This window comes from Paramisgurnus dabryanus, chromosome 10 (genome assembly GCF_030506205.2).
Source record: "Paramisgurnus dabryanus chromosome 10, PD_genome_1.1, whole genome shotgun sequence".
In the NCBI taxonomy this organism is placed as follows: Eukaryota; Metazoa; Chordata; class Actinopteri; order Cypriniformes; family Cobitidae; genus Paramisgurnus; species Paramisgurnus dabryanus.
This window is the reverse complement of record NC_133346.1, coordinates 6804197-6927186: the sequence shown is the minus strand read 5'-3', so window position 1 is coordinate 6927186 and position 122990 is coordinate 6804197. Positions and strand designations below refer to the sequence as shown.

The following is a 122990-nucleotide window of genomic DNA, read 5'->3' as shown; positions in this document are numbered from 1 at the left end:
CCGCGGTGCCCAGCTTTGACTCAGGAAGTTGCTCAAATTCCTGTTACACCACAGAGCGCCACTCACATAGTTTAACATTAAATAACATCATATTTCTCCCAAATCATAAACGATTAACATTGACTGGTAACGTTTATTTTGCATTTTGAAGTAGCTAGACGCTATTTGACTAAGCTCACGCTATTTAATGTGCACTTCCGGTTTACGATACCTCCAAGTTTTCCTAGACGCGGCGCGGCGCTGTGTGTCCGGTGTGCGACCCCCTTTATAAGTAAAATAAAAACATTAAATATTGATTTAAATTAATTAACTTATTTAAAACAAAAGCAGACCTTCTGTGAGGAAAACCTGTTTCGGTTTTAACTCTTTCACCGCCATTGACGAGATATCTCGTCAATTAAGAGAAAACGCTTCCCCGCCAATGACAAGATTTTCCGTCTTTCCGCAATACCGCTATTATCCAACAGGTGGCGCCCTTCCGCAACTTTTTAAAAGTATTGCCCTATGGCAAGCAGCTGCATGTCCGTGTCTGTTTTAAAGATCGCTCTGAATGGGATCTCTATGAAAAGTCTGTCACAAAAATGGAATTATCTCTGCTTTTTGCTCAAAATGTGGTGTTTTTGCAGAAACCTACCCATATTCAAAAGCTGATTTCAAAAGAACCACTGAAGGTAGAATGAAACGTTTTTTGTTTTTTTTTTGAAAGCAGAGGGTCTGTTCTTTCATTTGGTATATTGTATGTTTATATATTTAAAGAAGAACATTTTCTGGAAGGCATTAAATTTTGGTGAAAATCATGAAAAACGCTGGTGCTGGCTGGCAACTTTTTTAAAAAACGCTGGCGGTGAAAGAGTTAAGATAAGACATATAAATGTCACGAACACGATATTTGGTTTAATCATTTGTAAATGAAGAGTTTGGTTCCAAAATGCGATAAACCCAATTTTTTTATTAGTTACCGCCAAAATAAGTATTGTTTCTGGTCAGTATTAAAAAGTAAATTCTTAATTTTACGCTAAATCCAATATCCACCATGTTATTCTGTCAAATTTTTCCCTTTTTCCCCAAAACGCAATAAACGCCAGACCTCCTTCTCTGCAGAATGCAATAAATCTGCTTAACCAATCACAGCGCACCATTCCTCGCATTGTAAACAATAATGGCGGCGCGTTGAATACACATCGAATCCTAGTTTTACTCATCATTTTGTACTTCGGGATCAACAAACAAACAAAAACAAAATAGTAATTTTGATAGCATTGATAAACATGTGGTGTTTTCTGTGGCGGTAAATAAACGTAAGCCATCAAAATTTCATCATTTATGCGAGAAGCACTCGATGACGGAAAAAGGGCAGCTGTTGTTTGTTCTCCCGACAGCATCAAGCTTCTGTCATGCTAACACATTGACCCCAGGGGATCTTATGAAAAACATTCCATTATTTTACACAAAGTCTACAAAAATCGATCAGGACAAAAACATTTTACAGCTGATCACTGTCAAAAAAGTTCAGCGATGACGTCCCAAGTTCTTAATATGACAAAGTAAGTGTTTTGATTAATGACATTAATGTTTATTTTTTTATCTGTCTAAACCACTAGTCAACTAAATGAAAATAACATGGTAAAGATGAATGCACATTTATATATTGATTCAATAGATAGCATTTTGAAAAAAAAACGTGGTCATGGATTTATTGCATTTTGCGAAAAAAAAAAAAAAAATGTTTTTATAATAAATCTTTGAAAATCTAATTATGGATTTGAATTTTTAATGTTATTATTACCTAAAGATGCTATGTGAAAGTTTGTAACAAAAATAGTGTTTTTCATCTTGCTTTTCTTGGTATAAAAACACATTTTTACCAAAATTAGTCAAAATGGATTTATTGCGTTTTGGAACCAAACTCTTCATATATAAAGCCATATATGTTATTAAAATACATGTTTATATAACATTTTTGTGTAATATAAAACTGTACCTGTCAAAATGATTTGTAGCATCCGGGTTATTGTGTGTTATTAGTTTTGAGCAGTTGTTATCTGGGAATAACAAACCTGCAAATGTCACTACTGGCCAATCAGAATCAAGCATTCCAACATCCTGCAGAAATATTATAAATATTTTTATCATATTATTTTTATTATATTAGAATAAAGAAAGATATGAAGAAGATTGTAAAATGTACAATGAAAGTGCACCCAAAGGTCATGCCCTATGAAAGTTGGCAGGTCAAAAGCAGTGTTTGACCTCAAAGCAGAATTGTTTACCGGCCCACCTGTGTGTTAAAGTCAGCTGTCAGTGAGACCCCTCCTCACCCAGTGAGCCGATCAGAGGACAAAGAGACACATCCACAAGGTTGCAATCTCTCTCTCTGGACTGGCACATTTAGGAGGGGGTGAGGTAAGCGTGACTGGGGGGCATGTTTCCTTTGTTCCCACGAGGGCATTGACATTCAATTGCCCCTGTTTGCTCATTTTCAGAGAGCGTGGAGCATTCTGAGGCGGTTTTAACAAGCTGTAAAACTCCCAGCATGATGTAGGGGTGCTTGGGTTCAGTGACTGTCTGTTGCCCACAACAACCAGCTCTCCTTTACTGCACCTCTACATTGTATGCGACAGAAAACTAGTGCTTTAACTGTTAAGCAGTTCACAGCAAGAAAGTAATTAGTCATTAAATCATGACTCACGAATGTGAGTCAGTGTGATGGTTTTAAAGCCATAAAAACATTATTTTCTTTGCTCAGGTTACTTTAAACAAGCTAATACAATTACTTTGCGATGCATTTCAAGTTTTATTTGTCACATACATAACCATGCACAGTGTGATATATAAGTGTTTTCTCACAGTGTGCAATGAACTTATACACAATAAAATGTTTATGCAATTGGTGGATGCTTTTTTTCAAAGCGACTTACATTTATCAGCATGTGTTTTTCCTGGGTTTGAACCTATAAACACAAAAAAATAAAGAAATATATATGATGCAAAAGCTGTCAGTGGCGGCCGGTGGGCTGGAATTCAAAATATGTGTTCGGTGCGTCATGTGAACCTACGTGCATCATGTGTCATGTCAAAATACGTGTCTGCTGCACATGCGTCAAAGGGTTTATGATAAAAGAGATGCTCACATTTACTTAATAATAGCAAGACACCAACTTAACACTAAACTCTGATTACACATGAGATTAAGCGAGTATCTGGCAAACGTAAGCATCTCTTTTATCATAAACCCCTCTGAAGCGTCTGCAGCAGGCATGCATTTTGACATGACGTGTGATGCACATAGGTTTACATGATACTCCAAACACATATTTTGACATGACGAGCCACACACGACACTCTGAACACATTTTGACATGACGTGTGATGCACATAGGTTCACATGATGCGGCAAACATATTTTGACGTAATGTGTGATGCACATAGGTTCACATGATGCGCCGAACACATTTTTTGACATGACGTGATGCACATAGGTTCAGATGACGCACCGAACACATATTTTGACATGATGAGCCACACACATGATACTCTGAACACATATTTTGACATGAAGTGTGATGCACATAGGTTAACATGACGCGCCGAACACATATTTTGACATGACGTGTGATGCACCTAGGTTTACATGATACTCCGAACACATATTTTGACATGACGAGCCACACACGACACTCCGAACACATATTGATATGATGTGTGATGCACATAGGTTCACATGACGCGCCAAACGCATATTTTGACATGAGGAGCCACACACATGATACTCTGAACACATATTTTGACATGACGTGTGACACACATAGGTTAACATGACGCGCCGAACACATATTTTGACATGACGTGTGAAGCACATATGTTTACATGACGCCCCGAACACATATTTTGACATGACGAGCCACACACATGACGTGCCAAACACATATTTTGACATGATGTGTGATGCACCTAGGTTTACATGACGCGCCGAACACATATTTTGACATGACGAGCCACACACATGATAGTCCGAACACATATTTTGACAAGATGTGTGATGCACATAGGTTCACATGACGAGCCAAACACATATTTTGACATGTCATGTGATGCACCTAGGTTTACATGACGCGCCAAACACGTATTTTGACATGACGAGCCACACATGACACTCTGAACACATATTTTGACATGACGTGTGATGCACATAGGTTTACATGACGCGCCGAACACATATTTTGACATGACGTGTGATGCACCTAGGTTTACATGACGCCCCGGACACATATTTTGACATGACAAGCCACACACATGACGTGCCAAACACATATTTTGACATGACGAGCCACACACATGACACTCTGAACACATATTTTGACATGACGTGTGATGCACATAGGTTTACATGACGCGCCGAACACATATTTTGACATGACGTGTGATGCACCTAGGTTAACATGACGCCCCGGACACATATTTTGACATGACAAGCCACACACATGACGTGCCAAACACATATTTTGACATGACATGTGACGCACATAGGTTAACATGGCGCGAAACACATATTTTTACATGAGGAGCCACACACATGATACTCTGAACACATATTTTGACATGACGTGTAATGCACATAGGTTCACATGACATGCCAAACGCATTTTTTGACATGACATGTGATGCTCATAGGTTCACATGACGTGCCAAACGCATATTTTGACATGATGTGTGACGCACATAGGTTCACATGACGCACCGAACACATATTTTGACATGAGCCTTAGGCCATTCAGAAATACCGGTGTGTTGGCAGAATCTGTTAAATATCATGTCAATCTTTCAGCAAAGTCCTCAAAGTGCAATAAGAGTCGAATGAACATACGCATACGTTGAATTTTAATTGTCAAGCTGCAAGAGTTGTTTACTCTGTGGTTTATCAGGATATATTAGCATATTGATCGAATTTTTTTTCTTTTACCTTTATTCAGAAGGGACAGTGACTTGACATTGAAGTGGAGATTTTTGCCAAAAAAGCGTGCATGCACATAGAGGGTTTTGTAGCAAAATATTGTCAAATTTGTTAAATACCAATGAAATGACTTTGAAGTGACACTTTGTAAAAGATTAATCATGAAAAAATTCTGTGGTATACAAATCACAATTTTCTAAAATTAATATATGTATGTGTGTGTGGTTAAATATACATAATAATTACATACAGTACACACACATATATTATTTTGTATGCGATTAATCGCGAATAATATTTGCCCAGCACTAAAAATAAAGCATTTCAATTACTGACTAATAACCCTTTCATTGCCATCAAAGTGAAATTACTGAGCCTAAACATAAAAGCCTGATAAAAAATGCTCATTTACAAGAAATCACGTCAGACGCACTTAAAAGGTTTTGCATATGTACATGAATAAGGGCATGAGTATATGTCAAAAAAATATATACGTGCATAAATATATTTGAATTTGGGCCTACATGAATGATTTCCAAATTTAACCATGTTTATTCAACAACTCATCATTTGTTTGAATGGACAGTGTACAAACTTTGCCTCAAGCTGTAGTGTTTGCTGCTTACCTCCGCGTTCCATGTTTTGCTTACAGTGTACAGTAGGTTGTGTGGCACTCGTACACCTTGTACAACACCGCAGTCCCTGTTGTATTTCTGGTCCCTCTGAGACATTCGAAGGTGGTGGTCTGATCCACTCCGGGGAAATCACTCAGCGCACGGCACTGCGGATCAATGGCTGCTGACTACTCACATATCACAATGTCATGGAAATGGTCGCGGTGATGTTATATTACCTCTACATGTACATGACTTTTAATTAGCTCATGATATTGTCCATAGATAAAGCATTCTAGATCATTATTATAATACAAATCTTAATGATCTAGGGGCTATTATAGATTAAACAGATCATCTGAGGTGGAAATGCATTGACGGGACAGATACAAATGGAGTTTAAATGAGACACATCAACCTCGCGTTCCAGTCAATAGCAGTCGTGACCCTCTGTGGTGTGAAAGCGATGCCCTTGGATACTTTCCTTGCACCACTAATGTCTGGGTCCTGCAAACAAATTCAGCCCAGCTCTTTCGGTGGCGTATGCTGAAAATGTGTGGTCGAACACAAATATTTTGCTATTAAGAAGGAGAGTTTGTAACTCCTCTATAATTTATGCCGCTTCGGAGCTAACAGATCAAATGTTGATATAAGAATGACCTACTCTCAACCTCCACACGGCCGTCTGTGATTAAACAGTTCCCAGCAGCTGAAAGCAAATTATGGAGAGCAGAGAGATAAAATATTCAGTATGACCTTGAGATGGGCCTGAAACACAATCTCCTCTGAATAATCTACGGGTCACTAACTTTGTCCTTCACACAATGAAAATCGCACCGCCCCTCACACACACTCGCGCTGTCTCTGTTTTTATATCGGTGCATCTCCTCTGTCTTTAAATGTATGGTTCATCCAGAAAAAAAGAAATCTGACATTAAGACTTGTTTAAAACCTGCATGACTTCGGTTGCTTCTGTGGTATACAAAATGAGATATTTCGAACGTGCAGATTTCACAATGTTCCTGTAACTCAATAATGCATTAGCAATGCAAAGGGTGATGTGTTCGCATGTATACCTTGAAATGTCACTTTGGATAAAGTCATCTGCCAAATGCATTAATGTAAATGTAAACAATATAAGTGACCCACGGATGTCAAGTCATAAACATGAAAAAACCATGCACTTCTCTCATGTACTGTATTTTATAAAAAGTTACATATTCATTCTTAAAGTATCTTAATTTTGATTTATTTATTGACGCATTTAGCAAACATTTTTATCCAAACCCACTTACAGTGCATTCCAGGTATTTTATGTGTGTATGCGAACTTACAACCTCTTACACTACTAACGCAATGCTCTCCCAGTTGAGCTTCAAAACACAATAAACAACAGTCGATGACTTATGGGCAATCTATTACAAATATACACATCTGCATAAACACATTCTTACAGTAACTTTATCTTTCCTCATAGATCAGGTTTCACGAGTCTCACACAACTTCCCAGATCCTACACAGAAATTTCAGCTGTTCCTCTATGAACATCTGGCCAGCGCGTCATTACTGCAGTCAGACCGAGCGTCCCGGAGTCCACGGCGATGGGAAGTCCTGCAGAAACATCCTGCTGCCAGGTGCACGTCACTGCGAAGCCTCTGCATCTGCTGGAAAATCTTGCTGAATCAGCAGCTTTGAGACATCGGTTATATACAGCGAATGATTAAACAGTGGCACGAGGCCAGTGGAAATACTGAGGCGATACTGACGCATACGAGAACTGCAGGAGGACTCATCTAATAAACACCTGTGAGCTGTAGTGGCATGAATTAATCATCAAGATGGGGGGATGTAAATAAGGCTGGCCTGGTCATATGGATGTGTAAGTCCTGACATACCTTGCACAAGGGTAGGTAAACATATTTAGTCTTTAGTGAGGCCCAAAGCCAAATGAAAGCTGGCGCCTGTCCTCCGTGATCTACAGACAAAGCAACACATGCTGGTGTCTGCTGGCCTGATTTATCCATGTGTAGTGCAATATACAGTATAGTAGTATGAACTTCAATGGCATCATGTAGCAACTTCATTTTTTTAAATAAGGGGACATATCATGAAAATATGACTTTTTTCATGTATAAATGCTGTAATTTGGTTCCCAGTGCTTCTATCAACCTAGAAAATGTGAAAAAATAACAACCCAGTAACTTTTGGTAAACCATTCTCTGCAAGCGTGAAAAAATAGGTCATTGCAATTTGGCTCCCCCTGTGATGTCAGAAGGGGATAATACCACCCCTTAATCTGCACTATCCAACCAAGGCACTGCCATTTAGTGCAGAGATCGGCTCATTTGCATCTAAAAGGACACACCCAAAAACAACACATTTTTCCTCACACCTAAAAGGCCAATTTTAAAAAGCTATAATAAATTATCTGTGGGGTATTTTTAGCTAAAACTTCACATATGTAATCTGGAGACACCAAAGATTTATTTTACATTTTAAAAAAGTCGAAACCACAGAAATGACTAGCTGGGTTTCCATCAAAATGCGAAGTGAATCGTTTAAAATTTCACAAAAAAAAGAAAAGCAAATAAATGCGAATTAGGTGCGTATCCATCAAGTTGTTCGAAAGAATGGCGGTAGTATTGGTAACCTACACTGCAAAAAATTATTTTCAAGAAAAAAACGGCATTACGACGACGTCGACCCCCATATATATGAAAAGAAAACAACGTTAGCTAATCAGACCTGTGGGTTTAATGTTCGCTACGTCAGATTTTATTCAGCAAATGCATTTTCATCTCACATAATTCGCATTTATTCCTCAAAAACCACCACCTGAAGTGAGCATAAAAACTTTTTTGCAAATTATTTTAGTTGAAAGTTGGCATTTCCATCACTCGTTTCTAATACGATACTTCAAAATGCACATTAAGTCAGTGTGATGGAAACCAGTGGCGGCTTGTGACTGCTCATCCGAGGGGCGCTAATTCAATATAAGTGTTCGGAGTGTCATGTGTGTTGCTTGCTTTTTCAAAATATGTGTTTGTTGCGCCATGTGAACCATGTGCATCACGTGTTTTGTCAAAATAAGTGCCTGCTGCACACGCGTCAAAACCGTTTATGATTAAAGAGACGCTCACGTTCACAAAATACACGCAAGACACTCCCTTAACAGTAAACTCTGATTATGCAAGTATTTGGCAAACGCGAGCATCTCTTTTATCATAAACCCTTTAGACGCGTCTGCAGAAGGCACTTATTTTGACAAGACACGTGATGCACACACAATCTCTCTAAGCGCAGAACACATATTTTGAAAAAAGGAACCACACACATTACGGGCTACATACATGTTGTGACGAACTTCGCATCGACCTCCCTCGAAAAAAGAAGTCACCGGCCGCCACTGATGGAAACCCAGCTACCTACATTTTGAAAATGTTGGAAGCCAGATTTATACCCATCCAAACATAAATCCTCAAAATCTCAGATCATGTCTTTAGTAATTTGAGGATAATAAATATTCGCATCCTTAAAAAAACATCTCTATGTACCATTCAGTGTATCTACTAGACATGCAGAGAACTGTGCATGCGCACTAACACCAATTATTGGCACTAAATACAGTACCAGTGACCGTGTTTTCTGTCCCAGTGTGACTTTCTGGCACGTTTCATTGGCTGTCACCGTTAATGTTCCCATTCCCAAACCGTGACCTTTAAGCACAACACACTCTTACCTCATGCAAAAGGGAAGTGGGTGTGATCTAAGGTCTCACAGCTGCGGACGGATATCTTTAACGATCATAAATTGTCGGCACGCACGTTTGTGCCAAGAATTGTGTTACACCTCTGCCAAAATTTCGAAGCGAGCGCACACATATCATTCATAAACACCTTGCGTGAAATGCCTCTAAACATTTCATATCACATCAATGTCACGTTTGAATAATTCATGAGGGATTCACGTAGGAGCATACGTCTTATTTCGCTCAGTGATGAGTGTGGTCGAAATTGCATCTGTGTATTACGAATCGACACTCACAACGCCAACCACCAGCTGCAAAAGATATATAAAGTAAATAACCTTTGTGAATTATTTAGTTTATTCACCTCGGAAAGGTCGTTTCCTGCTGGCGGAGAGCGTGCCAGCTGGTTTGGAGGTTGCACTTTTTTTCATAAAGTAGCCTATTTGTCAGTCGCAGTGGTTGGCGAATCGTTCACATGATTAGCACGACCAATACGACCTGCCAAAAATAATAAAGCAAGCACACAGTGGCTCCAAGAGATGTGTCAAATACTCGCTCTCTCTTTTTCACACAAACGCTTGCTCTATTCTTGTTATATTGTTGTGAAATCAAGGTTAAAATGTCTGCTGAACAAACAAAACGGGCCAGACCCAAGGCGTACAAGGCTGTGCTGAATCCAGCTACTTCTCGGGCCTGACTCCATTTGAGAGTGTCAGAAGAGCGACGGCGGGGCGCCACGGGCACTCTGTTCCTCTCAGAGGGGTGAAAGCGGGGCTAATTCCTAACCAAGCTGTCACATATAATCACATAGGAAAGCGTTGAGCCTTATTAATACTAGGATTTTGGCACAACGAGGTGCTGCTTTGAAAGGAAGCCCAGATGAACAATAGATTGCATTGAGTCGAACTTAGATGTCATTATGGACTGTTTATCTTTTTTTCAAGGCCTTTCAGGTTAACTATTGATTCCACTAAGTTGTCTGGTACCGTCTGACCCTGATGACACAACCATTCCCATCTCAGCTTTATAAACTCACTGTACACAAACTCCTGATGGATCTCCTCTGGGAGAAACTGATCCAGGCTCAGCGTTAAAGGTCACTCAGCTGGAAAACCCGCTCTCACGGTGAGATGAACTCTCTGACTGCTCTTTGATTCGTGGGCTCACTGACACTCAGATATTTCATTTAATTTAGAAGGGAGATGTAAGAAGAGCAAGAGTCTAAAAATATTATTTCAATATTTTACCTTTAATGAACTTTAAAGACATTGGATCTGAAACCAAACTGAATCTTGTTTACTCTTCTAATAAATGTCCTGGCCTTAATGCACGCAAACTCTTTCGTCAACTTTTAATAACTTCTACATACTAATCTACATACGGACTGCTGCATATAACTGACTGTGATGATTGATAATTTTTTAATTCAATATGTGACCCTAAACCACAAAATAAGTCGTAAGGATACATTTTTTGAAATTGAGAGCTTTAAAGGGATAGTTCGGCCAAAAATGATATTAAACCCATGATTTACTCACCCCCAAGCTGTCCGAGTTGCATATGTCCATCGTTTTTCAGACAAACACATTTTCGGATATTTTAGAAAATGTTTTAGATCTTTTAAGTTGATTAAATGTAATGTTACGGGGTCCACCAATAGTCCACGACCTTCAAGTCCAAAAAAGTGCGTCCATCCTTCACAAATTAAATCCAAACGGCTCCAGGATGATAAACAAAGGTCTTCTGAGGGTAATCCGCGCGGTGTTGTTGTAGAAATATCCATATTTAAAACTTTATTAACGAAAATAACTCCCTTCCAGTAGCGCCTCCATCTTAGACTCCTCTGTATTCAGGAGAAAGTATTAGCGTAGTGTACGCACTTTTCTTAGTGACGTATGACAAATTCGGAGGGCGGGGGCACAGAGCAGCAGCAGAGTAGCCTCCGTAGGCTGTGTAAGCTCTCATCCTGAATGCGGACGCGACTAAGATGGCGCTACCGGAAGGTATTTATTTACGTTAATAAAGTTTTAAATATGGATATTTCTACAACAACACCGCGCGGATTACCCTCAGAAGACCTTTGTTTATCATCCTGGAGCCGTTTGGATTTATTTTGTGAAGGATGGACGCACTTTTTTGGTCTTGAAGGTCGTGGACTATGGGTGGACCCCGTAACATTACATTTAATCAACTGAAAGATCTAAAACATTTTATAAAATATCCGAAAATGTGTTTGTCTGAAAAACGATGGACATATGCAACTCGGACAGCTTGGGGGTGAGTAAATCATGGGTTTAATATCATTTTTGGCCGAACTATCCCTTTAACTCTTTCCCCGCCTTTGACGAATTATCTCGTGAATTAAGAGAAAACATTTTCATAAAAAAGCTAGTGTTGGGCAAAGATTAATCGTGATTAATCGTATACAAAAAGTAATTTTTTGCTAATATATGTGTGTGAACTGTGTTTAATTATTATGTATATTTAACCACACACACATACATATATTTTCTTCAGAATTTTTTTATTTATATATAATTTTTTATGTATATATCATATAGAATATATAAAAATATAAATGAATACTTTTATTTTGCATGCAATTAATCGCAATTAATCTTTGCCCAGCACAAAAAAAATTTTCATGGTGAGGTTTTATGTTAATCTGTGATAACGCGTTTACTTACCCAATTTATACAAAACTGAAGCAAAAAAATATCTACTAATTTTAAATGTATGTTTTGCTAATCGTTCTGAATCTGATCTCTTAAGAGTTTATTAGTAGAGAAAAAATATATATAGGATGGAACATTTTTTTCTGGTTTTGTTTGTTTGTTTATTTGAAAGCAGAGGGTCTGTTCTTTCATTTGATATATTTGTATGTTTATATATTTTAAGAAGAAAATGTTCCTAGATAGCCGCCAACTTTTAAAAAAATGGCTGGCGGGGAATAAGTTAATAATTTGAATGCTGAATAAATAAGCTTTTCATTGATGTTATGGTTTGGCAATATTTGGTTGAGATACAACTATTTGAAAATCTGAAAGTCTTTGAATGAAATTATGAGAGCATAAAAGTTTAATCTCAATCATTGATTTCAATGTCTGACCTTACTCAGTTAACATTAAAGAAATCAAGGTTTTATATTTTTACTCAATGTTCTTTACATTATGTATGAGTTTTTGTAGAAAACAGAAAAAAGCCAAATATGACTTTAGCTGGGTTTTAAATGCACACTGAATAGTCTGTAGTGACTGTATTGACTAGACTGTATCACAGAACAGTAGTAACAGAGGCCATTGACCGCTTTATTATGCTAAACTTCTGCAGTTTCCTCCGCTTCGACATCTTTAGCAAGCAACTCTGTTTCAGAGCTCATTTGCAACATGGCAGGCTTTTGTAATCGGAAAGAAAACTGTATTGATTTTGCTACTAACAGTGTGGTGGCTCCCATTGATCAGGATTTAGCACTTATTATTCAGAGTTCCCACAATGCTGGCTGAAACAAGCTGCAGGTCTCACGTATGAGGTCAGGAAGAGACATGCTTGTACTCATTTTGCAAAACAATGTACATTTTTAATGCTGCCGAACCAAAGATGCTAGCACACAATACTTTAAAAGTAAGAGCGTGCATCTCATTATCAGCTATTCAGAAAAGTCCTCTGTTAGATTTTGTGAAGAGTTTTGTGTCTTTTGGCTTAGAAATATGTCAATTATGTACTTTATGTAAATGGTCTCTGTATGTTTTTTGGTGTTTAAAGTCAAGATGAAATCCAAATGTATCTTTTTTAATTTCCTGATACATCTTGTCTGATTTTGTCTAAGTTTAACCTAAAATGTACTAACTTGCTTTGCCTCTGAAGTAATTTCCCTTTTCAGTTGACGTGACTTCAGTTGAAAATAATGTTAACCAATAGCAAACTAGCTAGTTAGGCATTTGTTAAGGTATTGGAATCTTTTTCAAATCTGGCAAATGCTGCTTTAATACCACTTAACATTAATGTTAAGTGCTTAAAGCATTACTCCAGCCAAATATCAAAATGACAATTTTTTAGATTAACACATTTTAAGTTATTTTAGTAAAATGTCCTTGCTCTTCCAAGCTAAAGGGAGAAAACAGGGATCACTTCTGACTTTAAAACCACAAAAAAGTACATTGGGTACGACGCCATTTTGTACTGTGAATGTGATTCACGAGAGTCAACGGCAACGTACCAATGGACTTGGTACCCAAGTCCAATATGGCGTCGTTACCGGAAGCTAGTTATTATAAAGTTGAAAATATGGATATTTTTTTCTTACAAAATCGCATCGATTACCCGCAAAAGATCTTTATTAACCCCTTGGAGCTTTGTAGATTACTACTGGATGCACTTTTTGGGGTTTAAAGTCAGAAATTGTTTTTCTGATCCCTGTTTTCAACCATTATAAAGCTTGGACATTTACTAAAATAACTCCAAATGTGGAAATGTGTATTTTGCAACATGATCTCAAGGAAAGTCGTGTTATAGTCATGAAAATTTTGATTAATTTATTTGTGTCCATGGCACGAAATTCAGTTTTTTTGTGCCTTGAGCATGAATGTCTTTTCGTGACACTCGCACAAATTTCTATAAATAGTTTTTCGTGTCCGTGGCACGACTTTCCTTTTCGTGTCATTTTATGTATTGTTTTCTCTTTTTTTCCTATTTTTAAATCATTGTCACTTGGGGTTGGGGTTAGATTTGGGTTAAGATGTCTAAAAATGTAACTCATAGTGATTCTAATCCCAAATGCAATTGTAAGAAAATAGGAAAAAACAATCAGAAAACAATACATAAAATGCCACGAAAAAGAAAGTCGTGCCACGGACATGAAAAACTATGTATAGAAATTTGTGCAAGTCGCATGAAACAGACATTGTGTGAGTGACACGAAAAAGACATTGGTGCTCAAGGCATGAAAAAAAGCTGAATTTCGTGCCATGGACACAAATAAATGTATCACATTTTTGTAACTATAACACAACTTTCCGTGAGATCAGTCTAGTATCTCAGATTGCTTGAGGGTATCCCTTTAGGGCAATAACACTACATTTTAAACACAAGCCTTACCACTAGGATACATGCTCTAGGATACTTTTAGCGAAACAAATTCAGGTCTGACTCCATTGTGGATAACGAACAATGGAAAAAGGTTTCATTTGCCTCTGAAAATTTACTTTTATCATTACAGAACAAAAATGAATGTTGACTTTAGCCTGTTAAACTTCAAAACTCTGAATCCAGCTGAATCGCTCTGTCATCCATGAGAAACAAAAATCAATGCACTGGAAGAAAATCACTCTGGAAGACGTGCGTCAGCCGCAGGGCCTGCGCTTACCTGACTTCCATTTCACGCATCAACTGCTTTAACACAAACAGAGTGAACTTATACACATGCACGCTTCTTATGTCTCAACAACACCAGCCATGTTCTCAGCAGCTGCAACCTGCTATGGCCCTGAGGGGATCTCTCAGTACACGCAAGAGCAGCGGGACATTTTCTGTTAGCCCAAACACAGACCTTAATACACAAATCATTTTATTAACAGTCAACTCTTGACATGGATTATCATGGGAACGCACGTGCATACGCATGCAAACCGTGCTGTCTGTTCCAGGCCACCGTCTCGGGCCGCCCAATGTCAGCTGCGCAGAGACTACACAGGAAGTCGAGGAGACAACTACAGTAAAACAGTGCAAATAATGAAAGTCACAGACAACCTCAGGCTCAGATTAACCCCTAACATGATAAACTCGGCCTATATCCAACCATGAAGAGTGTCTGTTTAGAGTTAGCCATTTAGTGCTGTATAAGAGAGGGTTTGTGTGTTAAAATGTGGGTTCTCCTTTCTTAAAAAAGTCACACACCAGGCGAAAAGGCACCGCTGCGCGTGTAGGACAACTCGCAGGTATCACACACCGAATGTGCAAATTCAATAGCACAAGCTTTGCAGGCTGAGTCTACTTCCAGATGCAAGCAATGCATTCACAGCCTATGTTAATCGTTTAAAATTTGGGATAAATATGATGTCACAGAGTGTGACGCAACAGGGATTCAAGCAGTGTCCAGTCGTCAGATGCCGCCGATGTGTGCACATTCATAGAAAATAATGTGTTCGATTTTTAATACATGGCAGGATGGGACGCTCTGCTTCTTGCACGGTGTGCAACCAACTTAAGGTTATACAATAATGTCAATACATACCCATTTTACAAGGTGACTATTCGCACACTCTCAGAAAAAAGGTACAACAAGGTACAAAAGCTGTCAATGGGTGGTACTTTTAAAAAAAGTATACTTTTGTACCCTAAGGTGCATACTGGTACTTTAAAGGCACACATTGTTACCTTTAGATACATTAGATGTACACTCACCTAAAGGATTATTAGGAACACCTGTTAAATTTCTCATTAATGCAATTATCTAATCAACCAATCACATGGCAGTTGCTTCAATGCATTTATGGGTGTGGTCCTGGTTAAGACAATCTCCTGAACTCCAAACTAAGAATGGGAAAGAAAGGTGATTTAAGCAATTTTGAGCGTGGCATGGTTGTTGGTGCCAGACGGGCCGGTCTGAGTATTTCACAATCTGCTCAGTTACTGGGATTTTCACGCACAACCATTGCTAGGGTTTACAAAGAATGGTGTGAAAAGGGAAAAACATCCAGTATGCAGCAGTTGTGTGGGGAAAATGCCTTGTTGATGCTAGAGGTCAGAGGAGAATGGGCCGACTGATTTAAGCTGATAGAAGAGCAACATTGACTGAAATAACCACTCGTTACGACCAAGGTATGCAGAAAAGCATTTGTGAAGCCACAACACGCACAACCTTGAGGCGGATGGGCTACAACAGCGACCCCACCGGGTACCACTCATCTCCACTACAAATAGGAAAAAGAGGCAACAATTTGCACAAGCTCACCAAAATTGGACAGTTGAAGACTGGAAAATGTTGCCTGGTCTGATGAGTCTCGATTTCTGTTGAGACATTTAGATGTTAGAGTCAGAATTTGGCGTAAACAGAATGAGAACATGGATCCATCATGCCTTGTTTTCCACTGTGCAGGCTGCTGGTGGTGGTGTAATGGTGTGGGGGTGTTTTCTTGGCACACTTTAGGCCCCTTAGTGCCAATTGTGCATCGTTTAAATGCCACGGCCTACCTGAGCATTGTTTCTGACCATGTCCATCCCTTTATGACCACCATGTACCCATCCTCTGATGCTACTTCCAGCAAGATAATACACCATGTCACAAAGCTCGAATCATTTCAAATTGGATCCTTGAACATGACTATGAGTTCACTGTACTAAAATGGCCCCCACAGTCACCAGATCTCAACCCAATAGAGCATCTTTGGGATGTGGTGGAACAGGAGCTTCGTGCCCTGGATGTGCATCCCACAAATCTCCATCAACTGCAAGATACTATCCTATCAATATATGCCAACATTTCTAAAGAATGTTTTCAGCACCTTATTAAATCAATGCCACAAAGAATAAAGGCAGTTCTGAAGGCGAAAGGGGGTCGAACACGGTATTAGTATGACGTTCGTAATAATCCTTTTGGTTGAGTGTACATACTGGTATCGCAAAGATAAAAATGTCTACTAACATTTTTAAAAGGTACCACCCATGTGACAGCTTTTGTACCTACTTTTCTTAGAGTGCATACATTCCTACAATCTCATACATATGTTGTATCACAATCTGGCGTGTGGTTTCGTTTGTGCGTTTTTCAAATTATACGGATGTTTTTCTATGATTCACATTGGGCAAATTCATATGTAATTGCTAGCACGTAAAATAGGTACGTTTCAGGTGAAATCAGGTATGATTCAGAACTCTACAGGAGACTTCAATTTATCTAAAAGAAAAAAAATGATAATATAATAAAAAATCTAATTAGTTTTCAAATTCACATTTATTTTAAAGCAACATCAAAACGACTCAATGTTTCTCCGGATAAGAGGAGAAAAACATCCAGCTTTCTGAACAAAGCCACCGTGAAACATTTGAATCCTCTCTAATGAGTTATGGAAAATAAAGTCTCGACTCATTTCAACTTTCCCAAATTTACCTGATTTTTTTTGTCTGAAGCAGACAAGTAAAATCAAGTTTAATGAGACAGAGCGATTCATTTACATAACCCATTAGCAAACCGATCTCCTTAACAATAGTCTCTCTGTATGTCTTATGTATATATCTATATCAGCGTTAATAAATCCATATGTTTCACAGATGCAGCTCTCGTGTGTCTCTGGTTTTTGTGCCGTGTAAGTGGGAATAACCCCTGTGTGTTAGACCACAGCTGTGTGTGTGTGTGTTCACGAGTGTTGGGGTCACAGTGGGAGATAATAGCCTGCCACGGGTGGCTATTTGTTAAACAATTGTAAAATGCAAATGGCTGTATTCTCTAGGCACTGTACTAACAAAAGACCCATGTGAAAGGTCATCCATGCTGTCAGGCAAAGGGTAGCGGATGCTGCTTTTAAAAAAGCATTGATGCTTTTGTAACTAGTCAACAGTCATCATCCCCTGTTCGGTTTTACAGGGACACTAAACCCAGCTGGAGCCCAATAAGAATCATCAGTCACCATTCAGAGAGTAACCAATCACTGCGATTTGCCATTAAAGTGTGTATTAGAATTCTTTGAAAAGTCGTTATTAGCTTAATATCTCATCATCATTGCGTTTCCACTGAAATTGCAATTGGCAAGCAGCTCACGCGCTACAGCTTAGCGTGTGTAGTACATCACTAGCAATGTCAAGGTCATGGGTTCGATTCCCAGTACTGTAAGTCACTTTACTCAAAAGTAACTCCACGTAAACAAAGCATCCATTTCAGGTAGAGTAAATATTTACTCTCTGCTCAGACAGGTTTAATGTTAATCCAGTATCAGGCAGAAAGAAAGGGGTTTCGAAGACACTATCTCAAAATTTGAGCATGTCAGTGTTTGCCAGAATGGATCTGACAGTGCGCTTGATTGCGGTGAATAAAGATTTTACAAGGTGGCCTGGATTGCGGCAGGAGATGTTTCTCTGCGCTGCTCAGGGTCACCCTGATCTTTGACAACTTTCTCTCCTTCTTCTTCTTCTTCTACGTCCTCCCCTCCCTCCTCTTCCTCAGCTCTGTTTGTTCGCTTATCTCTCTGCGGCTCGCCTGTCCCCTGAAGCTGTCTGAGCCATCGTTTCGTCCTTGTGCTGCCAGAGTGAAAGCTGAAGGATTGCCTGCCACTTTTAACGGTTTGCAAAATTCCTGCTGTGGAAAGTAGGGCACCAACCAATAATGTCTGATAATCAACTGGAACTCCAGCAGCCGTACACGTATTCTCCACACTTTAGTTGTTCATAAGCTTATTCACTTAAAGGAAAACACCACAGTTTTTCAATATTTTACTATGTTCTTACCTCAAATTAGACGAAATAACACATGCCTATCTTTTTTCAATGCATGCACTTCATCGTTGTACAGCGCCTCGTGAATGTGTTAGCATTTAGCCTAGCCCCATTCATTCCTTAGGATCCAAACAGGGATGAATTTAGAAGCCACCAAACACTTCACTGTTTTCCCTATTTAAAGACTCTTACATGAGTAGTTACACAAGTATGGTGGCGCAAAATAAAACTTTTGTTTGGATCCTAAGGAATGAATGGGGCTAGGCTAAATGCTAACACATTCAAGAAGCGCTGCACAAAGATTAAAAGTGCATGCATTGAAAAAAGATAGGTATTTATTAATTCATCTAAGTTGAGGTAAAAACATAGTAAAATATTGAAAAAGGTGGTGTTTTCCTTTAAATCAGAAAAATCAACTATGTTTTATGCACTGCACCATGACCATTCAACTACTGCCATCGAGTTCAGCTTATAAAATACTGTGTTTTCCTGCTCGGTTCACATGCTTGATTTGACATCACGCAAATAACAGCCTTGAGAAACAATGAACGTCACCTGGCCGGCACGTAAAGGTGATGGAGAAACTCGTTCGCCCTCAGGAGAACTGTAAAAATTGATGTGCCCTTTTGGCTTTGCTGGTACTGACCTCCACATTAGACTCAGAGTAATGGCTGCGGTTTTACAGCATGTCCAAGGTCCGACCACCAGCGTCTCAACAGTTATTAAGGATCCCACAGAGGGCATTTAACTTGGATGTTGCCCAGAAACCCATAGTGGAGCTTGTTACGTGTGAAGGGTATCTCATGATTTTTAACTAGCGGTAGATGTCCAACAGCGTAAAGCGCAATTAACTCTTGAAGGTAGCAAACAAAGAGATATTTTGAGAAATCAACACCTATTTTTTTCTCAGACAGAAGCAATGAGAGACTTTATCTATCGCATGCCTGGGAATAATTACTTTTCCTTGGCCATTTGGTTGTTAGCCGATAATAATAGCGGTCCCTGGTGAATTCTTATTAGGGGATGCTGACCTTGGGAAAGCACACGCATCGTTGACATCTTAACTACGACCGGAACGTGCTTCAAAAATCCTTTTCGCTTTGTCTGCCCACACTGAACGAAGTGGAAAAACCAATGGCGGTTGAGGAAGTGAAATGTTTTTAGATGTTGGAAATACATGACATCTTGATACCTACGGCACTTTTTCTGCTGTCTTTTCTCTGATTACAGTAGTCAACATTATCTCATGGCAATATGAACACAATTTATGACATGGCTATTTGTGCGAATTTATAAAATCACTTAAATGTTTTAGTAAAATCTGCTGTAATCCCTATGATGGTGGAGTTTTTTAGATAACCAAACGTTTTCATACAAAAAATCGGCACGACATAAAATGTTTTGTATCTTTTACCATGAGATGGGTCTCATTCACTAATAATTGCGCATGTTTTTTGTATTTATACACACTTGAACTTCTCACGTAAACTTTCCACCTAATTCACAACACATGCGTACGAACATGAATTTGTTCTTATCTTTGTTCAGACGCTTTCAAATAGAGATAGATTGTTTTCTCAGAAAACAAATGAGACCCAGCATTCATGATATGCACGCTCTTAAGGCTGTGCAATTGGGCAATTAGTTGAATTAGTTGAAAGGGGTGTGTTCAAAAAAATAGCAGTGTGGCATTCAATCACTGAGGTCATCAATTTTGTGAAGAAACAGGTGTGAATCAGGTGGCCCCTATTTAAGGATGAAGCCAACACTTGTTGAACATGCATTTGAAAGCTGAGGAAAATGGGTCGTTCAAGACATTGTTCAGAAGAACAGCGTACTTTGATTAAAAAGTTGATTGGAGAGGGGAAAACCTATAAAGAGGTGCAAAAAATGATAGGCTGTTCAGCTAAAATGATCTCCAATGCCTTAAAATGGAGAGCAAAACCAGAAAGACGTGGAAGAAAACGGAAGACAACCATCAAAATGGATAGAAGAATAACCAGAATGGCAAAGGCTCAGCCAATGATCACCTCCAGGATGATCAAAGACAGTCTGGAGTTACCTGTAAGTACTGTGACAGTTAGAAGACGTCTGTGTGAAGCTAATCTATTTTCAAGAATCGCCCGCAAAGTCCCTCTGTTAAAAAAAAGGCATGTGCAGAAGAGGTTACAATTTACCAAAGAACACATCAACTGGCCTAAAGAGAAATGGAGGAACATTTTGTGGACTGATGAGAGTAAAATTGTTCTTTTTGGGTCCAAGGGCCACAGGCAGTTTGTGAGACGACCCCCAAACTCTGAATTCAAGCCACAGTACACAGTGAAGACAGTGAAGCATGGAGGTGCAAGCATCATGATATGGGCATGTTTCTCCTACTATGGTGTTGGGCCTATTTATCGCATACCAGGGATCATGGATCCGTTTGCATATGTTAAAATACTTGAAGAGGTCATGTTGCCCTCTGCTGAAGAGGACATGCCCTTGAAATGGTTGTTTCAACAAGACAATGACCCAAAACACACTAGTAAACGGGCAAAGTCTTGGTTCCAAACCAACAAAATTAATCAGGGTACCCCCAGGATTGTCAAACCTAAATTCAAGGGTTTTTAAGACCTTTTTAATACCACTTCAAATGAAATTTAATACCTACATCGCACTCATTCGGGTAGAATAAATCATTTTAAATAACGTAATATAACTCAAATAATTACTATTTACAAGTGTTTGAACATTCATGACAACATGCCTCTGAAAGGCTGAGTCCAAGGCCCAAACGGCCTATTATCTTTACCCATCAATCAAAACCAACAATCAAATAGATTTAATAGATTTAAATGTACATTTATTGTAAATTTGAAAATCCCTAAATCAGGGATGGGCAACTGGAGGGCCAGGGGCCACATGCGGCCCGCCTCTTTATCTTGTGCAGCCCGCCACGTTTTAATATGACCATTATGTCGGATAAGGTAATTTATGTTAAAACAATAGCCTTGTTTGATCCATGAAATAAGCTGCAAACCAAACAATAACACCAATTTTAAGGTATAAATTTTTTTGCTGTTTAATATAGTTAAGATAATAACAACATCTAATACCACTCATCAGTAATGCTCCGAACCAGAACAATACTGACAAACAAAATTAACCATATTATGGCAAATGAAACAAAACCCCTCAAACACAACAACAAATTAAAATGTAATGCTATTTTGACCCTAAAAAGACAAGAGATCTGTTCACTGCACCAAACAAAAAACTGGACACAAGCTCATATATAGATATATTTCTGTCAATCTTTTCTGTTAATCTTTATACAGGACCATACTAAAGTTTTCTAATGCTAACTTAGTGTGACATTGTAAATATGTAGCCTATAGTATGTATTGCAAGTTGATATCATCTAATTAAACAGTAAACAAAATATATAAAAGCTTTCAAATTTGCGTTATTGTTGCAGCTTATTATTGCATGGATCACAAAAGACTTATTGTTTAACATATAAATGACCTTCTCCGACATAATGATCATATTAAAACATGTCTTTTCTACCTAGATTTACTAGAGACGGATTGTGGAACAGAAGATTGTGTGTGTCACTGATTAAATCAAACAACCGATCACAGGTGCGAGGATTCTCGTCATTGTCCGCCCCCACAGTCCCAAAGTCAACTTGATCGAGCAAGTGCGTGTTGTGCAGCTGCGAGCGCATAGAGAGAGTCGAACGAGCGCTCATCCCAGCCTTTAGTTTATCATCCCAGCCTTTTCACTTAACTTTTTACTTTGCTCGCTTGACTGCATTTGTGCGCTTTGAACAGAGGTGCGCTCTCGGGAGGACGTTTTTCAGCGCGCGAATAGTGTTCTGTGAACACGCGAGAATGATTTCCTGCGCGCGAATAGTGTTCTGCGCGCTCGCTAAGATGCTTTTCCAAACATGGATAGTGTTCTGCGCTCGTACCTGTCGCTCGCGCGTGGTTTTTGTGCACGCGAGTTTTGTGTCTGAATTAACAGCATACAAATCTATTGATCATTTGCAAAATCAAGACCTCCGTGAAAAATTCAAGATTTGAGGTGAAATTCAATACCTTTTAAGGCCTTAATATGGGAAAATGAAATTCAATACTTTTTCAAGACTTTTAAGACTCCGCGGGTACCCTGATTAATGTTATAGAGTGGCCAGCCCAATCTCCAGACCTTAATCCAATTGAGAACTTGTGGGGTGATATCAAAAATGCTGTTTCTGAAGCAAAACCAAGAAATGTGAATGAATTGTGGAATGTTGTTAAAGAATCATGGAGTGGAATAACAGCTGAGAGGTGCCACAAGTTGGTTGACTCCATGCCACACAGATGTCAAGCAGTTGTAAAAAACTGTGGTCATACAACTAAATATTAGTTTAGTGATTCACAGGATTGCTACTTCCCAGAAAAAAAAAATGTTTGTACAAAATAGTTTTGAGTTTGTACAGTCAAAGGTAGACACTGCTATTTTTTTGAACACACCCCTTTCAACTAATTGCCCAATTGCACAGCCTTAAGACCGTGCATTCTGTATCATGAATGCTGGGTCTTGTTTGTTTTCTGAGAATCTACTGAACCTACTGGTAACTTGTTTGCCACGTAGCAATAAAAAATATACTAAAAACCTTGATTATTCTGGTTAGTCACATTGTACTGCTATTATTTTGAACAAGACTGTATATATATATTATAATATAAAATATCATCATGTAAATTTTATATATCAACATTATTATAAACATTATAATCATAGCCTAGTATTTGATTGTAGTCTACGTGATATTGCGTTCATTTAGAAGACATTTTGATACGAAAGTTTTTGTTGAATCACGATTAGTTCGTGAAAACATCCGTACGCACATCTCACGCACAAATTGCATAGTACGCATGCTTAATGAATGAGACCCAATGTTCCTTAAGACAGACAAATTTCTACATATGTATTGGTCTTGAAACATAAATCTTATCTTTGATCACATATCACTGACCAGCTGAAAAACATATTATAAATTATATATTTAATACTTCAATTTCCCTTACATAGAAGTAATATTTAAAGATGTGATGTTTACATTTTAGTGGCCTCTAGCGAGGAGGTTGCTAAATGCAAGCACATAAAGAAGCTACGGTGTCTGACAAAGATGTCGTCGTCTGAGACAACATAGTGACAAAAAACCCAATCCGTAGAACAGTTTGTCCGTTTAGGGTACTGTAAAAAAATGCCGGTGCAAAATGGTGACTTCCATGTAAGAGGACCCGCGATATATGTAGATAGAAATAGTAATAAAAACATTCATTATGTAAGATCTTTATACACCACTGAAACCATAGTTATATTATATGTATATTATATTGCATTTCTGTCAATATAATTTAACTTAAATTCTACTTAAATTTACACACTGCAGCTTTAATGAAGAGCAATTAGAGACTTTGTCGTAATCTCTCTAGAATACAAACATTTGCAAGATGAACAATAACAACTTTCAATACTCTTTTATTGCTAAAAAATAAAAGTGTTATTTTGTGTATTTGGTATAATACAATGTGTTTGCGTGGTTTATGGTTAAAAAAATATTATTTTTCACATACCGTACATTTTTGTAGCTCCAGTTTTTACTTTCTTCCAGAAACACATGGATTTGAAAAGCTCTGTGTCCTTGATTGGCCAGCTAATCTGTACGTTGTGATTGGCCTGAATACCTCTGACGTCAGACGGAAATGTGACGCTCCTTACCATGTTTGAAAGTTTCGCGCAGAATTCAATGCAATCAGGAGTTAACTTAACAGTTGTAAGAGTCCGAAGCGGTAGGAATTATGATAATTTTGGTCTTCTTTACATCACCAATCCCAGGAAGTAAACTTTTCGCCTGCAATCCGTGTGTTTGTTGTAGTCCATGAAAAGAGATTTACGTTGGAGACGATAACTCGCGTCATCGTTTACTTTGGGGTTTGTACCTTTTGCATATCGTTAACGTACTAATACACACCTACACACCAAAGAAAATGTAAAATCGTGAATCGGTCAATAGGTGCTCTTTAATTTAAAGCAGTCTGTTCTTCACAACATCATCTCTGCAGAGGTGAAAATGAGCCATCAGCTCCCCTTTGGGTTTGAGGATTCAGCAATATAGAGATGACACCAAATACGCCTGTACACTAAACCCGAATACAACCAACGCAGAATCCCCACATCGGTAATACAAAGAGCACTTTCTGCTTTGCTTTGACCAGAAAACAGGTTTAAGTATCAATCCCATTAAAGCATACACGAAGACAATTACAGCATACGGTTGAAAACCACCCGTAGAGAACAATCAAGTACCAGCACAATAGTAATAATACGCAGAGAGGGAATAAGATGGCGAAGCGTACTGTGCAACAATTGCGGATTTGATATTACCCTGTTTTCTGACTGATGGGTCCTAATTTCTGCCTGACTTTCCAGTAACAGGCTTCTGTAAGTGTTTAGATGTTTGTGCATCTGGGGAAATGTTCACCTTATTACTTTCTGTCGCAACAGCCCTGCTGAGATTTCTCAGATTGCCAGCAATGCTCACATTAGTATGAACTTGATTTTGCGATAGCTTTAAAGATGGAATCTAACACAAAAAAACTTTGGTCTTGTAAACATAGCCTACAGTATAAATTCACCATGCACCACATATTTTGAAAAGCAATGCTGCTTTAAAAATAAAACTGAATAAATAACCTTTAAAACTGTGCCAACAGTTTAAAATAGATACAGAAGATGTGCCTGAAGTCTCTCACACAGACACTCTCTTGTAAAAAAGGGAAACAACAGGCAAAAATAGACTAATTACAGGAGAACAAGCATTGCATGTGCTTTGTCATCATTAAAAGGCAACAGTTTTATGGCGTCTGCTTGAACCCGCTGGAATTAGCCTTACTGTCACCAGACTGGTGGGAATGAAAGGGCAACTCACAGTTCAGGGTCACCAAGGGTCACGGGTCACTGAAGGGGCGGCTAAACCTTCAAACGCACACACACACACACACACACACACACACACACACACACACACACACACACACACACACACACACACACACACACACACACACACACACCAAAGTCACAAAATGCAAGCATCCATCACAATACATGCACCACAAAACTAACAGTAGGGGTGAGAGGGGAAAAACTAACGCGGGGTTAATTGTAACACGGCTACTTTATATATTTTGCAGGGCCGAGCAATCTGTGCTTTTTGTCTTTTTTATGTCAGAAGATGATCTCCTGTGAATTTGTGAAACGTTTTGTATTGGTTAAGATATTGAACGTTTATTGAGTGTTTTGGAGGCATGAAAGTAAATTTCTTCATCTTATGTTTATTTCGATTTCTGAGTCGAGTGTATAAGTCACCAAATCCAACCTTATATTATTTTAATCACTGTATTGTTACCTAAAACATAACACTATTTTAAAACATGTCAGCAACTCCTCATAACTGATAGCTGGGATTGAAAAAAAAAAGTTTACACAGCGGGGTTAGTTGTCACACAGTGTTACAATTAAGTCTCAGGTATACAATGATAATGAAATGAAAACAATGTAAATACAAATTTTTTTGGGGCCATTTTTGCCTTAATTGACAGACAGTAGTTTTCGAGAGACGACAGGAAAGTAGAGGGGTATGGGATCGGCAAAGGACCTCGAGCCGGGATTTGAACTCGGGTCGCCGGAAGTTTGTTTCCACCATATGTCGGAGCGCTGCCCACTACACCATCGGCTCCGACTATGTAAATACAAAAAAAGGGGTATTACTATAATAAGCGCTCCTTATGACATCATAAAAAGAGCCAAATTTCAACAACCTATTTTTTCATGTGCTTGTACAGAGAATGGTTTACCAAAACTAAGTTACTGGGTTGATCTTTTTTTACATTTTCTATGTTGATAGCAGCGCTAGGGACCCAATCATAGCACTTAAACATGCAAAAAGTCAGATTTTCATGCCATGGCCCCTTTAAATATTTTTTAAATGAAAGAGCCAAAGCCAAAAAGCGTTAGGTGGTGCCCCGCTTTCCCCTATTAATGACAAGATTTGCTCTCTCATAGCTTATGCAGAAGAGCTCATTAAGTTTTTTTGTATAAACTTCTTGGGAGAAAACTGATCAAAAATTAGATTATTATTAACACAATAAAATATAGCTGTAGAATTATTGTGAACAGAATAAATTGAAATAAATTGATAAAAATATCATGATAATGCGATTTTTTTGATCACAGAATCATGAGCATGGTTTGAGACACTGTTGAGATATTTTCTCTGCAGGACAACATATGTGACCCTGGACCACAAAACCAGTCATAAGGGTCAATTTTTATTAAATTGAGGTTTATACATCATTTAAAAACTGAATAAATGAGCATTGATGTATGGTTTGTTAGGATAGGACAATATTTATCATCTTGAAGCTGAGGGGCAAAACAATCTAAATATTGAGAAAATCGCTTTTAAAGTTGCCCAAATTAAGTCCTTATCAACACACATTACTAATGATAAATACTTTTTTGATATATTCACAGTACAAAATTTACAAAATATCTTCATGGAACATGATCTGTACTAATGATTTTTGGCATAAAAAAACGATAATTTTGACACGTACAATGTATTGTTGGCTATTGCTATAAATATACCCTTATAAGACTTATGACTGATTTTGTGGTCCAGGGTCACTTATTAGAAATCTAGAAAAAAGCAAAATGTCACAAAAGTCTCCAAATGCTTTGGATTTGTGACCCAGCCAGTGAAATCCCAACGAAGTCATGTTATGTGATTTGTCCTCTACATAAAATCTTTTAGTCAAAGTCATGTCAAAGATTGAAATCAACAATGATTAAAATCAAACTTCGATGCTCCTAATCATAATTATGAAACCATGATTGACACACATCAAAGCACAACCTAAAACGCAGACAGTGAAACAAAATGTGTGAATCCTAATCATAATCCGAAGGTCATTTGTTTTGATTGGAGGGGTGAAAGCAGACCTGAGGCCAGACGCTGCTGACTGACACATGTGTGTGGAATGACATGAGTGTCCCACCCTGTGGCAGAGTCGCCAAGGCGACCTCAACTGTCTCATGATCGTCACCCTCCACATGCCATCCCGAAACACACAGCATGTTTTCACACCCGACCCAAATTGTGCTGAGGTCTTTACACAGTGCGCTTTGGGCCCGAACCATTGCACTGTCAAAGTTAAGTTATGTGCCTCTTTAGATGTACCACCCAAACTTTTTTTATATACACTCTCAGAAAAAAAGGTACATGAAGGTACAAAGTTGTCACTAGGGTGGTACATTTTCAAAAAGCACACTTTTGTACCTTAAAGGTGCATATTGATACCTAAAATGTACATATTGGTTCCTCAAAGGTACCAAAATGGTACATATTAGGACCTTTATAAAAGGTTTTTAAAAGGTCAACGGGCTCCCATACCTTCCCCAGACTAGATGGGGCGAAAGGTCACCTGATGTAGGGGCAAACTGTTTCACTTTTTGACTAAAGGCTGTCAAACATTCAGTAGGTCAGAAGGGAGGGCGCAAGGTCGTGACCTCCGGGTTCAGATTCCGAACACACGCGAGTTCAAAGGTTAGCACAGGCATGTGAGGTGCCCGAGGGAGTGATGTGCACCCCGCCCAATTCTGCTCACCTTACTCGCCTTTACAACAGCTATCAAGACAGAAGCCTCAATAAAGTAAATCTTTCCCTCCAAAAGAAATAACTCTATGTGATGCCCTTGAGGTGATAAATGATGTTGTTTCTCAAAAATATCAGTGATGGATTGATGTTTTTTTTCTTTCTATCTCGCAGCGAGCCTCAAGAGCGACAGTTCGGATCATTCCCACCCATGAATCTTTTTGACACGAGTGCAGATCAAACTGTGGCCTGTATCTCCTTCTTAAAAACATTTCTGTCCCATTAATATTCAGCCAGACTGGGTAATCATTCATCAGAAACTAAACACTGCTATCACGACTACATTACGTGTGGCATCAGAGGTGTAAACATCGTTTCATATACAGACTGTGTAACCTTATGCTGATTTACATTGTTCCTATACTTTTAAAGACGCAAAAGCATTTATCTTTCATATCAAATTTAATATGTGTCAAATTCCCTGTAGCTACATGGCAACAAACAGGAAAACATCACAGCATGATTTTTGGCGACTACATGCATGCTATATATCAAAAAAGTCATCTTTATTTGTCATTACATCAATTTAAGTCTTCAAAATATACCTCACAGACGACCTTAAAGATAGACAATCGTACATCTTCTATTCAGATCCATGTCAAGGCTGAAAGTTAAAAGCCAGCCTGAACAATTTAGTAATTCTGAACAAAAGCAGACAAAATCAATGCCACGGCAGGACCGCACATCACCTGTGGCTCTGAGATCGCACGCTTGGACGCATACATCAAACTACAAAGTCTCACTATTACTACTAAATTCTTAATGCTTGTGATAAAAAGCAACATGATCTCAAGGCAAGTCGTGTTATAGTCATGAAAAATTTGATTAATTTGTGTGTGCATGGCACAAAATTCAGCTTTTTTCGTGCCTCGAGCACAAATGTCATTTTGTGTCTGTATTGTTTTCAAAAATGTTCCCCCCTATTTTTAAATCATTGTCACTTGGGGTTGGGGTAAGATTTGGGGTTTGGGTTAGGATGTCTAAAAATGTAACAGAAAGTTGTTCTAACCCCGACCCCAAGCGACAATGGTAAGAAAATAGAAAAAAACGGTGAAAAAAACAATACATAAAATGACACGAAAAAGAAAGTCGTGCCATGGACAAGAAAAACCATTTATAGAAATTTGTGCGAGTGACACGAAAAATACATTGATGCTCAAGACACAAAAAAAAACAAAAATTTGTGCCATGGACACAAATAAATTAATAAAAATTTTCGTCACTATAACACGACTTTTTGTGAGATCAGTCTGATAAAAAGATATGACAAGTGGACTTCACAGATGTTTCCTTTTCATATTCCTAAAATAATGGCCAACTAAAACCTTACTCATGTAATGTCATTTAAAACGAGAAACTAAATACATTTAAAAACAGAAAATAACATCTTGTCTAATAAAACAAAGGTTAGGATTTGGGTACACTCTTTGAAAAAAGGTGTCATTTAGAACCACACCGTTTCAAAAACAACTTTGTACCTAAAGGGTTCCTACAAATAGTGCCTCAAATGTAAATATTGGGACCTTTATAAAGGGTACCATCCCAGTGACAGCATTTGTACCTTTATACTGACAGTGTACAGTGGTAAAATTAAAAGCAACAGCGCCCTCATGTGGGAAAGAGAACAACAACAACATATTTTTGGCAGAATTTGCAATGCATCCCTTTTGTCACACACCCCTTGAAACTACAAATCCTTTTTTCTACACTTAAATAAAATCACTCAAATCCCCACTGGATTTTTTTCATGAACTCAAACGCTGAAAGACAATTATGCACAAAAATAATAAAAAAGCTTGTATAGAAATATATTAATTAACAAGAATTTGTGTTCAGGCTGTTTCCGTGACAGTCATATAAATTATGCAATAGCCGGTTTGCATTTTGAATTTTTCTTTAAATCATATTTTTATTTATTCATTTTAAATCATATTTTTATTTATTTATTTTAAATCATATCTTTATTTATATATTTTAAATCATATTTTTTTAATGTATTTTTAATGACACCATTAGTCCAGCAAAGGGCGCTCACAGTTCAGACAGAAATAAACTGAACACATTGCAGATATATTCAAGATTTCATTTACAGTCAGCCCGTCATACCAACATGCAAGTTCATTAAACATTTTTAGCTGATAAAAGTTTAGCTGCACCTTTAAAACATGAAACGTTTCCAGGATGAGCAGCAGAAGAAAGGGATTTAATTCAGCATCAGAAATAGACCTGGACCACACTAGTGTCTAAAGATATCACAGAGTCAAAATCAATTAGTACCAATGTTCCTTAAAATACTCTAAGAAGGATTTTCTTAATCTTTTTGTGTTATACTTTATGTGCATATATGCTTTATGTGCATTATGTGTTGATATTATATTAAAATAAAACACAAGTTTAACAAGTTGTATTAAAAGTAGCACAAAATGTGTTGTTTCAATATTAACACAGAGATGTGTGTATTCTGGGACAACGCAGTTCAACACTGAAGTGTTGTTTGTAACACATCCGTTTTAAGAGTTCACCTAAATAGCACCATCATATCTCTGAAGTACCAAGTATAAAAACCATGGTACATATACACTGAACTATATAGTACTGGCACATTACTGTTTTTTAAGCATCCTAAAAGTATCTTACAACCCAAAAGCACTGCAGCTATCCATGCCGTGTGACTTCACATCCAGTGGGTAACATGTTTGTTTTGATGAGGGGATGCTGGGGGTATTTGCAGCTCTTACCAGGGCAGTAAGAGAGGGTTAGAAAGAGAGATACAGCCCACTGTTGCTATTGGATTATGGAAGGGATTTGCAATTTGCATTAATCTGTGTACAACAGCCACTCAATCTGAGCGCTGTTCGCGCCTGGACGCTCTCACACACGATCCCGTACATGCAGAGGCACTGAAACATATACACACCTCCAAAAGTGCATGAAGATACAAGGAGAAATATTCAGACTTTTTGGATGATGAACCTCTTCTGCTTCACTCTGGTAAGAGATTTAGCATTTGTTAAATTTTATAAACTGATAAAAGTGGAGAAGTGAAATGATATTTACTCATTTCTTATCACAACAGGACTGATGAATATACCATGACGTAGTTTTTCCTCAAAACTTTACGCAATATCAGACTGAATTTATTATTTGTATTTCTGCCAGTAAATGAGCAAGATAAGATTCTTGCTTTTTTCTAACATGAATAAACATTTCATCAATCGCAAAAAGTTGTTGCTGACCAAAAAGTAGGTATTTTAATAAATGAAAGTAAGCACACAGTTGATGATAACTATTCACTTCCACAGTAGGAAAAACAAATACTATGGAAGTGAATGGGTGCCATCAATACTGTGGATTTTTGGATAAATGATTGCAACCGCAATGTTGATGGTACCCATTCACTTCCATAGTAATTGTTTGTCCTACTGTGGAAGGGAATAGGTGTCGTTAACTGACAGAATTTTTTTATTTTTCGGGGGACTATCCCTTTAAACAATGTGTCTGTGTGTGTGTGTGTGTGGGAGGGAGAGAGAGAGAGACAGAGAGAGAGAGAGAGAGAGAGAGAGAGAGAGAGACAGAGAGGGAAATAGAAAGTGGAAAGGGAAGATTTGGCTGGCATTGAATGGAAATGTTGAGCAAAGATGAGGATTACTGTGAGACAGAGAGCTCCTTACAGCAGATCACGTATCAACCGAGAGGAAAGTGTCCTTATTGTGGATCAGGAGCAGGTGATCACCCTCTGCAGGGCTCAAGCGGCCATTTTTTTCCTGAATCCGGATTTATAGTCCCTGAAACTATCAAAAAGACAAATTGAATAGGGAATTTATAAAATGTAAATATTTACAAAATACTGATTCAAAAGAATATACACTCTAAAAACAAACGGTGCTATATAGCACCAAAAGTGGTTCTTTGCTCGTAATCATAGAAGAACCATTTTTAGTGCCATATAGCACCGGTGAAGCACCTGTGTAGAACCATATAGTGCTTTGTAGAACCATATGTGGTGCTATAGTGGTGCTATATGGCCCCTATATGGTTCTACACAGGTGCTACACAGGTGCTTCACCGGTGCTAGATGGCACTAAAAATGGTTCTTCTATGGTTACGATCCAAAGCAACAGTTTTGGTGCTATATAGCACCGTTAGTAAAAAACTTAGCTGTCACAGGGGCGGTACTTGTGGTACCAAATACATATCTGTACCCAAATGGCTTTACCTTTTTTAAAAAGTGTACTGCCCCTGTCACAGCTTGGGACCATTTTTTTTGTAAATTGTTTTCTGATCATGTAGACATTTTTTCCATCTCTCCACTATTCAGCCGGATACATCCATGAAAATAAATTAAAGAATTTATATGTAGGTACAGTTTTTGAAGCAAGCAAGGCTAAAATGATATAAGACCAAAACAGAAATTCTGTTAAATGTGCCCCAACTTAGCTATCTCTGTAAAGTCTGTATAACATTTAAATTACATTACATTTATGCATTTGGCAGACACTTTTATCCAAAGGAACTAACAGTGCATTACAAAATACAGTTTTTTTTATCAGCATGCGTGTTCCCTGAGTTCAAACCCATCACCTGCCACAAACGCAATGGGGTGATATTCGCGAAATTAAACTTATGAGGTGTCATGAAACATTTTGATAAAAAAAGTAAATGCTATCAAAATAAGAAGCATACAGTTACAAACATCTCTTCATGCACTATTTTGCACATGATTTCAAATGACATTACAAACCAATTTTGGGTTTTTTTCCGCATTTAAGGGGAAAATTTTCATTACCGCAACATGTACATGACTGGATTTGGGTTCTTTGACATGGAGATATTTATAATTAAAAAATCTAAAAAATAAAAACATGTGGTATTTGGTGATCATTGGTAAATGTAGAGACAATAATACGAAATATAAACCAAACCCAAACCCACTTTTCTCATCCTCCGCAACAATTTTCAATCATTATTTAAGCCCTCAAGGAACTAACATTTAAAAAAAAAATAGTTGGAAGGGACATAATTGACTGTGACACTCAAGATGGCTACCAGGTAAGCAGTTCTTATTTTTTCTCTCCAGATAAAAGTTGAAATTTTGTTTATCATAGTACCAAGACAACTTCTTAGTTCTCATTACCGAAACATGAGATTGGTAATGCATATATTTAATGTAATATCATGTTGCGGTAATGATAATTTTTATAATGATAATCTTAAAAATGTAAATAATTCTATAGGAAATATTTTTTAAATTCTCTAAAAATAATGGTTATAGTAAATTCAGACCTTAATCTTATATGTGCAAAAGAAAATGGCTTCAAGGGCTTTTTAAAAAATCTGATGCTGGACACCTTCTAAGTCTGGATTTCGTAAGAATCACCCAATGGTATAAGACTATACACCTAAGTAATATCAACGTAGTATAATTTCAAACCAGGTAAAGTTCATATATCTAATTGTAAATATCTATTCACCTCTTTTCTCGTGTTTGGTCTAGGATGGCTCTACAGACAGCCTGTATGAGCCTACCCAGAGTGTCAAGAACAGCCAAGACTTATTACACAAAGGGGGAGCATTACCCAGAATGCCGTGCAGCCCCAGGGCTGTGAGTGGATCAGAGACTATCATGGTGAGTGCAACCACATCAATCATCCACGTGCAGAGAGCCACAGGTGAATTCACATGGCTTTTATTGTGACCATAAGACTCATTTGAAAGCAGCTATGCTGAATGTGACATTGAAAGAAATATTAATAAACAAAAGTGCCGGCACCTGCCCAAACGCTGGTTAATCTGTGGCTGACATGTTTGTGGTACAAAAGGTCATACTCATTAGAAAATTACCTAAATCCAGCGTGATGACCACATGAGCCAATTTTGAAAGTACACTTTTTAAAATATAGGTGCTTTTTTGATGCTAAAGAGAACCATTTTTGGTTCCTCAAAGATTCAGCCAAAATGGTTATTCTATGGCACTTTTATTTTTAATGTTTATGTGGTACATCATGATGATCTCATACAAACATTTAAATTAATACTAAACTGGACACTAATCATATTCTTGTCTCTTTACTTATAGAAGCTTCCAAAGACTTGCACAAATAAAATCCACTTGGAAAAAGCAAAAAGAAAGTAAGTTCTGGATGTTTTGTCCTTTAATTGTTCCTGATGCATGTAACATCTCTTTTAAGTGTCCATTGCATCTGTTGCTTGTTTGTTTTCATTATAGACTGTCACACATCTGACTAAATATACTGAAAAAACGAACAATACTTTTGAAACTAATATAATGTGACTTTTGTTAAACACAAAATCTCAACATATCCTCCTAAAACGCGCTTGAAATTCTTATACAACACAGCCTGACTGTCATCAAGTTTTGTCTGCATCAGGGTTTTCATTAGATCATGTTGGTTTGTATGCTGTTTTATGGGAGAGCGAGAGAGCTGGATTAGGATTATATTAATTGGGACAAGTGTGATGGATTAAATCACTGTTCCAGCCCACCTGCTTAACCGAGGTCAGGGTCGACTCTACTGCAGTGTGGTTATGATCTACTTTCAAAATAGTAACTCTACTGATAAGGCAAAGTCATAACTGTGCTTATGACTGCACTCCTTTAAATTCTGTAGTATGGCTCATATTTGTAAATCACCCTTTACTGATAAGTGTAAAGGTTATTTTATCATGAAACAAAGCAAGCAACCCAGATGTGAAACACGTCACATCTAAACTTTAGAGTTTATCATAAAGTCTCTTATGAAAAGACCAGCTAAAACCAGCCTGATCCACAAAAAAAGCTGATCCACAATCTTAAACCATCTTGACCAGGCTGTTAGTTCGGTCAGCTTGGCTAAACTGGTCTGCTGGTCTTAATTGTTTTAAGATGGAAGTAGCTGGTTTTTAGACGGTCCTCTCGTCATGGAAAAGCTGGTTAGGCTGACCAAGCTGGTCTTCCTGTGAGGTCAAGCTGGTTTTAGCTAGTGGGTCAGGTGGTCTCCAAGCCTGACCAGGTAAGACCAACGTGACCAACAGTGTCCAAAACCCTTTAAAACTAGGCTGGGAGACGCCAAAACCAACAAACTAACCATCTTTGGTTGGTTTTAGCTGGTGTTTTCAGTAGCAATGTTTATCAGTTTTGCTAGTGGTATTTTTACCAAAAGGTGTTTACACTGTTATGACTGTACACTGAAAATGATAGGTTACTTTCAACCCAGCATAGGGTCAAAAAGCCAGTTTATGGGTTAAATTAACCCAGCAATTGATTAAAATAACCCAGCATTTTGGGTTGGAACAACCCAGCATAGGTTAAATTACAACCCACGGGTTTGTCGTTTATTTTGATGATAAATAACACAGGTTGAAAATAACCCAGCATTTTTTTAGCATAATATTTTTTTCATTAATCATATGTTCTTAATCCATTTTCACGCAAGGTCCCAAATAATAACAGCATCTGAGGATGAAGCTTCAGGTTTGTCTGCTTGTTTCTATTTATCCATCTTTTTATAGATGCACTGAATTACATTTAAGATACAAAGATTTAAGAAATATTCCTCAAATGTAAAAAAAACGTATTTTTAAAGGCATGATCTCTGAAAGCCAATGTTTATATGTGAAATCACCTAAAAAAAAACACGCCCCTACCCCATTAGAATCTGGACCTTCTTTTGATAGACCCTCCCCACACATATGCAACCCAGGCAACAATGTCAGTTAGTAGACACGCCCCTTACTGTTGATTGGCTACAAGTGTGTTTTGGTAGTCGGCCCGACTCTCTTTTTCAAATTGTGCACTCCGCCTTTAAGCCCTATTAAACCAAAGCAGTCTCATTTGACATGCTGTTTTGATTCTCTTGTTAATCTGATGTCACACAAACAAAGCTCCGCCCACAGCCACTGACTGACTGGTTAATTTTACCCAAAAGTTTTTCTAAATGTGTTTGTTAGCACATTGTAGCACTAAAGTGTCTAAAGATACTATTATCTCATACCGTATTCACAGGAACCAGGTCTATTTTTAACCAAAAACGCTCTGTTGGTAAGGGAGTGGGGAGCTGTAGCTCATTTGCATTTATGAACTGAGGGCATTTTGGACATGTTATAATAAATGATCTGTGGGGTATTTTGAGCTGAAACTTAAAAGACACATTTTAGGCACACCTGAGACTTATATTACATCTCGTAAAATAATATAATATGTGACCTTTAAAGGTCTGTAAAATTCATTATAAGGGTCAGCTAGCTATTTCATCAAAGATTTCATCTGGACAACCATCTGTGACCACATTTGTTTAAGGATTAACAATTCAATTTAAAAAATGACATTTTTTTGCATTTAACCCAGTGAATAACAGCAAATCTATTTCGCCTTTCATTTTTATTTTTTAGCAATGATATCCAACTTCCTGTGATACTGACCTACTTGCCAGTGGCCTCTTTGAATAACACTGTATATTTGCCTTTCATGTTTGCTCTTAAAATAGACCGTTATTTTATTTCACAGATCATCCAGTGCCTGGTTATAGCCACAGTCCCACCACCAAGAAAAAAGACAGATGGACAGACAGTCAAAATGATTTCGACACAGGTAATAGGTTATATGTTGTTGGCTTGGGGTCAGAAAAGGCAATGCATGTCGCAGTCTTAGTGGATTAGTTTAGTGACGACACAAAGCAATCCCAAAAGCCTCTGTGATTTGTGTTTCTATGACAGTCATCTAAAATGTGATCAGGGTCATACAGTACTGTATTTCAAATTTCTATATAAATCTAAAGATGGAACCATCATTAATCCAGGGTTTGATCAAAATTGTGCTGTGTGTTTTAAATCTAGAAACGGTCAAAGATCAGCACCGGCTTAAACTCTTCCTAAAGGATGAGAATGATGAAACGGTGTGTTCGGAGGAAGTGTTGAGAAATTCTTCAATTCAGGTAAATCAGCACGGTGAAGACAGAAAAAAACATCCACCAATTTTACTTATTATTGAACAAACTAACTAAGCATTTTACTAGACCACAACCACGAAAGAACATGAAGGAACATCCTGTTTACAAAAATACTTCCTTTCACTGCAATTTTTCATGCTATAGCTCCTGTATTACTTTAGTTTACTTTTGCAACTTAGCAGCATAATATTAATATTGTCTGAGAAACAGTTTGTGATGTTCCTCATGTCATGCGTAGGCAGTTTTGGATAAAAGCCCTTGCTGAATGACTAATTGTAGATGTAAGATAGTATCCACATTTGATGGAACTAAAAAGCCCACCTTTGCTACATTACTTTCAAAATGATTTTGTAAATGATTTTGTGAGCTCCTGTATAACTCACTTGTAGAGCATTGCATTAGCAGTGCAAAAGGTCATAGGTTTGAGCCCAGGTAACACACATAATGATAAAAACTTATATTTTGTAATGCACAGTAAGTTGCTGTGGATAAAAGGTCCAAATAATTCAGTATGGTTGTTTGTATTCACAGGGTGTGAATTTTGAGGCCTGGAATCCCAACAGAGAAAACCCCGATGGCAGGCAGCCAGACTTGGTGAGTTTCTTTAATAAATAAATAAATAAATAAAAAGAAAGAAAGATTACATGCAGAGTTGTGGTTCTGTATAGCTGTGGTTCTGTATAACTAGTTGTATGCAAAGGTCATGGGTTTGAACCCAGGAAAACATATGCTGGTAAAAAAAATATACTTTGTAAATGACTTTGTCACTTTGGGTAAAAGTGTCTCCCAAATGCATTAAAGAAAAACACCACTGTTTTTCAATATTTTGCTATGTTCTTACCTCACATAAGACAAATGAATACATACCTATCTTTTTTAATGCGTACACTTATTCTTTGTACAGTGCGTCGTGGATGTGTTAGCATTTAGCCTAGCCCCATTCATTCCTTAGGATCCAAAAGGGATGACTTTAGAAGCCACCAAACACTTCCATGTTTTCCCTATTTAAAGACTGTTACATTAGTAGTTACATGAATAAGTATGGTGGCACAAAATAAAACGTGGCGATTTTTTAAGCGGACAAAAAATGAGAACTTTATTGTATAGCGGAAGAGCACGTAGTTGCAGTACTTCGACCTTGGCGCGCAGTAACATCATCACTCCTGACTACTCCCCCTCTCGGTCAAACTTCCGCCAATATAACTGTGCCCGAGGTCGAAGTGCTGAGTGCTCTTCCGCCAAGACATCATACATACTCATGTAACAGTCTTTAAATAGGGAATACATGGAAGTATTTGGTGGCTTATAAATTCATCCCTGTTTGGATCCTAAGGAATGAATGGGGCTAGGCTAAATGCTAACACATTCACAACGCACTGTACAAAGAATAAGTGTACGCATTAAAAAAAGATAGGTATTTATTAATTTGTCTAAGTTGAGTTAAGAACATAGTAAAATATTGAAAAACTGTGTTGTTTTCCTTTAATGTAAATGTAATGATGGAAATGACTTGAATGCAGTATTAGTATTACCTAGAATCCACAGCAGTTTTACAATCATCAACTCAGTTAGTAGAGAATGTGTTTTAAGAAGAAAGCAGCGGATTGATGCACCTTGAAAGAGGTCAGTTCAGATCTCTGATCTTCTCAATGCACCTTCATCTCAGTTCAGGAGGACAGAAGGTGAGGAGGAAGCACAAGGGACGCTCAAGAGGATCCAGAAACTGGTGGGAGTTAAGAAGGGAACTCAAATCAGCACAGAGGATTTGAGGAACAAAACAAACAGTAGTGGTGGTGAGAAACCATATATAAGTAATGACCCAAAAATGTGAAGTTTCGAACCTGTATGGGTTTTTGATTTCTATGGAACACCACAAGATGACGGCCTCAGCTGACATTCAGTTTTACTGCATGGGAAAATAAACAGTATCAAACCTCTTTGTGATGCATTTACCAATAACTGTGACCTATCTTTCAATTTGTAAAAACATTTCAAAAATGCAACCTAAAGGTTCACATATTGCGTCTGAAGCCATGGGGAAAAAACAAGACCGTGCCACTTTCTTCCTTCTTTCCAGCAAACTTTCCCAAGCAGCATTCTGAAAAGTTTATTTTTTATTTGTGGGCGCTTGCCATGCATCTAAATTCAAAAGAATGTATTTGCGTGTGCAAATGACGCAAAATGTGAACAGCCCCTAAAGCATAATCCATGTTACTTTCTAGGCCACCTGACAGAATCCGAGGGTAAAGACAACAGTCCAGTCATAACCTGCATCAGCCTGACCAAAAAAACTGAGAAAAAGCCCACAACATGTTCCACACAATACGTACAGCAATCCCAGAAGCCTCTTCAAAGAAAAGATGTAAATAAAACAGAAGCTTCCTGGAGTCCAGGCCTCTTTCAGGAATACTGGAGTCCCATAATCTATTCTCCAGGCTGGGACACCGCCACACACACCTGCCACAGGTCAACAGCCGAACAGGTCATGTACAACTTCAACTTCACCCTCCCCAGGGCCACAGATTGGGACAAATATGAGGAGCTCTTCCACCAACTGGACCCTTACAAACGAGACCAGCAAGCCAGATGGATCACGCACTCCGTCATGGATCTGGACCTGGCTAACCACGTGGTAAGATCAGTGTTCATGTATCTCAGTTTAGTGTGTTGTGAGCATTAACCTTTTATCTTACCAACCCTGTGACATTACAGTACACGATTCAGATATTGGGGGGCAGTCATGGTGGCTTAGTGGTTAGAGAGTTGAGCTTGTGATAAGATGACGGTTTGATGCCCAAGACCCGCATGCAACAACTGAAATGCCCTTGAGGCACCATTCCCCCTGTTGCCCCCTGGGCACTACAATCTAAGAAAGGATGTGTACATTTTTTACACATTGTTTTGTGTTATCGTCTTTGCACATTTCGTGTTAATTTTGTGTTGAAATAAATAAAAGGGACAAAACAAGATGTGTTAGAACCACACAAAGTGTGTTGTTCCAGTAATAACACAGAGACATTTAATGTGTTGTCCTGTGTTGTTTTAAAGTGCACCTATTTCATTGCTAAAAAACAACGTTATTTTGTGTATTTGGTATAATACAATGTGTTCGCGTGGTTTATGGTAAAGGTGCAGTGTGTAATTTTTAGAAGGATCTCTTGACAGAAATGCAAAATAATATATAAAACTATATTATCAGGGGTGTATAAAGACCTTTCATAATGAACCGTTATGTGTTTATTACCTTATAATGAGATGTTTTTATCTACATACACCGAGGGTCCTCTTACATGGAAGTCGCCATTTTGGGCCACCATGTTTCTACAGAAGCCCTTAACGGACAACATTTTTTTACGAAGTTGTTTCCGACAATGACCTGTTTGTCCAGTGGTGGGTACATTAGCTTCTCTATGTGTTTCAAAAACGAGGGGTGAGCAGTGGACTGAGCCGTTGGTTGCAATTCACAACCTCACCACTAGATGCTGCTAAAATGTACACACTGCACCTTTAAAAAACATAATTTTCCACATACCGTACATTTTTATAGCTCCAAATTTTCCCTCTCTTCCTGACACGTACTAATTCATGTACAAAACTCATTGATTTGAAAAGCGCTGAGTTCCTGATTGGCCAGCTAATCTGTACGTTGTGATTAACCTGAACACCTCTGACGTCAGCCGAAAATGTGATGCTCCTTACCATGTTTGAAAGATTTGGTCACAATGCAAGGCTAACAGGATTTAACTTACAGGCTGAGTCCGAAGCGGGAGCTATGATAATGCCGGTCTTTACTACATCACCAATCCCAGGAAGTAAACTGTTGCCTACAATCCGTGTGTGTTTGTTGTAGTCCAAAAAAAGAGATTTGTTAGGACATAATGTTAATATGTACTAATACACACTTACACACCAAAGGAAATGTAAAATCGTGAATCTGATAATTGGTGCTCTTTAACACATTCGTTTTAGGCGTGTACTCATTTGGGTTAAATGAGGAAACAAATGTATGGGTTACCACATTGGTTATTAAGTCACTTTCACCTTACTATGACACTATTACTTTACTTTTATGTTTAATTGGTCGCGCACTGCATTTGGAGAGGAAAAGTCACATGTTGTTAAAAATGTATAGCTTGAAATCACTGTAAATTACTATTCATTAAATCAATCATTCATTAAACCATGACAAATTCATAAATGAAAATCAGATCTACACTTCCTGTTGAAAATTTTCATGCTGGTTTGGTTATCTACTAGCATAAACATGTGGTTTAAAATATGTCTGGGGAGCGTGGCTGACCTAGGTAGTTTTGCTGGTTAGGCTAGTAGATGAAAATAAATGGGGGCACATAAAAAAACACATATGCTACACTCTAAAAACAAACGGTGCTAAATAGCACCAAAAGTGGTTCTTGGCCCGTAATAATCATAGAGGAACTATTTTAAGTACCATATAGCACCAGTGAAGTACCTGTGTAGCACCGGTGTAGAACCATATAAATAGTGCTATGTAGAACCATATGTGGTGCTACAGTGGCGCTACATGACCCCTGTACGGTTCTTCATAGGTGCTATATAGAACTAAAATGGTTCCTCTATGATTGCAAGCTATTTAGCACCATTTGTTTTTATGTATATGCATAACATTATGGGCCAGATTTACTTGCTTGCGCTAGCGCAAACGCTTTTTTTGCTGTTAAAAATCTACACCTCTGTATTCAGGATGTACTAAAGACACATAGTGAAAAATTTGTGCTGAAGAGGTGCGAAAACGGAAGGTTTGCACTTGTCAATTTACTGGTATTGCTCCATTATTTAACGCCTAGACTGATTGCATGACAATTTGATTTCTGTAAAAAAACACATAATATATAAATAATAGTATGTGTTTCTGTATGAAAACAAACAAATCATTGTATTTTTTTGAATGGCTTTACATATTTATTGATTTAATTATATGACAATTGTCTGATAATCGTGCTCCGGTATAGCTCATGCGTTTAGATCCATGGAACACACATCGGATAGTCACTTAGAATAAAAAGCTTAAATAAAAGTCGTTCTGAATAAAAGCATCTGCAAAATGCGTAAATGTAATCATAATAATTTAGAAAAAAACTTATAAAAGAATAACTGGGGCTTTTAAAGATTTTTCTGTTGTACAAAGCAAATTTTTCCCCTCAAATCTCTGATAGATATATAGAAATGTCAGTGTAGACACTCACATCCTGTGTGGTTGAGGAAATGAGTTAAGCTGATGCCTCGTATGTGAGCTGCTTCAGGGTCGTGCCGCTAAGACAAGAGACAAGTTTCTGACTCTCCAGAGAGGAAAAACTTTTGACATAACTGACAAAATGCTTCAAAGGAAACCATCCAATGTCTCTGAAAAACAAAGGAACAAACCCAAGGTAATAAGAATTTATAAACAGGTTCCTAAAAAAATGTTGTCTCTGTTGTTGTGAAATGGTGATTTACACAAGTGATGCGACTGCTTTTTAGTCTTAACTGTTAACAGAAAGAAATGCTTTGTGTTGACTTTGCATACAGTATTGTGAGCAAGTGTGATCTCTTCATCATCAGAGATCTCTCATGCAACCACATATCAGTGATGTGGACAAGGCACACCAATGACCGTTTATAACTGCAGATCTTATCATATATACTGTACATTTATTTTTTTGCTTATGTTTCAGCGCTCAACCAGTTTTGGGATTTTTGACAGGCAGCAACCCGCGCAGGTCAAAGCAGAAGATAAGAAAGATAGTTTGGTGAATGTTTCTCTTTTATACTATATCAGTGCCAAAAAGAGATGCATGATTTGTGTAAAACTTTTCCTAAAGTCCATGTGTTGCCATGCAGCCTGTGGAAACTGAATCACCTGAGGTGGACTCCAGTAAATCGGGTGGTCTTGGAAAGAAGATGAAGACCATCTCGCTGACCATGCGTAAGAAGATGGGCAGGAAATATACAAAAGCCCTGTCGGAGGAAATGGTGAGCTTTTGATTGACAGTTTCGCACATTTAACCTTTAAAAAACTAGAAACTTTCCAGCCAATGATCTTGCACTCTTTTGGCTTAAGTGACACAAGAACCCTTTAAATTTGTTTTGTTAAGGTACTTACGTTGGCTTTCTGTTTCTTTAGAAAGCACAAAAGTCAGTCATTTCGCAATAAAAATGTTCTGGGTTTTGTAAAGCTAAGTGTGTAATTTCTTTGCCATTAGCATAAAAACACACGCTTTCCAAACCCTCTTGCTATCTGCAACTGGTTTACATTCTGTGGTAATAAACCAGTAAACAAACCATCTGACAAAGAAAACTATAATCTGCGATAGTTACCTTAAGAAAATCTTTCTAGACACATAAAAACACTTTAGTACTTCATAAAGTAAACTGTAATAAATTGTAGAATACTGTATCTGTAGTAGCCTATTAACTACTGTGAATTGATAAATTGTGTTAAACAGCCTACTTTAATATTTATCATGGAAAGATTGAAAAACACTATGGTGTGGTTTTCCCGGACAGGGATTAGACTAGTCCTGGACTAAAATAAATGTAAGAGCTGTGCAAACTGAAAACAACTTGCTTTCTTAAAATGCATCAGTGCCCTTTGTTTTGCCCCAAAAGCACATAAGTAATGTTTTTAGTAAGGCATGCTTGTTAAATCAAGTTATATTCCCTAATTAAACTAAGGCCTAGTCCTGGTTCAAGATAATCCCTGTCTGGGAAACCACCCCAATAACATCTAGGTTATTGTTGCTACTGTTTACTCAAGAAATTCTACATTTTCTTCATTTGGTTACCACGTTACCCCTTCAAACTTTTTTGTTACTTTAAGAGTCTCTGGCTGAGTCATCCTAATGTTACTCTAAATTAAACAGGTTAATTAATTATTATTACCTAAAATATTTCCTTATTTATTCTGGATTTACTCGTGAAGCAGTGTAGCAGTATTAACTGAGTTTGTATGCGCGGGATTACACGCGGCTCTGAGGTAAAAACGGACACGCGCAGCTCTCGCGGATTAAAGACTTTTCTCCTGCAAGGGAGCGCGCGGCCCTATGCGACCCGGGATGCTGAGCTGATCTGGTACCTAAAGACGTCACGTATCAGCTTTGGTTGCTTCTGACCTGGGACTTTCCTTACGTAAACACATATAGGCTAACTGAAACGTTGAAGGGGCTAACAGGCACGATATATTTTATTTTATATATTTTATACTATTAAGTATATTTAATTTTATATGAGGTGTACCAATAAGGAACCGACTTATACTGTGGTCTTTTATCATAAAAATGTGTAAACTGTGTAAACATGAAAGGATCGAAGCAATTAAATTTGGACAATTACCTTGATTTCACTCTGCAGATATAACGGTTTGGCATACGCGCATGCGTCTGGCAAGATCCAATAAAACACGAAGTTGGGGCGGGGCATGTTTTGCCCCCCCTCCCCTTTTAAAATAGTTAATAGCATTTAGCTAACTTTATAGCCTGCAATCTGACGAGAAGCTGAAATGCAAAATGATGTTAAAAAATCGTGAGTGAGAAATTGAAAGTTTGAAATTTCAAATTTATAGATAGGCTACCATAATAAAAATGGTGGGCGGAAACCCAAAAAAGAAAACAAAATTATAAAAAATTACAGTTTTTCTGGTTTTCTCATTAAAAAAAAAAATTATGGTAATTATTTTAATAGTTATTAAAGTATTGTTACGCATGTAAATGGACTTACTTATCGCCTATGCGTTTGCTTGCAGGGGGAGGAGCCTGCGGCAGGTGAAGTGGGAAACGAAAGTGCTTTGGCCAAAGACTGCAGTCAATCCGTAGAGAGTTTGTTCAGTTTGCACAGTGGACAGAGTTCATCAAGTAAGATTCAGTCAAACCCATCCATTTACATCAGCACAATGCTCCAAATCTTATTGTTGTTTACTGGGTACATTATGTAATGTGATTATCAACAAAACAGTAACCAAATTTCCATTGTTAACTTGCTGAAAATGTCTCGTTACGCTTCAGGTGGTGTAACCAGCAGCTCAGATGGCTACAGTAACAGGGATAGTCTACGTCTAGATGATGACGTGCCCTATACAGGCCAGTTCTGTGGGAGAGCAAAGGTCCACACAGATTTTGTCCCCAGTCCGTATGACACAGAGTCTCTTAAACTCAAGGTGAAAAAACAATCAGTACACATAAACTACAAGAAACAACACTAGTCCCGGACTAAAATCCATAAGTTGTCTTAACTGAAATAAACTCTTAAAATATATTTTAGTGCCATTTTTTATGTCAAGATGCACACCAGTAATGGATTTTTCTAAGTTACATTTATAAAAGCTACTTAACTCTTTTCCAATGATTGACGAATTATCTTCAATGGTGCCGTAAATATGGCAGGGGACTTTTTTCGGACAGTGTGTAATATCACTACGCCTGCTGCAGCCATGTTACAGCAGCAAAGTCCTTGATTATTACGCCAGAATGAGAGTATAGTCCTGACCATATCTGCCTAGAAAATCGCAACTTTTAATTTTCTGTCGGTCTTAGTACACGATGTAACTACAGAAGATAGGAAAAATATCCAAACTCTTTGGTTATTTTTTGGCGCGTTGCTAATGGTCTAATCAGATTCAATGGATTATGCTAAGCTATGCTAAAAGTGGTAGCACCAGACACAGAGGTTGTCTGAATGGATTCCAAAACGGTAAAAATCAAATGTTTAACTCTAGGGGAGCTTGAAATGAGTATATTTTCAAAAAAAGTGTAGTGTCCCTTAACGCTTCCCTGCCAATGACGAGTTTTTACCGTAATCCATATTTCCACTATTATCCACTTGGTGTCGCTCCTACCTAACTTACAAACTTTTTTTAAAGCAGAGGGTTCTTTCATTTAATATATTATATGTTTATATATTTAAAGATAAACATTTTCTGGAAGTCATTACATTTTTGTGAAAATCATAAAAAAAATGATGGCACTGGCTGACATTTTTTTTTAAAATGCTGATGGGGAAAGAGTTAAATGTCCTGATTTAGTGACCGGCTAAATCTAAACCTTGTTTGTGAATTTATTAGACACATATCATATCATATCAATAATCCTTTAATTACACTCTTTCTTTTCAAGGTGGGAGATGTTATTGATATTATTAGTAAATCTGCTAATGGAATATGGACCGGAATGTTAAACGCCAAAGTGGGAAACTTTAAGTTCATTTACGTTGATGTGCTGGTGGAGGAAAGTGTGCCAGAGCCGAGAATTCGTCCTCACAGGAGGAGCAAAAGACCTCGACCCAAAACCCTGCAGGAACTTCTAGAGAGACTCAACCTGGAGGTACTCGGATCATCTCACCACCCATAACCGAGACAATAAACATAATCAACATTCTGTTCTGCTTTTTGACATCCAGTAGCTTGTTATATGCACAAATACTTCAGATATCAAGAGCAGAACGCTGTGCATTATATGATGCTAGTAGTTTCCTAGCAGAAAAATATCATTTCTAACACTAATTTAACTGTTACGGCAGGAGCACATCTCATCTTTGCTGTTGAACGGTTATCAGACAGTGGAAGATCTTCGACATCTTAAGGAGCAACATCTTATTGAGCTGAACGTGACAGACCCTGAACATAGAGAAAGACTGTTGGCAGCAGCAGAAAACCTGCAGGACACAGAATGTAAGCAGTGAAGGACTCACAAATACACAGATACAGTAATCAAGAGATTATTTAAATATGAAAAACACTGTAAATCTTTTATCTTACTAAAATCTGTAGACCTTCATGAACTCTCTTTCAGTCAGGAAACAAACAGATGATGCTGTTTTTCCACCAAGACTGTTTTGCATTTTATCTTTTATATTAAACATCTCACGCTTAAAGTGCTGATGCAGGATCAGTTTCTCATTGCTGTATTCGCACAAAGTTTAAAAAGCATCTGTGCTCAACAACAAACCTCATCAAAGCCACGGTGGTGAAAGTACAGGTCGAAAAGTTTTTCACACATTTTCCCTCAGATAAAATCAACAGTTTGCACGTCACATAACAACGCAAACTAAAATTTCATCGTGAACACTTTTTTTCTATTTATGTCGAAATATTATTGCGCTTTGTTCGGACATCTCAGATGCAAATTATGAAACTTTATTCAGAGTAACATTGTGACATTAATATTGACTAAAACATTTAATAAATTACTTCAAACATCAGCACAATTATAATGTCATAAAACACAGAAATTTAAAATATCTTTAAATATCTTCTAAATCCAACGCCTGGTAATATTAACTGGTGCAACAGAAAAACTGAATGTCATTTTGGCCAGTGTCTTGCATGTGATGAAAGAACCAACAGGAAGTTGAGTTTGTGGGTAAGGCCCCATCCGTCACAAAAGTACAGCAACATCTCAGCGACTTGCATTACACAGAAACATTGCGTCTTTTCAAAATGTATTTCCAAGTAATGCATGAATTATCTCTGTGCACATTCATACGATGACACTTTCATTGCGTATGCGCTCAACATCAAGATTGAGTTTGCTGTAAAACTTGTTTTTTTATTAAACAGATAATAAGCAGAGCCTTGGGCAAGCAGACGAACCCAAATCTCCCTCTGAACATATGAATGCGGAGTTGAATGACTGTCCCAGAGACTCGGGCTGTTACACCGGATCTGACTGTTCAGAAAACATTAAAGAGGACACAGAAAACCAACTGGCCGCTCACAGCCCATCTACAGCCGAATCGTAACCTCAGCTGTTTTTTCCTCATGTGTGGTGCAAGAACACACAATGGCCACATGTGAAGTTTTTGACTGTGTGGGTAACTTCAGACCTTTTGCATTAAATGGTGTGTGTTGGTCCAATGTTGTTCTGGACTCGCACATCAGGAATGATGTAGTTGGCTGCTTTAAAGGTGATATGTAAATAAAACTGTAAATATTATGAGAGATGCACGCTTTGCTTCTGAGAACCATTTAAATGTTTCCTATGTAAATGTTAGACAACAAAAAATACTACAATATTTTATGCAATAAAAATGTTATGTCATACTAATTTCATAATTTGTTCGTCTGTGAAATCCAGGCTAAAGTCTCATAATCTAATTATGAGAATGAAAGCATCAAAGTTGGATTTAAATCATTGATCATGATCTTACTTTATTTATAGTATTTTTGCATTATGTAGGATGATTTTATGTAGAAAACAGAAAATCACAAAAAAATTACTTTAGCTGAGTGTTCACAGTCAGTATTATCATTAAGGTCAAGTAAGGTTCTCTTGACTCATTGCTGCCATCTAGTGTAAGAATTTATATTTATAAAAAATAGTTAGCAAACTTTGCTCTGAAATGTGGCTACAATAGTCAAAGAAGCAGTTATTGAAAAATTTTCTTTAAATCCCACTATGCCTAACAAATCATAATGTAAAGCTCATTCAATGTTATATCTTTTTGCATTACGTATTGCATGACTGATCGGCTAACAGTTATAACAGAGGTCTTTCAGGCCAAGGACCCCTTAATTCACAGGTTCTTAAGCTGGGGGCCTTGAAGTGGTGCGGGGTGCTTATGACATACATATAGGCTACTAATAAATACACTAATTTATCATCCATTCTGTATAATTTAACCTAAGCAAAATAAGGTTACAAACCAACTACATTGTGTAATTTAATATTATAAGGATGCACTCTACAAAAAGCACGTCATAGTTTGAGAACCATGCCTTAAGTATCCTAAAGTAGGGACTGGGGCTGTGCGATTTAGGAAAAAGATCTAATTGCAATTTTTTGCCAGAAATTGCATCTGTCTTTCTCGATAATTAGATCTTACTGATACTGAAAAAAAAAAATTATATATGTATATATATATATAAAAAATAAAGAATAGAATTAACACTGCTTTATTTTATGAAATGTAAAATGGTCTTCAGCTTGGACTAGAATTTAAATAAGTGGATATATTATAACTGCAACTTTAACAAAAAGTTAAAATGTAAGTTTTACTGGAACGGTTTTGTAAACTGGAATATTAAACTTCACAATTATCAAAATATTAAAAACATTTGGGATTTTTAAAATGAGTAGAAAATGCGCTCAATATCATTTCATTGAAGATAAATTAGCAAACCAGTTAAAGGCAAAGTGCACGATTTCTGAAAAAGCTTTGGGAAAGGGAGTCGAGCCGACTACCAAAACACACTTGTAGCCAATCAGCAGTAAGCGGCATGTCTAATAAACGACATTGTTGCCTGGGTTGCGTATGTGTGGGGCGCGTCTATCAAAAGAAGGTCCATATTTTATTGGGGTGTGTTTGTTTAGGTGATTTCAAATGTCAACATTGGCTTTTAGAGATCATGGACCCTGCCTTTAAATGGAATTGTATATAGTTTTAAATAAGGAGCCAGACTTGAAAGCAATGTTAGGTTTGATTTCGGTTGATCATCCAGCAGCCTACATGTATGAAACTAAGACTGGATTTACATGATGTTTAAGTTACAATATATTCAAATAGTCATTTTTTTACATACTGTTAACATACTACATACAATAACACACAATTTACTGAATATATTTTAACATAGGAACCTTTATTTTAATCATTGAATCAAATTTGTATTAAATTCTTTGTATTCATTCCTCCCCCACAAAAAATATTTTGAATATTTCAAACAATATTTGGAGGACCGTTTTTAATACTATCAGGGACCCCCAAGAGGCCATGGACCCCCCCCCCCATTGAAGACCTATTAACAACACAATTTTTCATTACAAAAAATACATTGATACAGCAGTATTGAAGAATAATTATTTTTAACTACTGCAATATATGAATCATCAGGAAGCACATAATGTTACAAAAATTAAATAAATAAAAAATAAATAATGATAACTGTCCTATTAGCTTTACAGCTGAGGAGATCCTGAACTAAAGGAGATCCTGAACATTTGTATTATAAATGCTTTGAACATTTAACCTATTAACCACCAGTCTGTTATCACATCAAATACATGAACAGTATGCGACTTTAATGACCTGCTTGAAACTTGGATTTAACAGTAACTGTTTACAGTGCACATCCTGCTACATTAACTTAATTTTAAATAGTTTGATACAGGAAAATAATCCATACATAAGGCATCAATGCAGAACACTGAAACAGTGATGTGATCCAAAAATACATGTGATACAGTGTCCATAAATCAACAAAAATCAGAGATCTTCAAAGAAACGTAAGCTAAAATAATAAAGATATGAAGAGATGTTCCTTCCATATATTGTCTCACACAGGAAGTCCAGGCTTTACTTTAGTCACATGACATGTGGGCGTCACTGCGTCATCACGGGTATACACATCTAATCCATTTCCCGTATACACAGAAAGCTCATCTGTGCTCCCAACGCCATTGCTGATTTCTGAAGGATGGAAAGAACACTGAACTCACAAGGAGAGATTCAGAGACATCAAACCACCTATAGGAGCTCACAGTTATTTCATCTAAACTTTGCATTTAGCACAACAATCATTAAGCACTTTAATGGTTAAATATCCAAAGTTCAAACACAACAGTGACCTCACAAGTCTTACCTGAGAAGATGAGTTTCTCCTTCATGAGGTTTACGTCACGGCTCGGCCGACGCGCCACAGCATTTAGCATGATCTGCTCGGGGTTGTAGCTACGCATGCCACTCATCTTCCACCTGAGGAATTAAAAAAAATATCATTACAGGAATACAAAACCAACTAGGACAGACAAAGACACACAAAGAGATTGTAAATACAACCAAAACCAACTTACAGTGCATTTGAAGCTGTTTGTTTATGCAAAGCAAATACCAGTTACCTGATAAAGTGATAGCTGAGAGATTTCAGCGTGCAGCGCAGGACAGATGCATGCAAAGAGCACAGGAGAGACAGAAACGAGGAAAAGAGAAAATGCCAGAGAGAAATAAAGCAAATACACAACAACTCATCACTTGTACTGTAGCTCAATTGGAAGAGCATTGTGCAAGCAACACAAAGGTCGTGGGTTTGATCCCAGTACAAACTGATATATTGAATGTATTGCAAGATGCTTCATCTGCCAAATGTATAAATGTAAACACTGAAACCATTAAAATAAAAGATTCACTTACTTTTGGAATATAAAAATGCCAATGACAATCGCTAAAGAGATGAGATCTGAAGTGATCCATATCAGGCCATATTCATCAGCACTCTACAAAACAACAACAACAACAATACGTTTTAGCAGCATTTATCCACTAGATGGACTTACAAAAGTGTGAAAAAACTAAAAAGACAGACTATCGATTTGCACACATCTCTACCGTATGTCATATTGTATATCAGATGAATATTAACACAGAGGAATTTTTGAATACATGTGTGCATGCTTTTTTTAAAGTAATATTTAAAAAAAATGATACCATGATCCAGACTGGATAAGGCACTTTCTTCAGGATTTGTGGTGCATCAGAAGACACCGACTGCGCGCCGCTGCACCACATGAGTGAATAAAGCCACGGCTCATTGACTGGATACACGTTTACGCTCACATTACTGCTAGAAAACCGCCTGCTCACACACAAACATGTCACACATAACAAACAGAGTATAAAACATAAAATGCTCAACGTTTATTATTGAAAAGCACTGCAATTCATATATGATATTTAATACATAGAAAGGCGAATGTTATGAGTATATGTGTACCTGATATCTTGAGCTGTGGCCTGGCTGTAGTGAAGGGTCAGGGTGCTGATCCCTCTGTCCTTCAGGTCAGACACTGGGAGTTTCTCATCCGATGTCTGGTGGAGGAGAGGAACTGCTGCACGTACCTTCTTCCTGTACCAGTCAGGTGTCCACATCACCTACACACACACACACACACACACAACCTTTATAAGTGCACACAGTATAAATGCTGTTAAGGGGGTCGGAAACCGGGCGAGAAGCGTCACGTCGTGCCATGTCTCTAAAAATCGACTGCATTATTTTCTTTGAATGTACACATACCGGCGGCGTCTGTCCGCTATAACTCTGCTCAAATCCCTGCCGTGCCACAGAGCGGCACTCACATAGTTTACCATTAAAGGGACACTGCACTTTTTTTTGAAAATATGCTCATTTTCCAGCTCCCCTAGAGTTAAACATTTGATTTTTACCGTTTTGGAATCCATTCAGCTGATCTCCGGGTCTGGCGGTACCACTTTTAGCATAGCTTAGCATAAACCATTGAATCTGATTAGACCATTAGCATCATGCTAAAAACGAACCAAAGAGTTTAGATATTTTTTCCTATTTAAAACTTGACTCTTCTGTAGTTACATCGTGTACTAAGACCGACTGAAAATTAAAAGTTGCGATTTTCCAGGCAGATATGGTTAGGAACTATACTCTCATTTTGGCGCCTGAAAATAGTCTCCCTGCTATTGAAAGTTACCAAGGGGACTATTTTCAGGCGCTGCGTAATATCATTGCGCCTGCTGCAGCCATGTTACAGCAGCAAAGTCCTTGATTATTACTCCAGAATGAGAGTAAAGTTCCTAGCCATATCTGCCTAGAAAATCGCAACTTTTTTTTTTCGTCAGTCTTAGTACACGATGTAACTACAGATTTTCTCAATTTTTTTGATTATTTTGCACCAGATTCCAGACTATCCCTAATGCTTGCTTTTGTGGTCCAGGATCACATATATAAGATAGTTTTGATTTACCATATTTTCCGGACTATAAGCCGCGTTTCATAATTTGGCTGGTGCTGCATCCTATAGTCAGGTGCGACTTGTAAGTCAGTATGAATTAATAAAAAAAAAAAATGAAATAAACTTGCCATATAGTCCACTGCGGCTTATACTGTATGTGTTATTTCATCTTAATGATGCATTTTTGAATGATGCGACTTATACTCCGGAGCGACTTATAGTCCGGAAAATACAGGTATTTAATATTTTCTGCATTTACAGTATTTTCTGCATTATCAGATTCAGAATCGGTGAGAAAACAAGTTCTGCTTTTTCACACATGGGTAAAATTTCAACTTTATTGGTCATATACACAGTACGACATGTAGTAAAATGCTTGGTACGACTTGTCCCACATTTTACACTAAGAAATAATATACAGTATGATTAGGAATAAGAAATAAATCAAACAATATAAATAGAAAGAAATCTATTCATTTTATATTAAAATAGAGTTGGACATCATCCATGTTCACATAAAGCATGGAGACAATGCACAACAAACTATACATTTTATTAGTAAGTGTGTTCCCTGGAAAACGAAGCCATGACATTTGTGCTCCAAATGAAATGCCCAAACAATTGAGCACACTGTTTTTGTCTGGCTGTGTGTTATTTTTACCTGTTCTGGTTGGATACTGGATCTCTGGATGACTTTCAGAGCATCACTGACCCAGAGCTGGTGTCGGGGGTGTTGGGGTGGAGGTCGTCGCAGACTGAAGATCACAGAGCGATTCGTTCTAGCAGCCAGACGCAGCAGCTCCGACAAGCTACACACCGTCTGATTGGCTGTGCGGTTACGGTCCCTCTCTGACATGAACTGTGATGTCCAGTATGGGTCATCCTGAGGATAAATATGTTTTAATATCCTATATGTGACAATGTAAAAACAAAACCCCAGCTATATTTGTGATTTTACATTAAATCATTCTACATAATGTAAAGAACATTCTGTTTAAATGTAATAATAATATTTTTTTCATAATTACTAAGTAAGGTTACATCAAAGATTAAAGTGAAATCAGTGACTGAAATTAGATTATGAGACAAACTACCCTGAGGAACCATAGTCCAGCATTGAGACTACGGATCTCTGTCCAGTTAAAGAGCGAGGCGTCGTCGTACTGACGGGAAGGAAACAGTCTGTCCACATCTGTGGTCCTGCGAAGTGTACGGTCTCTCATCAGGAAGGGCACTCCATCCAAACTGATGAAAGGGGGACAGTCAATCAAATTAAAGACTCATTTGTGAAAGCCTTTAAGATACTAAACACAGATTAACTCTTTCCCCGCCATCGTTAAAAAAAAGTTGGCAGCCGTCTCCAGCATTTTATGATTTTCACAACAGTTTAATGCCTTCCAGAAAATATATAATATATATAAACATACAATATATCAAATGAAAGAACAGACCCTCTGCTATAAAAAACATTAATTTGTTTTCTTTTTATCACCTCTCAAATATAGGTTTCTTCAAAAACATCAAATTTTGAGCAAAAAGCTGAGATAATTGCATTTTTGTAAAGGACTTTTGTTAGTGATCAGATTCAGAGCGATCATCAAAACATACACTTTCACTGTTTTTGCATCAGTGGATGCAATTGGTTTTATTGGTTGGGTAAGAGCGCCACCTAGTGGATAATAGCGGAAATATGGATTGCCGTGTCAATGGCAGGGAAGTGTTTTCTCTTAATTGACGAGATAACTCATCAATGGCGAGGAAAGAGTTAAGGGGGGCACACACCGGCCGCGCAGCTCAGCGTAGCGTCGCGTCGAGTCGCGTCTAGGACAACTCGGAGGTATTGTAAACCGGAAGTGCACATTAAACAGCGCGAGCTTCCTCAGATAGTGTCTACTTCAAAAATGCAAAATATACGTTAGCAGCCAATGTTAACCATTAATGATTTATGATTATTTAATGTTAAACTATGTGAGTGGCGCTGTGTGGCGTGACAGGGATTTGAGCAACTTCCTGATTCAAAGCTGGGCGGCACCGGTGTGCGTATACTCATATAAAACAATGTGTTCGATTTTTTTAGAACGGCGCGGCGCTGAGCTGCGCGGCCGGTGTGCGATCCCCTTTAAACACTCACAAAGATTCTCAAACTTTTACTATATACTTGAATAATTCTAACACTTTTTAATTGTTTTCTTCGTTCCTATATCTCAACTGGTAGAGCATTACATTACCACCGCAAAAGTTGTGGGTTTGATTCACAGAAACACACATACTGACAAATGTAAAGACTGAATGAACTTCAAGTTGCTTTGGATAAAAGCATATGGCAAATGCATAAATGGAAAAGTCCCGTCTGTTTCTTTGAAATTTCTCCAAATTATGAAAGGTTTCAAATGTAAATAACACTAAATAAGCATATTGTTTCTGTATATTTGAAATACAGATATATTCAGTCGAGAGTGCAAGAAACAAATATTTACATTTTATCATCACATTTTTAAATCCATTGCTATGGAAATTTCATACAGTGCAAGCTGATTTGCTGAAAGACATTTAGGATTAAAAGTATCAACAAATCAATTTTCAATCTCAACTGGGGCAAGAAAATCGTTTTTGATGATGTCATACTACCTTAAAAGTAAACTTAGCTGAAAAACAACAAGTTGCAAACTTGAACAAAAACAAAATTGTTACCTAATGACGACATCAGCTTCCAGTGCGCTTACTTTGTGTTGCAAGGCTTTACTGAATGACATAATTGTGTGCTCTGGAGCAAGCTGGGGGAGAGAGAGAGAGAGAGAGAGAGAAAGGAAGAAAGAAAGAAAGAAAGAGAGTGAGTGAGTATTAATTACAAACGCTTCTCAGAAACTAAACCTGTTTGTTAAACTTCCTCTAACTCACAAACAGGAAATAGAAACCTGAAATGAGCTACTGGGTCAACATCCTTGTTGATCCCAAAAACAACATTACTGACAACCAATCAGATTTTAGAATCAGGTTTGGTCAACCTAGTAACATTCCTTACATAGCAAGGGAAAAGGATATAAACAAGGTCGGCACACCGTAGCTCCCAAAGTATCAAGTTTTTAATTGTGGGCTCTCACGTGACATATGACGTTTCGGGCTTGCAGGCTCTTTCTCAGACACTCACAACGAAACGTTATGTGTGAGTCCACAATTAAAATATTTTTTATAATTTTGGAGCAGCTTTTTGACTTTTTTGATGGGACACTCATGTTGATGTGCGTGCTTTTGTTTTTTTTCTCACCATTGGAGCACCGCGACGGCCAATGACAGCAGGACGAGGGCCGAGCTCGGACCGCTCCATGATGCAGGGAGAAGAGATGAAAAGAGGAACCAGATACAGAACCAGGAGAACACTCACATAAACCATCAAAATTAGAACCTGGAGTTCTGGACACACACACACACATAAATATATAAACACTACATTAAAACACAAACACTTGAAAATATAAAAAATATTTGATTTACGAAATCATTGACGCAAGTTGCTATCTTAACAGAGTTCCTGATTTCAGTTGCGTCTTTAGCCTGATCTGATACTTTCAACTCACTTGATCTTTCACCTCGTACCACCTGAGCAGCGACGACCCATCCTAACGCCGTGACCACAGCTAAGGCCCCGATGTGCAAAAAAGGCCCTGTGAACTAAACCAGCAGATACACAACAAAAGATATTCTCAAATATCACACTACAGCGTTTAACACAACATCGCATAACCATGAGTAGTAAGGAAGAACCAACCTGGAGCGAAATTATCACAATGTCCCACTCATCCTGCCAAAAATCATCAATGGACACGACACCTGTGATGGTGGTGAGCAGAACGACCAGAACTCCAATCTGTTGGAAATAAAACATAAATTGGATGCAAAATCTTAATTGAATAACTACAGTATAGGTAAACCGTATGAGCTACTTACCTTATGGAGCCAATACAGGTTAAGCTGCTGTCCCAGTCCAATGTGACAAAGAGCAAGAATCTGAAGGGTGAGAAAATTAATTTAAGCTGTTTAAATGCTGCATATTTTATTGCTGCTATTTTCCATACCCACCACTTCCGCATTTGTCCACTAGGAGTGCCACAGTTTCTACAACCGGAAACTGGGGGTAGTGCAGATATTAAATCACTAAAAGGTCAACAATTAAAAAGGAGACAATAGGAATTTCTCTGGATTTATAAACGTATACATTTTTGGGATGTTATGGCGCTTTTCCATTGCAAAGTACCCCACGGTTTAGTTTGGTTCGGGTCAGCTTACTTTTGGGGGCTTTTTCACTGGGTGCATTATGTAGTACCCAATACTACTAGTACCACCTCACTTGGGGTTCCAAGTGACCCGAGCTGATACAAAATGTGATGCGAAAACACTGTAGATCATGAATTGGTCTGAGAGAATCGTCACTACCAGCCTCATCGCTATAATGTAAAAGATTAGCTTTACCTTCATGCTAGCTTGCGCTGTCTGGAGCAAACATGTTGTCATGTGCTCTGCTATAAGTTCTCAAACTCCCTTTTGGCGACGAAAACATCCACAGGTTGAGAATCAGGAACACCATAAAAGTTTTTTTCCAGACTTGCAATTTGTGACTGCACATTTGCGACTTGCACGTTCGCATATATGCTTAAGTGCAACTTTAATGAGGCTCAGCGGAGCACGTCGACCGATGCCACGGGTGTTTGTACAGAAACTGTCATGTGATACAGAGGTAGTGATAAACGTGATGTGCAAACATCTATTTGTGGTGGTCAATTTTAATTTTGTGGCGGACTGAGAAATAAATGAATGTATGGGAATGTACAACGACGCTCTCAGTTGTATGATGTCACAGCAGTAGGCAGCGCAAATATAACGGAACGCCTATAATCCCTCCCACTCCGAAGTGTTACTAAACTCGATGGAAAAGCTAACCAAGCGCCATTACTCACATAACTCACTCTGTGCAAGTGTTTTTTGGATATTTTATTACAAAAATCTTACATATTGTGGCTTTAATCGTTAAATAATTAAGGCTTTATTTCACTTAAATTTAAATTAAGGTATTACAAATGTAAACACAGAAATTACCAGCCATTAACAGTTTAAAGTGCTGCTCTTTCTGTTTTACATGAGGGTGTGAAGATCACTCACTATTAAAAATGCAGTGTAAGTAAATCCTGTCAGTGTTGTGGCGAGAACAGGAACCGTGCCATCCTTCCAAGCGCCCGAACGATTATATAACAACCTGCAAGAGATACAAAATCAACGCAAGCTGCTCACACACACACACACACCAACATAACAACAACCTCAGCGAGCTGAATCCACCCGACACAGTATGGAGAGTCTTATGCTAAACTGTAAATTGTAGTATTTTTAAATGCACTCATGCGGCATCCATGTTTTGCCTGCAATTAAGTGTACATCTGCATGCTTTAACTTCAGGAAACTCCCAGAACATGTTCCAGCATCAAATTGACAAGAAAAAGGTTGATTTGTGCGGAGGACACGCAGCGGGGTTTAGAGTTAATGACCTGCTGAATTCATGGCTATAACAGCGGGTTCCTCCACAGGCTGGGCTGAACTCACCAGTTGAACTCGTTGTAATCATTACGAGCTTGCCACCAGAAGTAAGACCAGACGACGAGGAGGAGAAATGAACAGCAGAGGAGGAAGAACCATGAACATTCCCACTGAAAATAAAAAGCAGGATGTAAACACACATGTGGTGGAATTTCTCTTATACTTTTCAATCGTATGAGCGTGGGGTTATGTCAAAAGCTGAAGATTTTTGCATATATATTATATCACCTGTACTCAAATGAAGCAGTGTTTAATGCTGCGTTCACACCAGCCGCGGTAGAGGCGTGAAGTGCGAGTGATTTCAATGTTAAGTCAATGTAAAGACGCGTTTAAGTCCATCTGGAGGTCTCAAGGTGCAAGGTAGAATTGAGCGTTGCCGCGGAAAATGCACGAGTTGAAAAATCTGAACTGTGCCCCTCCCATGATGCAAATTTCTGCGTGAATGTCTCGATGACTAGAATTTCATGAGCGAATGAAGCGAGTATATTCAAAATGTTCAAACGTCCAACTACGTGCGGTAGACGTGAATTTGCCGCCTCAAACGCGTCTGGTGTGAACCCACAGTAATGCTGCGTTCTTACCAGCCGCAGCAGAGGCGTTTTTAATGTTAAGTCAATGTAAAGACGTGTTTAGGCGTATCTGGAGGTCTCGCGGCGCGAATGAGGCGTTTAGTGCAGCACGGTAGAAATAAGCGTTGCCTAAGGAAGTGCGCAAGTGAAAAATTTGAACTTTGGCGGAAAAACGCGCCGCGTTAACCAATCAGGAGCTTGCTCTAGTAGTGACGTGATTACAGGAAGTGAGCGAAGTCACAAAAGTCCCTCCCATGACGCAAATTTCTGCGTGAATGTCTCGATGACTAGAATTTCATGCGCAAATGAAGCGAGTACACTCAAATTGTTCAAACGCTTCTGGTGTGAACCCACAGTAATGCTGCGTTCACACCAGCCATGGCAAAGGCATCAAGTAATTTCAATGTTAGGTCAATGTAAAGGCGCGTTTTCGCACGTCTGGAGGTCTTGTAGCGTCAATGAGGCGTTTAGGGCGATAGACGCAAATCCGCCTCATTTGTGCGTCTAATTCGTGCAAATGATGCAAATTAAGCATTGTTTCGAGAACCTTGGCAGAAAATCGCGCTGCGTTAACCAATCAGGAGCTTGCTCTAGTAGTGAATGTCGCAGCGGGGTCGCAGAAGCCCCTTCCATGACGCGAATTTCCGTGTGAATGTATCCAATGACTAGAATTTCATGTACGGCCTTCACATGTGAATGAAGCGAGTAAACTTTAAATGTTTAAGTTAGGCGGGGTAATGATTACCGGTGCAAATGCGCGTTTTCTCAATGAATTAATTTTAATGAATTACCGTGAAATCCCGACACATCCAAAAGCCAGGGGGCGCTCTCGTGCAGAAATACCCTTTGTGCCACAGAAGAAGTAGCATTACAAATGCTATTCCAGGAAATGTCTACAGGAATATTTATATTGCTGTTCTTCAAATAGTTTCAGGTATTTTCAAGATAATAAAGAATATTTTTAATGATTTTGTTTAACGAGTGTTGCTTTTTAAATGCACGTTGTAAACGACTCCGACTCATAATGATTTTAGATTGATAAGGATTTCCTACTGACTAAATGCCGTAGTACACGCACAAGCTGTGCATGAAACAGAATCGCAGCCTTGTGAATCAGAATCGATTTCAGACAGGCATTTTTAATGGGACACACGATTAATCATTTCAGCCCTAGTTCAAGTGTCCAACTACGTGCGAATAGCGCGCTTTTGCCGCCTGTACTGCGTTTGATGTGAATCCAGCATTAGGTTACTGAGGTTTTTGAAGTACCTAATAATGTTCTGGCATTATGATACAGTGTAAGCTTTTAACCAACTACTAACAGGTTAAAGATTAAAACTTAATTAAATTCCTAAACCATGGAAACATCAACACCCTGCGTTCCAAACAAATTGCTTGAGAGAGAAATGGAGAAAGAGATAGAGAGAGGGAAGTAGGGAGAGATTGTCTGGCATAATGCACTGTTTCCTTGGAGACACACCACTGTCTCTGTGGGAAATTAAAGGGGCGGAGCTTTATTGTTCTGTTAACAGGTGTTAAAGGGTGATGAAAGTCACATTTTTCTTATCTAATGTTGTTAGTGTAACAGATCTCATACAAGGCATTATCCTAGTACTCCTGAGGTAAATTTCTGGGAATTTCAACTTAATCTAAACAAATGAGACCATCGTATATATACAAAAAGCAAAAAACCACATGGACTGCAATCAAGCAGGTATTTATAAATACAGAGATGAGAGGATGAGAATAAATTAAGCTTAGCATTAAAGCCAACAGCCTTCCAATATAAAGCGAATTCAGCACGATCATCTGACCTTTCCAACAACTCTGACAATGAACATATCTTAACAAAAGTCATCTGACGTGCTTACTAGTTACGACAAACAACTCAACCAAAGGTTTCCAATTATTACGCTCACAGCCTATTTCAGAGTGACTCATGTTCATAGTTGGACTTCTAAACTGTGGTGGAGTTACATTAAGATGTCACTCAAATATTTTACCATTGTGTTCATTCATTCTGCGTAGCTGAGAGTTGCTAATCCCTCAATCCAATCATCTTCTCAAGACCTGCTCATGAGCACATCAGGTAGACGCATAATCATCATCACGCTCTAAATAAAGAGTGGGCGGGGCTTACAGGGGTGACACAGCCTAAGCCAGCCAATCATAGAGATTTTGATGAGTTATCGCTCGATTATAAGGTGTTACTGCTGAAACCTCTTTCAAGCGGAAGGATGAACTAGTGACTCTGTGTGTGTGTGTGTGTGTGTGTGTGTGTGTGTGTACCTGGTAATTATCACGTTGTGGGGACCAATTGTCCCCACAAAGATAGGAATACCAGTGTTTTTGTGACCTTGTGGGGACATTTTGATGTCCCCATGAGGAAACAAGCTTATAAATCAAACAAGATGATGTTTCTTGAAAATCTAAGGTACAAGAACGTTTTTTGTGATGGTTGGGGTTAGGGAATGGGGCAGGTAAGGGGAATAGAATATACAGTTTGTATGGTATAAAATGCATTACGTCTATGGAATGTCCCCACAAAACATGGAAACCAGAATGTGTGTGTGTGTGTGTGTGTGTGTGTGTGTGTGTGTGTATGCTTGAATGGACATTACTGATGACTTGTGGTGAAATAAAACTCCACAAACTCAGTCACAAGCTTCCGTCTAGACAGAACATGATAGGATTGAATTACTAACTTACTACGTTTTAGAACTACTTTAAACAATAAGTATTTAGATTTGAAAAATTAAAACCAAAACAAAATTTTGCATACGAGATTCATGCACTCTAAAAAGCGCTAGATTTTTTAAATCCATGATTGGGTAAAATATAAACAAGCTTATCTTTTGGGATGGGTGGGATATGGACACTTTTTTAATTTATTAAAGGGTACCATTTACAAGACGACTATTTAAAGATGTCAAATAAATTTTTGGTGTCCCAAGAGTATGTATGTAAAGTTTTAGCTCAAAATATCATATAGATAATTTATTAACATGTTAAAATTGCCACTTTGTAGGTGTGAGCAAAAATGTGCCGTTTTTGGGTGTGTCATTCAAAATGCAAATCAGCTGATCTCTGCACTAATTGGCAGTGCTGTGGTCGGAAAGTGCAGATTAAGAGGCACTTCTGACATCACAAGGGGAGCCACATTTCAATGAACTATTTTTTCACATGCTTGCAGACATGGTTAACCAAAACTAAGTTACTGGGTTGATCTTTTTCACAATTTCTAGGTTGATAGAAACAGTGGGCACCAAATTATAGCACTTAACCATGAAAAAGTCAGATTTTCATGATACATCTTCTTTAAACCAACGATTGGGCACGTTGTGATAATTCACAACTGTTATTCATCATCAACCGGCAAAACCGACGGAATTTTTAAACACTTGTTAAAGTATATTATAAAAAACACTTTCATAATTCTTTTACTTATCTGCAGTGGCGGAGCCAGAGGGGTGTCCAGGGTGGCACTGGACACCCTTGACAGGTCACTGGCCACCCCGTGTGCCACCCTAAATTTAATGCGCTACTTTCACTTAATCCCTATGTTTATTTTCGACGTGCGGCAGCGCAGCACATTGTTAAAAACATTATGAATATTAACCCTCCCTGCGGTCGCGGCGCAAACTCTTTATTTTTCAATCACTGCAAAGAGACTTGGATTACTCTGCTGATTTTGGACATATAGATATTATTTATACATCATTTAAAACGTTAAGGTGTCATTTTTTGTATGTCTATAAAAGCTGAATGTTGTGCTTTTCACGAAATTAAGAAAATATACATACTGCGCGTTCTGTTATCTCTCCATCGTGATGTCTTTTCAAAAAAACGTCAGAAAAATTACTGTAACTTAACGAATACTTTTCATACCATCAGAAGATAAATGTCATGTCTACATAATTGGAATCTCTTTAAAATTATGTAAGTGAAGTCGTACATTGCTTATACTACATGATTTCACCGTATGCTGGAAGTGTGGTAATTTTCTTGTGGACTGAATAAAGTCTAAGATTGCCAATTCTGTTTACAACAAAACCCAGCACCATGTTTTCATTCTTGATGTGATATTTATAGGCTACTGTATGATTGTTAATTCGACTGGATTGCCACATTGAACTTGAAAGAGCGTTGCGCATATCCGATAGAGCGCGTGCACAGCAAGAGCTTACGCCTTCATGCTCGCAACTTCGCGTCTTTTTGGTTTAAACGGACAAATGCTCATATGTCAAAATAGCTGTCTTGGTGGTTTTCATACTAAACATTTGGTTACTGTACGTCTTAAACGAATAAACATTGTATTGCATTCGGATCTTAGCCTAACCTGTTGAAGTCTCTCTGTCATTAAAGTTAATTAAATATCAAAAGAAAAAAGAAAACTTTTGCATCTTCTGTATCTTCGTAAATAAACATCCTTGTGTAGAGCTCTGCTATTTGAAGTAAGTTTAAGGTTTATCATGTAGTTTAGATTTCCTGATCTTTTGCTTCATTAAAGGGATAGTTCACAAAATGAAAATAATTTTTACATCCTTATGTTGTTCTAAACCTGTACGAATTTCTTTTTTCTGATGAACACAAAAGAAGATATTTTAATAAATGATGGTATGCACACAGCTGTAACCATTGACTTCCATAGTAGGAATAAAAACAACATGATGGAATTCAATGGATATACCATTAATTGTGTGCTTACCATCATTTATCAAAATATATTCTTTTGTATTTATTAAAATAAAATACAGGTTTAGAACAACATAAGGGTGAGTAAATGATGACAGAATTTTCATTTTTGTGTGAATCCCTTTAACAGACAGTAAATCAGATGTAAGAAATACAGTAGAAAGATTTTATTTAGATTGATTATGTTTACATCTAATGCGATCAAAAGATTAATTTATGCTTTCTTGATACATGGTTACACGTCATTTTCTTTTATGGACTATGGACCCCCTAAAGTAGCTTTGGCCACCCCCTGGCCACCCCATTAAAAAAATTCTAGTTCCGCCACTGCTTATCTGTGCATAAATTTTGGAGGAACATTTAAATATTAAGTAGACTGGTCCCTTCCCATCTAGCAATGTGTGTGTTAATATTAAAATTCATTTGTTTCGTCTTAGGATTTCATGAAATGTATTGAGGTGGCAAGCGCAATTTCGGTTGGAGAGCTTCTGAAAAGGTCACGTGATTTTCAGTAAGGGAACATAAGGAAAATCGATGCTCACTGGTTTTTGCATTGCATTGTGGGTATTTTTAGGGAACAAACGTTCCAGTGCACTGGAAGGATTTTGCGATTTGAGACACCCCTTAAAATGGCCGACTCCTGAACAAGGAAGCTAATTTAGACGTTGCAAATGACCTCACCTGTAAAAAAAATCTTAAAGGGGACTTATCATGAAAATCTTGCTTGCATCAACCTAGAAAATGTGAAACAGATCAACCCAGTAACTTAGTTTTGGGAAACCATTCTCTGCAAGCATGTGAAAAAATAGGTCATTGAAATTTGGCTCCCCTTGTGATGTCAGAAGGGGATAATACTGCCCTCCCACACTTACAAAGTTGCAATTTTAACATGTTATAAAACATTATCTATATGGTATTTTGAGCTAGAACTTCACATATGTTCTCTAGGGACACCAAAGATTTATTTGACATCTTAAAAAAGTCTTGTGATATTTCCCCTTTAATATTATCTAATTTTAGCACACCGCACATTTTAATGTGTAGTTCATACCAGATTAAATTTTTATCTAACAGTTGGTGGGACAACAGACATAAAATCTTTCAATTGCATTTCTGCCTATGCCAGATATTCTGCACTCAAAAAAATAAAAAGTTGGATTTACTTAAAAAACCTTCGTCAAATGGGTTCCACATAGCTTTGTTAAGTAATGTCAACAAATAAAATTTAAGTTGTATTTACTAAAAAAGTTTGTGTAAAATTGACAATTTAAATGTTACATGGACTAAAGAAATCCTAGTAAAGTCACTATTATGAAACATTTAATTGATGAAAAAAATAATGATTTAATAACTCCATAACAACGAATCAATCAATCAGAGTGCAGCTGCTCAATACAACCTTTATTTAATTGCAGTTTATCAAACATATCACAAACATATTTGAAATGCAATGTAACATTTCAAACCATTTGTTGGTTTGTTTTGTTCTAAAATATATCAGAACAAGTTAATTAACTAATACTTGGCCACTTATTACTCAGGTACCTATCTAATCGTGCTACACTTTTGCAAGAGGGTACAACAATTCTGCCAGAACAACAATTTACCCATAATACACTGCAGCATCATCAGCCAATGAGATGCAAGTCTGTATTGGTTTTATTAATCTGTTACTTTTACGCAACAATGTTATATTGGCTGAACAAATAATTTTGGAGTAAAGCTGACAAGACACAGCCTTTTGTTGAAATTACTAAGTTAAATTAATCATATGCCGTTACTTGTATTTGTTAAGTAAAGTGAACAAGAAATTATTTAGTAAAACTGACTCCAACCAAGTTCATTTTTTTGAGTGTGCCTATTGCATATAAACATACTGATTGCTTTACTTATTTAAGTGTTTTGCATTAAACCTCTGCTGTTATTTAGGTCTGATAATCCATCAATATTAGAGAGCTTTAGATAAAGCTGAGATAAGGCTTGATTTCTAGTCTAGCTACAGCCAAGGTCCAAACACTTGATCGCTTTGCTGTAATGGATGCTTGCTTAAAATAACAACCATTTCTGGTTGAGTAACTATGTTGGTTAATATCAGTATCAGTCTGGTGTCACCACACACTGAATAGGCAAATCAGAGAGAGAGAGAGACAAAGAGAGAGAATGAGAGACCTGACTAAGCCTTTCTCTGTGTTATATACAAATTGTAATTGACCTACAACACGTCCTACAGAGAATTTGAGACCCTGGCTTGAGTTTCTTTCTGTCTGATGGTGAGACAGCAGTTGGAAAAGGGATTTTCTTTATTATGGGTGAACAAACGCCACCCCTTCGCTCATGCCTTCCGCATTACAGACATCCAAAGATAGTCATGTGATCTAAGAAATATGTCAGAACTATCAAAATGGAGCCACCAGAAGTGTCAGACAGGCATAGATAACAACCGTCCGTTAAGCTCCGCCCCTTTTCCGCCTCAGGTTTTCGCACTCTGACTAAACCACAATAATGGACAGGTGTGAAAAATAATGACTCAACAACACTTTAAAAATGTCGCAAAAACTATTGTATAACTATTGTTTATACCCTTCAAATCTTAATATTTCAACACGTTGTATAAGTGTTTAAAATTTAATAGTAACCCCGAAATGACATGAAAGAGTGTAAAATGTGGAAAATAACTGGGTTGATAAACGTTAAAAGGCATTATAGGGATCTGTTATGTTTCATCTATTAGGTTTTGTGTGTATATATCTATATCCTTTGAATTAAAGTGAACGCCATTGCCATGAAACTCCTGCTGTCGCCATTCATTTTATATCTGCTCCCGGCTATCTTTGCCTGCCAGTATGGTGGCGTACACAGAATGGGTCACGTGATGTCGGACCTCTATTGCCTCAATCATCTTTGTGCATTTCTAAAAGTTCTTATCTGCTCAGTATACAATGGCTTCTTCCACAATGGATGTGCAAATGATGACACCGGTGTTACCTTGGAGCTGTCGTCATGGGAGCGCTGGTAACGTTTCCAACGGCAGCCGTAGATTCCGGTCAGGCAGGACAAACACAGCTGTCTCTCATAGACCTGCAAGGGTTGGTGTTTCACCATAGTCAGGCCACAGCTGATCTTCAGACATCCCACTAACACGCCAAAAACCTGCAGGACGGACAAAGAAGAACATCTGGCTTGAAGATACAAACTTCAAAAGGATACAATAAACATGGATAAGTCTTTGAGGTTCAGTTTAGAAAAGATAATCTGGCACTTTATGAGACCAAGGAGTTTGAAAACTAGTTTGAGGTTTATGAGGTTTCTGATGGACTAACTACAAAAATGCCACTAAACAGCGTACTTAAAATACACTTGTTCTTGTTTCATGAACCAGTACCATTATGGCTGCATTTACACTGCATGGTTCAAGTGAATAAAATTCCGATTTTTTCTTTCATGTGATCTCTGATATTCTCAAATTGATTTCAGGCCTCATTCATTTGTGGAAATAAATCAGATTTGAATCAGATACGTGCATTTGCATCTGCAATGTAAGAGGACAGATCAGATATTCCTGTGTCAAGACCGAGGGGCAACGTTCCGATCTCTCTGATGAAGTCAATACGGAAGTGATTTAAACTGCAATTCATCGACTGGCCGCTAGAGGCAGGCTCCAAAAGGGAGTCAATTCCCATAGACCCCCATGTTAAAATGGCCAACTTTACAGTAGAAAATAATATGTTTACAGCCTGGAACAAAAAGTGTTTTTGGTCTGTATAGCTAATTTTGCCCTACATGACAACTGTGAGGGGTGTGAATTTTTTTGTAACTCATCCGTTTAAATTATATTAAGCCTTGAAGTTCTGCATTATTAAGGGCGTGGCCACTTGAGTGACGGTTGAACAGCCAATGTTGTCACTAGAGTCAAGCTAGGCCTCTTTACCCATTTTCGGATATCCGCGAGTGATGCGCGGAGACGCGTGGCTAAGATGGCGACAGCAGGCAATGTCTACTTTAAGCTTCAAAAACGATCTTCAGAAACCTATGGGTGACGTCACGGACACTACGTCCATCTTTTTTTACAGTCTATGGTCAAGACGTGTCGTACGTCATTAAAAAAGTGGTGTTTGCAAACCACGTCATTTGCGATGTCACAGTGGATGCCTGCTTCACTTAGTGAAAATGCTTAAATTGTATGTCTTGTTACAGAAAACAGAGTTCATTTGTGCAAGCATCTTATTACAACATACAGTAACGTTTCAGGGATAAGCGCCCTTTAGTGGCCAGCCGCTTATTACAATCTGTGGTTACCGTTCAAGTTTATTTGCTGTGCATTCACACCGCCACTGGCGATAGCGTCAAAGTGGCCGGAAGACATTTATTTTCACTGAGTGCCGGAGACGAGCAGCGGCGTGAGCAGAGGAGAGTTGAAATCAGATCAACTTTAAGGTAATGAGCTATGACGCGGTTCGGCGGCAACCAATCAGAAGGCGTAAACGTTCGACAGCAACCAATTAATAACCCATAGAAGTCCTCTGCTTGCCAGAGAATGCATTCAAGCGTAAGATCGTCCGCTACTCTTTTTCGTTGGCAGGGCAGTCAGAGCGTGTTTTTGACGCTCTCGCCGGCGGCGGTGTGAGCGTACAATTGTGCATCAGATTACACGCATTTAATTATCTGCATTTGTAAAATTAGAAATGGTTTCATAAACATTTATGATTTTAAAGATATTTTGGAGCATCTAACCCCACCCCTACCCTGAACCCAACCACTTCTCAACCCTATAAAACACAATATGCAAGTACAGTCACAGATATTTATTGCATAAATCGACCAATAAACAACAATATAATAGTATTATATGTAACTCGCGTTGCAAACCTTGCGAACTGAACCCAAATATTACTTTATATGAAGAACTCACAGTCAGGTCTCATTCAAAACTTAAACCAGAACATTAGAGCATAACACAATCGGTCACAAGAGCCAATCGCATTTCACATTCCAACCTGACGTAATGATGCAATCGGTCACGAGACACGTCAGCCAATGCTATTTCACAAGCAATGATGACGTATCATCGCTGCTTCTGGTTTTTGAATGAGTTTACACACTGAATCTGAGATTTACAACAGAAAGTGATCACTTGTTGTGTGTCTTTTCCTCATATAAATTGATTGTGTGACCTCTGTACACATGAAATATGAGTACTTTTTTAAAACAAATTAATTTTGCTTTATATTAATTTGTATTTGCTTGCAATGCAGTGTAATGTGTAATATAAATACAATTAATCCTGGAGGTTTAAATAAAAAATCATACCCCAAATGTCATAATTGCAAAATCATACCCCAGAATGTAATTTTATAACATATTAAGTTTTACCTGCTGCTGATGAAGGCGCTTATTTATTAAATGCATCTGTGAGTCGTATTTGGGGAATGGACAAACAACCTTAACAGTCACATGGGTTGGAGGATGCGTTTGGCGGTGGTTGAACTTTTGGTTATCATCCCTGATCACTGACTAATGCATTATTCCAAACTACAACACTCATAAGGCCCCCAATATATTTCAAGCAAAACGGAGAAATGAATGGATGCAAATTCTCAAATGCATGCTCTCAGATTTCGCAAATAACCAATAAATATGCTTAAATTCTCCTGAAGCCATGAGAATCAGCATTAACACAACAGATGCTCTAAAGAAAAAACAACAGATTTCAATGACAGTAATTAAAACAGGATATCAGGAGACAACCAGCGCTGGTCTGATCTTTGTTCCAGCTCAGATGGACAGACCACCATAACCGGCACTCATTAGCATATCATTAGCATCCCGATAACCACAGTAACACACATAAATTATATGCTACAAGAATCTTCTTTATTTGTTTCCTTTTTTAATCCACATCTGAGCTTTGTGGATATAAATGCTGTGTGAATGCATCCTTTATGTTTCTAAACTGCTGCTTAGACAATATATTAAATATAGAAATATTTATATATGCAGAAAATTTTGTTTTGTTTTAGCTATGTTACCCAGTAACAATCTTCACAGTACACATACTGTCAATCTTCCATTCTTCTTGTGGTGTCACTGTCAACCAGTTCAAATACACAACCTTTTGACCATGGTGGTCAACACGAAGGGTCCTTATATCTGATTTACTGCACTTTCTTTCATCCCCTTGACATAAGTAGCTGTTAAGCGCGACAAGGGGTCATCAGAGGTTCTCTATACAGCGCTGTCTATAATCTCCAACAGGTCAGATTTTTAAGATCACATGCATCCTCTGTATGCCTACAAAAGACAATACTGATTCAAGCCATTATCTTTTTCAAACACAGCTTCCTGTTGAAAATGGCCTTGTCTCTGTGAATTAACATGCCAGCCTGATTGTCTACCTTTGTTGCTTGAACATGCACACGCACACACGCTATTAAAACATAAAGGTGCTACTATAGAAAGACTTCTTTACACCAATGCTATAGACGGTTTCAACAGTAACAACATAAACAAGCCGGATAACTTCTGCTTAGAATAAATAACAACGAAGTCCTTTTAAAGTAGTTTATTTGTATAACAAGCAAAATAAACAACACGTAGATTACCTAGGAAACCAAAACATTTGTTATTTTCGACGAGGTATTTGTTCAAGAGTAGTCAGACCATTAAAGGTTCCATTCTTTCTGTGTTTTTGAAGCTTTGATTGTGTTTACAGTGCGCAATATAACATGTGTTCATGTTTCATGTGTAAAAAAAACATAATTTACTTATCTGTATAGCGCTTGTCCTCAAAACAGTGTTCTGAAGGGGGTCACACACTGGACGCTCTGTGGCGCGACAGGGATTTGAGCAACTTCCTGTCGGCGCTGGTGTGCATATACTCATAGAAAACAATGTGTTTGATTTTTTTAGAACAGCGTGGCACTGCGCGTCCTGGGTGCAACCCCCTTGACTGTGTAGCTTGTTTAGTGTGTTGTGATTCGATAGCAGCTTAGCTTGCCGTTAGCTCTGTGGGCGGACTTTAGTCAAAAAACTGTTCTAGTGACGTCAATAATGTAGGAAGTAGAGGGCTGTAGTCCAAACCGGCCGTTTGCTGTAGGCTTTGAAAGGCGAATTCTGTTAAAGAAAATATATTGCCTGGCAGTGAACTTTGAGCTTTATCATTTTACAGGTATTATTTATGCTATTACAGGAACATTACACACTACTAGGGTTTAAAAATGGGATCAGAAAGAACGTGACCTTTAAATAAACAGAAACCGAAAGTTCCACCCAGATGCATAATCGCGTCACCGCATGTGCGTCCGATGAGACCGTCTATAGAAGAACTACCCTGGGGTCCCCAAAGAACCTTTTGGTCAAAGGTTCTTAAAAGATTTCTCTTTCTTACCTTTTCATGGTCTACATAACCCTTTTCCACAACAACAGAACTATTTTGTGGATGCTAAAGGTTCTTAAGGTAGCATGCACACCAAAGCTTTTACGCCAGCGGCCGGCGTATGTTTTCAATTGTTCCCAATGGAAGCATGCCGCTTTTCAAACAGCCAGCAGCTGGCGGTTCTCAATGTCAGTTCTCACACAACCGCCCAATCACAGTGTATGAGGGGCAGGATAAACATCACAACAACAACCAACCGGTGCATCGTTGAACGACTGATAAACAAAGCAGAAGTATCATAGCAATCAAAGCGCTCAGCTGTAAAAAGCTGGCAGTCGGCTGAAAATAAATCTGGCTGTCGGCGTCCGCCTGGCGTTTTCAGCTGCGTTTCAGAACTTTCGTGTGCACACCCCCTTATGGAACCAAGGCTGGAAATGCGTGGGGACGGAGTCCGACTCCGGAGAGTGGATTTCGAGCGGGAATGGACTTCAACCTCAAACTTTTTGTTAGTTGTTAAAGGTTTGTGTGACAAAGACCTTACATAACGGACTGTATTGTTTTTATTACCTTAGAATGAGGCGTTTTATCCACATACACCACAGGTCTGTCGCCGACATGTTTCTACAGTAGCCCAAAATGGACAAACAGAGCGTGTTTCGTCCCTACGCTGTCTTAAGGGCTCGTTATAGTTGTGCGTACGTCCGACGGCGTGGTTCCGCGCCGGTTTTCATTGATAGTTTTGCATCGTTGTCCGCGTCGACGTGCAAACACACGCGCAGACTGCTGGTAGGCAGTAACCACGCGTGTAACCACAGTAGCAGCGCAAACGTCAAAGAAGAAGAAGCTTAGCAAGTTAACCCACAAACAAAGAAGAAACTGCAACTTGTTGTGTATAATTTGAGAAGACCAGCAATGATGGAAGTAAATAAACAGCGACTTTTGATGCAGTTTGAGTTAAATCACTCCTCAATTTGGCTCATCTTTGTTTTCACCGTCACAAACGGAAATACTTATGACGCAGTTTTTTTTACCTGACGGGAGGGGTTCTGGTGGACCAATCACAGCGCTGTTAAAATTTTTGCGAGGTGCGCGTCAGGCTACGCAGAGCTATGCACAGGCTACGGATAGCCTACGCCAAACTCTGCACGACTATAAATCAGGCTTTAGACGATGACATATTTGTCCTGTGGCAGCTACCGTAGCTTCTCATTGAATTTCGAAATTGAGGTTGGTTGTAATTCACAATCTTACCAATAGATGCCGCTAAAAACACATTACACCTTTAAAAACTAAGAAAACACTTAGGAGGAAACATAAAAAATTGTAATGTTATGTTATTTTAAACATATCTAAGAAGTCAAACTAGAATCCCCCTGCCAATTCCTGGCGTGTATGGAACCATACAGCCCAACAAAGAACCTTTATTTTTAAAAGTGCATGCAACATAAGCTAGGGGCTGATGTTCATACTAATGCCCTAGTTTGTTAGAAAACTCTATTTGCATAAACTGAAAACTTTTGCTAAATTCAAATGATCTGTAGTGTATTTTGCAGCAGGACCGTAACTTGGCTAAAAGACAATTAGCTTTCGGTTGGTTAAGAAACCAGAATATTTACTTACTCTTTACTGTATATGAGGAAATATATACTTATGATGGTATACTGTGTTGAAACAGTCAAATAAAGGTGCTACATGATGCCATACAAGAACAATTTTTGGTTGTTTGGTTCCACAAAGAAGTGGAAAAAGTACTCAGGCTTTAAAAAGGTAAGAAAGAAATGGTTCTTTTAAGAACCTTTGACTAAAAGGTACATTGGGGAACCAATAATGGTTCTTTTATAGCATCTGTATAATAATACACTTCTCAGCAAGCAATTTTGCACTTAAAAAGAAAACAAACAGCCTTTCAAACATAGTGAAGATGTCTAGGCTAAAACAAGATTTTATAAACATCGGTCTAACCATAGCCCAAAAATAAATAAATAGATGATACCAACACCTTGTAATAACTCTTGACTTTGCTTACACCATCTCGCAAGTTATTTTGGCAAAAACAACATGTATCCCAATTCAAGTTTATTTTGGCTAGAAGTGAGTTACTCATATCTGGATTATTTTGGGTCTATAGTTAACCTAGACGGTGAAATGATGGTATATTGCTTGCTGGTTTTGATCATAAACAATCTAATGATTCACTAAAATTGCCAGATTTTTCAGAAAATCTGAACATACTTCTACCGTCATATTAACACATTCTTCGCAAATGCATTAAGAGCAAACACACAGTTTGTCTTGAGTTAGTGTATATGTGTGTATCCAGCAACTGTGTGTGTTTTTGTCAGCTGTGCTGGTATGAGGGCTTCTGGCTTCAGTCGGTTTCCATGACACTGAGCCTTCCAGAAGCTTTTCAGATGTACAAAAGCCTGAATTCTTCATCATAGGGTAAAATAAGTTCACTGGTCTGAGTCTCATTCCGGGTCTGATTTCAGACTTTCTTCCCCTTCAACAGCCACCGGACTTTCCCGACAGGTACGAATGCCAGCGACAGGAAGCTTCTTTTGTCTGCTTAATTTCCTGTAACGGTTCAGACCCCCTCCTCAAATGAATAGAGCCCCACATGTTTCAAATGTCACCACAGAACTACTTTAAAAAAACGTGAATGATTTTGACCAATAAAACAGCTTCCGATAAACAAAATGATTTATTGTGCTCTGACCACATCATTTGTTTAACTATTATATACGCTGCTTACTAGGACAGACCGATGTTCTCCAAGTTAAGGATGTGGAACCAAGAGAAGCAGCTGGGTTAGCGGGAGATTTGTGTGGGCTGTGGATTGCATGGGTTTGGATCCTTGCAAGGTTTAGAACACCTAGAACGCCTATTTGTATTTCCTGTAATGTTATTTTTGAATCAGCCAAAAGCACAAACATGTCTACATCTGACAGCAAGCTGAGACGGCCAAGCTTCAAAGCTCCCCACTTCTTTTAGGTATTTCAAAGCAACATGCGCCCAAACATACTCATTGTTTGATCCTGATCGGGATGTACAAAATGTACCTGATGTCAGCTATTTGGGTCAGAAGTCCTGCTGACAGAAGTGGAATGAGATGTTAAGGTCTACCAGGCTAGAAAAATGTCATAATATTTTTCAAATGACGAATAATGTATCATTATGGGGTGAAAAATTCCCCCTGTTAATGATTTCTTCATGCTTTAAAATAGCTTGAATGTAACTGTACACCCTTTGCTTATTTGGTATAAACGAAGCAATAAATCTGGGAATTAGTACCGCCTCTACTCATTCGCACTAGCTTGAATCATAGATATAAATATATGCAAATTTGTCCCCGCCTCCACTAATTCACACCAGTTTGGACCATAGATATATACGTACATAGTTGCTACATTCGTCAGTTTCAGACACAGCTGCTAAAGAGTTGTTCACATTTTGACGAAACCATAACATTAAATATATTAACATCCACACCACAAGACAATAACGATTACTTTATATTCATGTTCATTCGCTTGTGTGCCGCAGTACCTTTAATGGCATTAACTAATATTATAGATATCCACTGATTAAAAACTATGCTATTGTTTACTAGGGATGCACCGAAATGAAAATTTTTGTCCGAAACCGAAAAACAGTGTGAATCCCAAACAGCGCTCCACATAAAAACGTTACGTTTTTTACATTGCTTTATTCGCAAAATATATGTTAATGGACTACAGTATGAGCAACATTAGCGCGATTCTCTCTAAAGTTTACACATCAAGAGTTTTGATCTTTGAAGGGCATACTGTGATGATCACATCTGGACCGGACACATTCAACCGCATGTGCCTCTGTGCGTACAGAAAGCTGCTCACTTTAGCGCCTTTTTGGGGTTAAATACATTCACACCGCAGACCTGTTGATTCAGTCAAGCACGTGCAGGTCGCGGTTTCTGTCTGCGTCATCACAACATTTCGGCCGTATTGTTTCGGTGATAAAAGTCTTTCGGCCGAAAACCGAAAATGCTCTTTTGGGCCATTTTCGGCCGAAAATTTTCGGTGTCCGAATATTCGGTGCATTCCTATTGTTTACATGTTTAAATATGCTGTTACCTAAATAGGCTTTAACTAGCATATGTTCTCAGCACGCTGTGTTTTGCGTATCTAAATTAGGGCTGCAAAAACGATTAATCGTTACTAATCGTTTGCAGAAAAAAGTTTTTGTTTACATCATATGCATGTAGAAAGACTCAGATATAGTATCTCTGGTAACATTGATAAATTTGAAGCTTCCTGGAGGCCTCTTCTCAATCACCTGTCAAAAACTAATGATGCAATGACTTAAAAGTTTTTTCACTGTTATTTTATTGTCATTTTTGTTGACCTCTATTTTCAATCTGACTGAATTTTTTTTTGACTTTCCTTACTTGTGTTTTGGTTTTATCGTCAACTGCAAACATGAATCTAGTTTTTTTATATTATTTTTTATTTTATTTTATTTTTTTATTTTATTTTTTGTGTATGTGTGATTTTGCGTATGTATTTGTTTCTGTCATGTGATTGTACTGTTTATCTGTCTGTAAATTTGAAAATACAACAATAAACATAATATTAAAAATAATAATAATAATTTAAAGAAATAAATCTATTTATATATTAAGTATTAATAATTATATATAATATAAATAATATTTAAATATACAATTTTTATACACATGTGAATATTTCTTACAATATACTTGCATCTGTGTGTATTTATATAAACATAATTATTATACACAGTACACACAGATATATGATGTAAACAAAAACCTTTATTCTGCAAACGATTAGTCGCAATTAATCGTTTTGCAATCTATCCTATTTTTCTATTGGTGTAGCCAATGTAGTAGAGTAAAACATTACTTAGTAAATTTTACTGCAAAAGCGCTGGATACCTCACATAATTTTATGTTATGGACCTCAAAGCTTCACTACAGTCATCTGTCATTTCAAATACACAAGCGCTTTAAATTCGAATAGATTTGATTGGTTGGCAATGGTTTATTGATCAAAGAGATCCCAACAATATCGTTCCAGTTTTTGGAAAACATGTCAAAATCACCACATAGACATATATAAAGAACAATAAAAACTTGATTTTCACCACAGGGGCCTTAAAAAAAAAAAAAAATTGCCAATAAACTAAACTCATTCCATTCACAAACGTATGCGATTCAATGATCTTCATTTTTGATCAAGTCCAGAAAGTGAGAGCGAGACAAAGCTCTCATTACTTTTAGCAGACATGAAATGATTTCTATTCACGGACTCATGCATGATTTAAAAGTCTTAAAATACAGAGAAAGTTCATTATTGTACATCTTATGATCAGACAGAGAAGAAGATCAATGATTCAGACTTTGAGAAGTTTCTATGGGAAATCATCCAACAGGTTTGACAGAACCATCACAGACAAAAGGATTTAGTTTCCCAGGAACAGAACAAGTCCTTTGTAATGAATCTTCATTGGTGGGCCCTCTGTGGATCTTTCCAGATAATCTGACCTTCATTTATCTCTTCACTTTCTCTTTTCAAAAGACACCTTCCTGGGCAAATCCACCTGCTCGGATAAACAACTCTCCTAGTTGGATTTTAAACATAGAGGATTGTTGTGGAAAGCCCATAATGACAGTATCTGACGTAGCTGTCATAGCACAAATGAAATGTGATATTTTGGCAACCCAAACAAAACACAACACCATATTTATGTCTCAGAATTACTGCTGACAGCAAAATAAAGGCGAGTTCAGACTCAGAAATGCTTTGCTATGGATCGAGTTCACAGTTAAAAGTGAATGACATCAACAGTCAGTGTTGTTCATAGTGCACAGCACTTTCATTTCGCCTGCTGTTTGTGTTTTCTGTTTGGACGTTTACTAAGGAGAGAGGACGACAGAACTTCTTTTGAAACGTAAAAAATACTGTTTTCATAAAATTTGTCTTCGCCCTGTAAACTCATAACAAAAATGTGTCAGTTTTGTATGCCAGTGGATAAACAAGACTTTAGTACTACTAACACTTGAAAACAAAAATCTTTCACTAGAACGGCAACCCAGAAAACGTAGAAATAATGTGCAAAACAGCCACAACTACACAAAACTAGACCTATATATATAAAACACTTTTTGTGTGTTTGCAGCACTTTTCATTATTAATAAAGATTAATAAAATGTCAAAACAAACAAACACACACACGTACTTGACTTAAACATTATTCAAACAAACAGTATAACAACAACATTGCATCACAACAACAAGCTGGTCATTTAAATAAGGAGGAACCTGAGAGGGTTATTAATGTTTTTACAAAAAGCATTAGGTTTTGGCATTAACCATGGTCTTGCTACAGCAAGCAACCATAGTTTAACCATGACAACTGTAGTAAATGGAATAGCAAACTAATGGCAATCAATCCACCAAAAGCAACGTTACCACACTTTTACTATAATAAAACCATGGTTAATTTTCATAGGAGAAGGGGCAAAAAATACCAGCACACAAGCATGTCACACATGCATCTAACCTTAACCAATTAATTTAGTAGTGCAATGTTATTTTATGAGGTATATTTGAAATAAGACTGTACATTCAGTATTGTGTGATTCGTCAATATACCGTAGTATTACCATCTGATCATGACCTCACTGTGTCATTGTTGTACGAGATAAACATCAAATAAAATCAACTTGTACACACTTACTTATATATGTGATATAATATATATGACATAATATGCAAATCCTGCGAATGAATGTACTACATATAGTGTGATAGTAAACTTATCCACACTCACCTTCTCTCTGGCAAGGTGAACAGCGCAGGTAACTCCGTCTTTATTCCTCCTTGTTGCGCGTGTCTGTGTAGGCTACTTCTATCTCGCAACTTTTATTCGAAGCACATTAACAAACTCACCCGAACTCAGCACTCAATAAAATAAAGTGGTGCCATATTAGTGAAAATAAATAACGTTAAACCTAAGCTTATTGAAAGTCACCGTAAGTGTAAAGCGCTCACGAATTCTGTCTTAAACTCGCTTTAAAATCGGGCATGATCTCTGGCGAAAGGATTTAAATAAATTGATACGATGTCTGAACGCTGTGTGTTTGCATGTCTGAGATCCAAGTTCCAACGAGGACATTCAGCACAGATCGGAGGCGGACAAGTAAATCCATCCGATCTCCCGTGGGAGGAGCCACGCGTCCCGTGTGTTCGACTTGACGCGGCGCAGTCTGATCAGTATATGACTTCAAGGTAACGCGAGAGCGAGTGGGAGTACAGCTTTCGAAACGCTCTCGCGGTACTTTGATGTCGGACAGCGCAGAGCCGCGTGAAGTTGAACACGCATCTTCTCCTCTTCATGATAAACCATTCCAATGCATGTGTACGGTTTACCTGTATATTTACGTTGAACTTATAAGTTTGATACGGTAGTTATACGGTAAATACTTGTTAATTAATACGATCTCAATACACGAAAAGCGTGTTTATCAAATTCATGGACAAAAATTCTAATTCATGAAAGAGTAATTTCAGGTAAAGTGGTACACTTCTTGTAAATGAAATTAATGGAAAAGTGTCTAACCCTGCTTTACTTTAGATACAGCAGTCGTTAACGAAAAACAAATTATCTCTTGAAACTTTAAAAAGTAAATACACATACCTTAACAATAAAGCACGTGGTTGGGCATGATAATCCAGAAATATTTTTGTTTTTATTTTTATAGTGATCAGATTACTTTTTACTGCTTAAGTTTGTTAAACATTGACAATAAGGCAACCGTAAAAATTTCCCACTTTTCCCCAGCTCAAGTACCTGGGCTGATGGAAGGTTTTATGATGGACACCCCTGTCAGTGGCTGCTTATCCAGACTACAGGCAGAGGGCCAAAACCACACACGGCTTCTATTCCCGGATGATAGTGTGAGATTAGCCCATGTCCTGGGCCAAACTTGCATCACATCCTTCTAATCTTTTCAACCTACCAGTGGAGGGAAGTTGTAATGTGATTTTCACCATAAAAACAAACTTTTCCAGAACAGCCGAAGCAGTTTTTTAGTTTTACATGTGAAACTAGCGGCACCTTGTGGCCAAAGATGAAACAGCAAAAGTCAAACTGCTGTTTTTATGGTGATATAAATGCTATGGTGCTGGCAGATGTTTTCTACTGATTTCTCTTAGTTTTATGAATGAGCCTTAACTCTGACACATAACCAGAAAGTTGTAGTACCATCCCGTAGTGATGGGAGAAACGAAGCTTTTCGAAGCTTTAAATCTATTAAACCAAGCGCTCGAAACACGTAAATATGGCGCCACATGCTGGTGAAAACATTGTAAAGCAACAAGATCGCAGTCTAACCATTTGACACTCTACAAAACAACTGCAAAGGGTTTTCTAAAAATACGTTTTTAATTAAGCCATTAAGTAAAAGTGTAGGCTATTCTGTGTTTTTAGTTTTATTTAGGCAGGGCAAACAAGTAGGCAAAATGGTCTGATTCGAGTTCACACTGGTCAACGGGTTCACTTTGTGATTAACTCCCCCCTAGTGGTCAACCATCGGATTTTCGAAACGGACACGGGCCGTTTCTCAATCCGAAGGCTGCAAGGTCGCATTTGTAGACTGCATACGTCATCAGTGTCATGAGTGTCTTACTTCAGAATATTAACAATTATAAAGCTGACTTTTATTCTTAGTTAACCATATATTGTTGTGATAAGCTTATGACTTGCGAATGTGCTCAGTTTACTAAAATAAACCAGGCTTGATGAAGTATGCAGCCTGCATATGCGACCTCCGGAGGATTGAGAAACGGCCAGTTTGAAACGGTTGTGGCTAGAAGGGATACAGTTACGGCCAAAATCTCGTGATACCTCGCGGGATGAGCCCTATCCTACCAACATCATGCGAGATTTGGGCGTAGCTGTATCCTCTCTAGCCATAACCGTTTAAATCATAGATATGTATATAAAGCCTTTATATACATATCTATGGTTTAAATCACACTCTGAATCACTGATTCGAAACAAAAGATTCGTAAATATTAAGAAGCTTCTTTAAGCAGTGCTTCGACCACATCGTCCATTACTACCATCATGTATACACATATGCTCTTTAGCAGAAACACACAATGACTACAAATAATCAAAAGTGTTGAATACCCATAATGAAAGGTGTAATTTTCACATTTTTCCACAAGAGGTCGCATTCATCTCAATTTTATGGGATATAGGCTACATACAATATTTAATATTGGTGTAAATTCCCTTCACTTTATTTAGCGTTTAAAATGAGTTTTGCTTTTAAATTATGTAGTAATAAAAAAATCTCGTGAACATTCCTGCTTGAAGTTGAGGAGGAACCACATGACATTCCCACGCTTGGAGGAGGAACATCGCTGTAGCTGGCTACGTGCCTTCTTTCTCCTGTCCTATGGGAGAAACAAAACATTACTCATAACAACTGCATCTGCTAAGAACATAGTCTACATGTAGGCAGTTTAAGAACCAAGAAAGAACAGTATTTAATGTACAGTAAGGTCACAGAACAGGTTAAAAGGATAAATCACTCAAAAATGAAAATTCTGTCATCATTTAGTCACTCTCATGTTGTTACAAACCTGTAAAAATTTCTTTATTCTAATGAACACAAATTAAGATATTTTGAGGAATATTTGTATTCATGAGCCCCATTTACTTCCATAGTTTTTTTCTACTATGAAAGTGAATGGGGCTTTACGAACATTTTTGGTCACGAACATTCTTAAAAATATCTACCTTCGTGTTCATCTCATCAAAGAAATTTATACAGGTTTGTAACAACATGAAAATGTGTAAATGATGATAGAATTCTAATTTTTGAGTGAACTAGCCCTTTAATATGGGTTTAGACATCACAGGTTAAGGTACAGAACAGGGTCTCATGGTGAGATACCATCTACTTTGGATTTGCCTCGCGTCAACAAATGAACCGACAACATCTTGCACGTGCTAAAAGAAAAATTCCTTTGCTGTCTGTGAAGGAAAAGCACACAATCGTTGGGCATGTCTCCAGCACTGATCTGAACCTGTGATAAAGCTTATTGCACCAGGAGAAGACATATTAGCTAGACCACAAAACTTTAACAGAACATCATAAACATCCACCCTAACCTAGCAGACTGATCTAAATGTTTTCAATATTTATTTATTTAACCTGTTGCGATGTAATATTTCTTCTACCAGGTCATGATGAACAGAAACTTTAAATCAAGACAGATTTGAATCAGTGTGGTCCTTTGATAGACTTCTGTCTGTGTTTTAAAAACAAATGCATTTTTATGGACAGCATTTTCTGCATGATATGACCCCTGGAAATGGTTATTTATGGATAGATCAAGTAAACAGGTGTGGAAAGAAAGCTGTAGCAGGAAGTGCATCCTGTCATTTGCCTCATTGTGTATATACATATGTCTTCTGCATTTGTAGCAGTTCAAAACACATTTGTAACATGTTTAATATTTACAGTAATGTTTGTAATTTGTTTATAATAAATAAAGTTTAGAAAGGAAGAGTTTGATCTGATACAAATAAAACGGCATCCAGAAATACAGGAATGATTTCTTGCAAAAATGTGGTTGAGTTCCATAGTGATGAAATAACTCTCTCACTTTCCCTTCATAGTTGGTCATAGTTGTTAATAATCTGACAGTCTGTCTGGGTGAAAGGTGATCAGGAAACATAATAAGACACGTAAAGCAGGTAATCTGAAAGAAAACATAGATGAGATGACTGAACTGAGCCGCATTCCTTTAGCATTCTGATGGAGGAGGAATGTCATTGCCATCAGCTGCGTTTTCACTCGTGTTTAAACAGTGGCCTGAAGGCATGAGCTTTCAAAAACATTCACCTATAATGGTTTTTATCTTTAAACTTGTGTTCATGTTAGCTGGTATTGAAGGGTGCAGCATTTAAAAGTTAATGATGATACAAATCTACAAATAAATAAATAAAATACAAAAGAGACACTTTAATAGCTCAGCTGTTTTTTATGGAGAGACCTGAGATCACATTGGGAATAATATTTTAACTTTTGCCAATTTTGACTTGCGTTTCATATTCTTTCAACTGAGAAATAAACCTAAATCATACTTGTGTGTCGTGCATTGCAAAAAATATATACTTAGTATTTTGTCTCTTTTTCCAGTATAAATATATTTAGATACATTTACTTAATAAGCAAAGAGACAAGTCTAACACATGTAAAAATATCTTAAAAAAATTAATTCCAGTTTTAACTTCAATAAACAATCTTCTTATCCCTCAGCAGATATTTGTACTTGTTTTAAGCATAAAAGTGCTTGATTTTCTTTTTTTCTTCAAAAACAATCCCCTTGGTTACTTTCAATAGCAGGGGACTATTTGCGGGCAGTGCATAATATCATTACGCCTGCTGCAGCCATGTTACGGCAGCAAAGTCCTTGATTATTACGCCAGTTTGAGAGTATAGTTCCTAGCATATCTGCCTAGAAAATCGCAACTTTTAATTTTCCGTCGGTCTTAGTACACGATGTAACTACAGAAGAGTCAAGTTTTAAATAGGAAAAATATCGAAACTCTTTGGTTATTTTTTAGGGCGATGCTAATGGTCTAATCAGATTTAATGGATTGTGCTAAGCTATGCTAAAAGTGCTAGCGCCAGACCCAGAGATCAGCTGAATGGATTCCAAAACGGTAAAAATCAAATCTTTAACTATAGGGGAGCTGGAAAATTAGCTAATTCTTTGTAAAAAGGTGGAATGTCCATTTAATATTTTAGGTAAATGGCATATCAAGTAAATGTATCAGTTATGTTTTTTGTATATTTATGATGAACATCAAGACAAAAAAAACTAAGATGTTCATTTGTAATGTGCTCTGTTTTAGAGATCTCAGTACTGTCACAAACTTTGCAAAGATACAATCATTAGATTTTGTTAGTCTTTCTCATATTTGTATAGCAGCCTATAGTAATGCTTTTAAATAACATCAATATGAATTAGTTTAGTGCAGTACATTTTCATAATTGTATTTTCTTAAAACTCAACTAGACAGCATGTTTCGCACAGAGGACACAATGCATGTTTTGTTTCATCTGCAGGCCCAGACACGACCAACTATAAACGTGGCACACAGAAGAGAGAGAGGCAGATATGGGGAGGGGGTATAACCAAAGTAATCTGTTAATCTCAAAGACAAAACATGCATTTTACACCTTTGTTATTATATTTTCATTATACTATTGTGCACTTTTCTGTGTGTTACACTTTTCTTACTCCGTATTATATCATAATGACATCATCAAGTTTTCAAAGTTACTTTAATTCTTCATAGAACATCATTGGATTCTGAGCTAGCATCATGTAACATTCACACTCCTGAATTGCACCAATATATCTCCTTACATGAAAAACCCTTTATTTTCTTTCAGAGCCATTGTGTACGTGTGAAAGAAACAGGGTCAATTTCTGCTGTCTTTAGGACCTGGAGGAGGGTCCAACCAAGGCAGCAGTAACTGGATCTAGGGGAGGTCTCAAACAAACCGAATCTTTATAATACTCCATTCCCGACTTCCAGAAGTTTCTTTTCCATACTATAAAGTCTACATGAAGGATTTGTCGTCGGGGAAAGACAGTTCAGAGAGGTTGTGAAAGGTTTTGGGAGCTCTGAGAGGTGAGTAACAGATGTTACAGATGTGAGAACTTTTGCTTTTGGAGGTTTCTATTGCAGCACAAGCGAGTCAATCAAAGAGGTTTTAAACAGCGATGTTACATGCACTTAAATGCAGTTTTTCTAATTCTGAAAAACATAGATGCTCCTTGGAAACTTTTTTTATCATTTCACTTAAAGCAGAGAAAGCGTACTATTATAATACTATTATAAAAAGACGTGCATGCTCCGTTACAATGGCATTTTTTGATGATGGATTGTAAAGGATTTCAATGCTGTAAAACTGTAAAAGTCTCTCTGAGGTTTGCTCCTTTGACTCGCCCGGATAATGGCCGTCCATGTGTGGGTTAACAGGTCATTGGGAAAGAGGGTGAGGGGTACGGTGCATTTTGAGGGTGAGCTTTATTGGCTGTTTATTGCTGGAGGGGTGGGAAAAATGCCACACTCGTGTGAGAAGAACTTCCTGCCATCCTGGCAGTGCTGATTCACTGATCTGAGATCTGTGTCTGGAGAAGGCATTTCTCTATACACACAGTATATGAATGGATTTGTAAATGCTGCACTTCTGACAAACGCCAAAAACTTACTGCATTTACATTTCTGCATTTGCTGTTATACAAATCGACTTACAGTGCATTTAATCTATACATTTTTAAGAAGTATTTGTGCTCCCTTGGGATCAAACCTTTGACCTTTGAATGCAATGCTCTGCCAGTTAAGCTACCCTATATGAAAATTAACCAAGTTTAGTAACCATGTTTTAACTATGTTTTTTGAAAACCACGGTTTACAAAACCACACTGAAAAAAAGAATTCCGTAAAAAACGGTAAAATTCCGTATTAAATACAGTAAAATAACGAAATTTTCCGTAATACAAAATACAGTTTTTTCTATAATTTTACATGTTCATTTTGTGGTAACCATGGTTTTACTACATTAACCATGGTTTTTTGCTTTTTACAAAAATTTGTGTCATCGAAACAAATGTTTATGTGTATGACTTTTCATAATATAATCACGGATATTCGAGGAATATGGCTTACTTATATGGAAAAACATGAGGGGTTAGTAAGATTACTGTGCACGTGGCACTTATGTAACATTTATTCTGTACATGTCTGCTGGACTCTTTCTTTTAGGATTTGAGGCCTGCTATTAAAGGCCTGTGGGATTTCAAATTGGTAGCTTTGATGTATCTTGGCACGATTCTCAGTTCTGTTGCGGTCAGGATATAAAGACTTAGCATACAGCTTTTTAGAAATTCAATGATTTTGTTACTACACTCCTCCAAAAGGGTTCGTTGTGTTGGTCTATGGTTCCATAAAGAACCTTTAAAGGATTAATAAATTTTCTTAAAAAAAAAATGCAGATAATTTACTCACCACCATCTCATCCAAAATGTTGATGTCTTTCTTTGTTCAATCGAGAAGAAATTATGATTTTTGAGGAAAACATTCCAGGATTTTTCTAATTTTAATGGACTTTAATGGACACCAATACTCAACAGTTTTAATGCAGTTTAAAATTGCAGTTTCAGAGGACTTTAAACGATCCCAAACGAGGCATAAGGGTCTTATTCTAGCGAAACGATTGTCATTTTTGACAAGAAAAAAAATGCACTTTTAAACCACAACTTCTCGTCTTCCTCCGGCTGTGTAACGAGCCAGCGTGTCCTCACGTAATTGCGTAATGACGTCAAAAGGTCACGTGTTACATGAAACGCACATTTGCAGACCATTTTAAACAGTAAACTGACACAAAGACATTAATTAGTATCGTTCGACATAAAACAACGTCGGAACGGTCCTCTTTCTCCACACTTGTCAACACTGGGGCGTAGTTTTGCATACGTCATCCGTGACCTCTTGACATGATGACATATTACATGAGGTCGCGCTGGCACGTCACAGGTCCGGAGGTATTTTTTATTTTTCTTGTCAAAAATGACAATCGTTTCGCTAGATAAGACCCTTATGCCTCGTTTGGGATTGTCCTTTGAAACTGCAATTTTAAACTGCATTAATACTGTTACGTGTTGGGGTCCATTAAAGTCTATTAAAATGAGAAAAGTCCTGGAATGTTTTCCTCAAAAAAACATAATTTCTTCTCGACTGAACAAAGAAAGACATCAACATTTTGGATGACATGGTGGTGAGTAAATTATCTGGATTTTTTTTTAAGAAAATTAACTAATCCTTTAAATGTAATATAAAAAGGTATATAAAGGTGAAGAAGAGACGGTTCTTTCAAGAAGGGTTCTTTGGGTAACCAAAAATGGTTCAATGTGACCAGCTTTATTTAAGAGTATATCATCTTTGAAAATCACTGTTAGATGATTAATCATTATGATTTCCCACAGGCTGTAAAAATACCATGTTACTATCAAGCGTGGTTCTCCTGTGCCTGCTGGCCACCATAAACGCGAACAAAACCCTCAGCAGCCATGCCACCATCCTGGCAGACAACAGCGCCACGTTGGCCTTAAACCTATACCACAACATGGCAAAAGAGAAAGATATGGAGAACATCCTGATTTCCCCCGTGGTGGTGGCCACATCTCTGGGCCTGGTAGCCCTTGGAGGGAAATCGGATACCGCTTCTCAGGTAAAGACAATTCTTAATGCTGCTAATGTAAAAGATGAGCATCTGCACTCCGGACTATCCGAGCTTCTCAACGAAGTCAGCAATTCAACGGCGCGTAACGTCACCTGGAAAATCAGTAATCGTCTGTACGGGCCCAGCTCGGTCAGTTTCGTCGATGACTTTCTGAAGAGCAGCAAGAAGCATTACAAATGCGAACACTCCAAAATAAACTTCCGCGACAAGCGCAGCGCGGTGAAGGCCATCAACGACTGGGCATCGAAGTCCACGGACGGCAAGCTGCCCGAGGTGACCAAAGATGTGGAGAAGACGGATGGAGCCATGATCATTAATGCAATGTTTTATAAACGTACGTCTTTACCACTTTTATTATTTAAAGGGATAGTTCGGCCAAAAATGATATTAAACCCATGATTTACTCACCCCCAAGTTGTCCGAGTTGCATATGTCCACGTTTTTCAGACAAACACATTGTCGGATATTTTAGAAAATGTTTTAGATCTTTCAGTTGATTAAATGTAATGTTACGGGGTCCACGACCTTCAAGTCCAATTAATGTGCATCCATCCTTCACAAAATAAATCCAAACGGCTCCAGGATGATAAACAAAGGTCTTCTGAGGGTAATCCGTGCGGTGTTGTTGTAGAAATATCTATATTTAAAACTTTATTAACGAAAATAACTAGCTTCCAGTAGCGCCGCCATCTTAGACTCCTCTGTATTCAGGAGAGAGTATTAGCGTAGTGTACGCACTTTTCTTAGTGACGTATGACAAATTCGGAGGGCGGGGGCACAGAGCAGCAGCAGAGTAGCCTCCGTAGGCTGCGTAAGCTCTCATCCTGAATGCGGACACGACTAAGATGGCGGAGCTACCGGAAGGTAGTTATTTACATTAATAAAGTTTTAAATATGGATATTTCTACAACAACACCGTGCGAATTACCCTCAGAAGACCTTTGTTTATCATCCTGGAGCCGTTTGGATTTATTTATGTGAAGGATGGATGCACTTTTTGGACTTGAAGGTCGTGGACCCCGTAACTTCACATTTAATTAACTGAAAGATCTAAAACATTTTCTAAAATATCCAAAAAATTTGTTTGTCTGAAAAACGATGGACATATGCAACTCAGACAGCTTGGGGGTGAGTAAATCATGGGTTTAATATCATTTTTGGCCGAACTATCCCTTTAATGGTGTACGCGATTTTTCGAAAAACTAACATGCGGTTCTCTTCTCTCTATCCAGCACACTGGGATCAGCAGTTTCATCATAAAATGGTGGATAATCGCGGTTTCATGGTGCATCGCTCTTACACTGTATCTGTACCCATGATGCACCGCACAGGTGAGAACGTGAAACATTTGTGGTAGCATAGTGGTTGAACTTGCTAGCAAATGATAGTTGGTAGACAAGTTGGGCAAATGCAAACTGCTAACTACAGCAAGCTTTGTCTTCCAGGGATTTATGGATTTTACGACGACGAAGCCAACAGTCTTTCGGTTTTGGAGATGCCGTTGGCCCACAAGATGTCATCTATAGTGTATATCATGCCATATCACGTAGACTCTTTGGAGGGGGTGGAGAAACTCCTCACACGTAAACAACTGGAGACGTGGACCGGAAAACTGGAACAGAGGGCCGTCGCCGTGTCCCTTCCAAAGGTCAGCATGGAGGTCAGCCACAACCTGCAGGTATGTGCAAAGTCTGAAATAATTTAATTTAATAGACGGTATATTTTTACAAAATGGGTTAATGAACGGGTTCATGTCCTCTTGCAGAAACATCTGGCGGACCTGGGTCTGACTGAAGCTGTAGATAAAACCAAGGCTGATTTGTCGAAGATCTCAGGGAAGAAAGATCTTTATCTTTCCAACGTGTTTCACGCCTCCGCCATGGAGTGGGACACTGAAGGAAATCCACCCGACAGCACCGTCTATGGTACTGACCAGATGAAGAATCCCAAACTTTTCTATGCTGACCATCCTTTCGTCTTCCTGGTGAAGGACAACAAGACAAACTCCATTCTGTTTATTGGCAGGCTGGTTCGACCGAAGGGTGACAAAATGAGAGATGAATTGTAATTCATGAGCAAGCTGTAATTTAAATGCGTGTGGATGAGATTACTGTGTCTGTATTTGTGCACATTTTGTGGATGTGTTAGCATTTTAAAAGGGGAGGAGAGTGGAAGTTAGATCTTTGGACCACATGTATGTCCGTTACGTTTACTTTCAAACGTGACTTAACGTGTTTTGTAATGTTTTATGTTAGTGCACACTCCATGTCATCAGGCTCACCTGAGGTTTGGGATGTTTTCTGAGAAGGACAGCATGCTTATATTAAGTATGATCTCCAATAACTGTACTTTAAAGCTACACAAACAGCATTCTGCTCAGGGGTTTCTATTTGTCGATGAGATTTCATAGCTTGTTGACCACCCATGCCTACACATGGTTTCTACAAATTGTGTCATGAAACATTCCTCTTAGTAGTGCACACTTGTGTTTGTACTGAATAACGTGTCTGCACTAGAGCCTTGCATATGAACGTGTCTGCATATGAGCCCACGTTTGCACTGCATTCGGCTTCTCACTGAACACACTGTACACAAACACGGTTGTCAAAAATGTTGGTTTGTTTTCATTTTTTAATAAAATCAGCATTTTTGAGAATGCAGTGGTTCATTTCATTTACTGAAGCACCTTAGTATACGACAACGCATGGGGAGTATGTAGTGGAACACAAGAGCATGTCGTAATGCAACTCACATTGTGATAACAATGGGCTTTAGAAATGTTTACAAAAAAATATAGTACTAGATTTGCCCAACTATGAATTAAAAGAGCTTTTTAATTAAATAATTAATGTACTTAAAATATTACATTTGAAACATTTTTAACCTTTTTTATAAAAAAAAGAGGTTGAAATCATGCCACGTATGTTCAAGTCTTAAAAAAAATCATCTGGCGACATCTAGCGGCCTTCACTGAAACTGCATTAAAACTTACTGACACTAAACTAGACTACAAAGCAGCAAAAATCTCTGCCATCTGAGCTTATCTGATTAGAAAAAATGAACTGAACACAGAAAACATACCGATATATATCGTTTCTTCAACTGTATAAGACATTAAGGAGACTTGCTATTCAAAAAAACAGGTTTGTCTGTCTGGTCACACATATCTGATCACATGTTTTTCATCGCACATCAAGGTGTTTTACCTTAAACCCACAAAACGTATAAATGCCGTGATGAAAATCACAAGTGTGGGTGTAAAAGACCCACATCTGCTGTCTGTCGATCTTCCTGCTTTTTCACATCTGACATATCTTTTTTATCTGAAACTCAATAACTATTACTTTAACCAACATTACATGAACGCTGCAAAAGAAACAACAATGCACTTTACACTACAAACACTCCTTTTACCTTTAAAACCATAACAAATTCTTCCATGTAGTAATTTCGGGTCTTTTACCAGTAGATTTAATGGTGTTTTAATGGTTCCCATCCGGATAACGTCCCAAAACATGTTGGGACAGCGCGCTGCCGCTTTAAATAACCGCTTGCCTCGCGCTTCCGCATGAGTAGCGACAGGAACATGTCGCAACGTAAATCTGCCTTGACTTTTTTAAGGCTCCTGGGATGTCTTTCTATCCCAATTCAGGTGTTTTAAGTACACATTTCGTGATATGAGGTACGTGCTCTTTAGATTTTGATTGGCTGTCAGTGTCTGTTGCTAAGCATCGAGGCATAACATAACCCTGCCTCGTTTCACACTGCGCACATTTGGCAGCGGTGCAAACCCTCATGGTTTCATTCATTTTAGGTATATCCCTGCTTCTGTACAACAATTATTAAACGCTCCTACGTTAAAAGCGGGGTTTATGAAGGAACACGTGATTTAGCGCAGCGTGAAACCCCTTAAAGACCATTATAATTATTTCCATTAAAACCAATGCAATTGTCTTTGTAATTATTGTATCCACTTGAATATCTGTGACGGTTCTATTGTTTTTGCAGACAGTGAACGTCATGATGATTGGTGACTATTGTTAAAATATTGCAACACCCATCAGAATAATCTAAGTTAAATCGGAAAGAATGTGGACTTTTGCTGACGTACAATAGGTATTGTTTGTAGCACAACTGTAGGCAAGTTCAGATTGGATGGAGCTCTGAATCCGTTACCGTGTGAGCAACTCCTCCCTCCGCACGTCCGACCTTTGAGATCTCCGTCTATATCATCATGGCTCCGGCGGCGGACAGACCGGGCTACTGGGGCACGCCGACCTCAACCCTCGACTGGTGTGAGGAGAATTATGTGGTCTCGTATTACATCGCGGAATTCTGTAAGTACCTTTAAACGTTACGCTTCTGTACGGGGCACGGGGTCTGTGGACGTGAAATACAGTAAACACGGACGTGAGAGTAGAATTATCACAACCTACTACGGAAAAGTCGTATCTTAATATTCATGACGCGAACGTTCGCTATTGGCCGATTAGTATGATACGTCATCTTTATTGTTAATATTAATGAGTCAGTTCCTTACCATTGGAGCATTACGATGCATCGTCAACCCGGCGTTATTAATATTAAAAAGCTACGCATTAATAATTTAAAGTTAGAAGCAACGGCAGCATAACGTCATTAAATGTATAGGTCTGTACCACAGTAGGATTAGAAACCGGGAGAGGCCAGCGATCGTCCGGCTGTGCGTGTATTTAAATAATAAAGCATAAAAATAATACCGGAAATAACATGAATGAAAACCAGTTCGTGCTGCTTGTAAATAGCGAGAAACGGACGATACTGAATTGTATTGATAATGAATAGAAAGACGTGCCTTAATATTCCCATATTGGACGTATTCTTTAAAGTATGTAAACGCTGTGGTATATTGATTTGGTAATCGGTACCACAATATTACCACATGCTACCATTATTGTACCAGGGTATTATCATAGTGCATTTCTGTAAAGGGTAACACAACATTGCCCAAATACTTGTAAGCTAAAACACATACAAGTTTTTTTGCTGCTAGTGATAAATGTCATATAATAAAGGTGTTATATATACAGGTGTTCATGTAGCTCAGTTGGTATAGCATTGCATTAGCAACATAAACGTAATGTGTTCAATTCCTATATAACACAGACTTAATTGTATTTATTTGTTTATTTAGTTACTTCAAAAGGAACAATTTACATAACATCAACAGATGTAAATGTACCCAAATTAGCCAGAAGGCTAGTTTTTATTGGTAGTCCATTTGCATTAACACGCTACTGGGCCAAGAAGCTAAAAAGGAAAAGATAATCAATTAACTATAATAACAATCCAACTAAACAACAAAATAATAAGAAAAATAACAATAAAAGGTACAACTTCGGTGTTCACACTGCTAAATACAAAGAATCAGTTTCTCAAAAACAACACATAGATTACCTAGGAAACCAAAACATTTGTTATTTTCGACGAGGCATTTGTTCAAGAGATCAGTTTAGCAACTAGTCAGACCATTAAAAAAACGAAACCGGAAGTAAGGTTCGGATCCAGACGTGTATCACGTGCGTCTGATGAAACCATCTATAATAAATCATAGATATGTATAATAAAGGCTAGATGTGTTACGGCGGAGTCTCTAACGTCATCACCTGGCGGCCATCTTACCACAGGGAGCTCGCTAACTCATAGCATTGTGTTTTAATGGTGCTTGTACTTTTAAATGTCCATAACTTGCTCAATTTTCTACCGATTTTCTAATGGTTTGGTTTCTTACAAACGTTATTAATGTGGCTATAATTCTGGATGCTTTAACATGTTTCATGATTTTGTTTTTGTATAAGTATGTATTGTCATAGGTACATCTTTGATGTTTATAACAAACCAAACCATTTGAAAATCGGTAGAAAATTATGCAAGTTATGGTCATTTAAAAGTACATGCACCATTAAAACACAATGCTACGAGTGAGCGAGCGCCCTGTGGTAAGATGGCCGCCAAATGCGGACGTTCCACTCAATTGGCCAATGGCCAGCAGCGCGGGCGAGACATCTAGCCTTTATTATGCATATCTATGTACTAAACTATGTGTTAATGTACACTTTTTAACTAATACTGAGAAAATGTCTAACTTGAATGAACCTCAGCTAATAGTCACTTTAATAAATGGCAGAATGAAAATAAATACATTTGTATGTAATTACACACTAAATTCCCTCCAGTCTATTTCATATATATCTTCATTTCATTACGCCTCTTTAGTAAACCTTAATGAGTATTTACTGACCCATCTTGATAAGGGGTGTTTGCATTTGGTCCAGCGGGAACCTGTTGCCTATGAAGGAATGTGCTATGTATTCAAACAGTGACACAAAGGCCTGCATGCACTCTGTTAGCTCTCAAACACAGGTTTGGCTTTTGGACAACGAAGGACAATGAGTTACAATAACAGTTTGACAGCTGTTGGTAGAGCTATGCCTCTAGTTTGAATCAAGTTTATGAATCAGTGAATCATTCATACTGAATCATTTAACACTGTTTTCTTTTTGCAGGGAACACGGTCAGTAACCTGATTATGATCATCCCTCCCATTTTTGGAGCCATTCAGACGTTTAGAGATGGACTGGAAACACGCTACGCATGGGCATTTTTAGGACTTGCCGGTAAGAAACGATACAAAGCATCATTTACACATATATAAGCAATGAAGTACGAGAGGCTGTGCTGTTTAGTGAAATAATGCATGGCTGAAGGGCGTTGTCATTCAAAGGGTTAGGAAGTAGCCTCATGTACTTTATTGCTTTTATAAAAACGGTTCCCACGAAATACAAATATTAAAGGCAAAAATATGCAACTTTCAATAAGTAAAATCACTAAACGCCTTCCTTCCGCTGGAAAAAATAGTCCCTGGCTGACTGCTCAGTGATACACAGAATCGTTGGGTGTAGCGATCATAGCTGTGATTTATCATATTATTAAATAAAACACAGCTACTGACCAATCAGAATCAAGAAGTGGACCTGACTATTTAAACTGTTTAAACTAAAAGTCACCTCCTATCTATTTTATGTTTTGTTCCAGCTGTTGGCATCGGCTCGTGGAGTTTCCACATGACATTACAGTATGAAATGCAGGTAAGCCCAATTGTTTTTCAGCTTCTTAACTTCCACTGTATTGTTTCGAGCAGACCGGAAGCTTTTCACTTCCAGTTTCACAGAGCCACTTCTCTAATGGCGTGTGCCTAAAGCAATAGAGATCATTTACAAGAGCGAGACACAAATGCTGTCGATCTCTGAATTGTCTTTTGCTTTAGTTGCTGGATGAGCTGCCGATGATCTGCATCTGCTGCGTTTTCGTCTACTGCCTGTAAGTCAAGCTTTGGCACACTTGCAAATATCAATAATGACACACTACTTGCTTTCACCTTTTACCTATGATCTTACTGCAAGCTTTAAAAGACATTTTAGGAAAAAAATGTATTTAAAAAATAAGCAGCAGATCTATAATAAATAAGTATTGTGTAATTGTAGGACGAACCCCATGTGTGCACATGCTTTTATTGTCCATCACTGTTTTGGGTTAATGTCTGTGAATGGGAATATTACTATGGAGGACCACAAGAGTCATGCAAAATGTAATAAAGAACTTCAATATTTAATAACTACCTGGACAATAAAAATAGCAATTAATAGATTTGTTTAAAAATTCATTAATTAATCTATAAATAAATAGACAAAGTTATAAAAAAAACATTATGTAAGATTTTATTAGGCAATAAAAAGTGAGATTATGAAAATAACGTAGAAATGAAATATTAATCCATTAATAAATAGTTCAAATTAATATAACAATTTATAAAAACAACATAAAATACTCAATTAGTTCATCATTTTAAATTGCATTTATAAATTCTTAATTAAATAATGGAATTTCAAAATGTATTTCAAAAAGCGATTTAAAAAGAGAAATAAATATCTGGATTTATAAATTGAATTACAAATACAGGTTTAAATTAGGCATTTAAAAGGGCATTTCTGTTTAACTTTTCTGTTTTCATTTTCCCAATGATTCTCCTTATTCTTTTCGCTATTGGATTTGCTTTTCGTTTTAGCCTCTCTATTTAGCTTTTCCGTGACTCTTTGGGTCCTTGCAAATGGTCAAATGAGAAATGCAAATTAGCTATGGCCAGGAGGATGTAACAAGCTCGCTGATTGGCTCTGATTGTACGTCATGCACAGATTTATAGATCTCAGATGAGGACCCAAAGAGTCACGGAAAAGCTAAATAGAGAGGCTAAAACGAAAAGCAAATCCAATAGCGAAAAGAATAAGGAGAACCAACGGGGAAATGAAAACAGAAAAGTCAAACGGAAATGCCCTTTTAAATGCCTAATTTAAACCTGTATTTATAATTCAATTTATAAATCCAGTTATTTTTTTCCCTTTTTAAATCGCTTTTTGAAATACAATTTGAAATTCCATTATTTAATTAAAAATTTATAAATGCAATTTAAAATGATGAACTTATTGAGTATTTTATGTTGTTTTTATAAATTGTTATATTAATTTGAATTATTTATTAATGGATTAATATTTCATTTCTATGTTATTTTTATAATCTCATTTTTTATTGCCTAATAAAATGTTACATAATGATTTTTTTTGTAACTTTGTCTATTTATTTATAGATTAATTAATGAATTTTTAAACAAATCTATTAATTGCTATTTTTATTGTCCAGGTAGTTATTAAAAATGTATTATTACATTTTGCATGACTCTTGTGGTCCTCCATATATTACAGGTATGAATGCTTCAAGCAAGAAGGAGTGGTTAACTATCTCTCAATAGGACTTTTACTGACCTTCAGTATTAGTGTTAGTGTGGTAAGTTTACATTGCTGTTCAATTTTTGATAACACAATGATACTTTGGACACTAAAGCCAGACTACAAAACTGAGTTTTAAATCATTCCTTTATTCCTAACACTGCACATTTATTTTGAATCCCAGTTCAGGTCATGGATAATTTGGAAAATTTGGTGTGCGGTAGTTAATGCCTAAACAACGCCTGTGGTTATTCTGCCAGTACACACAAATTCTGTGTGTACCTGAAAGCAACATCCAAATGACCTTGCTACCAGTTGGTTTAAGTTTGCGAAAAGGTTTATTTGCAGATTTCACACGGTTTGGCTTAAGTGTCCAAATAATGCAATATTTATTTATTTATTTTGGTAGATTTTACTCTTCATTTTTTCATACATTTAATATTTAATTTTTGTAGATTTACCTGCTATGGAAAGAGCCGGTATTTCATCAGGTGAGGCCTTACTGTTTACTATAAACTTTATTGTATAAACTCACACACTGTGCAATGTAATATGTGACTGCCTTTGAAATCCAGTGTAAAGTCTCTTAATTTTATTTAATTTTATTTTTATTTACTTCATATAATCTTGGATGATTTTATGTAGAAAACAGTATTTTTTTTTTTTACAAAAAATTACTTTATCTGGGTTTTCACAAATCCCTTCATCAACAATGCATTGTTCTCTTCATTGCTGCTTATAAAAGTATCGTCTAGTTATTTCATGAAACATTTTTTGGTAATTTTTTCTTGATGGTCAGGTGCACTTGATGCATGTAAGAAAGTGTTTTATGTAAACTCTCATCTGCCAGTGTATGTTCTGTATCTATTGTGTAATGACAGTTGGCGGTTGCTTTATATGGTACTTGAGCTTCTGTAAACACTGTGATGCCATTAACAACAGCATACAATCACAGCTCAAACAGTCCTTTCATATACATTATGCATCAGATAGGGATGTATTCTATACACAGGCTAAACGCTTTTTTACTTTCCCCAGGTCATGTATGCCGTACTGGTGGCTTTCTTGGTGATACGGTCTGTTTTTATAGTCACATGGTGAGAAAATGCATCTGATTATAATGTGTGTGTGTGTGTGTGTGTTTTAGAGTTAGTGGGAATTGCCTATGGTGTTAGTTCCCCAAAAATACATGAATGAACATCACAAAAATAAAAAATCACATGTCCTCTCAAATGTGATTCATGTATGAGGGTGGAGCAATCATCAAATAGGATGCACATTTCACCGATGTCTGATATTCAAAAATTGTCCCACATTAGGGCATACATTAGTTTTTACTTTAGTTTTATTAATATTTCAAATTAGCTTTCTTTTTTATTTATAGTTTGCATGTTAATTTTTGTTGAATTTTAGCAACTTTAATCTTTTTTCTATTATTATTATTATTTTTATTATTATCATTATCATTATTATTACGATTACGATTATTATCATTAGGCTTTTATTATAATTTTTTTCAAACTAAATTTTTTGCTATTTAAGTTACATTTATTTTATTTACAAAAGTCTAAAATTCATTCCACAAATTTTTCCACATTAGGGCAGTTCATCCTATATTAGTTATTACTTTAGTTTTAATAATATTTCAAATTAGCTTTCTTTTTTATTAATAGTTTGCATGTTAATTTTTGTTGAATTTTTAGCAACTTTAATCTTTTTTTCTATATTGTTGTTATTATTATTATTATTATTATTATTTTATTACGATTAGGAATACGAATACGAATAATTATTATTATTACTATTACAATTATGATCATTAGTCTTTTATTATACATTTTTTCACACTAAAATTATTGCTATTTAAGTTACATTTATTTAAGTTTTAGTTTTGCTTCACTTAATAATTTTAATGGCTCAAACTTATTTAATTTTTTATTGCTAAGGCAACATAAGTTATTCAACTAATATGTAGGTCTATAGTTTATTTGATTTCATTTAAAATGTTTTTAATTGTTTTAGTTAATGATAATAAACATGGTGTGTTTGTTAGCTCACATAAAAGCGCTAAAAATCACATAATCTCTCTAATGTTTATTCATGTATGTATAAGGGTGAAGCAATCATAAAATAGGACGCACATTTCACAGAAGTCTGAAATTCAAAAATTGTCCCACATTATGGCAGTTCACCATACTTTAGTTATAATAATATTTCAAATATAGCTTTCTTTTTTATTTGTAGTTTGCATGTAATTTTTTTTTTTTATTTTAGCAATTTTGCTATTCACTTTTGTCTATAATAATAATAATAATAATAATAATTATTTTTATTAATCTTTTAGTATAATTTTTACAATAAAATTATGGCTATTTAAGTTACATTTTTAAGTTACAATAAAATTTGCAAAGGCAACATAAGTTATTCAACTAATATTTAGGCCTATATTTTATTTGATTTCATTTAATAGGCTATAAATGTTTTTAATAGTTTTAGTTACTTATAATAATCCTGATGTGTTTGTAAAGCGCTCTACATAACTAAAAATTGTTTGTCTTGTAGGGTCTATCCTTGGCTCAGAACCCTCTGCTTTACATCTTTAAGTGTCTTTCTGCTTGGATTCGTATTATGGAACATTGATAACGTCATGTGTGACTCTCTCAGGTATATATATGGATATTTAATCGAAATATGGAGTTACTGTGTTAACCAATTAACATTATTTGTTGCTGTTTTATTCAGAGCCACACGGCACCGACTGCCTCCCGTCATTGGGGCGGTTACACAGCTCCATGCATGGTGGCATATCCTAACGGGTTTTGGATCATATTTACACATACTTCTCAGGTACGTCCAGTAAAAAATCTTGCTTGTAAAGTTGACGGAATCAGTATAACATTTAGGTAAAGACAGATTCTCTTTTGTTTTTCTTAGCTTACAGATTCGATTGACCTACCTCAAGCACAGACCAAAAGTTAAGGTGAGTGCATTAGGGATTCATTATTTAGGTCACTTTCATGACCAGAGTTATTAAACCAGCTTATATCAATGTGTTTAGTTTTTATGTGGCGTTTGGCCGGTGCTGCACATTGAATCCCAGAAGACGAGTTGAAAGGGAAGGAAAGGAGGAGGAGATGGACCAATCAGAGAACTCATACAGACAAGAAGTCCAGCCAATCAGCTTCAGCGGCAGCAGGAAGTGACCAGCGGCTATCGGTTTGGTTCCCGCGTTCCTCTCTTGGCTTCTTTTGGCAAGTGCATTTACTGTGTGAGAAAGCTGCCTGAGGAAGAAAATTATGTTTTTTTTAGTTTATTTTAGATTAGAGGTTTTTGGTTATGATTTTTGCACGATTTATATAATATCTGAAGGTTTTAATAGCTTGAGCAAAGCCCAAAATGGCAGCCAAAAGGTTTTACGTGTCAGATAGTTCACGTATTAATTTTATGTACTGTACCTGAAAGTATCATCATTGTATATGGGGTTATGATACATTTGAACTACATTTTATCATGCAAAATTGTTAAATAGTTTTTTTTAAATGGTCCTTAACTCTTTAAATTAGAGATCGACCGATATATCTGTTTTCCGATATTTTCCCCGATATTTGAGCATTTTCCGATGATCGGATATCTGTTTTGTAATATCGGATTGACCGATAAACAAGAAAATTGCGCGCTGGACGCATCTGAGGAGAGGAGCTCACAGCAGCAGCAGCGTGCACAGCAAATATGACGGCGGAGTGACGCGACTTTATTAAAAGGACTTTGAGTATACTTACTTTGCATATGAGGCATTTATAGCACAGCTTATTTGTGCATTAATGTATGTTATGTTAAATAAGTTGATATATTAAAAGCAATGTATGCAGCTTGTCTAAGAGACGAACTCACAGAGTCACGCTGGCTGATCCATCAAATCCGGTCCCAATAACGACGTAGCTTTGCATGAATAAAACAGCCATGAATTAATGCTTTGTGGAATTAAAAACGCTAAATTAAATTAGTTTTTCTGTTATTAATGCTTATCATTAGCATCGTAAAATCACGTTCATATTGCTGATCACTTACCGGAGGCTAAAGCACATCTACCACTTTTAACAAGATTTACCCTATTAACATTTACCAGATAAACATTATTTTGCTAAAATATCTAAATAAATGTCTGTGGATATTAATTAATTATTTATTACCTCCGCAAGCGGTCACAGTTTAATACAGTTAATGCGCGAGTAAATGCATAGATAAACAGCGCTGTCTACAGACATTTCATAAGCTAAAACAACTAAATATTAATTATTCTGAAATCAAATAATGTTACCAGTTAAGAAATTTGATGATATATAAGCCGTTTTGTTTGTTTCTTTCCTGAATGTAGTATTCCAGTCAGTGATATTATTTGTAAAATCTCTTTGCTAACTACTGGTTGGATTGCTGAAGGCTCAGGTTGCTGGTCAAAACAACGATATTATATCCCAAAAAAGGCACTTAATCCACCTGTTTTACTCTTTAAACTATGTATAACAAGCAGCCAACTCTGCTATACTTTTCTCTCTCTCCCGCTCTGTTACCTGAAAACCGCAGCGCGAACTTTGGATCAGTCCATTTCTGACGAAATGATAGGGGTGTTTGGAATAGTCCATGTATTGGGAATATAGTTTCTACATTATTCATTAAATTAATATTATTCTTCACTCTTTCAGACCCCTCTATTTATGACTTTGTATGCAAAGAGGGAGTGATTGTGATGATGATGATTATTATTATAAGGGTTTGTTCAGTTCAGTAGTGTAGTAATTATTATGTCAAAAACAGAAGTATAACAGTAAATAAAAATCGGTTCAGCATATCGGTTATCGGGCACATAAGCCTCCAAATATTTGTTATTGGCATCGGTTTGAAAAAATGAGTATCGGTCGATCTCTACATGCAAAAGTGTACTTTTTAAAGGGTACTGCATGCCCCAATGACAACTAGGAACCATTTTTAAACATTTGTTTGACAATGAGGGTCGTAGATTATATGTTGCTTGTTGTTCATTGCATTGTAAAGAATCCACTGTGGTTGATAAGGAATTATGCATTAATTTTCTTGACATATCATCATTGTGAACAGTATTTGACCTTTGAGAGTTTCTTAATGTATGTTACAAATACATGTCCATGTTACACATCATAAACACAACAGCCACAAAAGTCACAAGCACACACTAAATTCAGCCGGGTTGTTTTTAACCCAATGCTGGACAGAAGAGCACATGTTGGGTTATAAACAAACCTATATAGGTTTATTTATGAACCCAACACGTGTTTCTTACAATATTTATCCAGCATTGGCTAAAAATAACCCAGAATTTAGTGTGCAACCCCATATTTCACCCCTCTGATGTCACCACTATGCAACTAAATTATTTTGCTTCTTCTAATTTTGGAAATCATGTAGAGAGCATTAATATGAGTAGGTTTGTTTCATAATGTTTATGAAGGAGTTATAATGAATGCTAATGAACATTGGGCTGTGGGTTTTAAGATACTCAAATGTGATTTGTTGTTGTAAATTAATTGATATGTGTAAATCAGTGGTTCCCAAGCTGGTGGGCCCTAAGATGGTGACAGGGGGCCCCAGTTATGTTATTTTATTTTATAAAATAATTTAATTTATCATAAATTCTGTGTAATTAAACCTTAGATTAGTACTTTTGTTTAATTCAAATTTTAAGTTTTGCATTGTTTTATGTCATACATTTTCTTTTGGGGGGATGCACGCCGAAAAAGTTTGAGAACCACTGGTGTAAATTAATTCTTTTTTTTTTTTTTAAATTTACTGCACTATAATTTATAGATTTAGCTTTCATGAACGATATAGGTCAATGTGGAAGAGCTCTATGTTAAATGCTTGAACTGCCACGACTTGTGTTCACTGTCAGAGACATGAAGTGTGGTTATGAATGAAGAATATTTTTTATTGATTTTCCTTTTATTTGATTTATGGTGCCATGGTCTTTAATAAGAACAGTTGTATCACTTTATGAAGCACATGTAATATACAAGACTGAAGGCTCAATTGGATATGAATTTTAATCTGGGTTTTTGTTTTCAGAAATGTGCTGCTGTTAGTTTGGACTGGAGCTTGTATCACTGAGGGTGCCTTAGATTAAACTGTAATGTATTCCGTGTTGCCTTGATGTTCAGGTATATCAAACCAGTATCAGTTACATAATGCATCCCATATATATGATGACGCAAAATGGAGAGGAAAATTAATGCCACTCTCGCGTTGATTTCGGTATGCAGGTGCCTAAACGACACGGGTCTTATAGATAACATGCACAGACGTTTCTTTATTCTTCCTCTTGACTGAAACGGTCTGTTTTAATGAATGAAACATCGTGGTTAACCCTCTCAAAATTGTCCTGCAACGGCATTGTCCTGTATTGATTTATGTATGTTATGTGTCAAATGATTTTTTTGGCTCATTAAAATTTATGCTGCCAAAACTTTAAATGCTTGTTATACTGTTTTACTTGTTATTTTAATCTGATGCTTTGGATTTTAGTATAAAATAAACAGCCACAATTTGCACGTCTTTTACACAGTTTTAAATGTGGTGGTTGATGGATTGGGATACTGTACTCATAAAAAAAAATATTGTCCAAAACTCCATTGCTAAAGTTTAGAAAGAATTGATTTCCCATTGAGTTTGAACAAATCAGGTTGCAAGTCATTATTTTAACAATAGAGGGCGCCACTACTGACTTCTGTCACACCTGTGCACACCTGTACAAACCTACACTGCCAATGGGTCATGTCAGGCAGAGATGTCTCTGACATTTCTCACCCACCTAAGGAAAACTAAATTCAGAAGGGGTATCCGAACTGCTTAAATAACAGTAAATGGAAAGCAGTTCTTAGATGTTGCGCACCGCCCCTCTAAATTATTTTTCTGACCCCGGTGACGCCCCCAGGGCACAATCCCCACCCTGGGGGGCCGATTTGCGCCAGTTTTGGGGCCCTTCTCTTGGCCGCCTACCTGTCCCACAGAAGGCCTAAACCTCCTGCGGACCGCTGTACATCCTGGGGATGTACAACAACATTCTAGTTTGGTTGCATTAAATAACTGACAGTCGGGGTGTTTTTTTTATTTGTATCCAAAATAATTTGATGGTTGATTAGATTGACATTGTACCTCCCAAATGTAACTTATTTGACTTAACCAATCTAGGCCGTTTCTGGAAAGCATGTTAATTCAACATAATTCATAATTGCAATTGTTTTTTTTTGCATGTTCATGCAGTACAGTGCACATGAAGCACAGTCTGACATAATGAAGTTCATAACATATTAAAATTATGCATAACCAGGCTAAAAATGACTTTTCCAGTAACAGAATATGTAATCCCCTTCGAATAAGTTATGACTGGGATGCATAAGTTTTTTTTAGCTCATCATCTCCATTTGAAAAATATTATAACACAGTTGATCTAGGCTGATGCTGGTAATGATATTATTTCATCATAATTCATTAACACAATCGTTTAAGTGGGTTGAACACGCAGCACAGTGCCCAGGAAATGCATTCTGACTTAACAAAGTATTTGGTAATATGATACCTAATATAGCTGCAACTAAATGCTACTTATTAGGACAATTTTAAAGGGTACTTCCCCAGTGACAGCTTGAGACCATTTTTTGATCATTACCACTATCTAAACAGTAAGTATAAAGTTGGTGGTATTGGCATGTCTCATCACTTTAACAAGGCTAAACCCTGTCAGTCCACAATGCAAAAAGGAAAATCCCTGACTTCACATCCTGAACCAACAAACTATTGATAACACAAATGACATACAGTACAAACAATAGTGGTGTTGCTAATTTCTGTGGCGAACAGTGCTGCACCCACAGCCAGAGGATGAGACGTACAGGAAATGACATACAATCCATTAAAAGTATAATAACTGCGGGATTTAGGCTAAAATGGCCTGTGTTTTATTTGTAGGGATGTGTTCAAGAGTCTCTACACATTTCAGGATGTGAGAAACAATCAACACTAGCATTTATAATGCTGAAATATGAAAGTGAAAACACTGCTTAAACTTAAATGAAACATCAGTTTGTACAATAGATTTACAGCTTAAGTAATGCACTGCATCAGAAATTTAAATACACAACTTTAATACACACAAAGCATACAAAAATAATATATGGGCTTTAACTAAGCAATAATTAATCGATAAGCATGAGAGGAATATTGGCGTGCACTCTGTGAAAGTTATCAGGACCAAAAAATTGATTTTCTGGTAGCTTTCTGTAAATAAATTTGTTTTACATAATGATTTACAAAACTTAAACTGAGAGATCTTTACCCCCAGATCTGACACAAACAGAACTGAGTTAAAGCCTCGGGCTTAACCTTGTTTTATGTCGTGGTTGGTAAGATGTTATTGGCAGATAGTTAAAATGCATTATTTTATAATAAATTTGATTTCCTAAAAAGTATAAGTAGCATTTATAATGGACCAGTGTGCTGTGGAGTGTTACGAGAAAAAGTGTGGTGGGCCGCTGCGGGTGAGAAAGTCCATGGACACTTTTTGATCCCAGTCCCCCATGCATCCAATGAAAACGTACAGTGGCGGATTTAGCAAATTGGGGGCCCAAGGCGAAGGTATGTATGGGGCCCCCTATCCAATCTATAAAAGAGAACGAAAAAATTGTTTTATTCCAAAATGAAGATGGAAAGCAGAGAACACACAAAGTGTAGCACTACACAAACCAAAAGAGAATAAGTAAATGGGGAAAAAACAGCCACAAACAGTTAATGAGGGAGAACATTTTTAAATCTGATGGTGCACAAAAACTAGCAATGCATTAAAGCCAATGTTGTTACTAATCTTTCACATGCCCCAAAAAATCTAGTCCACAATCACTTTTATATTGAAAATAAGTAATTGTAGGCCTATGTGTGTTTCCTATGTGAGCTTTTGAAAAAATCATTGGCAATTAAAGAGTAAAAATCCTGGATTTTTTATTAAACATTTAGCAGTTGTAATCAGTACTGGGGTTGATTAACAGATTTATGAAAAAAAATCAAATAAAAATAAAACTACATTTTTATTTGATTTTTACAGCAGTTTATGATGTTCATGATGATAAGGGTTTTATTTATTTATTTATTAGGTTGGTTGGGGCCCCCTAATATGAGCAGCTGCCTACCTATTCCTCTATGTTAAGACCGCCTCTGAAAACGTCTATTGATTAGATATTCAGAAAGTGGACTAGGGAATTATTATGTTATGTTTAGCTGGTATAAATTAGTTTTTGGATTTTAAAGGTTCACAAGGTTATAAATCATATTTCATATTAACAGCTGCTGATACATTTAGGGGTTATTTCTTCTACCAGGAGTTCTGTATGTCCATAAAACTATTCAATGATAACAACCTAAACCGTACAGAAATTTACGTAAAATCAGAAGTAATTCTCTCAAGATTTTTCATTTTCTGATAAAAATGTTTGTAACTCGTCTATAGCAAACCAAAACATTTCATTTTCAACAAGGTATTTGTTTCCGAGATCAGTCTAGCAACAGTCAATACAGATTGGTAGTTTGCTTTGCTTACGCGACAACACCCGAGCCCTTATGAAAATTAACCATGGTTTTACTACAGTTAAACCATGGTAAACACAACATTTCCATTGTTTTAAAAAACATTGTTACTGTAAAAAAACTAATAGTAATTAATAACCAAAAAAACATTTTACTACACTTGTGCCACCAAAAACCACAATGATTTATTTTTGTAGGGGTGTATCCGATGAAACGGAATGTAGTGGTTATATTTAGGAAGCTGCCTACAGTGTCTAAATAAAGGTATAAGTACTGTCACTGGGACAGTACCCTTTAAAAAGGTCCTTATATGTACCATTTAGGTACAAATATACACTACAACTACAAAGGTGTTTTTTTAAATGGTTCATCCCCAGTGACAGCATTCATGTAGAAATGCTATTTCCTAATCTTAAAGTACAAAACAAGCAGCTGTAATTTAATATGTATGGTCAGATGACAGCTTGAATACAAACTAGACAAATGCAGGCCATGTGGATATATACATTTTTAGTGAAGCAATGATTTTATTTTATTTACTTAAAACAACAGGAAACATGAATAAAATAAAACCATCACAATAAATGAAACATGTAGAAGCAAATACCATATAAAAAACTTTATTCACATTTTTTGTAGTAGTATAGTAGTGGTAGTATATTTACTGCCATCTCAACACAGCTGTGGCAATTCTGCAGCTTTATGTTGATGAATCAGCTGAGCACTTTTTGGGATATCCTGGGTCTGCACTGTAAAAAAAAATCTGTAGAAATTACAGTATTATCGGCAACTAGTTGCCAGTAACTTACTGTAGATTTTACATTTATGTTATTTACTGGCAACAGTTTGTTCAAAGTTAAATGAACATGAAACATTTTACTTAAAGACATGAAACGTCTTTTGCTTCTACTTAAATACTTAAGTATACGTCCCTTTGAATCTTGCAAGAAATAGTCCAAAATCACGATAATTCTCGCCTATCCTTTTATGTATACTGAGGTTTCAGACATACTATTTGTTCGCTTACTGCTTTTGCCTACTATATAGTATGGAAAATGCGGTTTTGGACGCAGCCTATCTCCCACAGATGTACCTCAGATGTACATATTGGTACCAAAGAGTTCATATTAGTATGGGGAGAACGGGATTGAAAACATGGGACGAAAGTAACAAAGCAATTTTCTCAGAGCCCTTTGCATTTCACACTATGACAGCACGTTCAGGGGCCTCATTTATAAAGCCTGCGTACGCACAGATTTGATCGTAAAGTGTGCGTAGGCGAAAATCCACGGCAAAGTCCATATTTATAAAAACCGTCTTTGACGTGGAAAAGTGCTTTACGCCACGTCAGGGTCTGAGCAGACGTACGCACTTTTGCTTGTCTGATTGCTGCAGGTTTTTGGAAATATAAGCCATTCTTGCTGTTTGAAATTGGGTTTAAACATTGACAAGCGCTTTTTATATGTCTGACATTAATTACGCATCGTTTAAAGGCGGAGAAACTGCTTGGCTGCGCGCACAAGTTAAGTTCATTTCTGATTTATAGATTTGAAAGGGGTACGCGCGTTTTCTGCGCGTACGTTCGGTTTATGAATCACACGTACGCATTTTTGTTAAATGATCGCAAGATCAAATTTAGGATGGTTTTTACGCAGCATTTTATAAATGAGGCCCCAGGAGATAACCCTTGATAGGTTGACAAATACTTCATGAGTTCAACGTCATTACCTCAACGTTTTCTAACATAAAAAGTAAATTACTGAAGCGGTCATTTCTTTCTAATTCCTTGTTTCATGTGTTACAGTACTGATCAGTCTACAGGTTATTTAGTGCTGTAACACATCCTGAACCTTCTCAGAGTTTTTCAGTATAAAAGTAAATCGGGTTTAAATGTCAGGATTTCCTGTCAGGATGAAAGTACCACTTGTTACTGCTCATGCAATGAGTCTCATTGCACACTACAAATATTAAATTCCAGGGAAAATATCTCAGTTTAGTTTAGTCTTAGTTTAACAAAGTAACACTAGAGTAGTAACTACAGTATGTTGACAGTGACCTTCATACTAAATAACATGCATAAGAAATAGGGTCTAAATCTCTTTAATAAGTCTCCTTATAAAATGAGAAACCAGGGTTCAGCTCAGGCTCCATAAGCAGGCACAGATTTTTTAAACATACAAAAATGTGTAAAACATTTATGTGATATATTTGTTGATATTTATGGTCAATAGAAAAAAACGCCATAATGATTTCAGGACACTGCAGAGAAAATAAAATTATTAATAAAGATATTTCTGAATGATGTTTGTTTTTTTTAAAGTAAAGGAATTACATTTGTAAAGTTATATATAAAAGTGATCACACTTTTTTTGCAGAAACTAGGTCAATGTTTGTTTGTGTTATTAATTGAAAATATTGTGTAATCACTTTTATTTATAACTTTGAAAATACTGTGTAAAGTTATAAATAAAAGTGATTACACAGTTTTTTGTGTTACAAACAAAAGTGACTTTACAGCATTTTATCTTAGAAATAAAAAAATTCACAATCTTTATGTCATAAATAAAAAGTTTTTATAAATAAAAGTGATAACACAGTATCTTATATTGTAAATAAAAAAATTCACAGTTGTGTTTTATATATGAAAGTCATTACACAGTATTTTTACATAATTTGAAATAAAAATGACATTTATATTTATACTAGAGAATTCTTGGGTAAGTTAAAAGTCTGGGTCAAGTGTTAATAAATTTAATGTATTATTTTCATAGGTGAAATCACAACTATGTTCATATCTTAACTTATTTGGTCATACATGGTCACTTCCATGTTTTTGTTGGTGGTAGGTGTTAATGTGACTCATTCTTGTCTTGCACAATCGCTGGATCTGTTGTGTATTTAAGACAGGAGCACAACACGACCAGCATCAGTTTCTTGAATCAGAAACAACAAGATGATCTGCTTCAAGCTCTGCATTCTCATCTCTTTGGTGGTCTTTGGCTACTCCAGCCCAATACCGCCACCTATTGATCAAGAAGATGTGACCATGGCTGAGGTAATACTTATACTTTGAAATTAATAAATTACTAATTAATTTCCTATCATCTATTTTTTCTAATCTACATCATGGGACACTTGGGTAAAAAAGCTTTTTATTCAGTTTGAAAACTATCTTATTTTACAGAGTTTTCTGAACAAGTTGTACCCCCTACCAGAGGGGCTCTCTGACGGTACTCAACGCTCCAGTTCAATGAGTCTGAGGCTGAAGGAGATGCAAACTTTTTATGGACTTAAGGTAACAGGAAAGCTGAATGAAGAGACACTGAACGTGATGAAGAAGCCACGCTGTGGCGTTCCAGATGTTGCGGCATATTCCGTTTTTGAAGGGGACTACAAATGGAAAAAACACGACCTGACCTACAGGTAAGAAACACCTGATTTAAACACAAAACCTATTGAAAAGACCAGCTTGGACTAAAACGAATTATCAAGCCAGTTTATACTGGATCACCAGCAGTCCTGACTTGGTAAAGCTGTTCTACATAGAATAATCTTTCTGGTGAAGAAAGAAGATGGTAAATCATCAAGGAATATTTGTTAATATTTACGTTGGTGTCTTTATTTTAGAATTGAGAACTACACACCCGACATGAGGAAAGCTGATGTGGATGCTGCAATTCAAAAAGCCCTGCAGGTGTGGTCAGATGTTACTCCCCTCAGATTCACTCGTATCTTCAGTGGAACCGCTGATATCATGATCTCCTTTGCAGTTGGAGGTTAGTTTCCTAATTTTAACATTATTCCATCAGAGCAATTACAACAATTTCATACAAATGTCTTACACTCTAAAAAAATGTTGGGTTGTTTAAAGCATGATGATAATTACAACCAAATCTCTGCTTGTTTCCAGACCATGGTGACGGTTACCCATTTGATGGGCCAAATAAATTTTTAGCTCATGCGTTCCCTCCGTTTGCTGGTATTGGTGGTGATGCCCATTTTGATGATGATGAGGACTTCACCAAATACAATAAAAGTGAGTAGTTTTATTTGATAAAACCTTTAACTGTTCCAATTTAACAATTTCTGGAACAGAAAAAAAACCTGTTTTCTGCTTCTCATATTTTTCAGAGTACAATTTGTTCCTGGTGGCTGCTCATGAGTTTGGACACTCATTGGGTCTTCGTCATTCCCAGGATCCAGGTGCGCTGATGTATCCTTCCTATGTTGACAGAGATGTTGATACTTTTGCCCTCCCTCAAGATGATGTCAACGGTATCCAGTATCTTTATGGTAAGTTTTTATAAAAAATAAAGGTGATCCAAAATTGAAAAAAAAAAGTTTTTCTTACACTCATGCCGATTGTTTTTGTCGAACAGGTCCTAACCCTGATAAAACACCTGATAAATCCCCACCCACAGCACCCAGCACTCCAGACAAATGTAGTCCTAACCTGGTTCTTGATGCTGTCACCATGTTCAGAGAAGAGATAATGTTTTTCAAGGGCAGGTAAACAGAGACAGAAATGCTTGGCAATATCCAATGCTTGATCTTATGAGCTTAGACAAGTCAGATCTGAACTGCTGGTGTCGGTTTTTTGTTACAGCTTCTTCTGGCGCAGTTACCCATTGAGTAACACAGTTGAGCATCATCTCATCAAAGCCTTCTGGCCTGAGATTCCAGATAACATTGATGCAGCATTCGAGAGCCCATCGGACGACAAAGTTTACCTTTTTAAAGGTATAAACCTTAAAACCATAACCTGAATCATTGGGAAATGTAAGATATATCATTTAGAAATGTTGTCATGCCTCATGCAGGTGAAAAGGTTTGGGCTCTCTATGGCTATGATTTGGCACGAGGATATCCTAAGCATATCAGCAGCTTCGGTTTGCCAAATAAGATTAAGAAAGTCGACGCTGTTCTCTATGATGAGCTGACCTACAAAATCCTGTTTTTCGCTGACAATAAGATTTATAGGTAAGTAAATCACTTTAACAGATGAGGTCAGTCTAATAATCATTTTTAAGAATCTTCAATTAATAGGAGGATTGATTATTTTGTAGTTACGATGAGATGACACAGAGAATGGATGAAGGCTATCCTAAAAAGGTGAAAGATGTGTTCCCAGAAATGAAAGGGAAGGTGACGGCGGCCTTCCAGTACAGAGGTACACATAAAAAAACTAAAAATCACAAATGTTGAGCAAATCCTGAATAATGAGTTATCCACACCTGTATTTACATTATGTATTTTATTGTTATTTCAGGTTACATGTATCTCTTCAGTGGATCCAAAATGTTTGAATTTGAACCCTATGACAAGAAGCTGTTTCGTGTCCTGGATAACAACTATTTTCTGCCTTGTTAGTCTGTTGAGTTTTTCAAAGCACAGCAATTCTCTATCGGCCTGAAGGAAATCCAGAACCTACCAGTATTTTTAGGTTTTAAGTAAATTATTGAGTATTTTTTATTTAACTTATTAACTTAAGGTTATTTATTTTTACAAAAAAATGAATTGTCATTCATCTGTATTTGTTAGAAAGTTGTTTGTGGAGACGTAGTAGCCTTTAAAAGTTGTTTTACAGAAAAACAAAACTTTTGTCTATGTGTGTTTAAATGCTTTTGCAATTATTTAAAATAAACTGCTTCATCTGAATATTATGTGACTCATTTATTTATCATTTAAAATCTGAACTAAATGAATTTGAATGTTTTTAAGTGTGGTATCCTACAGCGTGCGCATGACTTATTTTTAACACATTTATTTATTGATGATCTTATAAGAAACTACTGACAATTTAATTTAACTGAAGATGCTTCAAATAGTTACTACAGACAAAACATATTAACTGCAGCATGTAAAAATCTGCAGCATGTCAGAGATGACAATATAAAGGGATTTGTCTTCAGGGATATGTCATGTTTATTTACTGACAGTTACTTAAAAATAATTGCTGTTGTAGGAGTGCAAGAAACCTTACAATGTTTTACATGTTTTTATTGAACAACAGCGTTACAATATACATTATAATGTAATATAACATTATGTATAAGAAATGCCTGCAGAGGGCGCCAACGACCTAGTGATTATTTAACTTTAATTTGAAATCAAATTTGAGCTCACAGGATTCAATTTTACCAAAGTACATTTAAATCCACTTTTAAAGATGTGACTGGGCCAGCCAAATGACAAATAAAAAGGACCAAGTGCCTGCTTATTAGGCGTCTCATCGTCAACTTGATCTGTCTATTTAAACTTTCACGGCTTGTGTTTACTGTGGTTATGAATGAAGTATATTTTTATTGATCTATCAGTTATTTGATTTATGGTGGCAAATAGTTTTATCCAGGGCCGGCCCGAGGCATAAGCGAACTAAGCAGAAGCTTGGGGCCCCGTGACCACTAGGGGGCCCCCAATCGTTATTTTTATTAAATAACTTAAACAAGTAATATAAATGAATGAATGAATGAATACGAATGAATAAATGAATTATTCAAGACAAAAAATCTGATTTGCAGGCAACTGCTGTGTGTCTGCAGTGCTAGCGTTTGAGTCATGCGCAATATAGACACCTCGCCTGAATTGACACATTTCACGCCGGTGTGCAAGTGCGCGTAACTGTAATAAATGATAAGCCACAAAAAAGTAGGCTATGTATCCCTCTGGTGCTGAAAAGAGAAAGAAGAAAAGGACAGAGGAAGAGAAAAAGAGCAAGATAAAGGTATGTTTGCATGATTATTTACAGTATGTTTAAGTTGTGCAGCAGCAGCTAGTGGTGTGACAGTTCGGCTCGCTCTTAACGTTTAACTTTTTTTTTTTGTAAACGTTTGTAATTTCTTTATTTTTTAAATTAAAAATTTGGTGAGGGGGGCCCCCAAACAAATTCTGCTAAGGGCCCCTAAAAGGTGAGATTTCCCATTGAAACAGGTTGCAAGTCAATATTTTAACAACAGAGTGCGCCACCACTGATTTCTTTCACACCTGTGCACACCTGTACAAACCTACAGCTGCCAATGAGTCATGTCAGACAGAGATTATTTCTCACACACCTAAGGAAGGCAAAATTCATGAGGGGTATCCGCACTGCTTAAGTGACAGTGAAAAAAGCAGTTCTTGGACATTGCGTGCCGACCTCTAGAGGATTTTTCCTGACCCCGGCGATGCCCCCAGGGCACAGCCCCCCCCTTGTGGGCCAATCGGTGGCATTTTTGGGGCCTTCCAGTACATTGCACAGGAAACACAGTTTAACGCACTGAAACAGCTGTTGCTGAAAATTACAGTATTAGATCATAATTCATTAAAATAACAGTTCAAGTGAGTAAACATGAAGTTCAGTGCACAGGAAACACAGTCTGATGTAATGAAAATTTCTAATTTTAACATCACTTTACATGTGAAAATGATGCATAAATTATGCAAAAATTACTTGTCCAGCATTTGCCTAGATCGGTGCGTTAAATATGTTACATTCGGGATGTACAACAACAGCCTAGTTTGGTCACATCAAATATGTTACATTCGGGATGTACAGGAACAACCTAGTTTAGTTGCATCAAAAAAGCTACAGCCAGGATGTTTTTTTTATTTGTATCCCAAATGTAACTTGTTTGACATGGCTAATTAGGCTGTCATTGTACATCCCAAATGTAACTTGTTTGACGCTGTTAATTCAACATAATTCATAATTGCAAATGTTTGTTTTGCATGCAGTACAGTGCACATGAAGCACAGTCTGACATAATGAAGTACATTAAATATTAAAACTATGCATAACTAGGCTAAAAATGACTTGTCCGGTACCAGCTTATGTAGTCCCCTTCGAATAAGTTATGAACGGGATGCAGTTTTGGACTTATTTTTTTAGCTCATCATCTCCATTTGTAAATTGTTTGACACGGCTGATCTAGGCTGATGCTGGTAATGACATTATTTCATCATAATTCATTAACGCAATCGTTTAATTGGGTTAAACATGCAGCACAGTTCCAAGGAAATGCAGTCTGACGTAACAAAGTAGGCCTACTTTGGTAATATGATACCTAATAAATCTGAACTTAAATGCTACTAATTAGTACCTTTATAAAGGGTACTGCCCTAGTGACAGCTTGAGACCATTTTTAATCATTACCACTATCCCCCACACATTACCACCATCTAAACAGTATAAAGTTGGTGGTATTGGCATGTCTCATCACTTTAACAAGGCTGAACCCTGCCATCCACACTGCAGAAAGAAAAAATCCCTGACTTCACATCCTGAACCAACAAACTACTGATAACACGGATGACATACAGTACAAACAATAGTGGTGTTGCTTATTTCTGTGGAGAACAGTAATGCACCCACAGTCAGAGGATGAAACGTACAGGAAGTGACATACAACCCATTAAAAGTAATTCATGTTTTTTTTTGTTGATGAACACAAAAGAAGATATTTTGATAAATGATGGCAAGCACACAGCTGATTGTAACCATTGACTTCCATAGTAGGAAATCAAATAAAAAATACATAAACAATTATATGATATTGACCGAATGTTCTCTACACAAATACTTACCTCAAATACTTTCGCTTCAAATATGCTTAATCTCAGCAGCCGGCCATTCAAAAAATACAATTTTGTTGGCAGAGTTCATTAAAGGGCCCATGTCACAGGACTTTTTTAAGATGTCAAATACATCTTTGGTGTCCCCAGAGCACATGTGTGAAATTTTTGCTCAAAATACCATATAAATAATTTATTATAGCATGTTAAAATTGCCACTTTGTAGGTGTGTGCAAAAAATGTGCCGTTTTGGGTGTGTCCTTTAAAATGCACATGTGCAGATCAAGTGCAAACACTGATCACAATGATGGTGGTTTGTTGAAATTGAAACTCAATTGTTCTGTGAATTATTTTCTCTCTGCACTAAATGGCAGTGCTGTGGTTGGATTAAGGGGTTGGATTATTATAATAAGAGCTCCTTATGACATCATAAGGAGAGCCAAATTTCAACGACCTATTTTTTCATCTGCTTGTAGAGAATGGTTTACCAAAACTAAGTTACTGGGTTGATCTTTTTCACATTTTCTAGGTTGATAGCAGCACTAGGGACCCAATCATAGCACTTAAACATGGAAAAAGTCAGATTTTCATGTCATGGCCCCTTTAATACTCTGATAAAAAATGCTAATTCATTTACAAGAAACATGTCAGAAACACTTTAAATGCTGTAGAAAATCATTATTAGTTCATGTCAGCTAATGCATTAACTAATGTTAACAAATACAACCTTACCGACGGTTTTGTCAGAAGTTTTGCACAGCCAACCATTTTGATAACTCTACGGTAAGTTACCGTAGAGTTATCAAAATGGTTGGCTGTGCAAAACTTCTGACAAAACAATAATATACTGGGTTAGTAATTTTTTTGACAGTGTAAAGATAAGGAAAGAGAAAAGAGAAGATATACTGTCAGCAAGTGAGATGTTGGCAGAAGAGATGGGTTTTTCGTTAAAATCGTATTGCATATTAATAAGCATATTTTTTTATACAGTATCATCTATAAAATGCTGAATGTTTCATGCAAGCAAGAAGCTGGATGTGATCTCACATTATGTTTCAAAACATATTTGAGAAGTTCTTTGTGACATCTCACAACTTCCACAATTCCAGCACATCTGTTTGTAAACAGAGACTTTCATCACTGGCAATGCATACAAACAATAGATGAGATGTTTTGCTGAAATCATTTGGTGGCGTTTGTAAATTGTTAGGGGTGTAGGAGGTTGCACAAAAAATATGATTTAAGATGATGCAAAATAGTTGTAGACATTATCAGCAACATCATAAACAAATGGCTTTTGTCGACTAAGCACAACTTCCGGTAGACTTCCATGGAATCAATGACAACAGAGTCATTTTACAGTAATGTATTTCTAGGGAAATAAATCCCAAGTAAATCACGTTACTGTATAAAATGAATATATACAATGTCAGCAGCAAGTCCTTGAATTCTTGTCTGGCTGCCAAGACAAGGTATTTGTTTTGGAGATCGGTCTAGCAATAGCCAAACTGATAAAAAAAAATACAGATTGGTAGTTTACTTCGGTTATGCGACAACACCTGAGCCCTTAGGAAAATTAACCATAGTTTCACTACATTTAAAAAAACATTGTTACTTTAGTAAAACCATGGCTCACACAAAATTGTTTTAAAAACAATAGTTTTCAAAAACCATAATTAAACCATGGTTACTGTAAAAAAAAAAACTAACAATTTTTTTTACTACCACAAAAAAACATTAATTAATTAATTTTTGTAAGGGTGCATCTGATGAAACGGAATGTAGTGGGTTAGATATAGGAAGCTGCCTACATTGTCTAAATAAAGGTATAAGTACTGTCACTGGGACAGTACCCTTTAAAAATGTCCTTATATGTACCATTTAGGTACAGATATACACTACAAAGGTGACAGCCCAGTGACAGCATTAATGTACAAATGCTATTTCACAAACTGTTTCTCCTACTATATAGTAGGTAGGTAGGTGGTTTCAGATGGTACTTAAGTATACGTACCTCTGAATCTCGCAAGAAATAGTCCAAGATCCCGATAATTCCCACCTACCCTTTTATGTATACTGAGGTTTCGGACATACTATTTGTTCGCCTACTGCTTTTGCCTACTATATAGTATGGAAATATGCAGTTTCGGATGCAGCCTACATCTCCCACAAACCTTTGCATGTACTAATTTACTTTTATCACCCATACCTGTTTATTAGCTTGTTAACTCTGTCTATTTAAACCCTGTCTGATGATTCAGCTACCTGTTATCTTGTCTGATTCTATGTTACCTGCCAAGGATTTCTGATTATGTCTTTGTCATTTTATTATTCTTGTTTATGGATAGATTACATGTGTTTTGACCTTTGCCTGTTTATTAGACTATGTTTATGGATTACCCTTTATATGAATCAACCCTTCAATAAATAATTGCGTTTGGATCCGTCACCTTGTCTTGCTTCAATGTATTTTCATATGAAAGGTGAAACACACGCATCATCTTGCTTTATAAGCTGCAACATAACTGCATAACTGTTTACATACAAAAAACATTCATCATTTTTTTCTGATAAATAATGATTATAAATAAAAAATAGTAAATGGTTTCTGTAGTAAAAGGTCATGGATTATTACTATTTTACACTCTAAAAAAATGCTGAGATGTTGCATGGTTGCACTGTAAAAAGTGTTTCTGTCCCTTAGTAGATTTAACAAAAATAAATTGAGTAAACTGTATTAAAAAAATTTAATTCTTGTTTTTTTTATCAAAATATGAGTTAAAATAAAATAAAAATTGGAATAAATTGATTAATTCTATATGAACACATTATTGAGTAAATTCAACTTAATTTTATTATCTATAATCGATTTAAATTTGTAAGAAAGAAATGAACTTAATAATTTTGTGTTAAAACTACATGAATTATTTTAGTAAATACAACTAACTAGGCAGTGGACTAGCAGTTCCCAGCATGCTTTGCATGAGACTGCATTTGGAGAGTGAAATTTGAATTTAAACTTTTTTTGTTTTGTTTTTAACTATAAAGAAAGACTTGTTAGTGTTTAATGTTCATTTATCTTCAATATTTGGAAGAGTTTCTGTTTTTTCTTTGAGTTTTGTAGTTACCATTGTTCAGAAGACTGGTGCTTGTGCATAGACTGCATACTGAAGTATGTTGCGCTTTACAGCTGCCCAATACGAATCTGAGTGGGTGCGTTGTTTGAATAAACGTTTCTAGCGCTCATCTCATGGCATAAAAAACAACAACTAACCATAAATATGTTACCTGTACCAAGAAAAGTAGGTTTATCTAACTGAGTAATACTAGTACAATTAGTTAACTCAACTCAATTTTATTGCATTCATATTAAGTAATGTTAGTGTGTTCAATATACTTAAAAAAGGTTGCAAGTTGACTCAACCTAAAACTTCCCATGCAGTCACTTGCCTCACTTTTTATAAGTTAGATCTAGGTATTACTTTTTACAGTGTGGTTAAATATGGACATTGTTAAGTTTGTGCATATGTGTTAAAAAATCCAACATATTTAATGGCAGCAGGCACATGTCTTCAGTGCAGATTAATCAATACCATCTTTGGTAATGGGAATCAAATCGCACAGCTTTCTTTTCTGACCACCTTTGTCCGACTAAATGGTTTCCTGTTGCATGATTTGTACAGTAATATTGCTGTAACCTATTTTATTTAGAAATTTGTCTCAGTATTGCTGAAACGACCCTCAACGAGTGATGATGAAAGCGGGCATTTGTGCATGGGAACTCACTCCAACTTCCTGAAAGACACAATGAAATATGTATTTAATACTAATTACTGTAGTATGCATGGTTTTCTTTAATTGCATCAAATTGCGAATTGGTCTATACGTGCTTATAGGTACATAATTTCGTGATACAGGGTTGCAGTATCCTAACGGTGCATAGAGTATTTATTACCAAATGTATACATATCTATACCCTCATGGTACATATTAGGACCTTTTGAAAGGGTTCTGCACACATGACAGGTGGGGTACATATTTTGACTATTTTTTCTAACAGTGCATTTTAACCAAATTATCTCTAGAACGATGCATAGAGTGGCATTTCACATTCGACTAACCGGTCAATTCCTCGTACATACTGTATGACTAACACAGATCTGTCATAATCAATCTGCTCATGCAACAAGTCTGATTGCCACAATACAAAATATAAAATTCTAGTGAAAATATCTGTCTTAGTTTAATAAAGTAACACTAGAGTAGTAACTACAGTATGTTGGCAAATATCTTCATACTAAATAACATGCAATAGAAAATGAAAAAACTGTGCTCAGTTTCCATGCAGGCACAGACTTATAAAACATACAAAAAAGTGTTAAAAACATATATGTGATATAATTGTTGTTATTTATGGTCAATATAAAAAAATGCCGGTATTTGTTTGTCTAATAAAAATAAAGGGATTGCATTTGTAAAGTTATAAATAAAAGTGATTACACATTTTTTTTTCAGAAACTAGGTCAGTGATTGTTTGTGTTATTAATAAACGTGATTAAAAATATGGTGTAATCCCTTTTATTTATAACTTTAAAAATAGTGTATAAAGTTATAAAAAAAAAAGATTACAATTTTTTTTATGTTACAAACAAAAGTAACTTTACAGCATTTTATAAATAGACTTTTTCACAGTCTTATGTCATAAATAAAATCGTATTTGTAAATAAAAGTTTTTTCACAGTTGTTTTTGTTATACATGAAAGTCATTACACAGTATTTTTACATTATAATAAAAATGACATTTATATTTATACTAGACAATCCTTGGGTAAGTTAAAAGTCTGGGTCAAGTGTTAATAAATTTATTTCATTATTTTCATAGGTAAACTTACACCTGTGTTCATAGGTTATCTTATTTGGTCATACATGGTCACTTCCATGTTTTTGTTGGTGGTAGGTGTTAATGTGACTCATTCTTGTCTTGCACAATCGCTGGATCTGTTGTGTATTTAAGACAGGAGCACAACACGACCAGCATCAGTTTCTTGAATCAGAAACAACAGGATGATCTGCTACAAGCTCTGCATTTTCCTCTCTTTGGTGGTCGTTGGCTACTCAAGCCCAATACCGCCACCAATTGATGAAGAAGATGTGACCATGGCTGAGGTAATACCCATACTTTGAAATGACTAAATTACTAATTATTTTCCTATCATCTTGTTTTTCTAATCTGAATTTTATTCCGTTTGAAAACTATTTAACTTATTTTACAGAGTTTTCTGAACAAGTTGTACCCACTGCCGGTGGGGCTCTCTGACGGTATTCAAAGCTTTAATTCAATGAGTCTGAAGCTGAAGGAGATGCAGAGTTTTTTTGGACTTAAAGTAACAGGAAAGCTGAATGAAGAGACACTGGACGTGATGAAGAAGCCACGCTGTGGTGTTCCAGATGTTGCGGCATATTCCGCTTCTGAAGGGGACTCCAAATGGAAAAAAAACGACCTGACCTACAGGTAAGAAACACCTGATTTAAACACAAAACCTGCTAAAAAGACCAGCTTAGGCTAAAACAAATTATCAAGCCGGTTTATACTGGATCACCAGCAGTCCTGACTTGGTAAAGATATTCTACCAGCATAATCCTTCTGGTGATGAAACAAGGCTTGATGGTATATTAGCAAGGAACAATGTTTTTTAAATATTTACATTGTTGTCTTTATTTTAGAATTGAAAACTACACACCCGACATGAGGAAAGCTGATGTGGATGCTGCATTTCAAAAAGCCCTGCAGGTGTGGTCAGATGTTACTCCTCTCAGATTCACTCGTATCTTCAGTGGAACCGCTGATATCATGATCTCATTTGCAGTTGGAGGTCAGTTTCTTAATTTTAACATTATTTCATCAGTACAATTACAACAATTTAAAAATGTTGGGTTGTTTTAACTCATGGTTGGGTAAATTAATAAAAAAACCCATACCTACTTGTATGTTGTTTCAACCCACTGGTTGGGTCAAATTTGGCATAAGAATAATGTCCAAGTGAGTATATGTCTATGTGTTTTATATACCATAATAATACAGTTCATTAGTAGTGATAATTATTAATTTTATTATTATCATTATTATTTAACCTTCAGGTAAATAAATTAATTTTAAAGTACAGATAAAACATTACAAACAGTACAGAAAATCAGCTGATTATTATGGAGTCAAAAATCTGCATGCATAATATTTAGAAAAAGAAAGTTTAAAATATTTTAGATAGAACACAGTGCACAGTTACTATTTTGTAAATGTTTTATAGCATGATGATAATTAAAACCAAATCTCTGCTTGTTTCCAGACCATGGTGACAATTCCCCCTTTGATGGGCCAAATAAGATTTTAGCTCATGCGTTTCTTCCGTATCCGCATGGTGATATTGGTGGTGATGCCCATTTTGATGATGATGAGGACTTCACCAAATACAATAAAGGTGAGTAGTTTTATTTGACTCATTAACTGTACCAATACACCAATTTCTGGAACAAAAACAAACCCTATTTTCTGCTTCTCATATTTTTCAGATTACAATTTGTTCCTGGTGGCTGCCCATGAGTTTGGACACTCATTGGGTCTTCATCATTCCCAGGATCCAGGTGCGCTGATGTATCCCAACTACGTCAACAGAGACGTCAATACCTTCGCCCTCCCTCAAGATGATGTCAACGGTATCCAGTATCTTTATGGTAAGTTGTTATAATCATTAATGGTGATCCAAAATTGAAAAAATACTTTTTTCTTACACTTAGGCTGACTGTTTTTTTTTTTTTTGTCAAACAGGTCCTAACTCTGATGGAACACCTGAGGTAACACCTGATCAAAAACCTGATAAAACACCTGATAAATCCCCTCCCACAGCACCCAGCACTCCAGACAAATGTAGTCCTAAACTTGTCCTTGATGCTGTCACCATGTTCAGAGAAGAGATCATGTTTTTCAAGGGCAGGTAAACAGAGACAGAAATTCTTTGCAATATCCAATGCTTGATCTTATGAGCTTAATCAAGTCAGATCTGAACTGCTGGTGTCTGGCTTTTGTTACAGCTTCTTCTGGCGCAGTTACCCATTGAGTAACACAGTTGAGCATCATCTCATCAAAGCCTTCTGGCCTGAGATTCCAGATAACATTGATGCTGCATTCGAGAGCCCATCGGACGACAAAGTTTACCTTTTTAAAGGTATAAACCTTAAAACCATAACCTGAATCATTGGGAAATGTAAGATATATCATTTAGAAATGTTGTCATGTGTCATGCAGGTGAAAAGGTTTGGGCTCTCTATGGCTATGATTTGGCACGAGGATATCCTAAGCATATCAGCAGCTTCGGTTTGCCAAAGGTGAAGAAAGTCGACGCTGTGCTCTATGATGAGCAGACCTACAAAATCCTGTTTTTCGCTAACAATAAGATTTATAGGTAAGTAAATCACTTTAACAGAGGAGGTCAGTCGAATAATCATTTTTAAGAATCTTCAATTAATAGGAGGATTGATTATTTTGTAGTTACGATGAAATGACACGGAGAATGGATAAAGGCTATCCTAAAAAGGTGAAAGATGTGTTTCCAGAAATGAAAGGGAAGGTGACGGCGGCCTTCCAGTACAAAGGTAAACATAAAAAAACTTAAAATCACAAAGCTGTTGAGCAAATCCTACACTGTAAAAAAAATCCGTAGAAATTGCAGCTGGGTTGCCGGTAATTTACCGTAGATTTAAATTTATGTTATTTACTGGTAACATTTTGTTCAAAGTTAAATGAACATTTAACATTTACAAGTCTTTGTCTTTACCGAGTAAAACTAAAAAACAGCATCAAGCAAAACATTCTGGAAAACAAAATCTGAAGCAAAAAACAGAAAAAGGTTGATGATGATTTCTGGTTCCCAGAATGCTATGCATGAGGCTGTTATTGTATAGTTTTATTCTGTAAAGATAAAGACTTGTTAATATTTCAAATTTATTTAACTTCGAAAAAACTCTTGCCAGTAAATAACATAAATTTAAATCTACGGTAAATTACCGGCAACCCAGCTGCAACAGCATTGTAATTTCTACGGAATTTTTTTACAGTGTAAATAATGACTTATCCAACCCTATATTTACATTATGTAATTTATTGTTATTTCAGGTTTCACCTATCTCTTCAGTGGACCCAAAATGTTTGAGTTTGAATCCTATGACAAGACGCTGTACCGTGTCCTGAACAACAACTATTTTCTGCCTTGTTACTCTTAAGTTTTTCAAAGCACAGCAATTCTCTATCGGCCTGAAGGAAATCCAGAACCTACCAGTATTTTTAAGTCTTAAGTAAATTATTTTTTTACTTAACTTATTAACTTATTTTTCAAAAATTGACAGAAAAGGATTGTCATTCATCTGTATTTATTAGAAATTTGTTTGTGGGTAAGACGTAGCCTTTAAAAGTTGTTTTACAGAAAAACAAAATTTTTGTGTATGTGTGTTTAAATGCTTTTGCAATTATTAAAAATAAAATGCTTCATCTGAATATGACTCATTTATTTATTATTTAAAATATGAACTAAATTTATTTGAATGTTCTTAGGTGTGGTATCCCACAGCGTGGTATGAATGATTTATTTTTAACAAATTTATTTATTGATGATCTCATAAGAAACTACTACTGACAATTTAATTGAACGGAAAATGCCTAAAATAGTTACAAATGTCTCCAAAATTTTCAAATGTTGCGGTACTTGCATCAATAGGCCACCGTATTTCATGTTTATTTACTGACATTTACTTAGAAATAATTATGCATGAGGATTGCCTGCAGAGGGCGCCAACGGCCTAGTGATAATTTAACTTTAATTTGAGCTCAGATTTAAGATTACAGGATTACTTTTGACCAAAGACTTTTAATCCACTTTTAAATATGTGATTGGGCCAGTTAAATGACAAATAGTTTTATAACTTTATAAGAACAAGACAATGTTGGATAGGAATTTTTGTTAAAAGATTACAGCCAAAATTACAGCCACTCTCGCTGTGATATAGTGCCTAAATCACGGACACAGGTACAGATAACATGCACAGATTCTTCCTCTTGACTGAAACGAGCAGTTTTAATCATCATCGTAGTTAACTCTCTCAACATTGTCATGAAAGACATTGTCCTGTGTATTGATTTATGTATATTGTGTCAAAGGATAAGGCTCATTAAACTGTACGCTGCCAAAACTTTAAATGCTTGTTCCAGTGCGTATTTAGTAAAAAATTAACAGCCTCCCTTTAACGTCTTTTAACAGTGGTTTTAATGT

The 122990-nt window shown here is 37.0% G+C and overlaps 7 protein-coding genes across 8 annotated transcripts; 6 read left to right on the top strand and 1 right to left on the bottom strand.

The window, feature by feature from the left end:
• The first annotated feature begins 34110 nt into the window (after nucleotides 1-34110).
• LOC135746719 (uncharacterized) lies at nucleotides 34111-40112 on the top strand. The gene is made up of 6 exons (XM_073815981.1): nucleotides 34111-34156; nucleotides 36991-37074; nucleotides 37320-37417; nucleotides 37964-38026; nucleotides 39099-39225; nucleotides 39655-40112. Exons 1-6 carry the CDS (start codon nucleotides 34111-34113, stop codon nucleotides 40110-40112), a joined length of 876 nt encoding a protein of 291 aa, XP_073672082.1.
• A 2564-nt stretch (nucleotides 40113-42676) lies between these two features.
• samsn1b (SAM domain, SH3 domain and nuclear localisation signals 1b) lies at nucleotides 42677-48463 on the top strand. Its single transcript, XM_065256965.2, has 8 exons — nucleotides 42677-42840; nucleotides 43126-43200; nucleotides 43292-43423; nucleotides 45192-45300; nucleotides 45451-45602; nucleotides 46558-46764; nucleotides 46961-47111; nucleotides 48000-48463. Exons 1-8 carry the CDS (start codon nucleotides 42787-42789, stop codon nucleotides 48179-48181), a joined length of 1062 nt encoding a protein of 353 aa, XP_065113037.1. The 5' UTR covers nucleotides 42677-42786; the 3' UTR covers nucleotides 48182-48463.
• A 1539-nt stretch (nucleotides 48464-50002) lies between these two features.
• Nucleotides 50003-78562, bottom strand: gdpd5a (glycerophosphodiester phosphodiesterase domain containing 5a). Of its 2 annotated transcripts, XM_065260839.2 has the most exons (17): nucleotides 78196-78562; nucleotides 66975-67139; nucleotides 58732-58835; nucleotides 58294-58387; nucleotides 57085-57144; nucleotides 56906-57004; nucleotides 56715-56808; nucleotides 56405-56550; nucleotides 55831-55913; nucleotides 54234-54384; nucleotides 53801-54022; nucleotides 52149-52306; nucleotides 51863-52010; nucleotides 51569-51651; nucleotides 51277-51291; nucleotides 51021-51133; nucleotides 50003-50848 (listed from the first exon to the last, which is right to left on the bottom strand). In XM_065260839.2, the coding sequence occupies exons 2-17, from the start codon at nucleotides 67089-67091 to the stop codon at nucleotides 50715-50717; spliced, it is 1821 nt and encodes a 606-aa protein (XP_065116911.1). In that variant the 5' UTR covers nucleotides 67092-67139; nucleotides 78196-78562; the 3' UTR covers nucleotides 50003-50714. The 2 variants fall into 2 exon arrangements, with proteins under 2 accessions (XP_065116911.1, XP_065116920.1); XM_065260848.2 differs by lacking the exon at nucleotides 51277-51291 and having other exon boundaries at nucleotides 78196-78561.
• Nucleotides 78563-83935: 5373 nt separating this feature from the next.
• serpinh1a (serpin peptidase inhibitor, clade H (heat shock protein 47), member 1a) lies at nucleotides 83936-89357 on the top strand. Its single transcript, XM_065260861.1, has 5 exons — nucleotides 83936-84087; nucleotides 86445-87035; nucleotides 87934-88032; nucleotides 88147-88379; nucleotides 88467-89357. The coding sequence occupies exons 2-5, from the start codon at nucleotides 86459-86461 to the stop codon at nucleotides 88767-88769; spliced, it is 1212 nt and encodes a 403-aa protein (XP_065116933.1). The 5' UTR covers nucleotides 83936-84087; nucleotides 86445-86458; the 3' UTR covers nucleotides 88770-89357.
• Nucleotides 89358-90271: 914 nt separating this feature from the next.
• Nucleotides 90272-99075, top strand: acer3 (alkaline ceramidase 3). Its single transcript, XM_065260875.2, has 12 exons — nucleotides 90272-90383; nucleotides 90710-91038; nucleotides 93247-93357; nucleotides 93776-93828; nucleotides 94008-94060; nucleotides 95497-95578; nucleotides 95976-96011; nucleotides 96559-96617; nucleotides 98083-98184; nucleotides 98263-98367; nucleotides 98455-98500; nucleotides 98579-99075. The coding sequence occupies exons 2-12, from the start codon at nucleotides 90936-90938 to the stop codon at nucleotides 98630-98632; spliced, it is 804 nt and encodes a 267-aa protein (XP_065116947.1). The 5' UTR covers nucleotides 90272-90383; nucleotides 90710-90935; the 3' UTR covers nucleotides 98633-99075.
• Nucleotides 99076-107929: 8854 nt separating this feature from the next.
• On the top strand, nucleotides 107930-110549 carry LOC135743320 (collagenase 3-like). The gene is made up of 10 exons (XM_065260976.2): nucleotides 107930-108178; nucleotides 108308-108546; nucleotides 108751-108899; nucleotides 109034-109159; nucleotides 109255-109416; nucleotides 109503-109632; nucleotides 109730-109863; nucleotides 109944-110103; nucleotides 110190-110293; nucleotides 110393-110549. The coding sequence occupies exons 1-10, from the start codon at nucleotides 108077-108079 to the stop codon at nucleotides 110491-110493; spliced, it is 1407 nt and encodes a 468-aa protein (XP_065117048.2). The 5' UTR covers nucleotides 107930-108076; the 3' UTR covers nucleotides 110494-110549.
• An 8266-nt stretch (nucleotides 110550-118815) lies between these two features.
• Nucleotides 118816-121987, top strand: LOC135743314 (collagenase 3-like). The gene is made up of 10 exons (XM_065260964.2): nucleotides 118816-118839; nucleotides 118947-119185; nucleotides 119398-119546; nucleotides 120018-120149; nucleotides 120241-120402; nucleotides 120497-120662; nucleotides 120760-120893; nucleotides 120974-121130; nucleotides 121217-121320; nucleotides 121841-121987. Exons 1-10 carry the CDS (start codon nucleotides 118831-118833, stop codon nucleotides 121945-121947), a joined length of 1359 nt encoding a protein of 452 aa, XP_065117036.1. The 5' UTR covers nucleotides 118816-118830; the 3' UTR covers nucleotides 121948-121987.
• Nucleotides 121988-122990: the final 1003 nt, after the last annotated feature.

Bases quoted from the DNA above. Each gene is read 5' to 3' on its own strand.
- LOC135746719 (XM_073815981.1), top strand. From the start codon at position 34,111: ATGGTGAGTGCAACCACATCAATCATCCACGTGCAGAGAGCCACAG. The intron at 34,157-36,990 runs GTGAATTCACAT...TTTATTTCACAG, and splicing joins CCACGTGCAGAGAGCCACAG to ATCATCCAGTGCCTGGTTAT. The intron at 39,226-39,654 runs GTGAGAAACCAT...GTTACTTTCTAG, and splicing joins CAAAACAAACAGTAGTGGTG to GCCACCTGACAGAATCCGAG.
- serpinh1a (XM_065260861.1), top strand. From the start codon at position 86,459: ATGTTACTATCAAGCGTGGTTCTCCTGTGCCTGCTGGCCACCATAAAC. The intron at 87,036-87,933 runs GTACGTCTTTAC...CTCTCTATCCAG, and splicing joins TAATGCAATGTTTTATAAAC to CACACTGGGATCAGCAGTTT. The intron at 88,033-88,146 runs GTGAGAACGTGA...TTTGTCTTCCAG, and splicing joins ACCCATGATGCACCGCACAG to GGATTTATGGATTTTACGAC.
- acer3 (XM_065260875.2), top strand. From the start codon at position 90,936: ATGGCTCCGGCGGCGGACAGACCGGGCTACTGGGGCACGCCGACCTCA. The intron at 98,185-98,262 runs GTATATATATGG...TGTTTTATTCAG, and splicing joins GTCATGTGTGACTCTCTCAG to AGCCACACGGCACCGACTGC. The intron at 98,368-98,454 runs GTACGTCCAGTA...TGTTTTTCTTAG, and splicing joins TATTTACACATACTTCTCAG to CTTACAGATTCGATTGACCT.
- LOC135743320 (XM_065260976.2), top strand. From the start codon at position 108,077: ATGATCTGCTTCAAGCTCTGCATTCTCATCTCTTTGGTGGTCTTTGGC. The intron at 109,160-109,254 runs GTGAGTAGTTTT...CATATTTTTCAG, and splicing joins CTTCACCAAATACAATAAAA to AGTACAATTTGTTCCTGGTG. The intron at 110,294-110,392 runs GTACACATAAAA...TTGTTATTTCAG, and splicing joins GGCGGCCTTCCAGTACAGAG to GTTACATGTATCTCTTCAGT.
- gdpd5a (XM_065260839.2), bottom strand. From the start codon at position 67,091: ATGGTGAAACACCAACCCTTGCAGGTCTATGAGAGACAGCTGTGTTTG. The intron at 58,836-66,974 runs GTAACACCGGTG...TTTTATTTTCAG, and splicing joins CCCATGACGACAGCTCCAAG to TGGGAATGTTCATGGTTCTT. The intron at 52,307-53,800 runs GTAAAAATAACA...GTGTGTGTGTAG, and splicing joins CCAGTATCCAACCAGAACAG to GTGATGTGGACACCTGACTG.
- LOC135743314 (XM_065260964.2), top strand. The intron at 119,186-119,397 runs GTAAGAAACACC...TCTTTATTTTAG, and splicing joins AAAAACGACCTGACCTACAG to AATTGAAAACTACACACCCG. The intron at 120,894-120,973 runs GTATAAACCTTA...TGTGTCATGCAG, and splicing joins CAAAGTTTACCTTTTTAAAG to GTGAAAAGGTTTGGGCTCTC.
- samsn1b (XM_065256965.2), top strand. From the start codon at position 42,787: ATGCTTCAAAGGAAACCATCCAATGTCTCTGAAAAACAAAGGAACAAA. The intron at 42,841-43,125 runs GTAATAAGAATT...CTTATGTTTCAG, and splicing joins AACAAAGGAACAAACCCAAG to CGCTCAACCAGTTTTGGGAT. The intron at 43,201-43,291 runs GTGAATGTTTCT...GTTGCCATGCAG, and splicing joins AAGATAAGAAAGATAGTTTG to CCTGTGGAAACTGAATCACC.